The sequence below is a fragment of the Nyctereutes procyonoides genome, unplaced genomic scaffold (assembly GCF_905146905.1).
Source record: "Nyctereutes procyonoides isolate TBG_1078 unplaced genomic scaffold, NYPRO_anot_genome, whole genome shotgun sequence".
Classification (NCBI taxonomy): Eukaryota; Metazoa; Chordata; class Mammalia; order Carnivora; family Canidae; genus Nyctereutes; species Nyctereutes procyonoides.
In genome coordinates, this window is record NW_026575052.1 from 62,177,409 (window position 1) to 62,321,587 (window position 144,179).

Genomic DNA, 144,179 nt, shown 5'->3' on the forward strand with positions numbered 1-144,179 from the left:
CAAGAAGGGCATTCACATTCAACCACACTGTGGAGGCCTAAGGAACTACCCCCACACTAGTTGTGGCTCTGTGGCTTCTGTAGTTGAAGGCTTCTAGATGCTGTCTGCTTCTCTTTTGTGATTTGGTGTCTGATGAGGCCAAATGACTTTTCCAAAGTAGAACTCTTGGTCTGCATCTCAGAGATAATGCTACAACAGGTTGGTTAAGCATATCAATTTTGCTGTACTTCTTGGGTTCTTTTCACATAAATTCCTACTAGTAAAATAAACAAGTTGCAAGGGCTACAGTGAGATGACAGTGCAGCAGACAACAGGGACCTGGGGACTTCTCTTTGGCAATAGATTCAAATGTATTTTTGTAGACATTGATAAATGAAGCTTCTTGTCCCCTGTGAGGAACAGGCCTGGATACCATTGCTTTTCTGCAGGTGTGTGGAGAGGTGGGAACCCTGGGAAAGAGAGGGTCAAACCATATCCTCAGGGTAACATCAAAGGAGCTCTGATCTCAGTCTCCTATAGGCCTCAGGTGTGACTCACAGATGCTTCCCCAAACGATTTTTAAAGTGCTTTTCCAGGCCAAAGCTGGAATCTCCCTGACCCAAAAGAAATACACATGCCTTACCATTGTGGCTGAAATACTGCTCGTATTTATTAAAAAGGTAGAACATAATGCATCTGTAGGGATCCAGGTTCCACAGTTCTCAAAGCACTAGCTGTAAATCACCTTTAGGTTTGTCATTCCCTTGGGTGGAAGCAAAAGTGCTTTAATGAAATGGCCCCAGAAAGAATAAACTATTGTACCATACTATGAAGGATGCTGCTAATAAAGGAGCAGGAGAATGTTGGAAAATGAAGCAAAAGCTGCCATTCTATCTAGTTCAGAGTGCAGACATCTCCCCTTATATCTCCCCTTAGCGGCAGCCCCAAGTAACACAGATCCACCCTCCCAACCAGCTGCCAGAGCAAGAATGTGGTTTTCCTAAAGGCAGTGGAAGGGAAATCTGACAGTATGATAGCCATTTCCAATGGAGAGGACAACACTGTCAGGTGCTGCAGTGCCTGGGGTGGTCTAGGGGGAGACTTCCCGATGAAGAACCTGCAGGTTCCATCTGGAACAGCACAGAAGAGAGACTTGTAGATTTCGAGGTCCATCAGAAGACAATTGTGGGAGGATCACCTGCCTTCTTAATGACAACTGGGACTGGATCAAATGTACCTAAATTAAGGGCTCAGATGTTCTATATAGTGGATACTCTTTGTACTTGTAGTACCGTCTTTAAAGGTTTCTTTCCAAACAGGGTGAAGTGCTCTGAGGTCATGTACAAAATCTGACACACTGACAAGTGGACTCATGTGCAAACATTATTCCCAGGATTGGAAAGTGTTTGCATTCAGAAGCAAGAGTTTGGAATGCCTGGAACCGTGTCTGGCATTTCCACCATAGGCATCTTTGCCACAAGTATTTTCACTGCATAACTCATTGGCCAGAAGGCAATTTGGCCATTGAGGGGCCAAATAAAATAACAAAATATAAAAGAGGGACCTTAATATTATTTCTTCATTTTGTCCTTTTTAAGAGAAGTATCAATTTTCCAAATACTGGGATGCATATTTTAACTGGGTTTTGTATTTCATTATGAAAGCCTTCTACATTGTTATTCCATCTTTAGCATAATGAGCATGTCTGTCCATAGACATTCAAAAGTTCTATGGGACATGCAAAAGAAAAACTATAATGCATTTCTGAGTTATTACAATTGATAAACTACTACTCTGTATTACAGTATGGTATGCAATCTGGCCTTTATACTCTTATTTCACACTTCTAGTTAGTTACTGTATTTTCTATCAAGTTGATATATGGAGTTGTTATCCACTATTTTAAGACCACCCTGTATACTGGTCATAAACTTTTAAGAGGCCTAAGATTCATGTAATTGTAAAAATGGGAACTTAGTTTGGTTTCATTTCTCTGTTGACAGTTATTTTATCTCTGACAACAACATTGCCTTTCACCCAATTAAGTGGTGAAAAATGTTTGCATCAAGACTCTGTAGAACTGTGTGAAACAAGATCTTTGGATGCCTGGATGGGAATGAGGCAACATCACTTGATTCCAATAGGTAAGAAGGTGTCTTTGCGGAACAGAAGTTAATAGTGTACTGGGTCAACTCACCTCAAATTCAGAGCAGTTGAGTTAATGAGCAAACCGTAAATTTGCATTTAGCAATGGCAGAGATATTGCACAGGCTCCTTCCAGCTCAGGAACATGGTTTGATAAACCACGACCAGTCCCCAATGGCAGTTCCCCTTTATATTAAAGTGGCCCACAGATATCCACTTTAACTCTGGGTAACTGGTGCTGGAAATCAGGAATAATTCATCTTATTCAATTGTCTGCTGCTACTCCCTACCCCCAACTCAAAGCACTACGTGTTATGAGCTATGCTTCAGCTGTGAAGAAATGCTGGTTAGAGTAGGGACACCATGCATGTGTTTATTTACAGACATCCTTGGGTGCTTTGCAAGGCCTCCATCCTCCTTCTGAAAAATGTGACGAGGCACCAGAAGGTTCCAGGACTTGCTGCTCAGAACTAATGGTAGTCCTGGAGCTCAGAGCTGGAGATCACACTGCCTCTCTTCTGAAATAAGGCTCAACCCCTTGATTCTTATACATCTAGAGATTCTAAAATATTCTTTCCACAGTAAGTACACTTTCCTGTGTGCTCCTGAAAGCTGAGGACAGGCCCTCAGCAAGCACATGATATTCCAGGATCCTGCCTCTGGATTTACAAGCAGGGAAGGGTAGGAGCCGAGCAACTAAGAAAATAGCAAGACGTGCCCCTTAAAGTAGCTAGACACTACCAAATGCATATTAAAAATATCATCCACAATATTTTTTTACCTAAGTGCACATTAAAACCTATCATCACTTTACATTCCCTGGCAAGAGGCAACATGTTTCAGCAGAGCCAGGCAAGGCCACTACTCAGTCTCTGCTACCCCCGCAGGTAGGTGGCACCCGGTGGCTCCTGCCCCAGGGCATTAATGTGTGGGATGGCACCTGCTGCAGCTGCTAACTTCTCGCTGAGCTTCTGGTTCACCAGCTCCAGGTGGCGACCATTCTTCCGTGCCTGCCTCAAGGACCTCTTGACTTTCTTCACCCGATCCCGAAGCTGCTTGTTACGCTTCTCCAGGGTGGCTACCTTCTGCTGCAGTTTCTTGACATGGTCCTCCTCCTCAAACAGAGCCTTCTGTACTGATGAACACATGAGCTGGGGAAAGAAATGCCATGGGAGAGGCAGGTGAGTTGCTCTAGGGCGGTTTTGTGAAATTTCCCTGGGTGCTGCCAAGCACCCAACACCACAGACTCTGACTTAGCCAATGGCTCCAACCCCAGGATGAGGACAACCCTCAAGGCCTTTTCTTGGTTTCACCCTGTGAACCCTGCCCTAATAGCAAATATAAAGTACCCTCTTTGGGGTACCTTTGATAATTTAATTTTTCAAAGCTGTTGCATGGTTTGTCTTTTTACATGCTTACCAACTTGTATACTATTAATTCCCTGAAGGGGTTGGTGACTTTCCACTTTTTGATTCAGCAATTTTTTGCCTGTTAAATTCTAATCTGGGTTTAAAACATTTTCCAGAAAAGCCAAAATTTGAGGATCAGCCACAAAGGGCCTTCAGGGTATTTCTACTTAACAGGCTTTACCTGCATTATGCATCAAATACATAATGGAAATTATTCTGGTCATGGCAGGATGGACTTCAAGTACAGGGCATTTTTTAAAACAATTTTTCTTTCTTACCTAAGCCACCTGGTTCTACTTGTGGCTTCAAAAGCCACCAGGCTTATGTCTACCACCCCCTCAGGACCCAGTGCAGAGGCAGCAGCCTCAAAAGCACCCAATCCTTCTGTGAAAGAAGCCTGTTTATCTTAGAGTTTTGGCCTGAGAAACAGACTTCTAATTTAACACACAACTGAAGACCCACTGATAAGACTCTCCAAAGACTGTGGAGGCCAATGGGAGTCAACTTCATACTCCCCCTATGTCCCAAGTTGCCAGTGTCTCCAAGAAAGGAGCTTGTATACACATCTGGCACCCTGGCTTTTGTGTCTGATGCTCAAAGAACACATCCCTTGAGACTATGGCATGTGCGTGAGTTCATCAGGACAGTAGCAACCAGAGAAACACTTCTTAACTGTATCACCAAAGAGCTCGGCACAGAGGGAGCAGACAGAAATGCCCATCTCCCCATCTTCTCCTGGAAGAGATAAATCTGCCAACTTTAATAGTTGCTACCTGAAGTTCTGGTTTCCAACCAGCATGAATCTAAGTGCTGAGATCCTCCCCCTTGAGACACTGAAAGGTCTTGGCACACCCTCCACTACTGGGAGCTGCAAGAATGAAGTAGGCTGCTCAGTCACAGAAATTGAGAGACAACCAAGAGTTCATAAGCCAGAGGAGAATGAAAGATGTGGCTTTTTTATCTAAGGCTTAGAAACCAATACAGAGAATAGATCAAAATGAAGAAACAGGAATATGCTCCAAGGAAAAAAAAGAAGATAAAATCCCAGAAAAAGACCTTAATGAAATAGTGAGAAGTGATTTACCTGACAGATCAAAACAACACGGATAAAGCTGTCCACTGAATTTAAGAGAGTGACACATAAACCAAATGAAAATCTCAACAAAAAGAAAATAAAAGTACCTAATAAAAGTGACAAAGTTGGAGAATACAATAACTGAATAGAAAAATACTACAGAGGAGTTGAACAGTGCACTTGAAGACACAGAAAGAAAGGATTCATGAACTCAATGACAGGTCAGTGTAACTTATCCAATCATAACAGCAAAAAGAAAAAAGATTGAAAAATAGTGAAGATAACTTAAGGGACTTGGGGACCCCATAATGTGAATATTGGTCTGCTTGATGTTGTCCAGGAAGAGGAAGAGAGTAACAGGTAGAAAATGTATTTAAAGAATAATGGCTGAAAACTTCCCTAACCTGGAGAAGGAAACAGGCATGTAGATCTAGGGTGCCCAGAATAATAAGAGGAACCCAAAGAGATTAATCACAATATATCTCAGTGCTAAAGTGTCAAAAAAAGGGAGAGAAGCTTAAAAACGGGGGGGGGAGCTTTTTATGTACAAGGGGACCCCCCCACCATGAAACGGTCAACAGATTTTTCAGCAGAAATTTTCCACACCCATAGAGACCTGCATGATAAACATGGGCATATCTCATTTTGTTGTGCTTCACAAATACTGCATTTTCTAACAATTGAAGATTAATGGTGATTTGCTAAACAAGTCTATTGGTGCCATTTTTCCAACATTTGTTCACTTTGTGTCACATTTAGGTAACTCCTGAAATATTTCAAACTTATTCATTATTAAGTGTCATGGTGACCTAGGATCTCTGATGTTATTCATACTTGTTCTAGGGTGTCACTAACCACACCCACATAGGAAGGTGAACTTAAATGTTTGTATTCTGACTGCCCCACCAACTGGCCATTCCCCCATCTCTTTCCCTCACCCTGTTCCCTGAGACACAGCAATAGTGAAATTAGGCCAGTTTATAAGCCTACAATGGCTTCTAAGTGTTCAGTGATAATTCAGCTTAGTGAGGATGGCATGGCAAAATCTGAAACAGGATGAAAGCTAGACACTTTACACAAAATAGTTAGCCAAGCAGTGAATGCAAAGGAAAAATTCTTGAAGGAAATTAAAGGTACTACTCCCATGAACACACAAATGATATGAAAGCAAAACAGCCTTATGGCTGATGTGGAAAAAGTTTTAGTGGTCTGGAGAGAAGATCAAACCATCCAAAGGATTAAGCCAAAGCCTCATCCACAACAAGGTTCTAGAGCTCTCCTTCAATTCCATGAAGTCTTAGCGAGGTGAGGAAGCTACAGAAGACAAGTGTGAAGCTAGCAGAGGTTTAAGGAAGACACCATCTCTATAACATCAAAGTGCAAGATGTAGCAGAAGTGAGGATGTAGAAGCTGTAGCAAGTTATTCACAAAATCTACCTGAGATAATGAAGTTAGCTACCCTAAAGAGATTTTCAATGTAGATGAAATAGCTTTCTATTGGAAAAAAGGATGCCATATAGGGCTTTCATAGCTAGAGAGGAGAAGTTAATGGCTGACTTCAAAACTTCAAAGGACTGACTGACTCTTTTGTTAAAGGCTAATGCACCTGGGGACCATAAAGTTGAAACCAATGCTCATTTACCATTATGAAAATCTTAGAACCCTTAGGTATCATGCTCAGTCTACTCTGTGGTCTATAAATGGAACAAAAGCAGGCTGAACACACATCTGTTTACAACATGGTTTACTGAATATCTTAGGTCCACTGTTGAGACTTGCTCAGAAAATAAGATCTCTTTCAAAATATTACTACTCATTGACAATACAGCTTGTCACCCAAGAGCTCTGATGGAGATGTACAAGGAGATCAATGTTTTCATGCCTGCTAACACAATAACCATCTGCAGCCCATGGATCAGGGAGTCATCTTATACTTCAAGTATAATTATCTAAAAAATACACTTTATAAGGCTATAGCTGCCAAAGATAGTAAGTCCTCTGATGATCTGGACAAAATAAACTGAAAACTATTCTAGATGCCAATAAGAACATTCATGATTCATGGGGAAATGCCAGAACATCAACATTAACAGGAGTTTGGAAAAAGTTGGTTCCAACCCTCATGGATTACTTTGAGGGGTTCAAAACTTCAGTGGAGGAAGTCATTGCAGAGAAGATGGAAGTAGAAGAACTAGAATTAGAAGTGGAGTCTGGAGATGGGACTGAATTGTTGCAATCTCATGATAAAACTTGAACAGATGAGGAGTTGCTTCTTATGGATGAACAAAGAGAGTGGTTTCTTGAGATGGTATCTACTCCTGATGAAGACACTGTCAAGATTGTTGAAGTGAAAACAAAGGATTTAGAATATTACATAAATTTAGTTGATAAAACAGCAGAGCAGGGTTTGAGAGGAATGGTTCCAATTTTGAAATTGGAAGGTCTACTCTGGGTAAAATACTATCAAACAGCATCACATGCTACAGAGAAATCCTTCATGAGAGGAAGAGTCAATCACTCTAGCAAACTTCACTGTAGTCTTAAGAAATTTCCCCAGTTACCTCAACCTTTTGCAATCACCACCCTGATCAGTCAGCAGCCATCAATGATTACTACTCCCTGAAAGTTCAGATAATGATTAGCAATTTTTAGCAAAGTATTTTTAAATTAAACAATTTTTACATACACTAGGAAACAAAAAAACTCATTTTACTTGTATTGTGATATTCAATTTATTGGGGTCATCTGGAACTGAACCCATAATATCTCTGGAAATTAAAAAAAAACTGCCAACCAAGATATCTTGCCCTGCAAAAGTGTCCTTCAGAACACTCAAGGACACTGGAAGTTTTCCAGACAAGCAAAAGCAAAAGAAGTTATCACCTCCAGACCCACCTTTCAAGAAACAAAGTTGTTCTTTAAGCCGAAAAGAAAGGGTGACAATATATGAAAGTATAAATCTCATGGGTAAAGATAAATATATACTAAAATTCAAAATAATGTATGTTATAAAGGCAGTGGATTAATTGCTTATAAAGCCAATATGAATGTCAAAAAACAAAAACAAAATAACCATACACATATATGTTAATGGATCAAAAGATTGTGACATCAAAAACAAAATGGAAGGAAAGAGTTAAAGTGTAGAGCTTTAGAATGCTATCGAAAATAAGTTCTTATGATCTTTAAAACAGACAGCTGTACATGGCTTTATATAAACTTCATGGTAATTACAAAGCAAAAACCTATAGTAGATACACGAGATAAAGGTCTCTAAGCATACCACTATAGAAAATTATCAAATAACAAAGAGAGCAAGAAAAGAAAAAGGAATAGAAGAATTACAAAATAACTGGACAATTAACAAAATGACAATAAGTACATGTCAATTATTAAAGGTTAGTGGTCTAAAAGTTTCAATCAAAAGACAAAGAATGGTTTTAATGGATCAAATGCATGACCCATCTATATGCCTACCTATTAAGAACTCACTTCAGCTTCAAGAACACACCACAGACTGAGGGTGAAAGGATGAGAAATTATATCCATGCAAATGGAAACTAAAGGAAAGCTGAGGTAACTATGTTGTCAACAGAAAAATAGACTTTAAGAGACAGGCTAGTAAACACAGATCATGATATAGTGATATAGTGATCAATTCATCAAAGGGATAACATCTGCAAGTATTTATGTACCCTTCAGAGGAACACTGAAATATACAAAGGAAATATTTACAGACCTAAAGAGAGAAATAGCACTATAGTAATAGGGGACTTTACTATCACCTCCATCAAAAATGAATAGATTATGTGGACAGAAAAATAAGGAAACATTGTACTTAAACTACATGTTAAACCAGATGGACCAAAAAATAAAAAATAAAAAAGTAAAAAAAAATAAAAAATAAAATAAAATAAAATAAAATAAACCAGATGAACCTAACAGATATATACAGACCATTTCAGAAACAGACGAATACACATTATTCTGAAATGCATGAAACCATGGAACATTCTCTATGACCAATCCTATATTGAGCACCACGTCACACATCTTAATAAATTAGAAGACTGAAATCCATATATCAAGCTGCTTTTCTAACCAAAATACTATTAATTACAAGAAAATTGGAAAATTCACAAATGTGTGGAGTTTACTTGTTTGATCCATTGGTTGAGAGCATGTTTAATCAAAACCAGAAAAAAAATACAGAATGCAGTAAAATCTAAGAAGAAATTTCAAACAACCTAACTTTATACCTCAAGGAACTCAGAAAGGAAGAAAATACAAAGTTAATGAAAGGAAGGAAATAATAAAGATCAGACCAGAAATAAATAAGAGAGAGAACAAAAAGACAACAAAAAAAGATTAGCAAAACAAACAGAATAGACCAGGAATCAAAGAGCTGTTACAACTTTTACCACAGAAATTGGGCAATGAGAAGAAATGGATAAATTCCTAGAAACATACAACCTAGCAAGAGTGAATCACGAAGAAATAGAAAATCTAAACAGATTACTAGTAAAGATATTGAATGAGCCATCTCTAATCAAAAACTTGCCAAAAAAAAGTCCAGAACCAGATGGCTTCAGTGATGAATTCTACCAAACATTTAAAGAAATATTAATACCATTCCTTGTGCAAAACTTCCAAATTGATTTTATAAGGCCAGCAATTACCTTGATACTAAGATCTAACATCTAAGATCTAAGATGACACTACAGAAAATAAATTATAGGTCAATAATCCAATGAACATATGTGAAAAAATACTCAAATTATTAGCAAATGAATTTAAATATTAATAAGATCATACACCACAATCAAATAGACTTGCTCCAAGGATGCAAGGGTGGTTTAACATCTGTAAATCCATCAATGTGATATATCATGTTAATAAAATGAAGGATAAAATAAAATGATGGATAAAAACCATATGATCATCTCAATAAATGTAGAACAAGAAACTGACAAAATTTAACATCCCTTCCTGATAAAAATAGGGAGGGAATATACCTCAACATAATAAAGGCCATATATGAGAAGCTCACAGCTAACATACTCAGTAGTGAAATGCTAAAAGATTTCCCCAAGATCAATACCAAGACAAGGCTGCTCACTCTCACTACTTTTAAGTGCTAATATAGCAATTAGACAAGAAAAAGAAAAGGCATTCAAATTGCAGTACAAAAAGTAAAACTGTCTCTTTACAGACATGATATTATATAGAGAGAGAACCCTAAAACTCCACAGAAAGCTGTTAGAATAAAAAAGTTCTATAAAATTGCTGGAGAAACTGTGGAAGGAGCCTCGGTGCCCATCGAAAGATGAATGGATAAAGAAGATGTGGTTTATGTATACAATGGAATATTACTCAGCCATTAGAAACAACAAATACCCACCATTTGCTTCAACGTGGATGGAACTGGAGGGTATTATGCTGAGTGAAGTAAGTCAATCGGAGAAGGACAAACAGTGTATGTTCTCACTTATTTGGGGAATATGAATAATAGTGAAGGGGAATATAAGGGAAGGGAGAATAAATGTGTGGGAGATATCAGAAAGGGACACAGAACATAAAGACTTCTAACTCTGGGAAATGAACTAGGGGTGGTGGAAGGGGAGGAGGGCGGGGGGTGGGGGTGAATGGGTGACGGGCACGGAGGGGGACACTTGACGGGATGAGCACTGGGTGTTATTCTGTATGTTGGTAAATTGAACACCAATAAAAATTAATTTATAAAAAAAATAAAATAAAATAAAATTGCTGGAGATATTAATATATTAAAATCAGCTGTGTCTCCATTCTCTAATAACAAACTATCAGAAATAGAAATTAAGAAAACCCATTTACAACTGCACTAGAGTGTATATAAAATCTAGGAATAAATTTAACCAAGAAGGTAAAAGATCTGTACAGTGAAAAACTATAAAATTCAATTCAATCCCTATCTAAATGCCAATGAAATTTTTCACAGAAATGGAATAATCATAAAGTTTTTGTGTGACTACAAAAGTCCCTGAATAACCAAAGCAATTTTGAGCCACAAAGAGGAGACAACACACTTGCTAATTTCCAACTATGTCACAAAACTATGGTAATCAAATAATATGATACGGGCATAAAAACAGACATAAAGATCAATAGAACAGAATCCAGAAACAAACCCATGCATATACAATCAATTAATTTACAATAGGGAGGGAAGAATATGCACCGGGGAGAAGACAGTTTCTTCAATAAAGGGTGCTGGGAAAACTGGACCCCAATCTTAATGCCATACACAAAAATTAACTCCAAAGGAATTAAATACTTTAATGTAAGATCTGAAAATAGAAAATTCTTAAAAGGACAAATATAGAGTAAGCTCCTAGACACAGGTGTTGGCAATGATTTTTTTGGATTTAACAACCAAAACAAAAAAGAAAAAAAAACAAAAGTAAACAGGTAAGACTCCAACAAACTAAGAAGCTCTTCTGCACAGCAAAGGAACTATGAATGAAAAAAAAAGAAAAAAAACTACCTAGGGTAGACTGGGAAGATGGTATGAGGTTACTAAACTCAACTTGTCCCACAGACACACAGAGACAACCACATGTATTGTAACTCTCCCAGAAAACAACTTGAAGACTGGTAGAACAGATCCTCCACAGCTAGCTGTAGAGAGAAGGCCACACTGAGAAGTGTAGGAAAGGATAGAAATGCAGTCAGGAACCAAACCTCTGATACAACCAACCACAAAAGTGAGAGTCATCACAAGTATGGAAAAAAGAGGACATCAGACTCCACATAGGGCACAACCACCTGCCTCCTAGGGACCCACACAGAGAAAACAAGTCCCTATAATGTCTGGCTTTGAAAGTAGTGGTTCTTAACAACACCAGGAGAGCCTAAGGGTGATAAGAAACTGAGTTCCCACCCTTTAACAGCCCGCATTTCAACTAACTCTGCCCAAACACAGTTTGAAAAGCACCTATGATAGATGTGAAAGAGAATTGTTGACTAATTTTAGGATGAGTGCCAGAAGTGCAGCCATCTGCAGATTTCTCCAGGAACAAAAGTGCTGACAGGTACCATTTTTCCTACCTTCCCCCATCCTAGACAGCCTAATACTTGGAGAGTATTAACACTTGCTGTCACATCTACCATGATAGCTGCAAACCCCACCCCAGCAGGCAGTCCTCCAATGTGGCTTCTGCCCCACCACACCCAGCAGGCAGCCCAGGATGGGAGTGGTACCTCTCCAAAGTGACTCCTGCCCTGGGGTGGGGGTGGCTAACCCTGTACACACTCTTATACCCACAGCTCCCACAGCCAAGCCTCTTACTGGCTGTGCAGGGAGCAAACCCTACTCATCAGTACACTCACAGCTGTCCTAGTATTAAGTGTAGACACCCAGGTTAAGTGCCAATCCCACCCACCAGCCAGCCTAGCCTCTAAATTGCACAAAAGAGCAAGAATTGTACACAAGTGTGCCCATGGCATTTACAGTGGGTCATTCATTTCAGCCAGCTGAGCTGAAGGCCAGCTCCACCATCAAGCATGCTCACATCAATTATGGTTCAGCCACATACAGGGGACATCCCTAGAGCACTCATGACCAGAGGAAACTGAACCACAGGGCACTAGAGGATCCTATATACAAAAAGCTATCCTTTCAAAACTCAGTCGGCCTACCTAATTCATAGAAACAAGCACAGAGATTTGATGAAATGAAGAAAGGTATAGATCTCAAATGAAAAAAAAAAAAGACAAAAGTCCCAGTAAAAGAGCTCAATGAAACAGATAAGCAGTATGGTTGATAAAGAGTTCAAAGTGATGGTCATAAAGATATTCCCTGGACTTGAGGAAAGAGTAGATGAACTCAATGAGAACTTCAATAGAGGCGAAAAGTATAAAACAAAGAATACACTAAATGAAAAGTATACTAGGGGGAAATCAACAGAACAGAGGATGCACAGAAAGGATGAATACTTAACCATTTGCTTCAATGTGAATGGAACTGGAAGATATTATGCTGACTGAAGTAAGTCAATCAGAGAAAGACAATCGTATGGTTTCACTCATGTGGAATATAAGAAATAGTGAAAGGGACTCTAAGGGAGAGGAGGGAAACTGAGTGGGAAAAATTAGGAAGATAAACCATGAGGGATTCCTAACTCTGGGAAACAAAGGGTTACAGAAGGGGAGGCAGGTGGGGGAATGTGGTAACTGGCTGACGGGCACTAAGGAGGGCACGTGATGAGATGAGCACTGGGTGTTTTATGTTGCCAAATTGAATTTAAATAAAATATAGTTTTAAAAAAGAGGATGCAGAAGAATGAATCAACTTTCTGGAAGGCACAGTAATTGAAAGTAACAAAGTTGAGCAGACAAAAGACAAAAGTATGTTAAATGAGAAGGGAAGTGGAAGCAGGGTGAGGACCTAAGCTCACCTCATCCCAAGAATACATCTAAAAAACTATCAAATCATCCTAAACACCCCAGAAATCAACCTGGAGACTAGCAGAACAAACTTCACAGCTAAAGGTAGAGAAGACGCCATGCCAAAAAAGGTAGAAAGTATAGAGACATAGTTTGGGAGAGAAACAGATCATTGTCACTATAGTCATGGAGAAGGATGAAAGACAAGAGTGCATAGAGGAAAATTAATCCCTATAACAGGTGGCTTAGAAAGTGAGAGATACCAAATTTCATGACTTCTAGCAACGAGTGGGGCTTAAAGTCTGAAGTTTTAAAGGTCAGTGGGCTTCAACTGGACAGAGCCCAGAGTGCATTGAGGCTGCTCTTAGAGAGAAGGCAGGGCAAAGGGCCTGCAACTTACAGCATGGAAACAGTGATCTTTAAAACACATGGGGAATACAGTAGGGAGGTTATTTGGTTATCTCAGAGTACATCCCCAAAAGGCAGTGTTCATGGAGAGACCCCTTCAGGAACAAGGTGCCATTTCTCTCCCTCACCACTCAGCATAATCAAATGAGCACCTACAAGAATTAGTGCAGAGCAAAAACACTGGCTACCTAATTTGCTTACATCAAGCCCCCCCCAACACACACACACAAACACAGACACACACATACACACAGACTCCAATGGAAGTGCTCTTCCCAGTCATGATTGCTTTAGTCCAGCATAGCAGGCCCTATCCCATAGAAGATCATCCCAAACCCTTACTGACACCATGTATCCCTACCCAGGAACCAAACACTGCCCATAATTAGCAAAGCCTTACCTCTGCAGATGACTGGCCTGAAAAATAAACAGGCAAGGACTAAACAGCAGAGTGCATGCAGCACACACTGGAGACATTCTGTGAAGTGCCAGGCCTGCTACACAACAGGGTACTACAGGATTTCCTCTTCATAAAGCCATTACTCTCAAGAACAGGAAATGTAGCTGACTTTCCTAACAAAGAAGCAGGCAGAGAGACTTAGACAAAATGAGAAGACAGAGGAATTTGTCCCAAATTAAAGAACAGGAAAAGACCACAGCAAGAGACCTACATGAAAGAGATAGAATAATATACCTGATAGAGAATTTAAAGCCCAAAGATACTCAATGGGCTTGAGAAAAGAATGGAAGGCATCACTGAGACCCTCAACAGAGAGATAAGGAATAATGTAGCAGAAATAAAGGTTAATAAACAAAATGAAAAACACACTTGATGGAATGAACAGCTGGCTGGAAGAAACAGGAATAAATTAATGACCTAGAAAACAGAGTAATGGAAAGAAAACCAAGCTGAACAAATGAGTGAAAAAAGAATTATACAAAATGAAAATACTCAGAACTCAGTGACTGACTCCATCAAATGTATTAACATTGACGTTACAGGAGTCCCCAAAGAATAAGAGAGAGAAAAGGAGTCAGAGGATTTATTTGAAGCAATAATAGCTGAAAACTTCCCTTATCTGGAGAAGGAAGCAGATATCCATATCTAGGAGGCACAGACAACCGCCAACAAAAGCAGATCTACACCAAAATATATTGTAATTAGTATGACAAAATATAGTGATAAAAAATAGTAAAAGCAGCAAAAGAAAAACAGTAACATACATGGGAAACCCCATAAGGCTAGCAGGGGATTTTGCAGCAGAAACTTTCAAAGCAGAAGAGAGTGGCATGGTATATTTAAAGTGCTGAATGTGAAAAAGCTGCTGTCAAGAAAACCCCACCCAGCAAGGATATTACACAGAATAGAAGGAGAGATAACATCCTTCCCAGACAAAAACTAAAGGAATTTATGACCACTAAGCCAGTCCTGCAAGAAATATTAAAGGGTACTCTTTAGTGAAAACAAATATCAAAAGTGAGAGTATGAAGGTAAGAAACACAAAAGCAGGAAAAAATAAATATTTCTGCAAAAAAAATCAAGGAACTCACAAAATAAAAGGATATAAAATATGAGGATGGGTTCAAACTTAAACAATCATCACCTTAATATAAACTGCTCTATACTGAAGATGTTATATAAAAGCCTAATAGCAACCACAAACCAAAAACCACTAATAAAGGGTGCCTAGGTGGCTCAGTCAGTTGAGCATCCAACTCTTAGTTTTAGCTCAGGTCAAGATCTCAGGGCTGTGAGATCAAGTCCCACAACAGGCTCTATGCTCAGCAGGCAGTCTGCTTGAGATTCTCTCTCTCCTCCTGCCCCAACCCCTGCTTGCCCTCTCTCTCTAAAATAAATAAATAAATCTTTTTAAAAACACTAATAAATATGCAAAGAATAAAGAAAAAATCCAACTACATCACTAATGAAAACAAGGATGAGAGAAAATCTTCAGAAACAACCACAAAAAAAATAAGGTGGCCATAAATACATATCAATAATTACTTTGAATGTAAAATGACCAAATACTTCAATCAAAATACATAGGGTGAAAGAATAAATAAAAAATAAAAGACCCATAGAGATGACTACAAGGGACTCATTTGAGATCTAAAGCCACCCACAGATTAAAAGGGAAGGGATGGAGAAATATTTATCATGCAAATAGATGTCAAAAGAAAGCATGACTAGCAATACTTTTATCAGACAAAATAGACTTTAAAACAAAGACCGTGACAAGAAATAAAGAAGGACATTATATAATAATAAAGAGGACCATCCAACAAGAAGAAATAATAATTGTAAATATTTGTGTACCCAAGACACCTGGGTGGCTCAGCAGTTAAGAGCCTGCCTTCGGCTCAGGGCATGACCCTGGGATCAGGAATTGAGTCCTGCATCAGGCTCCTTGCAGGGAGCATACTTCTCGCTCTACCTGTGTCTCTGCCTCTTGTTCTCTCTCTTTCTCTCTGTGTCTCTCATGAATAAATAAATAAAATCTTTAAAAATTTTTGTATACCCAATGTAAGAGCACTTACATACATAAAAACAGTTAATAACAAACAAAAGAACTGATAAAACAATAAGCAGGGGACTTTTAACACCACACTTAAATCAACAGACAAATAATCTAAACAGTAAATCAACAAGAAAACAATGGCTTTGAATGACACACTGGGCCAAATGCACTTAACAGAATATTCCATCTTAAAACAGAATACACATTCTTTTGAAGTGCACATGGAACATTATCCAGAATAGATCATATACTGACCCACAAAAGAACCCTCAACAAATTCTAGAAGACTGAAGTCATACCATGCATCTCTTCTGACCACAATACTATGAAACTAGAAGTCATTAACATGAAAAAATCTGGAAAGAACACAAATACATGCCACTAACAATGAATGGGTACCAGGAAATAATGGAAGAAATGAAAACAAAATTGTTTTAAAACCTTTGGGATGCAGCAAAAGTGGTGCAAAGAGGGAAGTTTATAGCAATACAGGCCTACCTCAAGAAGCAAAAATCTCAAACAACCTAATCTTACACCTAAAATACCTAGGAAAAGAACAAACCCAAACCTAAAATGAACAGAAGAGAGGAAATAATAAAGATTAGAGCAGAGATAAATGATACAGAGACTATGAAAATAATTGAACAGATCAATGAAACCACGAGCTAATTCTTTGAAGAAAAATAAATCAATTAAATTGATAAATTCCTAGCCAGACTTATCATGAAAAAAAGAGAAAGGAAGGACTCAATAAATCACAAATTATAGAATAAAAACACCATAGAAATACAATTATAAGAGGACATTATTTCAAAAATGCCAACAAATTGGACAACCTAGAATAGATAAATTCGTAGAAACCTAAACTACCAAAACTGCAACAGGAAGAAATAGACTGAGAAACTCAATCGGTAATCAAAAAATTCCCAAACAAAAGTCTAGGACCAGATGGCTTTATAGGCGAATTCCACCAAACTTTAAAGAAGAGTTAATACTTATTCTTCTCAAATTATTCCAAAAAAAAAAAAAGATAAGGAAGGAAAACTTCATTCTATGAGGATAGCATTACTCTAATACAAAAACCAGATAATAACTCCACTAAAAAAAGAGAACTACAAGGTAGTATCTCTGATGAACATAGATGCAAAAATCCTCAATAAGGAGGGCCTGGTTGGCCCAGTTGGTTAAGCACCCAACTCTTAATTTCAACTCAGGTCATCCTCTCAGGGTTATGATATCAAGCCCTGCATCAGACTCCTTGAGATTCTGTCTCCCTCACCCATTGCCCTCCCCAAATAAATAAATCTTTTTTTAAAAACCCTCAACAAAATACTACCAAACCAAACACAATACATTAAAAAAAAATCAAGTGGGATTCATTCCTGGGTTGCAAGCATGGCTCCATATTTGCAAATCAATCAACATGATACATAACATCAGTAAGAGAAATCACATTACTTCAACAGATACAGAAAAGCATTTGACAAAGTACAACATCCATTCATGATAAAAACCCTCAACCAAGAAGACTTAGAGGGAACATACCTCAAGACCATAAAGGCCATATATGAAAACCCACAACTAACACCATCCTCAATAGGGAAAAAGAGCTTTTCCCCTAACGTCAGGAACAAGAAAGGGATGTCCACACTCACCACTTTTATTCAACATAGTGCTGGAAGTCCTAGCCACAGCAATCAGACAACAAAAAGGAATAAAAGACATCCAAATCACCAAAGAAGGAGTAAAACTTTCACTCTTTGCAGAAGAAAAGATGCTATATATGGAAAACCCAAAAGACTCCACCAAAAAACTGCTAGAACTGATACACGAAATTCAGGGAAGTCACAGTATACAAAATCAATGTACAGAAATCTGTTGCATTTCTAAACACCAGTAATGAAGCAGCAGAAAGAGAAGTCAAGGAATCAATGCCATTTTCAAAAGTACCAAAGACAATAAGATGCCTAGGAATAAAACCTAACCAAAGAGGTAAAAGACCTGTACTCTGACAATTGTAAAACATTCATGAAAGAAATTGAAGATAACACAAAGAAATGGAAAGACATCCCATGCTCATGTGTTAGAAGAACAAATATTGTTACAATGGCTTTACCCAAAGCAATCTACACATTTAATGCAATCCCTATGGAAATGCCAACAGTATTTTTTCACAGACTAAAACAATCTTAACATGTATATGGAACCACCTAAGACACCCGAAATAGCCAAAGCAATCTTGAAAAAGAAAAGCAAAGCTCGGGTCATCATAATTCCAGACTTCTAGTTCTATTACAAAGCTACAGTAATCAAAACAGTATGTTATAGGTACAAAAACAGACACATAGATCAATGGAACAGAAAACCCAGAAATAAACCCACAATTACACGGTCAATTAATTTTTGACAAAGCAGGAAAGAATATCCAGTGGGAAAAATACCGTCTTTTCAACAAATGGTGTTCGGAAAACTAGACAACAACATGCAAAACAATGAACTGGACCGGTTTCTTACACCATACTCAAAAATAAATTAAAAATGAATTAAAGATCTAAATATGAGACCTGAAACCATAAAAAGCCTAGGAGAGAACATGGGCAGTTAACTCCTCTGGTATTGGCCATAGCAACTTTTTTCTAGATAGGTCTCCTGAGACAAGGAAAGCAAAAGCAAAAAAAAAAAAAAAAAAAACTAGGGTGACTATATCAAAACAAGAAGCTTCTGGGGCACCTGGGTGGCTCAGTGGTTGAGCATCTGCCCTTGGCCCAGGTTGTAATCCCTGGGTCCTGGGATCGAGTCCCACATCAGGCTCCCTACAGGGAGCCTGCTTTTCCCTCTGCCTATGTCTCTGCCTCTCACTCTGTCTCATGAATAAATAAAATCTTTTTTAAAAAAGAAGTTTCTGCACAGCAAAGGAAACAAAACTAAAAAGCTGTGGAATGGAAGAAGATATTTGCAAATGACATATCCAATAAAGAGTTAATATCCAAAATAGATATAGAACCGCTACAACTCAACACCTCAAAAACAAATAATCCAGTTAAAAAATGGCCAGGGGACTTGAACAGACATTTCTCCAAAGACGACATCCAGATGGCCAACAGACACATGAAAACATGCTCAACATTACTCAACACCTGGGAAATACAAATCAAAAGTACAATGAGATATCACCTCACAGTTGTCAGAATGGTTCAAATCAACACAAGAAACAACAGGTGTTGGCAAGGATGTGGAGATAAAGGAACCTTCTTGCACTTTGGTAGGAATGCAAACTGGTGTTGCCACTGTGGAAAACAGTCAGAGGTTCCTCAAAATGTTAAAAATAGAACTACCTTATGATCCAGCAATCACACTACTTGTACCCAAAGAATACAAGAACACTAATTCGAGCAAATATATGCACCCCTATGTTTATAGCAGTATTTATAATATCCAAGATACAGAAGCAGCCCAAGTGTCCACTGATTGGTGAATGGACAAAGAAGATGTCGTATATATATGAATATTCATATATAGGAATATATATTTTTATATATAGGAATATAAATGGATAAATATGTCATGTATATATGAATATTCATATATGTTAATATAGGTGTGGATATATATGAATATTCATATATGAATATTAGAATTGAATATTATTCAGCCATAAAAAGGAATGAACTCTTGCCATTTGCAGCAACATAGAAGGAACTAGAGAGTATTTTGCTAAGCAAAATAACTGGAGAAGGACAAATTTCATATTACTTCACTTGTGGAATTTAATAAAAAGACTCCTAACTATAGAGAACAAGCTGATGGTTACCAGAAGGGAGGTAGGGGAGTGTTAAACACATAAAGTGAATTAAAGAGTATACTTGTGAGAAGAACGTGGTGATATACACAATTGTTGAAGCACTCTCTGTATACCTGAAACTAATATAACATTGTTAAATGGAATTAAAAGCTTAAGAGAATATTAAAAATGAGAATAAAGAGATCCCCATGATATCATCAAGCATAATAACATTCTCATTCTAGGGGTCCCAGGAAGAGAAAAATAAGACAAAGGAACAGAAAACCTACTTGAAGAAATAGTAACTACAAACTTCTATAATCTGGGGAAGGAAACAGAAGTTTAAGTCCAGGAAACACAGACCACCCCTAACAAGATGAATTCAGTGAGGTCCACAGCAAGACACATAATTCCAATGACAAAGATTACATATAAAGAGAGAAACTTAAAAGTGATAGGAGGCTATCATGTGACTTACCGGCAGTCATTTTGCAGGCCAGGCGTATGTGGCACAACATATTCAAAGTGGTGAAAGCAAAATAGCTACAGCAAAGAATACTCTGACTGATAAGTTTATTTAATTGAGGGGAGGGGGAAAACTAAAAGAAAATTATGAAAGGAAAAAGTTTCACAAGTAAAAACAAACATATAGTAAAAATAATAAATTACTTAAAAAGGCAGTATGGAGGTGAACACACAGAACTAGTGAAATTATATCTAAAATAGTTAGTCAAGGGATACACAAAGTAAAAACATATAAAGCGTGACATAAAATGTGGAGATGGTAGTAAAATTTGAAAGCTTTTGGAATGGGTTCAAAATTAAGTGACCAGCAACTTAATATAGACTGCTAAACACATAGGATGTTATATATGAACTGCATGGTAACCACAAACCAAAAACCTGTAATAGACACAAAAATATATATAGAAAAAGGAATCTAACCATAACTCTAAAGAAAACTATCCACCCACAAGTCAGGAAAGCAAAAGAGAAAGAAAAAGAATTATAAAATCAGAAAACAGTAACAAAATGGCAACAAGTGTATGCTTATCAATAATTACTTTAAATATAAACAGACTAAATGTTCCAATCAAGACATATGTGACCAAATGGTTAAAAGAAAAACAAGACCCATCTATATGCTACACCCATCTATGTGAAACTCACTCCCCACCTAAAGACACATACAGACTTAAAGTGAAGGGATGAAAAAAAAGTATTTCATATAAATGGAAGCAATGAAAAAAAAAAACAGGTACCAATATTTATATCAGAAAAAATAGACTTTAAGACAAAAATGGAAAAAAAGACAGAAAAGGTCATTACAGAATGATAAAGGGATCAGTCCAACAAGAAAATATAACTATTGCAAATATCTAAGGACCCAACATAGGAGCACCTACATATATGTAAATATTAACACACATGAAGGGAGAAATTGACAGTAACGCAATAATAAGACACTTCATCAGTAAGTAATTGGGCTTTGAATGACACTTTAGACCAGATGGACTTACAGATGTATACAGAATGTTCCACCCCCATACAGCAAAAACACACTCTTTCAAGTGCATATGGAAGATTCTCCAGGATAGATGATACGTTAGGCCACAAAACAAATCTCATAAAAATTTAAGAGGATTGAAATCATATCAAACATCTTTTCTGACCACAATGGTATAAAACTAGAAATTATATAAGAAAAAAAAACTGGAAGAAGCATGAACACATGGAGGCTAAAACAACATTACTAAATGATTGGGTCAATAAAAGAATTCAAGATTAAATCAAGAAATTCCTGGAGACAAAATGAAAACCAATGGCCCAAAACCTTTGAGATGCAGCAAAAGCAGTTTTAAGGAATATTATAATGATACAGGTCTACCTCAAGAAACAAGAGAAATCTATAAAAATCTAACATTACACCTAAAGGAACTAGGGGAAAAAAGAACAGAGCCAAAGTTAGAAGGCAGAAAATAACAAAGATTAGAGTAGAAATAAATGGAGGAGACTTTAAAAAGCCCAATAGAAAAGACCAGTGAGACTAAGATCTGGTTCTGTGCAGAGATAAACTTGATAAGCCTTTAGACAGAATAATTAAGAAAAAAAAAGAATGGACTCAAAATCATCTTTTAGATGAAAGAGGAATTAAAATTGATATCATAGAAATACAAAGGTTCTAAGAGATTAGAATAAAAATTATATGCCAACCAACTGGACAACCTAGAATAAATGGATAAATTCATAGAAACAAAAATCTTCCAAGGCTGAATCAGGAAAAAAAATAGAAAATCTGAACAGACTAATTACTAGTAACAAAATTCAGTAAGTTGTCAAAAAACTCCCATCAAATTCCAGGCCAGATGGTTTCACATGTCAATTCTACCAACATTTATTTGTCTTTTTTTTTAAGATTTATTTATTTATTTTTATTTATGATAGACAGAGAGAGAGAGAGAGAGAGAGAGAGAGAGAGGCAGAGACACAGGAAGAGGGAGAAGCAGGCTCCATGCCGGGAGCCCGACGTGGGACTCGATCCCGGGACTCCAGGATCGCGCCCCGGGCCAAAGGCAGGAGCCAAACCACTGAGCCACCCAGAGATCCCCCTCTACCAACATTTAAAGGGTAGTTAATACCTCTCCTTCTCAAACTGTTTCAAATAGAAAAAACAGAAAACCTTCCAAATACATTCCACGAGGCCGGCATTATCCTGATATCAAAACATGACAAAGACACTCCAAAAATAATAATAATTAGACCAATATCCCTGATGAATGTAGATGCAAAAATCCTCAACAAGATAATAACAAACCACATTCAACAATATTTTTAAAAGATCATTCAAGATCATCAGGTGAGATTTATGTGCAGGCATGTAAGAATGGTTCAATAAATCCAAATCAACCAATTTGATAGATCACATTAGCAAAGTGTAGGATAAAAACCATATGATCATTTCGATACATGCAGAAAAAGCATTTGACAAAATTCAGTATCTCCTCATCACCAAAACTCTCAAGAAAATAGGTATAGAAGAAACATACCTCAACACAATAAAGGCTATATGTGACAAACACACAGTTAACATCAAACTGAATGCTGAAAGCTTTTCCTTTTTTTTTCATGGATTATTTATTATTTTATTTATTTATTTATTTTTTAAATAAATTCATTTTTTATTGGTGTTCAATTTACCAACATACAGAATAACACCCAGTGCTCATCCTGTCAAGTGTCCCCCTCAGTGCCCATCACCCATTCACCCCCACCCCCCGTCCTCCTCCCCTTCCACCACCCCTAGTTCGTTTCCCAGAGTTAAGAGTCTTTATGTTCTGTCTCCCTTTCTGACATTTCCCACACATTTCTTCTCCCTTCCCTTATATTCCCTTTCACTATTATTTATATTCCCCAAATGAATGAGAACATATAATGTTTGTCCTTCTCCGATTGACTTACTTCACTCAGCATAATACCCTCCAGTTCCATCCACATCGAAGCAAATGGTGGGTATTTGTCATTTCTAATGGCTGAGTAATATTCCATTGTATACATAGACCACATCTTCTTTAACCATTCATCTTTCGATGGACACCGAGGCTCCTTCCACAGTTTGGCTATTGTGGCCATTGCTGCTATAAACATCGGGGTGCAGGTGTCCTGCTGTTTCATTGCATCTGTATCTTTGGGGTAAATCCCCAACAGTGCAATTGCTGGGTTGTAGTTACCCAGGGCAATTTACACGTTTAATGCAATCCCTATCAAAATACCATGGACTTTCTTCAGAGAGTTAGAACAAATTATTTTAAGATTTGTGTGGAATCAGAAAAGACCCCGAATAGCCAGGGGAATTTTAAAAAAGAAAACCATAGCTGGGGGCATCACAATGCCAGATTTCAGGTTGTACTACAAAGCTGTGGTCATCAAGACAGTGTGGTACTGGCACAAAAAACAGACACATAGATCAATGGAACAGAATAGAGAACCCAGAAGTGGACCCTGAACTTTATGGTCAACTAATATTCGATAAAGGAGGAAAGACTATCCATTGGAAGAAAGACAGTCTCTTCAATAAATGGTGCAGGGAAAATTGGACATCCACATGCAGAAGAATGAAACTAGACCACTCTCTTGCACCATATACAAAGATAAACTCAAAATGGATGAAAGATCTAAATGTGAAACAAGATTCCATTAAAATCCTAGAGGAGAACACAGGCAACACCCTTTTTGAACTCAGCCACAGTAACTTCTTGCAAGATACATCCACGAAGGCAAAAGAAACAAAAGCAAAAATGAACTATTGGGACTTCATTAAGATAAGAAGCTTTTGCACAGCAAAGGATACAGTCCACAAAACTAAAAGACAACCTACAGAATGAGAGAAGATATTTGCAAATAACATATCAGATAAAGGGCTAGTTTCCAAGATCTATAAAGAGCTTATTTAACTCAACACCAAAGAAACAAACAATCCAATCATGAAATGGGCAAAAGACATGAAGAGAAATCTCACAGAGGAAGACATAGACATGGCCAACATGCACATGAGAAAATGCTCTGCATCACTTGCCATCAGGAAAATACAAATCAAAACCACAATGAGATACCACCTCACACCAGTGAGAATGGGGAAAATTAACAAGCCAGGAAACCACAAATGTTGGAGAGGATGTGGAGAAAAGGGAACACTCTTACACTGTTGGTGGGAATGTGAACCGGTGCAGCCACTCTGGAAAACTGTGTGGAGGTTCCTCAAAGACTTGAAAGCTTTTCCTTAAGATCATGAACAAGACCAGGATATCCACTCTGAACATAGTACGGAACTTTGATTCAACATAGTACTGGAAATCCTAACCATAGAAGTCAGACAAGAAAAACGAAAAGTATCCAAATTGGTAAGGAAGAAGTGTTTACCCCTATTTTCAGATGATATGATACTATACATAGAAAACCTTAAAATTCCACCAAAAATGATTAGATCTTATAAAAATCTATAAAGTTGCAGAATACAAAATCAATACACAAAATTTGCTGTTTCTGGTACAGTAATAATGAAATAGAAAGGGAAATAAAACAATCTCATTTACAACTGCACCAAAGAAAATAAAATACCTAGAAATAAATTTAGACAATTACATGAAGGGCCCTTTATTCTGAAAACTAGGACACTGATAAAAGAAATAAAAAGTGACACAAATAAATAGAGACACCATACTCATGGATTGGAAGATTATTATTAAAATGCCCATACTACCCGAAGCAATCTACAGGTTCAATGCAATCCCTATCAAAATACAAATAGTGTCAGGGCAATTATGTGGCTCAGTCAGTTGGGCATCTGACTGTTGATTTCTGCTCAGGTCATGATTTCAGGGCTGATCTCAGCAGAGTTTACTTGAGACTCTCTTCCTCTCCCTCCCTCTCAAATAAACCTTTAAAAAGTTACAAATAGTGTTTTTCACAAAAGTAGAACAAAAAAATCCTAAAATTTGTAGGGAACTCCAGAGAAGACCCCCAACTAGGCAAAGGAATCTTAGGAACAAACCTGGAGGTTTCACAATACCAGATTTTCAGATATACTACAAAGCCATAGTAATCAAAACAGTATGGTACTGGCACAAAAAATAGACAAGCAGATCAATAGAACAGAATTGAGAGCCCAGAAATAAACCCACACATATAATGGTCAATTAATTTATGACAAAAGAAACAAGAATATACAATTGGGTAAAAAGCAGTCTGTTTATTAAATAGTGCTAGAAAAACTGGATAGTTCTGTGCATAAGAAAAACTCTAAATGAATTAAAGACCTAAATGTGAGACCTGAAACCTTAAAACTTTTTTTTTAAATGCATAGGCAGTAATCTCTTGGACCTTGGCAATATTTTCCTGGACCTGTCTCCTCAGGCAAGAGAAATAAAAGCAGAAAAACAATTGTGATCACAACAGACTAAAAAGCTTTTACACAGTGAAGGAAAGCATGAACAAGATAAAAAGGTGATCTACCAAATAGATGAAAATATTTGCAAATGATATTATCTGGTAAGGGATTAATATCCAAAATATATAAAGAACTTATTACAACTCAATACCAAAAAAAATAAGTCCAACTTAAAAATGGGCAGAGGATTTGAATAAATATAGAGAACTGGTGGTTGCCAAAGGGGAGGTGGTGGGGGTATGGGCAAAATTAAGAGTTACAAACTTCCAGGGAACCTGGTTTGCTCAGAGGTTGTGTGTCTGCCTTCAGGTCAGGTTGTCTGCCTCTGGTCCTGGGATTGAGTCCCACATCAGGCTCCCCAAAGAGAGCCTGCTTCTACCTCTGCCTATGTCTCTGGCTCTCCGTGTGTCTTTCATGAATAAATAAATAAAATCTTTAGGAAAAAAAAGAAAAATATTATATGTAAACCATACTTCAATTAAAACTTTTACAAATTAAAAAAAGCAAATCCAAACCTATGAAATAGGAAGAAATATTTGCAATTTATCCAATAAGGGGTTAATAACCAAAATATATAAAGAACTCCTACAACTCAATAGCAAAAAGATAAACAATTTGAGTTAAAAATGGACAGAGGACCTGAACATTTTTCCAAAGAAGATACGTAATGTCCAACAGGTACATGAAAAGGTGCTCATCATCACTATTCATCAGGGAAATGCAGATCAAAACCACAATGAGATATCCCCTCACACCTGTTAGAATAGTTATCAAAAAGACAAGAGATAACAAATGTTGAGGAGGATGTGGAGAGAGGATGTGGGTTAACCCTAACCCTTGTGCACTTATAGTGGGAATATAAATCAGTACAACCACCATGGAAAACAGTATAGAGATTACTCAAAAAATTAAAAATAGAACCACCATATGACCCAGCAATTCCCCTTCTGTGTATAGATAGAAAAGAAATAAAAAAAAGAATCTTGAAGAGGTATCTTCACTCACATGTTTACTGCACCATTAGTCAAAATAGTCAAGATATGAAAACTACCTAAGTGTCCTTACAAGGATGAATAAAGAAGATGTGACATATATACAATGGATTATTATTCCTGCTGTGAGAAAGTAAATCCAGAAATTTATGACAATATGGATTGACTTTGAAAACATTATTCTGAGTGAAATAAGTCAAAGAAAGACATGTACTGTATGATTTAACTTATATGTAGAATATTAAAAAGCTAAACTGAGAAACAGAATAGAATAGTGGTTACCAGGGGCTGGGAGGTTGGGGGAAATGGGGAGGTGTTGTCAAAAGTTATAAGCTTCCAGTTTTAGATAACAAGTTATAGAAATCTAATGTAAAGACGGTAATTTTAGTTAATGATACTGTGTTAGATACTTGAAAGTTGCTAAGAGGGTAGATCTTAAACGACCTCACCACAAAAGAGAAGGGGTAGTTAGGTGACAGGATGGAAGGGTTATCTAACGCTCAGGTGGTAATCGCTTTGCAACATATAAAGAAAGGTGTCAAATCAACACACTGCACACCTTAAACTTACATAATGTCAGATGCCAATTATAGCTCAGTAAAACTGGGGGGCGGGGAGAGAAAATTGAAAGCAATCTAAAAATGCCAATCAAAAGAGGTTGGTTCAATAAATTATAGTAATCCACACAATGGAAACCTCTGCCATCTAAAAGAAAAAGGCAGCAGCATATGATTGGAACTACAGTGATATCAAAGTTATGTTCTTAATATAAAACTAAAGCACAGAACAGTGTGCATGATGTAATACAAGAGTATAAAAATATGGTATCCATCTCTATCTATACCGAAGTATGCATACGCTGTGTCTGGAAGAAGACGTAAGAAACTGGTAAGGATGGCTGTGGCCAGGGAGCAAGAGGACAGGGGTGAGGAGGAGATTTTCACTGTGTACTCCTTCATACTTTCAGAATTTTGCACTTTATGTTAGTATTCCTTTTATCGTGGAAAAAAAAATCTCACCTCCAAATTGCTCTATCTACTCCACATGTCACCATTAAGACTTCCACTGCCAAAGTAAGGCTTGAGCTGCAATGTACCTCTGCTTAGAAATCTCCATCAAGCCCCACTGTATACACTGCAGTATAGTGCAATGGTGAAATGGCCAGCCTCTGAGGCCAGGCTGCTTTGGTTTCAAGTCCTGCTTCTTCCACTGATGAGTGGGGTGACCTTGAGCAAGCTTAACTCAAGATGGTAGGATCTGTGCTACACTGGCCAGACTCTGCTGGCCTACAGTCCCCCCAAACAATCTCTCCAGAAACTGCCCCTGCCTTAAGAGAGCCACCACACCTGAGGTCACACCTCCTTCCTGGGCACTCACATCAATGACTGGTTGACACAAGGGAATCAAAGCCAGGACCCTCATTCCAACTTGGAATATGTCTGAAGGGAACTCCACCTCAGAGCACTCCACGGGGTAGGACAGGAACCTTTGCTGAGACTACATTGCAGTCCAGCTTCTGTGGCCAAATTCTGCTCTTCCCTCTCCTTCCCATCCCTTCCCCAGAAGCAATCTAAAAAAATCTTCTCTAAAAAAACCCAAAAACCCAAAACAGAACAAAACAAAACCTTCCTATATACTACTCTCAGCTCAGAGTCTGCTTGCCGGGGAACCTGACCTGCCATACTTACGTACTTTCCCCACGTGTACAGTGTGATAGTCGTGGTACCCGGCTCATAGGGTTGTTTCAAGGATTTAATGAGTTCACCTGTAAGGTGCTTAGACCCCATACCGCATGCTATGGTTTGAAGGTTTTGTATCCCCTCCAAAATTCCTATATTGAAAATCTAGTATCCAATGTGACACTACTGCAAGGTGGGGCCTTGGGGGCTGGTTAGGTCTTGGCAGTAGAACACTCATGAACGGGAATGATGTCCTTATAAAAAGTGGCCTGAAAGCTCCCTTGACCCCTCTGCCATGTGAGCATATGACTAGAAATCTGTGACCTGGAAGAGGCTCTTCACCTGACCGCACTGGCACCTTGACCACAGACTTCCAGCCTCCAGAACAGAGAGACAAAGATTTCTGTTATTTATAAGGCACCCAGTCTATGGAGTTTTATTATGGCATTACCAATAAACTAAGACCCCCTGGTATGGAGGAAATGTTCACTAGATGTTAGCCATTAATTTGAGATAAGGTTCAGTCTCTTAAAACCTTTAACCTCTGTGATTGGGCTCAGCCAACATCTCCTGTCTTACTTCTCATTCTTCTATTCACGTTCTTTGTGCCCAAAACAACCTAGCTCCTGGTTGTCTTTTGGTTTGGTTTGGTTTTTGTTTTTTTCCCCTCATCTCCGGGCCACTGCAATGTTTTCCCATCCTCCTGGAGAGTTGGTCTCACCCAGCTGCATCTGGCAATCCTATAACCGTTCCATAGTCCATCTCCTTACTACTTTCCACAGGTCCTCTGAGTGTATATAACGTCTGCATAGCACTCTCTGGGTATTCACACAGCACTGGCAATAATGTCACCACCCTGGTCACATGACAAACTCAAGGCTACCTTCACCTTTGCCTTTGTAGCCTCGTTTCACTGGCCTTTTTAGGCATATCCCAAAATATCTGAATCTAGTTAAGCGTTCCAAAAGTACCTGTCATTTAATAAAAGGCTTTGGTCCCCTGGAGCTGCCATTGTTAGTGAAGGGGAGACCAACCCATTCAATGGTGCCCTCTTCTGGCCAAAATGAGCCCCCTAAAGAGAAAAGAAGTTGGGCACAGGTGACATCAGAGAACTCCTTATTTATGTTGTATAGGACCAGACATTACCACACTTACTGAGGGCTTCCTATGGCCACATACTAGGCTAAGCACTTTATATTCACTCTCTCATTAAATCATGCCCTTTCTAGAAGGTACAGCAGATTCTTCAAGAACAGGATCAAGGAGTCCAAGCAAATTCTATTAAAACAGGAGTACTGGGTTTTAACATGTTTGTTCAAATTTTAGAAGGACAGAATCCAATATTGTGTTGGAACATAACAAACAGAAGGTTAAGTTCTATTTTATGACATTCTTCAAAAGCCGCATTATTAAAACAATAAATAAGTCGAACACAACAAGATCCATCCTCTTGGCGGAACTTTAGTGATCACTGCTAAGACATCAACATTCTCCAAGGCCAAGTGTTCTCTACTCTAGGGAATTAGAGCAAGAGGAAGACCACTTGGAAAATGGGCTGAAGAAACCAGATGGAACAAAGGGGTCACCTGGAAGTGTGTGACAGGGGGAGCTAAGATGGGATGGACAGGATGACTGGATTTCCTTAGTGAATAGGTCATTCTTGATCCCTGTAGCCTCTCCTTGATCTGGATAGGGTTTGAGTTCATGCAGAAAGACACAGAAGGGCTCTTGGTAATTTGTCCAATGTCACCAATCCAGGCTGTGACCCAGGATCTCTTCCCAGGCAGAAGGTCTCTCTCTCTCTCTGTATATGTGTGTGTGTGTGTGTTTGTGTGTGTGTGTATGTGTGTGGAAAGTGAGCTAATGCCTCCAAGTAGAGAGACCCTCCACCCTAACAATAGAGGCTAACCCTATAAAACAAGGAAGCCGCCTGAATCTTGCCCATAGCCTCTTGAAGAAGCAACAATTTCTACACAAGAGCTATGCTTTCAAATACATGTGTTTAAGAAATTGTCCTTTCTCTGGGATGCCTTCCAAATGAAATTAATTTCTTTATAAATCTGCTTTTAAAAAATATATAAAAATATGTCATTTGCCCACTTTGCATTGTAGTAGTTTTTGGTACATTGAGGAGGGGAAGAACAAGTCAAGCTGAATTGGGTACATTTCCTTTGAAGAAGAACCAAAGAGAAACAAATGATCCTATTAGGTGACCCCAAAACAATAGATTCCTAATCACTAGTGCTGATTGAGGAGGAGAAAGCTCTTGCCCAGCAGATGTCTGAGCACCCCCAGCATTAGCCTATGGCAAGGAAGTCTTTCTCTGGAAAACTTTACGTGACCATTCAAGTGCCTGCTTCAGGGTCGATGAGCAGATCATCATAAGGGAGCCTATGCTCTCATTCTCAGCAAGACCAAAGGTAGACTAAGACACCTCTTCTTCATCTTTTCAAAATAACATCTTTTGAATTATAAAAGTAAACAGTTGTTTATTCTAGAGAAACTTTTTTAAGCTATGTGACCGAAAAAAAAAAAAAGGCAAAATCATCTGTCATTCTACTATACAAAGATAGCCACTGTTGACATTTCAGTGTATTTCTTCCTAGGATTGTTTCTGTGGGTGTAGACAAATATTTAAACATAGTGGGGATCATGCCACCTTAAACTTAGATCAAGCCACTGGAATCATGCCGTCAGTTCTAATTATTTCCCTTTGGCATTTTGTCATAACTAGTTTCTGGGACATTCATTTTTGTGCACTCCCATTGAGCATTTCAGTGGGAGCTGGGGAAGGGTGAGTCAGGTGGTTGTGCCTAGCTACCATGAACTGCAAGACTGCTCACTAGTTGCTAACCCTCCTCTATCCTTAGGACCCGAGGCTGACAGGGAAGGTTGCCAAAATGGGCCTTCCGGCATCTGTGAGGCTGAGTGATCTTAGCGCGGTCTTTTGGGTTGTCACCTGTCTCCAATGACAGGAAAAACCCGGAGAGTTTCTCACTGGTAGAGTGCCTCTACCTAAAACCTTTCTAGGTATTCTCTGCTTTCCCTCTGCTATGGGAAAGTTTCACAAAAACATGAAAGATTAAGGAACTGTATCCATGTTACCATCCAGACTAACCACAGAGAATCACCATAGAGAATCCATAAACCATCAGATCACTTCTAAATGATTTCTAAATTTATTTCTAAACAGTTTCAGCTTCTGTATATGCACTCATTCCAGCAAGAAGCATTTATTATTCATGCTTGGCACCATACGGTGTAAACTTGTACTGAATTATTCTGTAATATACCAATAAACTCCGTATCTAGCTAAACAAAAAGACAGTGCCCTAAAAATTACTATTTCATGGCAAGCAGACATACCAAATACTCAGAGAAGATTGTTGCCTTCCACAGCTGCTTTCAATTTAAATAACCACCTATAAAGACAAGACAAAGTGTACTTTCTGAAATGTTAAAAATGAGGAAAGTCAAGTCCAAAAGAAACAACACAAACCGACAGCTTGCTTTTTTAACACTTTGTTCCTCTTCTTGGGATTCAAAAAAGAATGAAAAAAAAAAGAGAGAGAGAGAGAAAAAAAAGAAAATCTCGACCAGGGATCAGCCAACTACAGCCGGTGGACCAAATCAGGCCCCCTGCCTACTTTTGCAAATAAAGTTTTATTGGAACACAGCCATGCTCGTTTGTTTACATATTGTCTGCGGCTACTTCTGGGCCACAGCAGCAGGGCTGAGTAGTTGTGACACAGACTGTATGGTCCAAAAGGCCTAAAATATTTATTATTTTCCTTTGCAGGAAAAATTCCCAAGCCTTAACCTCCAGAGAGGCCCCAGGCAAATGGAGATGCAAAGACAACAGCTGACAACTGCATGGGTTTGGAGGGGAAACTGGGCAACCGAAGAATGAAGAGCAAAGGGACAGGAAAAACACCAGGTATCCAAGTTCCCCAAGGTCCTCACTGCTCACACCTCACCCTTCTCACACTACTTTCCCAACACTGATTTGCGATGACTACCCCGGGCTCGCAACCATCCCTTTTCACTCCATCTACTGGACTGCTGCCAATCTCAAACCTCCAGACGGAAATTAACAAAACAGCTCTTGGCAAAACGAGGAGCCAACTGTTCCCAAAATGCTTCCCCAGCGACCCTGGAAAGATACGCTCTCTAGAACCCACAAATGTGCACTGCTCAGGAACATTAATGATCGGTATGGAGATTAGGGGATCAGATGGTCATGCCATTTGTCTCTCAGTTCTAGAAGTTTCCATTTGCTGTGTTTTCTGACCCAGTCAAGGGCAGGGGATTCCTTCATTCTCTGGATGATTCAGGAACCCTCGGGGGGTTTTGGTAAGCCTCAGTGGATTCTCCAAGGTCTCTCTGCTCTGATCTTTGTTCCATTATTGCTTTAAACCCCTGAGATGTGTGAGGAAGTGGGCAGCAGTGGCAAATCCATGTAGAATGGTTTCCTGAATGATTCAGCACCAACAGGCTGGATGATGCCCAGAGCTACTGAAAAATACTCCCAAGCCACGGAAACGACAACAAGGCAGTTCTTCTGAGGACTCTCTGGAGAAACAACCTGAGATTCCTATGACTGTATTTGACTTGGCGTCCGGTTCTTTGCTCCACCCAGAGTCCAAAGAGGAGCCTCCCTGTGCCAGGAGCCCAACAGATGGGAAAGCAAATGCCCCAGACAGGCTGCAGTTGGAAGGTGAGGGAATGAGGACAGGCAAGTGGGGTCTGGGGAGGGAGCTGGAGGAGGACTGCTCTGCCACTGGGCAGCCAGGCTGAGGGTCCCTCTCCACCTACCTCTCTTCTCCTCTCCCCTCCTTCCCACCACTCTGCCCAGGCAAGTGGGCGGTGGCTAGTATTTTTGAGTAGGAACATGGGATATGAGTGCCTCCACCACTGACTTACTACAAGGGTAAAATCAGGTAATATGTGTTACACATTTGACATAGTATAAAGTGAACAATAAATGGAGTTCTTCTATTATTATTATTCACCTACACATGAGCTTTCCTAACCAAAGTACTTGCTTCCTAGCCACCCCGGGCTCTCTCCCATAGCTATGTCTTTGCGCATGTAGTTTCCCCTGCATGGAAAGATCTCCACCAACCCACTCCTCACACTTTTATCCTACCGATAGAATTCTGCTTCTCCAAGTCTCAGTTTAAAAGTCATCTCCTCCGTGAAGCCTTCCCTGATTCCTCCAGGCAGAGCGCTGTCACCATTTCCTGATTCCATGGTCAATTGTATCACATTGTGCCCCCTCGGAAAGTCCAGTTTCCTCCTAATTCCATGAACCCCTCAATGACAGTGGTTCTAAGCTTTTCGTCTTTGTAGCCAGCACCCTTGTACACAGCAAGCACTTCATAAAAGAAGGGATGCAGATTGAAATAGAAACAAATTCAATGACTTATAAATGAGTAACAGAAGCAAAAACTAGCTTTTGAAAGTGGGTGCTGAGTTCACCATGATCTCTCTGAAGTCCTGAGTGAAGAATAAAGTTGGTTTTGACTATCAATTCTGGGACAACCAGGAACTGGCTTTCAGGACTGCTGAAATTAATGCATTTCCCTTTTCTGATATTCTCCATATACACCAGCTGGCCAGGTTGTTTCCTATATCCCCATACCAAATCCCACAAAAGTTGCAGAACCAGAAGGAGGAAAGGCAGTGACTTTTAAGGAGGGATGTTGAGCTAGAGGACACCCAGGTTAACGCAGGAGATGGGATCCTATTTCAGACGCTGGCTCCAGGGAGCAGCAATGGCTGGGTGGGGAGAGGAGGGGCAGAGGGTCTTAGAGAGCCAAGGCTTTAATCCTCAACTGACCACAATTAAAACCAGGAACATCCATGCTGTCTTGGGTCACTGGCTGCCATCATGAAGGGGTAAGGTCATTTGTTAAGTTCAGTTACAGAGAAGTAGTTCTATCCTGAGATAAATTCACTATGAAGTGTTACCTTCATAGTGAGGCTTACAAAGAGCTTCTCATCTCAGGATATGCTTGCATGGGGACAAAAAAGGATTTTTTTTTTCTAAATAAAGTTCAAAAATGCTGCATATGAGATCTCTCTCTTTGATGTAATACTCATTAACATATCAGCCTTGCACACTGGTCCTACATTAAATAAACCTCTTATAACTCTGTTTTACCCCAAATCTCAGCTGACGATGGCATAGCCCACCAACAGGCAGCAAGAACAGACCACAAGGGTGTGGATACTTTGATCCTCTTGGCCAGGGAGGTGCCCAGAGCCGCCAGCCGGTCCACTGCAGCTCACAGCATTTTCTCCAGAGAACTTTTGTTCAATGTCAACTACAAAAATCCTTTCATATGGTTGAAAATGGCCTGAGCTAAGGAGTTCAGTAACTTCTAAAGTTTAATTTTGAAGACATTTTTATTACCACTCATACATAAAATGAATAGATTTCCTCATTAAATCCCCACTGTTCTTTCTCAATAAATATTACTCAATTGTATCCAAGTGGACCTCAACGATGGAAAAACTGAACGTGTCCCGTTATGTGACATTTCAATCTAGGTTCTAAGCTTCTCAGGGGTGAATCTGCATCCCTCCAGAGAGTTTTGCAAATATCATTTTCCATTGTCTAGGATATAAAGAAGAATGCCAGACCACAGAATACTGATTCTAACTGCCAATGCTTTTTGAGAACTACCAAGGGGAAAAAAAGAAAAAAGGGAAATCACAGATCCCCAGGTAAGGGAGCTGCTAAGCAGTTCTCAGCAAATGCTACGCACTTTCCAAGGTGCAGTGGAGAAAAAACTCCCAGGCAAAATAGGCCCACTACGGACTCGCTGATGCCGGAGTTCCCTTGGGAGAGACAGGGTGCTGTTTGTGGTCACTAGAATCTCAGGTTTTTGCAAATATCTGGCCACCCGCCTTCTGATGTGTATGCACTCAGCCTCTGTGGCACCTGCAGACTCATGGAGAGGAAAGGAAAGGGCCTGATAATGCAACCTCTCCCCCAAACCCAGCAGATGACAGATGTGCTGCCACTGGGGGGTAGGGGGCCAAGTTCACTTCTGGTATGCACTGGGTATGCTGACCCTCACTGAGTAAGTTACATTGGCCCACTTAATCTCCATGCCTCTGGTCCCTGCTGTTGCCCAAGGGAACAGTAGGTCATTAACCAAGTCAAAGCTTCCACCTTACCCTGTGGGCCTCCGAACTTGATCCAGGGTGATCTAAAGACAGCCCCCCTCTGATCTCAGTACATGCTTTGGAGGATCTGGAGAGTAAGAGGGCTGGGCCATGGCCCCAGCAGTCTATTGAGGAGGGGAACCCGGAGCCAGCCTGCTAGCAGCACCAATGGCCTGACTCCCCTCTGATCTGATGCTCGTTTCACTGAGGTCTTTCAAGGTCTTGAGTTCTGAGTACTTGGGGTCCAGTCTCTAAGCTCTTTCCCTGACAAGGGCAGCTAAGGACCAGACTCTACTTTTCCTCCCAATGGCTAGTATGTTTTCCTGGCATCCTCACTGGCTGAAAACCCCAAAGAGTTCCTGCCACCAGCCCTTCTGGGGAATAGGATGGAGATTTACGAGCTGTGAGTGTGCTCCTGTTTACTTCTCAGCGACCGATGACTTGTCCACGTGGCCACATCCAGGGCCTGACTCAGCATAAAGTCTGTTTATCAAAGCCAGAAACAGGTTTTTCTGCTACTGAATCAAGACAGGTGGCCCTTGGAGCTGTCTCTTCTTTGAGTAGAAAGAGCTGGGGGTGGGATTTGGTGGGATCTTGCTTCAAATCTGGCTTTGCCATGCTGCCTATGTAGATGGTTTCCTTCTTTTTTTATATATATAAATTTATTTTTTATTGGTGTTCAATTTGCCAACATATAGAATAACACACAGAGCTCATCCCGTCAAGTGCCCCCCTCAGTGCCCATCACCCAGTCACCCCCACCCCCCACCCACCTCCCCTCCCACCACCCCTAGTTCATTTCCCAGAGTTAGGAGTCTTTCATGTTCTGTCTCCCTTTCTGATATTTCCCACTCATTTTTTCTCCTTTCCCCTTTATTCCCTTTCACTATTTTTTATATTGTCAAGTAGAGACACTGATAATCTTGGTGAGAATATACATAAAGGTAGTTAGTAAGCCTTAAAGCCACTAACTGTCAACTATCATCCCTACATATTGCCAGGCTCAATCAGCTCATGTCCCAGAATCAATTCACAGTTAATATTAGGTAAAAATATTGGAAAACCTTTAAAGAATAGATGCCAAATGGATACTGAAGCACAGCAATGGGTTTCTGCCAACTTCCAAGGGCTGTCCTTTCTGGTGTGATATCTGGCACAAGCCCTTGTGAGCTTGAAAGTTTCAATAACATGGTCCAGGCTAAATTTACATATGAAAGGCATGACATTACAAAATTCTATCCAGTGCGTGGTTACAGCCAGACTCTGTGACAAATGAAAACTGGATATTAGCTACGAGGAGAATTTTAAATATGCCTGCATTATGATTCCATTATATAAACAATGCAAGCTATTCGTGGCCACCTTTTCAACCATTTGCTGTTCCATGTTTCTGGAATGCTGTTCCATGACCCTGCACGATGAGCTCCTGTGCAGCATTCTGGTTCCTGTGTCACCTCCTCAGATGTCTATCCTTACCACCCCGTGTGTGTGTGGCCTCCCCAAACGCTTACCTCAGCACCCTGCCCGGGCCCCAAGCAGCACTAACAAGTCTGTGGTTAATTGTGTCTTTCTTACAAGACACTAAAAAAAAAAAAAAAAAAAAAGGACCTGGTCTCTCATTTTTACTACTATAGCACTAGTGCCTAATACAATGCCTGGCACACAGTAAGTGTCCAAAAGAGTAACTGTTGACTCAAATAATGAGATCTAAAACTATTATATGCTAATTTGCTTAAAAATTGGAAACTACTGGAAAACAGAAAAAAATAAAAGTCATCCTCAAAGACAATTTTCTTTTACATTGGTATGATTTTTTAGACATAGTTATAAACTTGATATATTTTAAATGTTGAGTTTTGTTTTGTAAATTTATATTTCATTAAAAAATACAATCTAAGAAGATCATTATTCCACTAACCTTTATCACTTGTTATAAGTTTTTATCTGAGAGACAGAGTGCAAGTACCCTCGTGTGCAAGCCAGGGGAGGGGCAGAGGGAGAGAGAGAGAATCTTAGCTGGTTCCACACCCAGTGTGGAGCCCAATGCGGAGCTGATCTCATGACCCTGAGATCATGACCTGAGCCAAAATCGAGAGTCAGATGCTTAACCAACTGAGCCACTCAGGCACCTCTCCATTAACTTTTTAAATAAAGTTATTCTTTAACTTACTCATCCATACTCCTTTTCTTGGGCATACGCATTGCCTAATGCTGTACTATTTTAAATAAGGTTAAAGAGAATAACACCACATTTTTCTTTATCCGGATTATTTCTTCTAGGTTGATGTTTGGAAATGAAATTATTAGATTATTAGACTCAAAGTCAATAAACATTTCTAAGAATTTTGCTTTATATTGCCAAATTGTTTTCTAAAAGCACTGTGCTCCAAAGATAAAATCAAAATGGATGAAAGATCTAAATGTGAGACAAGATTCCATCAAAATCCTAGAGGAGAACACAGGCAACACCCTTTTTGAACTCAGCCACAGTAACTTCTTGCAAGATACATCCATGAAGGCAAGAGAAACAAAAGCAAAAATGAACTACTGGGACTTCATCAAGGTAAGAAGCTTTTGCACAGCAAAAGAAACAGTCAGCAAAACTCAAAGACAACCTACAGAATGGGAGAAGATATTTGCAAATGACGTATCAGATAAAGGGCTAGTTTCCAAGATCTATAAAGAACTTATTAAACTCAACACCAAAGAAACAATCCAATCCTGAAATGGGCAAAAGACATGAAGAGAAATCTCACAGAGGAAGACACAGACATGGCCAACAAGCTCATGAGAAAATGCTCCGCATCACTTGCCATCAGGGAAATACAAATCAAAACCACAATGAGATACCACCTCCCACCAGTGAGAATGGGGAAAATTAACAAGGCAGGAAACAACAGATGTTGGAGAGGATGCAGAGAAAAGGGAACCCTCTTGCACTGTTGATGGGAATGTGAACTGGTGCAGTCACCTGGGAAAATTGTGTGGAGGTTCCTCAAAGAGTTAAAAATAGACCTGCCCTACGACCCAGCAATTGCACTGTTGGGGATTTACCCCAAAGATACAGATGCAATGAAATGCCGGGACACCTGCACCCCGATGTTTATAGCAGCAATGTCCACAATAGCCAAACTGTGGAAGGAGCCTCGGTGCCCATCGAAGGATGAATGGATAAAGAAGCTGTGGTCTATGTATGCAATGGAATATTCCTCAGCCATTAGAAATGACAAATACCCACCATTTGCTTCAACGTGGATGGAACTGGAGGGTATGATGCTGAGTGAAATAAGTCAATCGGAGAAGGACAAACATTATATGTTCTCATTCATTTGGGGAATATAAAAAATAGTGAAAGGGAATAAAGGGGAAAGGAGAAAAAATGAGTGGGAAATATCAGAAAGGAAGACAGAACATGAGAGACTCCTAACTCTGGGAGATGAACAAGGGGTAGTGGCAAGGGAGGTGGGCGGGGGGGTGGGGGTGACTGGGTGACGGGCACCGAGGGGGGCACTTGACGGGATGAGCACTGGGTGTTATTCTATATGTTGGCAAATTGAACACCAATAAAAATTTATAAAAAAATAAAAAATAAATAAAAGCACTGTGCTCGTTTAAGTTTTAATTTTTATATGTATTTCCTGAAATTACTTAGAACTTATGTGGGTATATGTGATGTGACTATATAAATTTAGGAGCCAAATTTTTTAAATCCAGAAGGATGCTAGAATAACTTTAAAATGTCTGTGCAGCTCTATACATATTTTGAATAGATCAAACACTGGACTAATATTTAATTATCACATAACTTCAAAAATCAGTTCCAAGTTTAGCCATTCTGATTGGTATGAGGTGGTATGTTGCTGGAGGGGAGGTGGGTGAGGGATGGGGTAACTGGGTGATGGGCATTAGGAAGGTACTTGATGTAATGACACTGGGTGTTTTAATGCAATGGATGAATCACTAAACTCTACCTCTGAAACTAATAATACATGTTGATTAAATAAATTTAAATTTAAAAAAATTTAAATAATAAAAATTAGTTTCAGGCATATTCTTTTCCTGATCAATCTCCCTATTTTTCTTTAAATACACTCTTGATTCTATATCCTGTTCCTGTTGAGGGAATAAAGCAGGAAATTTTATGTTACATACTGGATTTAACCTATAAAAGTTGCATTATCCCCTCTTCTCATTCCCTAGTTAGAAAAATATGCACAGATGTTCCTAATGACACAAACAAGGATGGTTATGCAGAACTCTTTATAAGATTGGAAAATTGGGAACAACTTTCATGCTCATCAATTTATAAAGGAACAGCTAAATAAACTATAACTCATCCACCCTATGAAATACTACGGGATACGAAAATACGAATGGGGACAGAGCTCCAACATATATTACCAGGTTATCAAAAAACCATCAGGTTTTAGAATCATTCATGTTGTAGGATACCATTTATGGGAGGGGAGAGCCCACAAAATTATTTCTAAGGTCCAAATATCTGTATATAAAGCCCTGTTCAGAAATCTAGAAGGATCTTTACCATTAGCATGGTTGCTTTTGTGAGAAGCTTGGGTCTGAGTGTGTAAAGGAATCTGTGCTTTTATTTGTAACACATCTTTTATACAGATAATGTATTCAAACTGTTTCACATGGGCAATTAGAAATTATTAATGAGGGGCACCTGGGTGGCTTGGTCAGTTAAGCATCTGCCTTCGGCTCAGGTCATGACCCTGGGATCCAGGGATTGAGCCCTGTAGCAGGCTCCCTGCCCAGTGGAGAGCCTGCTTCTCCCTCTCCTCCCTGCTCATGTTCTCTCTCTCTCTCTCTCAAATAAATAAAATATTTTTTAAAGTATTAAATATTTACAGGTCATATTCTTTGAAGGGATTATCAGCACTTAGGTTGCATTTCTCTCATATATTCCCTGGTGCCATAGCACCACATAGTTCCTTCTGTGGGTGCCCAGCACAGCCCCAGCAGGCACCCAGGGCATTAACACTCCACAGTAGAGGTGGACCCTCAGCTATGAAGAAGTCCTCACCCTGCAGGAGTCACAAAGACTCTACCATTTGAGGTAAGAAAACCATGCTCAGCAAAGAGGAGGGCTTGCCCAGGGACTGGCAGTGACTCAGAGCATTGCACAAGTGCAGTCTAGGCTTTCCAACTGTCATGAGGGTGCTAACTGTCCCTGTCCATCAATGACTGATCAGATAAAGAAGATGTGGTTTATGTATACAATGGAATATTCCTCAGCCATTAGAAATGACAAATACCCACCATTTGCTTCAACGTGGATGGAACTGGAGGGTATTATGCTGAGTGAAGTAAGTCAATCGGAGAAGGACAAACATTGTATGTTCTCGTTCATTTGGGGAATATAAATAATAGTGAAAGGGAATATAAGGGAAGGGAGAAGAAATGTGTGGGAAATATCAGAAAGGGAGACAGAACATAAAGACTCCTAACTCTGGGAAATGAACTAGGGGTGGTGGAGGGGGAGGAGGGCGGGGTGTGGGGGTGAATGGGTGACGGGCACTGAGGGGGACACTTGACGGGATGAGCACTGGGTGTTATTCTGTATGTTGGTAAATTGATCACCAATAAAAAATAATTTTATTATAAAAAAATGATCAGAGCTGGTTAATGGCTCTTGGAGGGGGTTCCTGGGGAGGAGATAGTTACTTACCCAAGGCACTAAGATCCCAGACTTGGGACTTCATCTTCACTATATTCTGGTATTAGAGAATAACAATAACTGCCACTTACTGAGCATTTACTATGTGCTAGGCACTGTACTGGGTGTCTTGGATACATTCTCTTACTAAATTCTGACATTCAGCTCATATAGTAGGTTGCACTATTTCCCCCATTTTAGAGATTACAAAAATACTCAGCTGAAGAAACCTGCATAGGGCCCCACGGTATGTGATGGAGCTTGAACTTGAAATCAGACCATCTGTCTTAAAAGGCATGCTCTGGAGCTCTCTGATAAACTACTAAGGCTTTCAAAAAAGATGATTTATTTGCAAGCCTGGAAGCTCAAGTGGAGTTTCTAGGGAGCTTAGCTTTCCAGTCTCGGCTTTCCCTGACCCTCAACAGCACGCCCAAAAGGGCACACTCTTCTTGCACAACCACCACCTCCCAGCTGCTCCCATGAAGACAAACTCCATATGATACTTGCCTGGGATACGGTGGTTCTAATTGCCAAAAAATAAAACTTGAAACCACCCTTCCAGAGAGCTGCCTTCCCCTCCATGTCCATAATCCTGCTTGTGAACAGTCTGGATATTCAATTTAAAATGAATTAGGATGGCAGCTTGATTGAGGAAGGAGGTCAGCCCAAGATTTCAAGAACTCAGTTATGAACGTGGAATTCCACTCTGGCCCCTGAGAAAGGTGACCTTCTGACTCATGAACCTTGTACATCCTCTGTGGCCAGAGCCACTGCTGCACCGCGACACCATCCCTAGGCCATGGGAGGGCAGCCCAGTGTAGGCAGGGCCCCCCATTCACCCCAACACGGCCACTCACTGGACTGGAAGCCCCGAAGCCCCACCTGCTGACAGACTTCACTGTCCAGCAGAAAAGTCAGGCTTTATAATTTTTTTTAATGATTGTTTTACCACAATAGAAAAAAAGAGAACGTAAAATGCACCATTTTCACCCTTTTTAACATAGGCGGGTTAGTGGCATCCAGAACATTCATGTGGTTGTGCAGCCACCACCACCGTCCACTCCCAGGTCTTACCTTTGGACTCCCAAAGTATCTCCACCCTGCCCTAACTTCTCTCATTGGGTCCACTTCTCCAGATGGTCCTTGGATTTTCACAGAGGCGCCGTGTTTGTGACCAGTCCACGCTGCTCAGGCTCCTGCATGGCCTCCACTCTGCTGACTTCCTGGGCCTCTTTGCAGGCCTGGGGAGACCTCCCTGCCGAGGGGGCTCAGGCCAGGAGGAGGCCCGGCCCTGCACCCATCCTCCCTCCCTCTTCCTCCTGGCTTTCCTACAGCAGGAGCCCCAGTTACCATCTGGTACCTGCTCAAGCAGCTATGTGGCCCTGGGCAGTTGACCAAACCTTGTGGAGTCTCTTGACTTCTCCATAAAAGGAGACCACCACCTATCTAGCCTGTGGGGGGGTTGTCAAGGTCAGGCACCTGGGCAGCCGTGTCCCACACTGATGTCCTGCCCCATCTGTCTGATACTTGCTGATACCTGCTACTCCCATTCCAGTCCATCACCTTCCTCCCCATTCTCATCTTCCCTCAATCGACCTCCTCACTCGTCCTATAGTGGGAGGCAACTAGTCAACCGAGTTCAAGTTGTCCCAGGAGGTGCAGAAAGTTAAGAGTCTCTCAGTTATTTGAACCCTAATGACCTTGCTTTACCAAACTCTTCCCTTTGGAGGAACCTGGTTGAAGATGCCCACCTTAGATGTCCCATCTCACAGTGCAGATTGTGCAAAAAGAGACAACTACCCAAAAGCCAACTTACAGCCAAGCAAGGGAGCCTTTGAGGCTCTGGAAAATACACTCATGTTCTGATGCTTGCCAAATCACTGATATTCAGACTTAGGACATCCTTTCTGTGCCTCCTCTCTTTGAGAGACAAGAGAGGCAAATCCCTTGACAGGTTTGAAGGATGAGTCATTTATTTTTAAAAGTCAGTCGGGGGAAGGAGACGATCTGGAGTCTTTGAAAGCCTCAGAACACAGGAAAGAAAATGAGTAGACAAAACCAGATTGGAAAGGCCTTCTATTAGACGTCCCATGGGCCCACTGTCTGTAACTTTAATCTTCTGGAAGGGAAAGTCATCTCTGGGTGATGTTCCCCTGCTTGGGGAACACATGCTGGTCACTGGCATTATGTCATTTCTCTGCTCAGAAACCTTCAAAGGCAAGGAGAGCTGCCAGGAGATGATCCTCACTTAGCTTCCTGATTTAAAATTCCTCTTTCACAAGCCCTAAGTTACAGCCACACTGAACTGTTCTCACTGTTCCCTAAACATGCCCCAAAGATGGCTTCTGAATCTATTCTCGATGATTCCTCTACCCAGCAAGTCTCTCCACCACCATTATCTTAGACAGAACCTTCCCCTTGGCCTGTCTCTGATGCCACCTCCACAGTCTTTCCTGGATCCCTCCACTGCATGTAATCTACCCACTTGGAAGTCCATGGCACTTGGAGCCTCTCTGTTTGCATCTATCTTGCAGAGGCAACAATTAAGACTAATTATGTTATATTTTGTTATCAAATAGATAGGTCTACCTTTGAGATACACATCATAGTCACGTACACCTCATCCTCCCCTCTACACTCAATGATCAGCTCTTTAAAAACAACATATGGGTCTGTTCCGGTCTCCATCACTCACCACCTCACTCCATGCTTGGAATTTGTTGGGTGCTCAATAAATATTAGTCTGTTAAGCTTTGCAAGCCATAATCCTACTCTAAGCATACAGCCTGTGGACACAACCTCCCCTGCCATGCGTATCTTTGCCAACGTTGATAAGAACGCCTGACCTCAGCAATGCACGCGTCCCTGTGGAATGGCTGCACTTTGCAGAGAAACCAAGAGGGATTAGAATCTCCTTCCTTTGGTGAACTGATGAAACACTAGTTCTGATGTGAGATTGATTTGTGAGCTCAATTTTGTGCCTTGGAAGAGATTGGTTTCAGACGGTTAGAATTGTCGTGGCCTCAATTTCTGCTGTAAGTATCTGGCATCATTAATGTAGGCTATACAACCTCCTTGATGAAGCTCAGAGTTTTTAGATCCCTTCTCAATCTCCCAGGAAGCTGCAAAGAAGTCAAAGAGCTGGACATTCCCTATTTCCAATTTATCTTTAAATCACTTTGCCCTACAGTGTGGATTAAGACACAAAATGTGTTACACCAGGAGCCTGCAAAGACTTTTAAGCAGAAACAAGCTTGTTATATTCTTCTGTTAGGTCTTAGGAAAGCCTATGCCTGTGGGTCGAAGTAGAAATCCTAGAATGCCTCCCGAAGTAGAAATTCATTGCCAAACCAGAATTTATAACTCAGTTGCCATGGCAGCCAATCTGTCACGTTTCACTCAGCCTAAGAATATCTAAAACCTGATAATTCTGAGAACGGGCTAAGTGGAAGAGCCAGGTGTGATCACTGTAAGGGCCCCAGGTTAACATTCATTTCTCTGCTCCTCATCCACTGCTTTTCTATGGATCTCAAAAAAAATCTCTGGCTTCTTCCTCAGAATGTCATCGTTGGGACACAGGCTTTCAATCTGGAGTATCCAGGCTTTAACTCCTACTCTTCCGCCACATTCTCTGTGTATGCATATGTGTGAGACTCTCCAAAATACGTGGGAAGCATGGGTCTCAAGAGCATGGGGGACCATGGATAATAATGGAAGAAGATAAAGTGAGAATGCCTATGGATTTTCAAGGAAGACTTGCAGTTCTAGAAAGTGAGAACTACATATGACAGTGGTAACACTGTTACATGTGTATAGGATGGGGTCAGCCTGAAGTTCTAGAAGCTTCTGTGAACAACCCAGTAGGTCTCCATCAGGAAGCAGGTTGGTATGGAAGGGGATCCCAGAAAGGGCACAGAAGCAAAGCAGAGATGCTCAAGGTGCCAGGAAATACAACCAGTGGGAGGGCTGTTCATGTCCCCAAACTGGCATGCACTCTGATTCCCTGGGTTATATTCAACAGGTAATTGATCCTAGACAAAAAGAACAAGATTTCCTTTCCCCCCTTCAAAATCCTTTGTGGCCTACATTTAATCAACAATACTTTCAACATCCAGACCCACTAAATCACATGTTTCAAGGTCCCATAGGCAACCTCTTATCCATTGGTGGCATATACTGAGCATCTCCTCCCACAAGTGGTCAGCCCCCTGTGGCAAGACAATCCAGCCATAGCTGGTATCCAACCCACTATTTGTGTCTAGCTCAACAACCTAACCCAAAGGTAGATATACCCATATGCCTTATAACAAAATGTAACAGACCCTGTTTTACCTCTTGCTTCTGGAGTCACACAGAATAAAGCCATTTCCTTTTTACAACGTAGCAGGCCAAAGGTTTGAATACACATTCTACCTTCCCCTCCATCCTCTCTATCCTACGGTAAACATCCCTGGGCACCTGGACCATTTCTCACAGTACAGTTTTCCAGGCCCATCACGGTCTGACTCTGCATCTCAAGAAATTCTCCAAACCATCCTGATATGGTGCCCATAGCTGAACACTGACTGTGCTGAAGGGTAGTCTGACCCAGGCTGTCAAAGCTCAAACCTTATGTATGAAGCAATAAGGAGCAGAAGGGAAAAGCTGGGAACACCCAGAAGGCCCAAGACTAAATATGCTACTTAAAAGGGCAGAGACGGGGATCCCTGGGTGGTGCAGCGGTTTGGCGCCTGCCTTTGGCCCAGGGCGCGATCCTGGAGACCCGGGATCGAATCCCACTTCGGGCTCCCGGTGCATGGAGCCTGCTTCTCCCTCTGCCTGTGTCTCTGCCTCTCTCTCTCTCTCTCTCTCTCTCTCTCTCTCTGTGTGTGTGTGACTATCATAAATAAAAAATAAATAAATAAATAAAAGGGCAGAGACGATCAAATTGGACACAAAAGTAAAACCCAACAATATATGCTGTTTACAAGAAATGAGCTGTAAATTCAGAGACACAACTAGGTTCAAAGTAAAACAATGGAAAATGTATACATGCATATCATGGAAATACTCTGGATAAGAAAGCTGGTGTGGGGCACCTGGGTGGCTCAGTCAGTTAGGCTTCTGACACTTGATGTCAGCTCAGGTCACCATCACATGGGTTGTGAATCAAGCCCGGAGTCGGGCTCCACACTGGGCATGGAGCCTACTTCAGATTCTCCCTCCCTCTCCCCCTCCCCCTGCTCACAGGCTCTCTCGAAAGAAAGAAAGAAAGAAAAAGAAAGAAAGAGAAAGAAAGAAAGAAAGAAAGAAAGAAAGAAAGAAAGAAAGAAAGAAAGAAAGAAAGAAAGAGAAATCGAAGAAAGCAAGCATGCTAGCTAGCATCACCTTTGACGTGGCTAGCTAGTGTGGCTACACTGTTATCAGGAAAGCAGACTCCAGCACAAGGAATTATTACTTAAGATAATAGGGAGTATTTTATCAAGGGTCAACTCAATGTGAAGACCCTACAATCATAGATGTTTATACTCCTAAACACAAAAAAAAAAGTACAAGTCAAGAAACACTGATTTAGTACTGAGAGCATTAGAAAGATTAATAAAACATAGTCACTTCCCCAGAGGAACTTCCACTTGCTAAAAAACAAACCAAAACGAGTATTTAAAGATTTTCAGAATAGATATTAGGAGAAAAAAAAAAAGACACCCTAATAGCCCAGTCTTTTTCCTATCAGCTGATGTGCTATTTGCCAGCTCCTGTTTTCCATCTCCACCCAGAAAAAGAATCTTTTTTAGAAAATCTTTCTATTATGGAAATTTCCAGAAACACATAAAAGTAGAGAGGTTGTACTGGTATAGTGAACCTCCATGTACCTATCACCATCCATATTCAACACTTCCCAGAATTTACTTCTGTTTCATCTGCTCAATGGTCCTTTCCTATTTTTTGAAAAAGTATTTTAAAGGAAATCCCAGATATCACATTATATAACCTGCAGATACTTTTGTAGGCTTCTCTAGCTGATGATAAAGGCATATTAAAAAAAAAGCATAACCTCTAGGGTGCCTGGGTAGCTCAATCAGTTGAGCCTCCTACTCTTGGTCTCAGCTCATGTCTTAATCTCAGGATTGTGAGTCTGGGGCCCTGTGTTGGGCTCTATGCTGGGCGTGGAGCCTATTAAAAAAAATACAAAAAAACCATCCCTCATAATTTATCAGAATTAATAATAATTCCTTACTATTAGCTAATACCCAGTACAAATGCCTCACAGATGTTTTTTTCCTTTTCATTTATTCAAATGTGATCCAAGTAAAGCCACTATATTTCATTTAGTTGTTAGAGTTCCTGAGTCTTTTTATGCTGTAATAATCCTTTTTCCTTTCTTTTTAATGCCATTGATTTAAGAGAAACTGGGTCATTTATGCCAAAAAGTAGCAAAAAGAGCTCTTTGATTTAAAGATCTCATCTAGAGATGATTACTACCACCACCTAAATAAAGAGCAATAATATGAAAGCTTAAGAGTGAATTCTTTAATATATGCTCTTTGTTTTGAAACACTATAGAAATTGCTTCTTCTTGCCCAAGGAATTCACTGAAACTATTTAACTCAATTTGAACCACATTAGAATCCCGTAGACCCCACTAGAATCACCAGGGGCAGAGACATTTTTTTCAATTCAATTTCAGGTGAAATTCCATCTGCATTTCCAAAGCACGAATGAGATGTGTTAGGTTCTATCCATCTCAGACTACAAGCAAATCCCAGAAAATTAACTAAAATGGAGAAAGGTCTTCAGAGAGCCCCGTAAATCTGAAGGAGGTGAACAATGCCAAGTCGTAACTAAGTTTCTTCTAACCTCAAGGCCTACTGGGGCATATGGGAGCCATCAAGGAATGCAGGTGTGTACACCCAGGGCTTCAGCGTGTTCAAACACAGCCAAGTAAATGGCATTCTCAATGCTTTTCAAATACAGCTTTTAATATAGATGTACTCAGAGCTTGGAAGAGGTGCCTATGAAAACCACGGCCCAAGGCATACGTGGTGTTAGCCAGCCAGGACCACAGGAACTATTTCTGACACTTGCCCACAACAAACCCAAAATCTTGGGAAGAAAGTTCAAAAGGCTCAAAAGAGAAAATACAGGAGAGAAAACAACAAAAGGAAAGAAAGACAAAGCATGAAATGACTGGCTTTTCTTAGCTGTTTCCTGCAAAGGCTCTGCTTTTTTCAGGAATTGTAATCTTGATATGCTCAGTCAGTTGCATCAGTGAACCGAAGGGAAGAAATAGCAGGGTATCATACATCCTCCTGCCCCTTGGCAGGGCTGCATACTGCCATCAAAACGGTCCCTTAAATAAGGGAGGTTGTATAACTTCAGTCAACTCCTCCTGGAACTCCCTTTAGGGGAGTATAATTTATATCAATAGTCAAGTCTTAATTTTGATCCATATCACCTGATCAGCCAGTCTGTCCACACTGCCTCCCTGCAGGAGGAGATTCTGCACACGGGTATCTGGGTAATCTGTTCTCTGACTCCCATTCCATTCCCAGAGCAACTGTGAGGGTCGGCACTCCCCAGAGAGCTGGTTTTGATGTGGCAAGGAGCTCTTGTTCCACTGAGGACATGCCTGGTCCCCCAACATCCAAGAGAGAGGACAGGAAGGGCTCTATCACTGGAGCACCAGTGCTAAAGGAGCCTCTCTGGCACATGCCCAGAGGGAGCAACAACCTGGTGCTTGATGGGCACCAGGTTGACCTCACCTGGAGGGGAGTATGATGGGTAATTTTATGAGTCAACTTGGCTGGGCTGAAGGGCGCCCAGAGAGTTGGTAAAACATTTGCGGGTGTGACCTTCAGGGAGTTTCTGGAAAAGATTAGCATTTGAATTGGTAGACTGAGTAAAGATCACCCTCCTCAATGTGGGTGGGCATCATCCAATCCTTTGAGGACTGGATTAGAACAAAAGGGCAGAGGAAGGGCAAATTCTTGCTTTCTGCTTGAGCAGAGATGTCCATCTTCTCCTGCCCCCCTGACACCAGCACTCCCAGCCCCCGGGCCTTCAGGCTCAAACTGGGGCTAACTCCACTGGCCCCCTGGTTCTTAAGTCTTTGGATTTGGACTAGAACTACACCACTAGCTATCCTGGGCCCTCAGCTTCCAGAAAGCAGATCATATGAGCCAACCTCTTCTAAGAAATCTTTCCATCTTCCTCTTGGTTCAGTTTCTCTGGAGAACCCTAATTACCGCATTGAAGATCCAGCCAATTGGGACCATCAAGCTAAAAGTGTTCTACAGGGGAAGTGCTGTGTAAACAGGACCCCTGCCCAACTCTGAGTTTTATTTTTGCACCATGGCATTTTTTTTTAATTTTTTTTTTTATTTATTTATGATAGTCAGAGAGAGAGAGAGAGGCAGAGACACAGGCAGAGGGAGAAGCAGGCTCCATGCACCGGGAGCCCGATGTGGGATTCGATCCCGGGTCTCCAGGATCGCGCCCTGGGCCAAAGGCAGGCGCCAAACCGCTGCGCCACCCAGGGATCCCACCATGGCATTTTAGACAAACTATTCAACCTGCCTCTGCCTTTTCTTAAGGTCACAAACTTTGATGTGCCAGGGCCATGAGGGACTCTGATGAGGCCCCTTCACAAAAGCAGAGCTTGGGAGCACTGCGTGAGACAGCTGCTCTGCTTCAGTGGCTCTACAGTTTCCCTGTGATGACAACCACATATACAGATGTTGATTATGGAGCCCCCTCTGTCCTTTTTTGCCAAAGATGCTCTCTACCACTATCAGCCACATGCCACTGACCCCCACAATGATGTCCTCATCCTTCATGGCACCCCAGTACTGGTTCAGCCCTTCTCCACTGGTGTGTAAGACCAATATGCCTTCTAATAATGATCCCATATAGACAATCCAACACCATGATCTTGAGTTTGAAGTTTGTTTGTTTGTTTGTTTGAAAAATTTTATTTGAGAGAGGGGAGAGCAAGCAAGCATGCAAGTAGGGGAGAGGGACAAGCAGACTCTCCCCTGAGTGGGGAGCCCAACAGGAGCTCCCAGGACCCTGAGGTCATGACCTGAGCTGAAGGTAGACGCTTAACTGACTGAGCCATGCAGGCACCCCTAAGCACTTTAAGGCTGTTTATTTATATTTAAAATGGGAGTAATGATGCCAGTCTTACCATTTGGGGGAGAATCCAACATAGAAATGTATATGTGAGGTCTCTGAAAACTATAGAATGCTATACAAAAGCAGGCTAAGAAATCAAAGTGGAAGAGGTAAGGTTATCACCTGCAGGGCACAATAGGAGAAAAGCTATAATGGGAAAGAATGGTTTGTTTTTTACCTGGCCCCTGAAACGTCTTTTTGCAATGAGTACACGGGAAGGTAAAGAGTGGTAGAAAGTGGTTTCCAAACATAAAATGAGGAACGATTAACAGTTACATTTTCAAATAAAAATCACTGTTTGCACACGTATACGTAACCATGAGAGATGCTAACTTGGGGGCAAGTTACAATGATGATTTCCTTAGTGTTCCATAACTGAATAGTTAGAACAGAATTCCAGATATCCTCAAGCTCCTTCCTGCTCTAGGCAGAACCTCAGCCAAATCATTCTCATCAAATAGGTCTCTAAACCTTTTTTAAAAGCTGTCCAGGAAAGGAGACTGTAAAGTTGGTCTCCAAAATGGTTCAACATTTCTCAGTTTCTCTTCTATTCAGTGACAATAGGTCACCTACTTGCAACATTCCCTCAGAAAACATGTCACAAAAGCAATTTGCAAACATTTGACAGAGTGAAAAGTATAATCATCTATTATTTGGAGGGAAAAGTGTTACTTAATTTCTGGTGGCAAACACTGGAAACAGTGGAAAATGTTCTCTCCTCATGATCGAAATGACAGTTGCCCTTGATTTGTGAATGTTCCCCTGTGTTATTAGTAAGAGGGTAACATGACGTAAAGGGGATGGGATGTCATTCTGACATGTGCAGAACTGTCCTCTTGTGCAAACGACAACTGCCACAGCAGATACAGGCTGCAACCATTTGGTTAACAGCTGAAATCCTGTCCTAGAGCAAAGGTTCTCTATCAGGGATGATTTTAGCCCCTAAGAGACTTTTGGCAGCATTTGGAGACAGTTTTATTTGTCATGACTTGGGGAATAATGCTACTGCCAGTAGTATCAGGGATACTGCCAAATATCCCCAATACACAGGACATCCCTACCGTAAAGAATTGTCTATCCCCAGATGTCACTAGTGCCAAGGTTGAGAACCCTCATCCTAGGAGGAGATTTGGAGCCTATATAGAGCAAAGGAGGTGCTTGTAAGGATGGGGCTTTGGTGAGAACTCCAAAGACCTGTGTTTGTCCCAGGCTCTGGTCCCACTCTGACTCTACACAGTGAGGAGCACAAATCACTCTAAAGCTCTCATAATTATACTGCATTCACAAAACTTTATAAGGACAATTATAAATGTCACAATTACCAACTGTATTCATTTCTAATTAGTTATTTACAATGTATGGCAGCTATAGTGGAGTGAGAAAAGCCAGAAATCCTCACATGTCTGCATTTCAGGAATATGGTCCTACTTGTGTGCTTCCCCTATGCCAGGTTCTTAATCTGGGGTCCCACCACCCAAAGGGCCTGTGAGTAGAATTCAGAGGCTATGGGGATTTCAGTGGTAAAATATTACCTATTTTTTTCACTAATCTCTAACTGAAATAAAGCATTTTGCTCTATTACGCATGTGGTCAATATAGGCCACAGCAGTATTAGCAGTACCTGATATTTTATGACCAATAAAAATCATAAGAATCTTGAGGTGCCCTGTGGCTCAGTGTGTTAAGCTTCTGACTCATGATTTTAGCTCAGGTTACGATCTCAGGGTCATGAGATTGAGCTCCACATCGAGCTCCATGCCTGCTTAAGATTTTCTCTCTTCTTCTTCCCCATCCCCTCTCCCTGCTCACACTCATGCACTCTATCAACAACAACAGCAACACAGGAATCTTTACCTTAATTTTTTGTTCAATTGGAGTTCAATGTGCCAACATACAGCATATCACCCAGTGCTCATCCTGTCAAGTGACCCCTTCAATGTCTGACACCCAGTCACCCCAAACCCCCGGCCACCTTCCTTTCCACTACCCCTTGTTTGTTTCCCAGAATTAGGAGGCTCTCATGTTCTAAGGTTATATATTATTTATGTCTATCATCATTACTTGGAATTTATAATTGTTATTAGACCTGCTGCTAGTTCTGGTCTTCTAATGTATTAATAAGAGAGCATGAGCATTTCTACATTGCAAGTTTGTTTCTCACAATCTGATAACCTATGTACATTGAATTGGTTGCCTTCGTACTCCTGGGCACCTTCTTTGATGCATTTAAAGCAGTCTGAAAAAGGGTCCATTAGCTGACTGTCAAGAGCTAGATTGTTGAAGAGCTCAATGGCAAAGGAAAGTTTAAAAACCCTGTTGGCTAGGGATATAGTATGACTCAGAATAAGCCCATTCACAGCTTATTGCTGAGGCTAAGGGAGAGCTGATGGTCTCGTGCAAAGTGTGTCCAAGACATTTCACCAAAGAAGACATACACATGGCCAAAAAGCACATGAAAAAAATATTCCACCTCACTTGGCATCAGAGAACTACAAATGAAAACTGCAATGAGATACACTTTACACCAATGAGAATGACTAAAATTAGCAAGACAGGAAACAACAAATGCTGGCTAGGATGTGGAGAAAGGGGAACCCTCTTGCACTATTGGTGGGAACACAAGCTGGTGTAGCCACTCTGGAAAACAGTGTGGAGGGTAGTTAAAAATAGAGCTACCCTATGACCCAGCAATAGCATTACTGGGTATTTACCCCAAAGATAAAGATGTAGTGAAATACCGGGACACCCACATCCCAGTGTTCACAGCAGCAATGTCCACAACAGCCAAACTGCGAAAGGGGCCTCGATGTCCTTCAACAGATGAATGGATAAAGAAGAGGTGGTCTACATTCACCATGGAATATTACTCAGCCATCAGAAAGGACGAATACCCATCATTTACATCAACATAGATGAAATTGGAGGGTATTATGCTGAGTGAAATAAGTCAATTGGAGAAAGACAGTCATACGGTTTCACTCACATGTGGAATATAAGAAAGAGTGAAAGGGATCGTTAGGGAAAGGAGAGAATTTTTCCCTGAGTGGGGAAAAATTAGAGAGGAAGACAAACCGTGAGACTCCTGACTCTGGGGAAACAAAAGGTTGCAGAAGGGGAGGTGGGTGGGGGGACGGGGTAACTGGGTGACAGGCATTAGGGAGGTCACAGGATGAGATGGACACTGGGTGTTATATGTTGGCAAATGGAATTTAAATTAAAAAATAATAATTTTTTAAAAAGGAGTGTGTTCATTGTTCTGGCTCAGATGGGAGGCCTTCCTGGTCCCCCTGGATGAAAGCTGGAATGGGGGTCTCGGTCTGCATGGAGGCCCAGGCAACCTTATACACACCCGGATATGGAACCTCAAAGGCAAAACAGTCCACCATGTCTCAGTCATTACCCAGAAGGTGAGCCCCTTCAATATGTCACCCTTTGCACTACTTCCATTCCAAATTTCTATGTTCTTATGCCCTTGACCCAGGCTCCCCAAACTCTCTTCCCTCCCCCATCCCTGGAATCTAGTAGTATAGAAAATAAATTCCCAAACATCTTCAACTCATGCAGAGTACACTCCTTCCATCTGGCTGCTTAGCTGAAGCTTGGCTCCTTCCCAAGAACACAGCTTCCCAATCCCTCAGACTCAGGGTTGGGAGGAGGCTTAGCTCCTTCCTCCCCCAACAATGGTATTTCCAAACTGTCCCTCCTCCATTCACATGTAACAACCCTTGAGCTTTTGGACTCAGTCCATCTGATTTTATCATCATCTCCACCTCTTCATTTTGTCATCTACTGGCCTTCTAATCACCAGCTACATTTGTGAGTGCTTTTAGTCTCGAGCCCCTAACTCTGTCAGTATTCTAGGAGACATTAGTAATCCCATGAAGAAGACACCCAGCCATCTTGCCTCCAATGACCTTCGCCCACACTCGTCTTTAGCCACTTTCTCCTACTGCACGATCAATCACCTGGAACCTTCCACCTGTAACATTCTGCATCCCATTCTGACCACAGGCTCTTAGAGGTAGTATAGCGCAGTGTAGAAAGATTGAAAATTGATGCCAAACTCCTTGGGTTCAAATCCCAGCTCTACTGCATGCACTAACTGGGAGACACTGGACGAATTATTATATCTTCCTACACTTATAAAATGTAAATAATAATAGTTCTACCTCATAGGGTTACTGAGAGATTCAAATGAGTTAATGTGTACAAAGCATCCATAGTAGTTCCTGGCACAAAAACAGAACTACTGAAACACTGGCTTGTTTTCATACTTCCAGATTTCTCATGCCCTCACTTCCTTGGTTATTCTTCAAACCTCCTGAGGCTTTTCATCTCCCAACCCTCCATTTCTTCAATACTATCCTTTTGGGGCAGCTCAGGGGTTGAGAATCTGCCTTTGGCTCAGGGTGTGATCCTGGTGTCCTGGGATCGAGTCCCACATCAGGCTCCCTATAGGGAGCCTGCTTCTCCCTCTGCCTATGCCTCTGCTTCTGTGTCCCCCATGAAAAAATAAAATCTTTGTTTAAAAAAAATACTATCCTTTTACTCCCATCTTTACCTCCTTCCCTAGCTAGTCACAGTCTCCCATGGTTGCTTAAGAAATTTGTTTAATGTATGAATGAATCAATGATCCATAACTTCAACTACACTCTTATCCATACCTTCAGCTCTCTCTTTGTCCTTTCTACTAAACACCCTTGACAATACACCTGCCTTAGATCTAACAAAAAAAATCTTTTTTCTTCCTACCCTTGTTTACTGCACCCACCACAACCTTAGCTCTGCCTTTGTGTGTATCTAGCCAATTCTCTTTCCAGTCCTCATAATGATGATTTCTAACCTTTAACACACTTCTCAAACCCCTCTTCACCATTGCCTCTTTCTTCATTCTTGGCAGATAACTTTGCTTATCTGTATCTGTATGTGTAAGGCTTACACATATACAAATACATAGAGAAATAAACACCCCTCAGCTTTCTTCCCCATTCTTCAAATGTATCTGCACCCTCTAATCTTCCTGATTCTAGTAGAAAAGATGTCCCCTCTTTGAGGTAGGTCAGTTTCTACTGCAGTCCTCAACCTCTGTCCAACCCACTGGACCTGTAGGGGTTTTTTTTTTATGGTTTTTTACTTTAATTCCAGTATAGTTAACCTGGAGTGTTACAGTGGTTTCATATGTACAATATAGTGATTTAACAGTTCTATTCAGTACTCAGTGCTCATCATGGTAAGTGTAAATTTAATCCCCTTCACCTATTTCAAGCATCTCTCCTCTGGTAACCATCAATTTGTACTCTATAGTTAAGAGTCTATTTCTTGGTCTCTTTTTCCTGTTTGTTCTTTTGTTTAAGTTCCACATATGAGTGAAATCCTGTGGTTTCTGTCTTTCTCTGACTCATTTATTTCACTTAGCATTATACTCTAGTTCCATTCATGTCATTGTAAACAGCAAGATTTCATTCTTTAAGGTTGAGTAATATTCCATTATATTTATATACCATCTCTTCTTTATCCATTCGTCTATCAATGAACATGGGCTACTTCCATAATTTGGTTATTATAAATAATGATGCAATAAATGTAGAGGTACATGTATGCCTTTGGATTAGCATTTTTGTATTTTGGGAGGTAAATATTCAGTAGTAAAATTACCAAGTCATTGGGTAATTTCATTTTTAACTTTTTCAGGAACCTCCATACAATTTTCCAGAGGGGATGTGCCAGTTTGCATTCCCACCAACAGTGCAAGAGGGTTCCCCTTTCTCCACATCCTTGCCAATACCCGTTCCTTGTGTAGTTGATTTTAGCCATTCTGACAGGTGTGAGGTGACATCTCGTAGTTTTGGTTTGCATTTCCCTGATGCTGAGGGATGTTGAGCATCTTTTCATTTGTCTCTTGGTCATTTATGTCTTCTTTGGAGAAATAGCTGTTCATGTCTTCTGCCCAGTTTTAATAGAATTATTTGTTTTTGAGGTGTGGAGTTTTATAAGTACTTTCTCTATGTTCTATACTAGCCTTTATTGGATAGGTTATTTGTAAATACCTTCCATTCAGTGGGTTGTCTTTTAGTTTTGTCAATTGTTCCCTTTGCTGTGCAGAAGCTTTTTATTTTGATGTAGTCCCAATAGTTTTGTTTTGTTGGTTTTTTTTTCTTTTCTTTCCCTTGAGACATATAGTTTTTAAGCTGCATGAGAAGGAAGCTTTCTATTTCATAATGAAGATTACTAGTAGGTAATAAATAGCAAGAGTGGATCAATTCTGTCCAGATATCAGCTGGCTTCAAAGAATAAATGAGACACTCTGTGAAAGTCCATCTCTCATATAGGACTATCCAAAAAAGTACTGCATGACTTAACAGATTCTGACCAAATCATGACAATTAAAAGAGTGACAAAATCAAGCCTGGTCAATCACATTACCACTGACCAAAAATTAACCTTTCTTACAGAGAATGATTTAATATAAATATTAACTAATTGGCTAATCCTAAGAATTTCCAGAACATTAAAATTGTTCAGTACCAGCACAGTTCACCAAAGGAGGTTGGAGGCCTTTAAAAGTAGGATAGACCTGGCCAGGGTGGATTAAACGCCCATCCTAGGACCCTCACCATTTCTACTTTTTCTTTTGCATGAATAGACCAGACCTAAATGTCTGAAAACATGCAGATTTTTCTGAAAAGCACAGGACCCTGCTGGCAGATGTTTTACACAGAAAAGAAAACAGCTGAAAATACACCAGACTATTTCAGTTACAGAAGCAACAACGCAAAAAGAAAACGAAGGCATCTGGAAAAAGAGTCATTGAAATCATTTTTTCCCTAAGCCACAGCCCTGTTCAGTGTTTCTCCTGGGAGTGAGACTGTACCACTGGGACATGTGACGGGGGAAGAGTTATGGCCTTTCAGGTATATGGCTGCCACATAGGAGACTGCAATGACAGGGTCTGGAGGGCCTTCTTACCACATGACCCTTGAAGGGCTTCAAGTCTGCAGAATTCATCTGAGGGTCATTCCATAGCCCAAGGTGGGAAAGCAGAGCAAAAAGAGCCTAGGGTCTGCAGTCAAGCACATCCAAGTCTGAATCCTACCCACCACTAACTAGTTGCCTAACTACCACTCAACCTCTCAGATCCTTATCTGAACATATAAGCACATTTCCTTCCTAACATTGGTGGTAAGGATTAAGCTAATAATGTAAATCAAGTGTACACAGAAGGTAGAAAATGAACATTTCTCCTCTGTCTCCTGCCCCTAAACCTAGACAATGCAGAGCAGAGCAAGGAAGCCTCTAGCCAGACCCCTGATGTTACTAGTTCTGCAGAAAGAATTGATCAACAATAGGGAGTGGCCTGTGGAAAGTCTGGAAGTCACTGCAGCCTCTCCTCATGAATAAGGGAAGATAGAAGCCAAAAGAAGGAATCAAATCACAGAAAACCAAACAAAAAAGCAACTAGGGGCCAGCCCTTTTATTATGGTGTTCTCTCCTGTTTCTAGACCCAGATAGAAAACATATAAATAGAAATATCTTCTATTTCCATCAAAAAATGCCCCTTCCCCCAACTGTGAGTTTCCAGGGGAAATCACAGCTCTGACTCCTGCCCGGATTGTGGTGTGTCTGATATAGGCTTGGAGCAACTGCCGCCTTCCTGCTCTGACACTACTTCAGAAAGAGGCATCAGATGGCAAAGGGGCTCATGACTAGGGGTTTAGCTTGTCAAGGGCCTTGCATATCAAACATCTGCTACGTAGGGATTAGATTTGAGATTCTAGTAAGCCGAAGGACAGGACTGAGGGATGCTTCCTCCAGTTTATGCCAGAAATGGCCAAAGATTCCACATTGGAGCAGTTATATTCTACTTAGTTCTCTACAACAAACATTTCTTGAGCACCTACCCTATACCTGGGAGCTAGGTGCCCAAAATACATTAAGGAATCACAGTTGAGTTTACTTTCCTCCTCCATGGTGGGCACACCATCACCTCAGGTACGAGCTACCGTATCACCTACAGTGTCCACATTCTCAAATAGATTACAATTTCCCTGTGGCAAGAACCTGGCTCTTCTAATTATTCTATTAATAATTCTTATTCTAATTATTCTGTGTGTGTATGTGTGTGTGTACAACAGAAGGAGGCAAATGGAAGGTGTTCAGTACTTGACAGAATAGAATATGTTACAACGAATGAATGAAAGTGCCTCTTGCATGAAGACATGAGTGGCTTATAGATTTCCTTTAGGATGATAACTAATAACAGTGGAGATCTGTGGAGACCCTACCAAGGGCCAGGTGCCATGCTAAGCTCAGCTTCCTGACAATCCCGGGGGATGCTTTCTATGATTAGCATCATCCCTAGTTTACAGATGAGGAAGCTGGGTCTACAGGACAGGCCCGAGATGTCCCAGCCAGTCAGCAGCAGAGCCAGGCTTTCAACCCCTTTAGTCTGACTCCAGAGTCTATCTCTTAGCCACATTCTCTCAGTCAACAGGGAGACCATGGCCTCACAAGCATGGATGTCAGGGCTAAGAATCTGATGTGGCTGAAGGAAGGCAGGCAGTGCACATGCATCACACAAGAAGACATCTCCCCTCGCCTTGGGCCCCTCTTCTTTTGTCCTCTTGCTCTCTACTTGCAGGGCTTTTCCTATGGTAGCAGAAAGGTCTCTTCAACTTTAATGTGAAGGCCACTGTCAGACAGGATTGGCCCTTCTTAGATCCAGGGTCTTATGCCTTTAGTCACTAAAAGCACTAGAAAAAGATCTGAATCAAATGAAGACCAACCGGTCTGGTCACAATTCAAGTCTGCTCATAAGCCAGTTCACTTTATCTTGTGACATTATGAGGATCCTGGGGCAGCAGCCGGGCTGTATGTGGATTGCATCATCACAGAAAATTTTAGGGTTCCTGGGAGGGAAGACTCCTGGCTAGCTAAATGGCAAAAGAGCCAGAAACCACTGCCAGTGGCTCCTCAATACTGGTTCTTCCTTTTCCTCAGTATCAGAGAGCTCCTAAAGGCACTATATAATTGGGCACTCAGCTGCCCAGTATAAAGACCACATATCTTGACTTGCCTTGAGCCAAATGTGCTCACGTAAGTTCTGGCGTGAGAGGTCAGTAGGAGGAGTATGTGCAGCTTCTGTGATGTGCTTCATTTAAAGGGAAAAAGCATGTCTATACCCTTTTCTCCTTCCCTCTGGCTGGAATGCAGACATGATGGCTGGAGCTGGAGTGAACCTTGGACTGTGAGGTGAACTTCATCATGGAGAGACTACGCACGGTGCAGCAACTAGATGGAAGGCCTTGACCCCACGGAGTTCCATTCCAGCACGGATTCCCTAATGACTGTCACATGAGACAGGAACAAATTTCTACTTCAGCCTCCTGGGTTTTCTGGTCCTTGACCTGAGCCTACTCCTGCAGAACACAGGCCAATTAACCCAACATAACATGACTGGCTTGCTCACTGGAGAAGTTATAGCAGGCTCTCACTCTAAATCAATAGAAGTAATAGCCTGGCCTGTCTCTTTGAGGTCATAGTAGATTCTTGGACAAAAGATTCTTCCCTTAATACCAAAGTGTCTGGATTTTCTGACCAGATAAGAGTCACCACGGACTGCTCAGAAAACAGATCACAATGGGTGCAGACTGTCGAGAAAGGAGATGCTCATATCAGGTTGAGGTTATGTACGTTTGGTGATTGTGTAGACCCCAGAGACCTATGCATCAAAATGGTGGCAAGAATGGACTGCGGAAGTGCACTGCACCTGAGTATGCTTCAGGTGCACACACCTGACTTCCTTCCTAGCACACCAATGCTTCTGTGTCCCCCGGCTGTCCCCTCCCCAGGGCCTGCACCCTTTGACTTCTCCTTCCTGCTCTGCTATTTTCTTTACAACACAGATCCAGCCCCGTCACTTCCTGGAAACAGGTCCTTTTCTCATTCATCCTTCCAGAAACTCTCATCTACGCACTGACTAACCCAAGGGCTCTCGCTTATAAGCTCAATAAATACTTAGCAAAATAAACTAAACATGATCAATAGGGCTTGAAAGTGTGTATTTGTGCAAGAGAGAATCAACCCAAGGAGTTACCAGGATGGTCTGCCTGGTGATTGGTCTGCCCAAGGGATTTTTTCAACTAAACATAAAGGACATTGCAGAAATGCTAAGCAAGAACCCAAGGAAAGGAATTCATCCATCAACTATTTAGTTTCTAGCAACTGCCACTGAGATTAGTTCAGAAGGAAACAGCAGAATGTGGTGAAGCATTCTCTATTAAAACAACATGAAATGCTTTGACAGGTCAGGGTTGGTGAACCCCAGAAAAAAAAATGTGTATTTGTCATCCCCCCCCCATCCTGGATTTTCTGGCTAAATGTCCTGCACACCATTGGAACAGAGAAGACAAACATTTCTAAATTTCCTACCTCCTCGCCCATATCAGAAACCCTTAAAAGAGCCCATGTGCTCCAACCAGAGCCGAGTACACAAGCTCAGACCTGCAGTCTTCTCAGGGGAAAGGTGAACTGTCAGGATCATTTATTCAGCACTAACAGTGGGGGCCTCTGTAAGGAAGGGAGTGTGGAGAGGCCACTACGCTCCCACATCTGACTCTGTTTAATGCCCAAAGTAATTACCACAGGGCAGCCTGAATTACCCCCTCCAGGGGCAGAGCATGCAAGGGGCATGGAGGACCGAGTTTCTCTGGTAACACAAAGACTAAATGATCTATAGCTCAGTTTGTATATAGCTGCTTGGGTTATAAAAGGCCAAGTAGAAGCTGAAACAATTCATCAACAACTACTTCGTGAGAACTGAGAGAAATAAAGTTTAAAACCCCATGTCAGCCAGCAAGGAATGTTCAACTTCATGCAGGGTTTCTTAGCTTGGAGGCAGTGACCCAGTCGCGGTGGGTTGTGAAATCAATTTAGCAAGTCCCTGCCAGCATTTTTAAATAAAGCAGGATAACAGGAAGTATCAGGGCATCACTTTCATGATTTTGTGAAACTTCTTTTTTGGTTCTAAAATGTTGTTCTTTGGGCCACAGCCAAAAATGTTGGGAAGCCACTGACAGAACAAATGATGGATAAATACACATTTTCCTGGGAACTCCTCTTTTTATGTCTCATGTGCATTCACCTTCCCTGGCATTCAGCCCCCACCTGCAGAGCGACAGATATTGTTCTTCCGGTGTTTGCACCAAAACAGCCATGATAACACCCTTTTGACCAAAATGTGCAAAACAGAAAAGGACTCCTTGTGGCCACACAGAAAAGAGGCTGTTTTGGCTGGGCCAAAACAGATAAAACCAAACAACAGGTTTCTGTGGTTCTCCCCAAACCTTCTATGTAACCAAACATAGGGCCGCAAAAAGCTAGTGGGCACCAGTTAGAACATAAGCTCCACAAGGGAAAAGTTTGTTTGGCTCACTGCTCTATCCTCGGTTCCTGCAACACTTCCTGGCACAAAGTAGTCCTTACTTGAATGAATAATTTAACAAAGATATTAGGACAATCCCCAAACCCCAAAAACACTTACTGATGTAAACATTTACCTAAACCTACAAAGACATGTTTCACTGAGGTGTAACAAATATGCTTAGCTGGATTTAAGAAAACTAGTTTGAAACAGAATGAGGATTAGGTCTCCAGTTTGAAATGTTTGGTTGGCATCCTCCAGACTCAACTCTAAACTGACTCATGACACCTCTTCCTACCTCCCAAGTTCCCTCCTACCTTTCTAGCAATACCTTCTTCCCTCCTGCTCCATCTTAAAACTTATTAACAAAAATGAACGAATTTGAATTCTCCAAACACATGGGGTTGTTTTAGGATTTGGTGCCATTGCACATTCGGTGTCCTTTGCCTGAAATACTGGCTTCCTTTGAGAGTCCAGACAAGTAGAACCACCCTCCCTGAAGTCCCAGGCCAGGTATGACCTCTTCAAAGCCTTACCTGACCAGTACCCTTAACTGGAGTGCTACCTCTGCACTGTGTGCATGTCTGTTATGTTTCAAATATCCTGTTGCACTTTATGTGGTATGGCTTTATTCCCTCATGGGATTTTGAGCTCCCTGCAGGTTACAGTGGAGTTTATTCAGCAAGCATTTACAAGAGGTATGAATGAACGATGATCCAGTCTGTCCTCTTGGACTCCTTACTGCCCAGTCTTACTTAGCCTGCCTCAGCATATCCCCAGAAGTTATAGATATGGGGAAGAGCTGAGGAAATTAATAAAACGATTCAAATATACACATGGAAATAAAATACTGATATGCCCTGAAGCAAAAGGAAAATAGGAAGTAAATGATTAATCATGTTTTCATAAGACTACCATGGAGATGTTATTCATCTGCTACTCAGGCACTAACTATTTATATGTAGGCAGGGAAAATTCTCCCCTGAGTCTCCCTCTTCATTTGCTGAGGGACAATGAGCCAAGTGGAAGGCTCACTTGGGTTTTAACCCTCTGTAATTGTAATTTAAGAGGAGCCCCTGGGAGCTCATGGGCGCTCAGCCCAAGGGAATGCTCAGACAGCTTGACCCCAAGTTTGTAGGAAGAATAACAGAAGTCACTGAAAGGCCCTAGTGCAGGGATAGCCAAACTTTTTGGTAAAAGGCCAGTTAATATTTTCAGCTTTTTAGGGCCTCCTGGCCTGTGACAATTACTTATCTAGGCCACTGTAACATAGACACAGCCATATTACAATATGTAAACAGTCAACCAAAGCTGGGAGCCAATAAAATTTGATTTAAACACATTGAATTTGGGGCCCCTGGGTGGCTTAGTGGTTGAGTGTTTGCCTTTGGCTCAAGTCATGATCCCAGGGTCTTGGGATCAAGTCCCATATCAGGTTCCCCACAGGGAATCTGCTTCTCCCTCTGCCTATGTCTGTGCCTCTCTGTGTGTCTCTCATGAATAAATAAAATCTTTAAAAATAAAAATAAACACACTGAATTTTGAATTTCATGCAATTCTGTGTTACAAAATTTTTTTTACATTAAAAATTGTCAAAACCATACCTAGCTACATCCTGGCAGTGGGCTGGATGTAACCCGCTGACCAGGTATGGCCTGTGGACTAAAGTTTGCCAACCTCTGGTCTAGTATGGAAAAGTCATGCTATATAATAATATCTAAAAATCCTCAGTCAGAAAACAAATACTAATTTACCCAGAATGCCCATTCTATTCTAATTCTGACCTGTTCTAAATTATTACTTCCAGAACTTGGATATTTTAAATCCAAACATGATGTTCATGAAAGACATCATGCAACTCAAGTGTTTTTTTTTTACTTTGAATGGTATTGTGTTTCTTTCAATGATACAGATTCTTGAATAGGATATATAATATATATTTGCTCAATTATAATCTAACACTCCAAAATGACTGTTATCCATGAAAACTTAAGAGACCTATACAGTCACGATGCGTTTGTCACCTGTGAGACTGCCAATGATAGCCCTGCCAACATCCATTACCATCTGCCTCTCCATTTTTAGCCTATGGACTAGCCCACCTAGACATCACCAGTTGTCACTCACAGCCCAGTACTTCACGCGATCACCACACACCACCCACAACAGCAGACTGTTTTTCCATTTTTTGAGATGAATTATCACTTATTTTTAAAATGTTTAGAATCATTCTATTATTGTTCAGATGTGTCTGGCCTTTAGACTTTTTGATATACCAAACAGAACTATGAGTCACCAAAATTGTTTACTTCCATTTCTATAAAAAGTCACTATAAGATCCTTTTACATACTAAGTTCTTCTAATTCAAAACCTAATTAACTTTTCAAGGACATATTTTGTTAGGCAACCTATAGTCTTTTGCTGAAGAGAATTCCTACTACCTGTTCTCCAATGAGGATTCCACTTTTCATGCCTTGTTACTACAAGTCAGGGTGCTGGGAGCGAAGAGGGGGAGGTAAGTTCAAAGTGAGGCCTGTGGATCATTTGGTTTGTAACCAAGTCCCAGATTCAGTAACTTCATCCTTGTCTTAGTGACTTGTGGCCACTATGTAGCTGTTCTTTCAAACCACCATCCCCGTGGTCGAAAAGAGGAAACCATTCTTACCCCATCATTCTATCCCTTTCAAGATATATTGGGCTGTCCCTGAGGGAGCAAAACAAATTAGGCCCTTCAGACCAATTTTCATCCCTCTAGAATTTCTGTGGAGCAGGAATATGGTTAAGATGAACAACAACAGGCCCTCTGCCCATCACAGGGGGGGTCGGCATAGAAATCCACAGGGATACCATCACTCATCCTCTTCTTCCTGCCAATGGAACCTTGATTTTGTCCACCAGCTCAGAGAAAAGGCCCTTCCCAGCTCTAGGAGAGGAATCCTGAGGAGTCTGTTAGACTCTACACTAATAACAGAAATCACCTTTCTTTTGCCACAATATAAGCCTAGAGCTTCTTATGGCTTGGTCTATCATATGCTGATAATTTAATTCTGTCCAAGGAAATGACAAAAACCTCTCCTTGACCAAGGTTTTGGCCTTGAAGCCCCCCCCACCCCAAAACCAGGCCTCCACCTTGTGGTGAAAGAACAGTGACTTTGGGCATGAAGGACTCTCTCCACTCTACCACACTAGGAAACTCAAGCAAATTCTAACATGGCTTCTAGCTACCTACGGTCATGTCTCTGGCTTGGCCTGGTCCCCCCTTGAGTTCATGTCTAAAAAATCTCAAGGCTGTCAGAAGAATTTACCATTTGTTCCAGCCAACAACCCTCAAAGGCCTCTGACCTTACTTTTCATAATATATTTAAAAACTTACAGTTATGAATCCTTCTCCTATTCCTTTGAGATATCGATGTATCTCCTACAAGCCTAGAGTAGCTTTCTCAAGAACCTGTAAGCCACTCCTTTGAAATGCTATCATTAGAAAGGATAGGACCCCTGTCCCCCAGTCTCTGTGGGAAGGTAGGAGCCTAACTTCGATAGGCCACCTGGATTTGCTAATGGGTGCTTATCACACTGACCAACCTACCTGCTTTTTGTGATTTTCTACTTGCCTGTCTCCACTCAAGCCCCCTCATTTTCCCTTTAAAGCACCCAGGCACCTCTACACAGATCAGACACGCACTTGCATCTCTTTCCCCTATCATTGCAAAGGTAGTGAATGAAATCTGCCTTTACCACTTTTAACTAATGTTGAGGTCTGCTTTTCTTTAACAGAAATATAAAGGTAAGTCTGCTAAAGGACTGCTAGAATTTTTCCCCTCTGATCTAAACAGAAATGAGACCCAAAAAAGCAAACAAACCAAATAAATCAACAACCCAAGACTATGAAGGAGTTTGGGGAGAAACTTCCATTTAAAATAAAGCAGCTATGCAAGGAGGCAATTTCTAGAGCTGCCACCTTGCACCACAAGGGTGACAGCCTTAAGGGCTAAGCCAGAGCTGCAGATGACAACCTAAGGATGGATGACCCTAACTGCCAACACTGGACCTATGTTGCCTGGGGCTTCTTGTTATAGTAGACTGATAAATACTCCACTCATTTAAGCTGCTGTGGGTACAGTCTTGAAGTCAAAAGCATCCTGATTCAACCCGTAAGGTAAAAAGCTGCCCAGAGGACATGACAGAAAGGCAGTAGTGCCTGAAGAGTAGTACTGAATGAGACTCAATTATAGGTGACAGACACTCAATCCAAAACTTGAGCAGGGAAAAAGGAATATATGGCCAATATCACTGACAAGTCCAGTCCTCGCTTTAAGTTCTGGTAGAGCTGGACTCAAGGGAGCTGGATTCAAGATATGATGATGCCTTCAGAAGTCCCCTCTTCTCTGCTCTGCTTCCCCCCAGCATCAACCTCACCCTCAGTGGGTTCAGCCCATATCTCGATGAAGATGGCCACCAGCAGTATCCGGCGTGCCTGCCTCCCGCCTGGCAACTGCAGAGGGAACAGAGACCCTCTGTCCCTATAGTTCCAGCAAATCTTATTGACATGGCTTAAATATCTGCTTATTCCTTCACCACTGGCCATGGCCAGGGAATATGGGTTCTACATGGCCAGACCTAGATTGGAGAGGTGGTCAACCCAGTGGAAAGGACAGTCAAGGAAAGTCAGGGTGCCATTACCCAAAACAAGCAGGCAGATGCAGCAGCTGTGCACAAGTAGGCAATGAAAAATTCAATCTTAGAGTCTAACTGATGGACTACAACTGCCCTAATTCACCATCAACTGGAGTAGGCCGCCACTCCCATCTTGTCCACCCTCATTATTTGACAAGCTACAAAAAATAGGAGTATGCTTTATTATTCCTCAGCAAATACTAATTACCCAAGTCTTCTATATATACACATAGGGGTGAGGGTCCAAGGATCAGCCCATGGGAAATCATCTTTATGGAGGTATCGCTTCCACCCAAATAATAGAATGTTGGAGCTGAAAGACACCTCAAAAAAAAAAAAAAACGCTTGGTTTACAATAAATAAGCAAACATACAAACACCAGAGGCCCAGAGAAACTAAGTGCTGTGGCCTGAATCTCAAAGCCAGTCAGGGCAAAAGCCAGGGCTGGGGCCACTTCCAGTCCAGTACTTACCACTGTGTCACATGGCACCCAGAACATGTACATGTGACACAGTACATGGAAAATTAGAATTTTCTTTGCTTTCTTTAAAGTTTTCTCAGCGTAACTGTACTGTCCTTGGGGGATGGGGGGAGAAGAAATAATAAAAAGAACAGATATAAGACTTCTGAATAACTGTGGTGTTTTTATCCTTTAGCACTAAAGACCTTTGGCATTGTTGTATTGTTTCTTCATGTTTCTGTTGTGTTTGGGAAGAGATGGGGAGAAAAGCCAGGATGGAGGAAGGCTGGGCAAGATAGACATGTGGTTTGGCTCCTCGTGATCTGAGTCCTGGTGCCTCAGAGGGTGGAAATTCCCCATTGCTTGCTTCAAGGCTTATCTGTTTATTGACTCAGGGAAGGCAGCTGCCAGGCACGGGAGATTTATAATACGTCATTCCAACCCTGACCTATATGGAACAAATGGAAGCCCACAATACTCAATGTGTGTCCAATGCTTCCGAATGAGGCTTAAGAGCTTTCCCACCACAACGACAAGCTATAAAGAATCAAAATAGAAGATGGGGAAATGGAACACAATAGTAGTGGGGAGTGGGGAGCAAAAAATGTGAGAAATAGCTAGGAGACCCCCAGAAGGGATCAAGACTACACAACCCTCTCCTAGAAGACAAGGGTCTAGAAAAGTTCACACTGATCCCAAGTAACTCTGCTGGCCAAACTCAAACTGCCATATCATAAACTTAGGATTTCTGCTCTGACCCCCAAAATGAGCCCTACCAACCAAACCACGCAGGGTAGTAAATGGAAAAGCACTCTATAGGATCAAAAGTGCTCTGTACAAACACAAGGGAGTTTTTGCTGACAATTAGACTTTCTCACCCTTTACAGTTTGAGTTGGTATTCTTAGAATATGGTATCTCAGTGGAGAAAAGTAGATAGGGGGAACAGAAGAGCAGAAGCGGGGAGCCTAGAAATACACTGTCCACTTAGCAATATGGGTGTCCTTTAAGGTGCTGGCAGAGCACACCACCATCCAGAAATAGCTCTATGTGCTACTGTGAATGAGCATGGGCTTGGAATCCCACAGACCCAAGCCTCAGACAAGATTCTGTCCTCACTAGCTCAGTGGCTTCAGCAAATGGCTTAACCATACCACGCCTCCATTTCTACATCTATGACATAAGAGTAATAACAGTCTACACACCTCAGGACTGTTGTAAAACTCTAGCATCACCAGAGCCCTACAAGTAACTGCTACCCACAAAACGTGCTCTTCCCAACATGTCAGGAAAGAATAGAGCAGGTGGGTCAACTCTTTTTAAGACCAGTATTTCCTCTAAAGCCAAATAGTAGGAATAAAGCCAAATAGCATGTAAAGCAGAGAAAGGGGGAAAGCTTCCATTGGTCTTAAATTGTCCTAACTACAGGATATGTAGCAAAACTATTAATAGAAATGGTCACTGTAAGCTTTCATAAAGATGTTGGCACACATAACTTCAAGTGTTTTTCCTGTTGCTTCTTCCCAAAGGCTCTGGGATTGTGGTATACATGTATCTCAGCTCTCCAACCATATCTGCTCTTAAGCCTACAGTAACTCAGTACAGCTGGTGAAGTCCATTAGCTTGATTTCCAACAGAGGGTTTGCTTTGCATCAGGAAGTTAATGGAATTTACGTCCACAGCACAGTAGATGCACAAAGGCTCTCCCACCCCTAAGTACTCAGCCGAAGTCAGCACAGTTCCCTTCCCCTTTCCCGGGGAGGTTTGCTCTAACTACCCTCTCTTACAAAGCTTCCAAGTAGCTAGCTGCAGTCTCAACTTCAAAGAGAATATTCCAGAAATGTAGAGAAACATCCCTGATCCCTTTTTGAGGAGTATAAATGGAAGGAAATGTAAGCCTCTGATAAAGGATGATTATTTGGACTCGTAGATGCTAAGTGCCAAACCAGATAGACTGGCAAACATCAGATTTCCTGCCGTTGATTATAAATAATGGGACATGACTTTCTTTGACAAGATTCAAAGTAAAATTTGATAAAAGCCCAAAAAGCATGAAAACAGAAACTGCCATTTTCACACCAGAGTAAGAGCTCCAAAATTTCTCCCTGCCTTCTTTGGCTTCCCTGAAGTTGAAGGATCTGATATGACAAGTTCCACTGTCAGACAGACACCTTTCCTTTAAAGTCACTTGCTTTAAGAAAAAAACACATAACAAGCAGGAAACACCCAAAATCTCTTCAAGACTATGAGAATAAAATTCAATGCATTAGTGTGAAATGGGTTTTTACATTTAGAACTGCTGCTTCCTGTCTTCTAAAGAAATGAAGAGTCGTTTTACAGTTGTCACCTGTCACATTTAAGATGCCATATCAAGTAGCCAGAACAAAACCCTAAGTCCCAAACGGCATCAAATGCCATCAGATAGAACAGGGACCCTCTTTAAGTCACACAGCATGAAAATGAACTCTAAAATTCAAGATACAGAGGAGATTTCTCAAGTAATGTATCAAGTACGGACCAAGAAGATTATTTTTAGTTATAGCTAAAAAGCTTCAAGAGCCAGCTTTTATCTTCTCCTTTTTCTTGGCTAGGACAGTTATAATTTTTACATGGTTTCTTACAAGTGTGTGTATGTCTCATAAAAAGGCATTTAAATTTACATTCATAGACACACAACACACAATTTTCTACCTCCATTCATCCCCCCATGACAAGCAATACAGTCTAAAGTTTTTGTTTTGTTAAGAAACCTCTGGCTGTTTTAAAAGACTTCTGTTAAATACCACTTTTAACCAGTGAAAGAAAATAGCTGTGGGAAAGAGACTAGTAGGACTGGAACTCATTAACACTTTGGGCAATAGCATTTTTCCTTTATTTAGAAGGCAGGGCTAGCTCCTCCCAATGGAAAGAGGATGACCAAATATGGGCCAGCTGCTCACTTAGTCTCTCTCCTCTTTGCCTCTAAGTATCAATGAGATTTCCTCCCCCGTTTACCTTTACCATCCACCTCTTTGGTTTCTAATAAACCACCACCACTCATAATGTTATTTCTATGGCTGAGGCACTCAGAGTTATCCGACACATAAATTCATTACAACAAACAGATATATGGCACTTCCCATGCCCCAGGCAGTGTTTGAGGAGTTTTTACATGTTCACTCATTAAGCCATAGGTTACACCACATATTCTTCATAATAATCCTATGGTTTTATTATGTTGGTTGTTTCAATCCTTTCCCCCAACCTAACTAGCGCTAATTTTGTTACAGTTCCACCCTTTTTCTCATGGCCATTACTTTTGGAGAGGCTGTCCCAGGAGGTGGGTCTTTGATGTTCTAAGCTAATTAAGGAGACCACCACCACCCCCAGGTACAGGTATGTGACACACTTATTTCTGGCCAATGACCCGAGAGAAAGCCTGCTGGTTGAGGGGAAGGGGGATTGATCATGAGAATAATTTGTTTTTAGTAAAAGCCACATGGAATGAGAGAAGGTCTCCCTCTTTTGGATCTTGTCAGGCCTGGAGCTGATGCTTAGAACTGCTGCAGCCTTCTTGCAATGATGAGGAACGCTAACCTGAGGACAAAGGCACCAGAGACAGAAGACCAAGCCAGGAGAGTCACCCAGGGGGACCCAGAGCCCAATTATGTTCTGTCTGGAGCTGCCATAGCTTTTGTTCTTGCCTCATGTGATAATACATTTGCTCATTGTTTTACATTAGTTGAGTCCAGATTTCTTCTACCTGCAGCCAAAGGCAAACTTAATGATGTAGTTAACTCTACAGATGAAGAAAGACAAGCTAAGAGCGCAAGAGACTTACAGAAAATTACACTGCTAGTAAATGTGCTAAGAACACATGGACTAAAGGGTATATATAAAATTATTCTGGAGGGTAAAAAAGGACTTTCAAATACTAACATTTTACAAATTGGATGTAGGCATGTATGCATATTTTCACAATCACACACTCACATACACACTAATCTTAAAATTATGGTTAGCAAGTTCACCACCTAGGGCTCCATATATATTTTATTCCTACTCCTAAAGATTGTTAGATTTTGATTGTGTGTGTGTGTGTGTGTGTGTGTGTGTGTGTGTATGACAGAGAGAGGGGAGAAAGGGAGAGAGAGAATAGATATGAGTCACTAAAGGTCTCATAAGGCACATGGAAAGGCAAAAACATTGTTATTAGTTATTAAACCCTAATGCTTTTGACTAACAGTTCATCTTAACAAGTAATTAGCCATGACAGGCAAAGTATATACACAGGCAGTAATCTTCAGTTAATTGTTAATGCTGCTTTTCTCCTACAATCATGAGTCATTAACTTCTGGATGCTTATCTTTAAAGAAAAGACTTCATTACTATATACAAACTATAAAATAACATGTAGAAAATGGAGATCCCACTCAAGCAGCAAATGGAATTCAGAATACTACTCACTTCGGATCACCAATCACCGAGTTCTAGGAAAATGAATAACAAGGTCATTTTCACAACTACACATCATTAAGAGTCTCCAGCATTTAAAAAAAGTGAATCTGTCATCTGAGCATCTTACTTATATGTCCTCTTTACAAGCCTTTGCCCAGATATTCCTGAAGTCATGTCTCAATATACTTGTCATGGTCTGTAGACAAGAAGCATCTGGAAGTGATATATAAATAGGCTGTATTGAATTCAGAGCCCATAGCACCTATTCTTGGGCAAGGAGTTCCTTCTAAATGGTACTATTTATGGGAGGACACTCCTCTCCACTGATGTCTAGTTTCTCTGTAGAGGGTCCTTCATTAAAAGTAGTTCCTGGTCTCCATTGGGACCCTCACTCTGCCCTAGGCAGAGTGAATTCTCACTGGTGTATTCAGGAACAGGAGGTGAGCATGTGTCACTCCATCCTATCCTCACCCCTTATCCTCTTTAGATCTAGCTGACTGCAGGAAGCTGCCAGTCCAGCCTTCTCATCAAAGCTGAAACTGTTAGATCATCAGGGCCCACAGACATGGTCTATGGTTTTCCATGGCTGCCTGAGCCCCCACCTGGGAGGGCCAGTCCATAGAATCCTGAGTTTGGGCATCAGCCTACTCACCTACAGATAGGAACCACATTTTCCAATGGCATCTTAATCATTTTTTATAAAATTAAAAAAGTTTAAAAATCTCCCACACATTTAAGTCAGAACACGGCTAAGGAAGCCAAGGATGACTAATTGAGCTCACTCAAACCCCATTTTCCAAAAATGGAGAGGCTTCCCTACACCATACTTTGTGTAGTACTTGATGGCAGTCAAAGCAATCTCTGGTATTTTATCTCTTTGGGTCATCTCAACAAACCTGGCAAGAAGGCAAGTTTTATTATCCCAGTTGGTCTCCAGTGTGGAAACAGATCCAGAAATTCTAAGGGACCTGTCCAGGGTACACAGTTCTACACAACATGTAGATCAACCTCCCGGCTTCTGTTTTTTTCTGGAATATCTTCCCCCCTAGCTTCCTCTAGCACCGTTAGAGTCTAATGAGCTGAGTGACTTACCCAAGATGGGGCAGGATGTAGTAGACACAGGTCTCTTTTCACATCTCCCCTCAAGACAACAGTTCTGCTTTTTTGAAGGCTACTTTAATACATAACACAATGCATTGACTTTGGTGTCATTTAATAAATAGCCTAATTTACCAGAAGCCCCAAGTTTTGTAAGCTTTGGAGGCTTCTACCAGGCACAGAAAATAATTAAATTAATTCTTCTGTCATTGTAAGTGACCTATTTTTCATTCTTAATCAGTATGTCTCTACACAAATTAGAGACTCTTACAAAGTTCTTTAAAAGTCACTCCACAAATGGACTACTAAACTAAGTAATTATAAAGCACTTTGCAAGGCCAGGCACATCATTAAATCCTGAGTTCTCAACTTCTCAGTGTACATAATTTAAATTGGAAATCTATCTACTTCCAGGTATAGATAGTGTCAAGACTAATCTAATACAGAAATTGACCAAGTTGGCATATCTTGAGGGGAAGGAAAGTCCTTGACGGCCATTACATGGGATCAGGCCCTAAGTTATCTATTGCCTCCTTCCCCATCATCCCTGGGTGAGGCCTCATAGGTTCTATTTACACCATGGAGTAAAACTACCTTGCTAAAGTTAAGTGGGAAAGGGGTCGTTGTGATCAACTGCACCAATGCTGGGGCAGAAAACACAGTGGCTAGTATCCTTTCTAAAATGAATTTTTCTTGTCATAATAGATCCTATACATTGAACACATCTTAATCTTTGAGGACCCTCAGAGCACTCCCTCAGAGCACAACTTCGTATCGTAGACACCTGTAGACAAAGCTTTGGAAAAGTGGGAAATTGCTCCCTGGGGTCCTAAATGGCTTCCTTCTTGCCAAATCCAGTGTCCTTTCTGGGCCTTGAATTTCAGTTCATGGCACTACTGCCCTTTTCCTCCTGACTGTCTCCTTGTGTCCATCCCACCACACACACTGTGGTCTTCCGTTCTTCCACTCATGGTTCTCAGGGCTTACCGTCTGTCTGCTGGGCTGAGTCTTATCCCTATTTCCAGCCCCAACTGCAACCAAGCCCCATGGCTACACTCTTCTATCTCCTCTGAGATGTCTCCTCTTCCTCATGGCTCCAACCAACCCACTCCCAGGCTAGGAACATATTTTGTCCTCACCCCTCATCCCCGCTGCCTGTAGGACAGGACCCTCAATGTCAAACCATCATCTCAAACCATCCACAACCCAGACCAAGCTCATATTTCTATACCAAGGCCTCCAAGGCAGCCCCTCTCCCCAACTTTACTTGTGATATTTTGTTTTTGTCGTTCTATTCACAGCCACACAGGCTTAAACTCCAAGAAAGCACAGCTTACTCAGGATTCATTCGCACCTTGCCCCCAATTTCCAACACGATCACTTTGATGCTCCCAAGTCTCTGCCATAGGTCCAGGCCACTTATTTGAGCTTCTGCCTTGTTCTCTAGCCTGGCATTCTGGATGCCCTGCTGGACTTCACTCCCTACCCTGAGCCACACCCCATGCTGGAGACCCGTCTTAGTTCTTGCCAAGTCCCCTCCCACCAGGATGGTAGAGAAACCCCTCCTATAGTCACTTAGAGACCCCAAGTTCCTTTAAAATGAGGAATCCCAGAAACTGACTCAGTCTGGGGTGAACAGCACAGCAGGAGGAAGTAGGGTGGTACAGAAGAACCCCAACTTGGGGTCTGGACTGACCTGGGTTTGAATCCTACTGCTCCAAATCACTTACAAATGTGATTGGGCAGACTGCTCCTCCAAGTCTGGTTCTTCATCTGTGAAATAGGGACATCAAAAACCTTGTTTTCAGAATTGTGAGGAATAAAGCAAAATCATAACACTGGTACCAACTACTATTATGGAGCCCTTACTATATGCTCTGCTAGAGACCCACAGAAGACAAAGCAAAGCCCACAGCTTGTTTTATTTTTTAAAGACCCGAGGTCTTTTGTGCTGATCAAATCTTCGGGGCACAGTGGGGGTAGGAGATTAGCTGAGACTTGCCCGTAGGGGTGTAAGAAGCAGGGTACCACAGCATAGCACAAGCCCCTAACCCAGCATGGGTCCTAATACGGGGCCCACTGCAGCAGCCTAACCCACAGGGTGAATTACAAGGCTGAACAGAGGCGGCTCAACAGAGTCCAACAACGGTAGGAGGCCTAAGCAATGGGAAAGGGCAGGACAGCAAGCAACACAACTCAGCCTCATCCTTAAGTCCTGAAGGGGATCTTCTGGGAAAGGCCACTGGTCCTTGCCTGTCTGGACTGGCACTATCAGTTCAGGGAAAGGAAGGGGGAGCCAACCATACTCTTCCAATATGGAAGTCTCCTCCAAAAGGTCAGAGACTATGATTATCTAGTGGGCTCCCAGCGCCACCTGAAGGCTGTTGCTGTCTCCATGTCAATGAGGAGGCATCCTCTCACTCGTGGCACATGCTTCCCAACTTGTACTAGACTTTGTTCTCCCAAATTAACCTGACCCAGGTCTCCTATGCCCAAGGCCTCTTGTAAATGACACCCTAGCTCTTCTCCAAGCAGGATGATGTAGAAAAAAGAAGAAAAAAACACCAAGCAAAACATTAGAGAACCTGGATTCTTTTTCCTACCTATTACCAACCTCTATGACCTTGAGTAGGTCACTTACCTCCAGGTTCTCACCTATAAAGTCATCTGTGGTTGTGAAGGCCAAAAGAGACGTGAAAACATCAAGCACTAGGCAGACACCCAGAAAAGTCCAAGATTGTCAAAGGACACAGCCAATAACCCTTCTAATGGTAGAGGAGAAGGAGCAATGGCCAGAGCATCCCAAATCTGAAATAACCTCAATCACTACAATGAATTTTTTTGGACAGGAAAGGCCTATTGGGTACAGTGAAAAAAGTAATAATCGCATCCATGCAGAAATCAGGGCCAGGTTCTCAAACTTCCTGTCTGGAGTTTCCATTTGTTAAACAGGCTGTTTTCTGAACCTGGCCAAGCCAGTCTGTGTGTTCCATGAAAAGCGTCATCGACAGAACACAAGAACAGGACAGTTCAGTGCAGGCCAGAGGTTTCCACTGCCACTGAAATGACTGTCCTGCTGGCAGGGACTGGCCACATTCCTTTCCTCCTGTTTTCCTGTGAAATTGTTTTTACAGCTATCTCTACCAGCAGAGAGGATAGAGTAGACGGATAGTAAATGGACAGATTTAAATGATAGATCATATGGAATATGGAAAAGATACATGTGGCCATTGTATCCACTGAAACTTGGCCTTGTAATATCCTTGAAAAGACAGAGGGGTGTGAAGGGCAGGGAAGGAGGAAAGGAATGGTGACACAGCCAGAACAGGAGACGCTGGCAAGTAGAGGGCATGGTGCAAAGACTGAGTGAGCTCTGGGGCTGAGACCTGAACTATAGTTAGGAAGCTCCAAGTGGAGCTGCACCCCCAAGCCAACAGGATACCCCTAGCTTTTGAGGAGAAAGGAAGAAAGGCCAGAGGGTCAATAAGAAGACTAGTTTTCAACAGTAATAGGATCTCCCCCTAAAATCCCCCCCAAAAAAGAAACTGGCACATTGTGTTCTTCCCACAGCCCAGAGAAGCCCCATGTGTACCCAAACCAATGGTCTGCTCGTTTCCCCTTTGCCCTTCAAGGTCCGCTAATGATACACTCTTGCCAGCTCCTGCGATGGTAGCAACCAACCCCATGGAGAACAAGATATGATTTCTTCCAGGCACAAAGGAAGAAAACTGGGCTACCTCAATGCATCAAAACAGGATGGATGGGAAATGGGGGCGGGGAGGATAAATACAGCTTCCACAAGACAGCTGGTCCCAACAATCCATACCCTTTCTTGGAAACTTCTTGAAACCCAAACTGAAAGTAGAGTACAGAAGATGGAGGTATGGGGGAGAATACAGAAGATAATCACAGTAATAAAAATAGAACCATTATTTACTGAGCCTTTACTATAAGCACATTAAGTATGTAACCATGAGTTAATATATTTAACCCTGCTAACAACCGCTTACGAAGTAGGGTATGTGATCCCATCTTTTACATGAGTGGACTGATCCCAGAGTTCGTACTGTCATTCATATTCATGGTTCACATTCACAGGTCTTTTAAAAATGCCTCTGAGACCTCCAAGACATGATTTAACTGTTATTTTGAGTAACCAAATGGAAAAGGGCAGCATGTCTAGGAAATGCCATTCTGTGTAGCAAAAGAGGAGCATGGCATGCTATTGTTGAAAGCTTCTCTAAGACTGTAGGAGAGAGAAGTAGATGCAGATCTGAGTGGCCCTGGGGCACCCTCTGGTACTGACGCTCTAGAAGAGTCACCTACCCTTCTGAGCAGCTGGGCCCTTGCTGCCCACTACATGGATAGGTTCCCATCATCTTAGATCACTGCCCAGCTGTGGGGCTTTCTGTGGGCTTTTGGGGTCTCAGAGATCTTGGATTCTTCAATGTATCTTAGATTTCATTAGATTTACAGCATAGTCTCCTCAGTAACAGACTAACAGTCCTCCCCTAGTTAATAGTTGATAGAAGGTGTTTGAAAAATGGTAATTGTATCAGAGACTTGTAGTTCTTAGTGTTCTATATACACTCTCTCATGAAATCATTACCCAGTCAAGGTAGGTATTGTTATGCCTACCTTGTATGTTTGTGACAGATGAAGAATCTGAGGTTCCCATGGTTAGGAGATTTTTCAAATTTCAAGAAGCTAGCAAAGCCAGGAATCAAGGGCAGCCAGGGTGGCTCAATGGTTTAGCACCACCTTCGGCCCAGGGCCTGATCCTGGAGACCCAGAATCAAGTCCCATGTCGGGCTCCCTGCATGAAGCCTGTTTCTCGCTCTTCCTGTGTCTCTGCCCACCCCTCCCCCCCACACACAAATAAATGAATAAAATTTTTTTTAAAAAAAGCCAGGAATCAAGTCCATGCTACATGATTATCATTAAGTGGGCTTCTGGTCAGTCCCACCGTTAGGTTTAAATTATCTGGTGCTAACTGTGGAAGGAGCCACAATGTCCTTCGACAGATGAATGGATAAAGATGTGGTGTGTGTGTGTGTGTGTGTGTGTGTGTGTGTACACACACAAAATGGAATATTACTCAACCATCAGAAAGGATGAATACCTACTATTTATATTGACATGGGTTGAACTGGAGGGTATTATGCTAAGTGAAATAAGTCAATCAGAGAAAGGCAATTATCACATAGTTTCACTCATATGTGGAATATAAGAAATAGTGAGAGGGACTATAAGGGAAAGGAGGGAAACTGAGTGGGGAAAAATTAGAGAGGAAGACAAACCATGAGTGACTCATAACTCTGAGAAACAAAGGGCTGCAGAGGGCAAGGAGGGTTAGGGGATGGGGTGACTGGGTGCTGGGCACTAAGGAGGGCACTTGATGGGATGATCCCTGGGTGTTATACTATATGTTGGCAAAATTAATTTTAAAAATAAAATAAGATAGTAAATTATCTGGTGTTGGGACACCTGGATGGTGCAGTCAGCTAAGTGTCAATTTTTGATTTCACCTCAGGTCAAGATCTCAGGATTGTGAGATCGAGTCCACTTTGGGCTCTATCCTCAGCAGAGAATCTGCTTGAGATTCTCTCGCTCCCTCTCCTCCTACCCCTCACTCCCATGTTCTCTCTCTAAAACAAATTTTAAATTTTTAAATTGTCTAGCACTGTGGGCTTTAACCCCCTGTTCACACCTTCTTCCCAAGCCTCTGACTCAGTAGACAGAAGGGGCCACCCATCACCCCACATAAATGTCCTCCACCCAGGGTCTTTTTGTCATTGGCCCATCTTAGAGGGCTTAGTAAAGAAGGCCTCACTGACCCCACTCACCCACCCACCCCTTACACACACGTGCAATCCCAGCCCTCTGAAAGTCCTTCAATAGAAACAAACCAAGGTTTGTTTTGGGCCTCGTCACCAGCTCAAGACCTGAACAGACAAGAACCTTCTGATGTGCTGTTCAGCTCCCACTCTCTCTGCTGGGTGGGCATTAGTTCAGTCTTATAAAGGAACAGGAACATGATGAGGTTCCAGAAGCCTTTGAAGAAAAAGGCTTAAAGAAAAAGCAGATCCATCAAGCCAATCCACCCCTGGTTTTCAATTAGAGGAGGGATGGGTATATCAATACTGAACTATCCCACTTGTGGTCTGAGGACTCAGAAGTCTTCCTTTGTGTAGATGGCCATACTTGCAGCAGGAAGCTCTGAAGGCAGGTGCCCACTGCCAGGCCTCAGGTGAGTAAGTCCTGCTAATAGTAGTTCTGTTGCCAGCACCCTCTGCCATTCAAAGGGGGTGAGCCTAGCAGTTAACATTAAAAAATTGACACATGGTACATTTAACCAGCAACTTTTTACAGAACTACCTCAAGGCATTTCACTCTTATCACCCTTTAACCATGTTACTGAGGGTGACGGAGTTAACCCAGTCCCAAGTGGCATGTGCAAAATTTAACTTCCTCAGGTTTCAATGAGGTGGGATAAAAATTCAGGACAGGTGCAGTCATGGCACCTTGGTCCCTAAGACATACCCTTCCATAATGTCTCCTACTGCCTTAAAGACAAATGAGAATCCCTGCAGGGTTAAGTTGCTATTATCTGCATCTAAGCCCCCATGTTTCCCCATATGGGGTCCAGGCAGTGGAGCAATCCCATCCCAACCAACTCACAGCTCTCTCTACTCAAAGCCATGTGCCTTGGCTTGGTGAGAAGAAACCTGCTCCTGTCTCTGAAACCCAGGCCTCTGCCCTAATTCCCTCAGATAGAATGGTAGAAAGATGGACAAGAGCAGCAGCATAAGTGAAGGAAGGGAGGCCTGTGGTCAGCAGAAGATTATGGAAAAGCTTGAATGAAAGCAAGTGACAATTTAGGAGCTGGTAGGCAAGCATCTACTCATTCACTCACTGAGCATTTGCTAAGCAACTGATGTGTGTTAAGCTCTAGGAGACAAAAAGACATGGTCCCCACCCCTCGACTATCTAGCATAATGGAGAAGTGAAAGATGAGGAGTGGCAGAGATGGGGAGCAGAAGTGACTACGAATTCTAAGACAGAATTGTACCACATGAAGTTGAATTATCAAGGCAAGAATCCACAGCCACAAAGAAACAGGTTATGGAAGTTTTCTTCTTCATCTGATCCATGAACCTACTATTATTCATAATCTTATGATACATACATAATCTTATGTAAAAAGACACATAGATCTTGAAATATGCCCTGATAAGCAAAATAATTTCTTGTTAAAAATCCAGTAAGACTAAAGAGGAGAGATGAATGAATTGACAGAGCATAGGAGAATCTTAGGACAATGAAACTACTCCATTTGATACTAAAATGGTAGCTACAGGTCATCATACATTTGTCCAAATGCATGGAATGTACAACCCCAAAACTGAACCCTAATGTAAACTATGGACTTCAGGTCTGATGATGAGTCAATATAGGTTCATCTGCAATATATATGCAATTCTGAGAGGGATTTGATAATGGAGGAGACTATGCATATTTGGGGGCAAAAGTTATATGGAAAATATCTGTGCCTTCTATTTGATTCTGCAGTGAATCTGAAATTCTCTAAAAAAAACCTTTTTTAAAAATCCAGTTAAGACCACTGGATCATAATATTGACAGGTACCTTAGTCTATTCAGCCTACTTTTAAAGTTACTAAACAGAATAGATCTATCAAATAGCTCTGAATGTAAACGGACTAAACACTCCAATCAAAAGACATAGGGCAATAGAATGGATAAACAAAACAAGACCTATTCATATGCTGCCTAGAGTAGATTCATTTTATACCTAAAGACACCCACAGATTGAAAATGAGGGGCTAGAGAAACATCATGCAAATGGATGTCAAAAGTTGGAATAGCAACTTAGACAAAATAGTCATGAAAACAATGACTGTAACAAGAGACAAAGAAGGAGACTATACAATAAAGGAGACAATCCAAAAAGAAGATATAACAACTGTAAATATTTATGCACCCAACAGAAGAGTATCCAAAAACATACAAAAGTTAAGAACAAAAAGAACTAATAAAAACAATACAATAATTGTAGGGGACTTTAACACCCCACTTACATCAGTGGGCAGATCATCTAAACAGAAAGTCAACAAGGCAACAATGACACACTGGAACAGATGGATTTAACAGATATATTCAGAACATTCCATTCTAAAACAGAATACACATTCCTTTCAAGTGCACAGAATATTCTCCATACTAGATCACATATTAGCCCACAAAACCAGCCTGAACAAATTCAAGAAGATCGAAGTCATGCCATGCATCTTTTCTGACCACAATGCTATGAAACTACAAGCCAACCACAAGAAACCATCTGGAAAGACCACAAATAACATGGAGGTTAAATAACATGCTACTAAACAATGGAAATGAAATTAATAAACAAAATGGTACCTGGAAACAAATGAAAATGAAAACACAAGTCCAAAACCTTTGGGATGCAGCAAAAGCAGTGCAAAGAGGGAAGTTTATAGCCACCTCAACAAGCAAGAACAATCACAAATAAACAATCTAACCTTATGCCTAAAGGATCTAGAAAAAGAATAAAACAAAACCTAAAACCAGCAAAGGAAGAAAATAATAAAGATTAGAGCAGAAACAAATGATATAGAAACTTAATAGAAGAAATCAATGAAACCAAGAACTGGTTCTTCAAAAAAAATAAAACTGATAAAACCTCTAGTTAAACTTACCAAGAAAATAAAGATAAAGGACTCAAAGTCCCAGATCAGAGGAAAACACCAAAGAAACATAGTTATAAGAGAGAATATTATGAAAAACAATATGCCATCAAATTGAATGACCTAAAGGAAATGGGTAAATTCCTAGAAACAAACTAACAAAACTGAAACAGGAATAGAAAATTTAAACAGGCTGATAACTAGTAAAGAAATCAAATCAGTAATCAAACTTCTAACAAATAGACGTCCAGAACCACATGACTTCACAGGAAAATTCTAGAAAACATTTAAAGAAGAGTTAACACCTATTCTTCTCAATATGTTCCTCCCCTGACCCCCCAGGAAAAAAAAAAGAAAAGGAAGGCAAACTTCCAGATTTCTTCTGAAGCCAGTATCATCCTGATACCGATACCAGATAAAGACATTACTCAAAAAAAGAGAACTACAGGCCAATATCCCTGATGAACCTAGATGTAAAAATTCTCAACATAATATTGACAAACTGAATTTAATAATACATTAAAAAAATCATTCACCACAATCAAGTGGGATTTATTCCTGAGTTGCAAGTATCCTTCAATATTCACAAATTGGGGCCGCCTGGATGGCTTGGTAGGGTAAGTGTTTGCCGTCAGTTCAGGTCGTGATCCCAGGATCCTGGAATAGAGTCCCACATCAGGCTCCCTCTCCTTCTGCCTGCCACTCTCCCTGCTTGTGCTCTCTGTCAACTAAACAAATTCTTTAAAAATTTTTCACAAATCAATGTGATGGATCACAATAAAGGATCAGAATCATATAATCATTTTAACAGATGCAGAAAAACATTTTACAAAGTATGAGATACATTCATGATAAAAACCCTCAACAAAGTAGGTTTATTTTTAAAATATTTTATTTGAGAGAGAGAGAGAATGAGCAAGAGAGAAAGAGAAGGAGCACAAGCAGGGGCAGAGGGAGAAGCAGACTCTCCACTGAGCAGGGCCCCAAAGTGGGGCTCAATCCCAAGACCTGACTGAGGTCATGATCTGAGCCAAAAGCAGGTGCTTAACCAATTGAGCCATCCAGGCATCCCAATAAAGTAGGTTTACAGGGTACATACCTCAATATAATAAAGGCCGTATATGAAAAAACAGCTAACACCATCCCTAATGAGGAAAAACAGAGCTTTCTCCTTGACATCAGGACCAAGACAGGGATGTCCACTCTCCCCACTTTTTTTTTAAAGATTTTATTTACTTATTAGACACACACACACACACACACACACACACACACACAAAGGCAGAGACACAGGCAGAGGGAGAAGCAGGCTCCATGCAGGGAGCCCGATGTGGGACTCCATCCTGGGTCTCCAGGATCACGCCCTGGACGGAAGGCGGTGCTAAACCGCTGAGCCACCCGGGCTGCCCACCCCACTTTTTTTCCCAACATAAGTACTGGAAGTCCTAGCCACAGCAATTAGACCACAAAAAGAAATTAAAAAGTCATCCAAATCAATAGGGAAGAAATAAAACTTTCACTATTTGTAAATGAAATGATACTATATATAGAAAACTGCTAGAACTGAAACAAATTTAGTAAAGTCATAGGATACAAAATCAGTATACATAAATCTGTTATACTTTTAAACAATATAGCAGCAGAAAATTAAGAAAACCATCCCATTTACAACTGCACCAAAAATAAGATGCCTAGAAATAAATCTAACCAAAAAAGTGAAAGACATATACTCTAAAAACTACAAAACACTGATGGAAGAAATTGAGGATGACACAAAGAAATGGAAAGACATTCCATGCTCATGGATCGTTAAGACTAATGTTAAAATGTCTGTACTACTCAAAGTAATCTACACATTTACTGCAATTGCTATCAAAATACCAATTGCATTTTCCACAGAAACTAAAACAATCCTCAAATATGTATGGAAGCACAAAAGATACCAAATAGCCAAAGAGTCTTGAAAAAAGAAAAGGCAAAGCTGAAGATGTCACAATTCCACTCTTCAAGGTGTATTACAAAGCTGTAGTAATCAAAACAGTATAGTACTGGCACAAAAACAGACACATAGATTCATGGAATAGAACCTTCAACTATATAGTCAATCTTTTAAAAAGAAGGAAAAGATATCCAATGGGAAAAAGTCTTCAACAAATGGTGCCAGGAAAACTGGACAGCAACATGCAGAAGAATGGAACTGACCACTATATTTTACCATACTCAAAAATAAATTCAAAATGGATGAAAGATCTAAATGGCAGACCTGAAACCATAAAAATCCCAGAAGAAAACATTGGCAGTAACCTCCTTTACATCAGTGATACCAACTTCTTTCTTATCTGGTCTCCTGAGACAAGGGAAACAAAAGCAGGAATAAACTATCTGGACATCAAAATAAAAAGCTTCTGTACAGCAAAGGAAACAGTCCACAAAACTTAAAGACAACTTATGGAATGGGAGAAGATATTTGCAAATGATACATCTGATAAAGGATTACTATCCAAAATAGAGAGAAAAACTTTAAAAACTCAGCACTCAAAAAAAAAAACTAAATTAAAAATGGGAAGAAGAACAGACATTTTTCCAAAGAAGACATACAGATGGCCAACAGATACATGAAAAGCTGTTCATCATCACTAATCACCAGGGAATGCAAATAAAAACCGCAATGAGATATCACCTCACACTTGTCAGAGTAGCTAAAATCAACACAAGGAACAACAAACACTGGCGATGATGTGGAGAAGGGAATCCTCTCTCACTGTTGGTGGGAATACAAATTGGAGCAGCCACTCTAGAAAATACTACAGAGGTTCCTCAAAAAGTTAAAAATAGAACTATCCATGGCCCCACAATTGCATTACTGGTTATTTACACCAAAGAACACAGAAACACTAATTCAAAGGGATACATGCACCCCCATGTTTATAGCAACAGTATTTGCAATAGCCCAGATAGGGAAGCAGCCCCAGAGTCCATAGATTGATGAATTGATAAAGAAGAGGCGGTATATACCTACAATAGAGTATTAGTCATAAAAAAGAATGAAGTCTTGCCATTTCCGACATGGAAGGACCTAGAGTATAATGCTAAGGGAAGTAATCCAGAAAAAAAAAAACAAATACCATATGATTTCACTCATACATGGAATTTAACAAACAAAATGAATGAGCAAATAATAATAATAATAAAAAGAGACCAACCAAGAAACAGTCTTAATTATAGAGAACTAATGGTCACCAGAGGGAAGGGGAGTGAGGGTTGGGTTAAATAGGTGATAGGGATTAAGGAGTGCACTTGCAATGTGCTCCAGGTGATGTATGGAATTATTCAATCACTATATTGTACACCTGCAACAAACATAACACGATGTCAACTAACAGGAATTAAAATAAAAAGTTTAAAAAATTACTCAACAGGGTGGCTATTATAAACATTAAAAATTTACTTCTCACAGTTGTAGAGATTAAGAATTCCAAGTTAAAGATACCAGCAGACCTGCTCTCTACCTAGGACCACTGACTGGTTCAGAGATGGACCTCTTCTCAGGGCAGAAGGGACAAGGGAATTGTTGAGGACTCTCTTAAAAGGGCACTAATTCCACCACATAGGTTCCACCACTGCAATTAAATCATCTCCCAGTCATCACACTGGGGATGAGAATTTCCCCATATGCATTTAAGGAAACACATTCAGTCTATGACAACAGGAATTCTAGGCATCCAGCCAGCCTACTCACCTCAAGTACTCTCTTTGCAAAGAACCCTTTCCATGGCAGGCATCAAATACACGCTGTCGGGATCCCTGGGTGGCGCAGCGGTTTAGCGCCTGCCTTTGGCCCAGGGCGCGATCCTGGAGACCCAGGATCGAATCCCACGTCGGGCTCCCGGTGCATGGAGCCTGCTTCTCCCTCTGCCTGTGTCTCTGCCTCTCTCCCTCTCACTGTGTGCCTATCATAAATAAATAAAAATTTAAAAAAAAAAAAAACAAATACACGCTGTCCTGGGAGAATCCTACATACCAAAACAGGAGACATTTCATAGCATGCCAGGTTTGGGAGTCTCCTTGCCCACCCTCTGGGATCTAAGATTTAAAGAAAAGAAATGTCCCCTTGGAAGCCTCAAATCTCTTGATCTACAAGCTCTACACATCCTAAGATGGCGATTAAATGGGCCAAAATGCAAGCCATTTGGGGATTTACCAAATTATAGAGCTCCCATCCACCAGCTAGACACTTCTACTCTGTGTCAAGCATGTTGCATAAATACCTCATTTAAATCTCAAAATAATCCTGTGAAAAGAAGTCATGATCCCAGTTTTGCAGATAAAGCAGCTGAGACTCAGAAGCTGAATGACCTGTCCAGAGATGAAGAATTAGTGTAGAGCAATACTAGGATTCAACCACTGGGTCTACCCTAGTCCCATACTCAAGATAGTATCCATCACTTTAGTGTGTACAAAAAAGCCTATGAAGCACCTTCTGCATTATTGCTTGGCATCTCAACGTGCCTGGTAATATTAATACTGATAAGGAGAGCAAACCCTCTCCCCATATAGTAGCAGATTACAATGCTGACAAAAGCATCTAAAGCTAATTTCCTCAGATCCCTCCAGAAAGCTTATAACTCTAGCTGCAAAAGAACCCTATTTGCAATATGAATTGGCTAGAGGGGAAAGAAAGGACCTTCACTAGATTTCAACTAATCAGTGTTTCTTAGAATACAAAATCCAAGCCCTCACAGGGCCTTTCCAACAAGGCTTTATAAGCACTCTGCAAACACTAGGAAACTCCTAGTGACTCCTTCAATCATATTAATACTTCATTAGTAGATCCATATTAAATTCCTACTATCCACAAAAAAGAATCAGATTAAAAAGACAGGATTCCTGTTCATTAGTAGCTTATAATCTAATTATACACAGATACTTAGAAAAGACGTACCTAGCATAAATGTGACTTAATCTTCCTTAGTAACAACGGGACAGAAGAACAGAGTCAGGCCTGATGTAGCATTAATAAAAGCGACCTTCGCCCTCTTGCGACCTTCCCCCTCTTGCTTGAAAGGCCTGCTCCACTTACCTTAATCCAAAAAAAAAAAAAAAAGCATCAAAAGCTTTTAAATGTACAAGTTTAGAGAAAGCAAATAAATAAATGTCACGCTTACCATTTATCACTTTAACTTGACTTACTCTAGGCGATCAGCTTCAACTGTCTAGCGAAGCCTTGGGGTTACAGGACATGGACCTGCCAAGTATCAGTAGGGTCTAGACGATGAATGGTACACAAAGAACGAAACCAAGCAGGAAGCCGTGGGCATCGGGCCGGCAGCCAACCTGGGTCTGCAGGGAGAACCCAGGGAGGAAAACCAGACAGAGACAGCACAGAGAGACCAGCCTTGTCTCCATGCACAACTACAACCATCGCCCAGAAAACTGAGAAGTTGATCCTGCTCTCCAGGCAGAGAGCAAGCACATGGAAAAGGCTCCTCCTCTCAGAGAAAATAAACCACATAAATCAGAAGGCACCTATAGAGTCACCATCTGATACTGTGCAAAAGTGTCCTTCCTTTACTTTTTGTGTGCACGTGTGTGGCTGTGTGCGTGTGCACCGGTTCACCTCCTCCTTTGCTATGACCGGTTTGCTTCACTACAAAAGCTGTGACAAACGCTTGCATGCTTTTGGAGCCCTATGCTAGTTTCTAGTTTGTTAACAGATCATTCAAATTACAATTATTGGATTTAAAGCTAAAACTGCATCACTAGGCTGCATGCTAAGAGTTGTAGCTGTGGGTGGGTCTTTGTTTTCCTAGGAAATTCTTTGGTGATGCTGCATTAAGAGATTAGATTAGGTGGCTTCTCAGCTCCTTCTAGCTGCGGATATTCTTCATCCTGTATCTGCACAGGAAAAAAAAATGGAATGACCCTGAGTGTATTCCAGGGACACTGACCCTCAGAACATGCTGGCAGCATCCGGGTTTGCTTAAGTCCTGGAGTGGGGGCAGGCAGCGAGGGGTTGGGGGGATGGGGAGGGGAGAAAGCATAGCTCTGCCAGGTGTCGCAGCTGATTGAACTAAAAGAAGAGAACCAGCCACAGGAACTGAAGCTTGACAGTGTCCCAGAGGGTCTGTCCAGTGACAGCCGGAGCAGTATGGGGGAGACAGGAGAGACCTCCTATGGCCCAACATTCGCAGGCGGTGTTTGTTCTAATGCTGAGATCAACTCCCAGAAAAGTCCCCTCCTGTCTGTAAAACCACAGGGTGTGCTAAGAAAGGAGAGATCTGAAGCTGCTGATGGATTGCTAGGCAGGATAATGCGGAAGCAAAGGGCCTTCAGGGAGGAGGGGGTGTGGGGATTAAGGCAAAGAGATCTTCCACTTTTGCAAGAAAAGCTTCCATGAGCTAAGATGTCCACAGGGAACGCTCAGATGGTGGCAGATTTTCTGCTTCCAAGACAGAAGAGGGGAAAAATGATCACCATTTCTTACTGAAAACCACATCCCGATGGCCAGAGATCTTACAAAACTCTTGTGCCTCTGTAGAGCCCCTGCACAGACGGTCAGCACATTCAGCCTCCTTGTCCACATGGGGGACAAGGAAACATTAAGAAAAAAAATTAATGAACAGGAGGATACTTTGGGAACAGAAGTCAGAACTTTGGGAACAGAAGTCAGAACTTCTATTTTCCGGGCTGCAAGACTAGGAATGCTTTATTGCCTTCACTTCCTGTCCTGGAGCACGTTTCCATAAAAACTCTCCAGGATGAGGTTGCCTCCCTTGGCCAGGTGGAGGCTGGCTAGGGGAGTCTCCTCTTAAAGAGCCCAGCAGAGCCTCCATGAAGAACCAGACTCCCACATAATTCCCTCTCTTTCCATCTCAGTATACAGAGACTGAGTACTCTGCAAAGGCTTTGGGATTAAAGTGTGAACTTCATTATGCAAGAAATTAAAAATTAAGGAAGAAAGGAAGCCACTCAGTGAAGCTTAACAAACCAGGATGAGAACTTTGTCCTGCTGACTTCTGACTTTCTGGAATAGATGCTGTAAGTGACAGCATCTGTGAGGTAATCCATAGGACTAGAGTACTAAATATTTACAAAGCTCTGAGTTTAATTACTCCTCCGTTCCCATGCCATGATGACCCACTGTTACCCATTTGCTGACAGAGAAACAGAGTCCTGTTGAGATCCTGTGCCTATCAAGGAGTTAAACATGAGAACTGACCTAGCATGGATCGAAATCCACAGCTATAGTTACATGCTACACATGGATAAGGCTTGAGGACATCATACTAAGTAAAATAAGCCAACTACGAAGGAAAAATATGGAATGACTCCACTCGTATGAGGTATCTAAAGTAGTCAAACTCCTAGAAGCAAAAAGTAGAACAGCAGTTGCCAAGGGCTGGGAGGTGGGGGGAATGGGAAGCTGCTATTCAAGGAATCTAGAGTTTCAGTCATGCAAAACGAAAAAGTTTCAGAGATCTGCTAGAAAGCAATGTGCATATAGTTAACACCGTCCTGTACACAAAAATTTATTAACAGGGTAGATTTCAGGTTCTATATTTTGTACTACTATAAAAAATCTATAGTTATGGGTGGCTTAGCAGGTGTCTCTGATCCACTTTAAGTGTTACTGCAAGAAGTTTGAGGATGTTTAATTTATAAAGGGAAAGGTCTACAGCCATTGGTCCAGTAGGAAGAAATGACAAACACTGACAAAGACTGAAATAGACATTTTACTCAAGAGGCCATACAGATGGTAAACATGCGGACATAAAGATGCTCAACTCATTAGTCATTAGGGAAATACAAGCTAAGACCACAGTGAAAAGACAGCCCACAGAGAGAGAAAATGTTTGCAAATCCTATGTCTGGTAAGGGGCTACATAGTGGAAGTGGCTTGATATTAATTTTTTATAATTATCATGTAGGAATCTGACCTTAAACTTTTAATTGCCAAGGCATCCATTTCAAAGACCTCTGTCTTGAATAAATCCATTGCCAGATGGAGGACACAGCTAGTAGCTGAACAACTAGATAAAAACCCAGGCTGTCCACCCACCGTGAAGTTCCCCTCTTATGAAACCCTGGGTAACCTAAATAAATGACCACATGAGTGACTCCACTTTCCCCTTCCTGTGCCCCAGTTCCTGCTCTTATGTTTTCAATTCCCCAATGAAGCACAAACCTTTTAATACCCTAGCCACTTTGCGCTTGGACCCTACTAAAGGGAGAGCCCCAGGTCTGTGTTCCCCTTGCTCTCCCTCAATCTCTGTGACCTTGCTGTGTAGCCCTCAGAGTGTTTGGGTCCTCAAGAACCTGTAATAAGTCCTGGGGCTCCCTCCTTCTCCATGAAGTTGCCTATGGCTGCTGCTGATGTGCATCTTGCAATCAATAAGAGCCATGGGGTACACAACATGGCCTCCAATAGGTAACATGTCTATGGTGGCTTCACCACAAGGAGTATAGGCCTGGGCAAGCACCTCAGACATTCCTAGCTAACAGCATTGTTATCAATAGGCTGCAATCTGATGCAATAGTCTAGTATATGGAACATATAAGGTTGTAACTATTACAACCTGATGACAAAAAGACAACCCAATTAAAAACCTAGCAAAAGACTTGAATAGACATTTCTCTAAAGATGTGACAAATGGCAAGTAAGCATACGAGAAGATGCACAACATTAGTTACTAGGGAAACACAAATCAAAACCATGAGATACCACTTCATTCCCAATAGCACGGCTAGCATCAGTAAGATAAATACTAATAAGTGTCGGTGAAGATGGAAAGAAATTAGATCTTTCCACTGGTTTTGCAGATGCTTTGGGCAAGTTTAGTGGTTCCTCAAAAGGCTAACCACAGAGCTACCACAGAACCCAGGAACCCAGTCCTAGGTATGAACCCAAGAGAAGTGAAAACATACATCCCCACGAAAACTTGTACATGGATGTTCACAGTAGCATCATTCATAACAGGCAAAAATAGAAACAATTCAAATGTCCATCCACTGATGAATGAACAAAATGTGGTATAGCCACACAGTGAAATATTATTCAGTCTTATAAAAGAATGAAGTACTGATTCATATTTCAGCTTGGATTGATGCTGAAAACATTACTCCAAGTTAAAGTAACAAGACACAAAAGGTCATGTACCATAAGACTCCATTTCTATGATGTGTTGAAAATAGAACCATAGACACTGCAGATTAGTGGTTACCAGAGTCTAGGAAGAGGGTAGAATTAGGGTGACTGGTAGTGGGTACGGGTTTCTTTTTGGAGGATTGAAAAGGTTTTAGAAATGAAGGATGGAGGTGGTCATATACTTGTGTGAATATACTAAAAAAAAAAATACTGAGTTGTACTCTTGAAAAGGTAAAAAAGTTTTATGGCCTGTGAATTCTAGATCGATAAAGTTGAAACCACAGTAAAATAGGTGTGTAGTACTATCAAAAGGCTGAAACCAAAAACAGTAGCTGAAATCAAAAACAGTGAGAATACCAGCAAAAATGCTGGCAACAATGCAAAAAAGGAGATCATTCACCCATTGTTGGTGGGAGTATAAATGATTCAGCCACTTTGGAAAATAGTACGCATGTTTCTTTTAAAATGACAAATGGACTTCCCATATATGATCCAGCAATGATCCTGGGTATTTATCGCAGAAAAATGAAAACATAGGTCCACATCAAAGCCTTGCCTGAACGTTTGGAATAGCTTTATCTATTATAGCTGATAACCAGAAACTACCTAAATGTCCTTTAGTGAGCCAATGGTTTAACAATGATGGTACGTCCATAACATAGAATATTACTCAGCAATAAAAAGAAATAAAACTTGGATTAAGCTCAGAGAAAGGATGCCGAGTCAAGAAAATCTCAAAAAGTTACATACTGTGTGGCCTCTAGAACACCTGAAACCACAGAATTCTCGATGGGAGAGAACAGATTAGTAGCTGCCAATGTTCAGGAATGGTCAAGAGAGAAGGTAGAGCTACAAAGGGGTAGCACAAGGGAGCCTTGGGGTGATGGGACAGTCCTGTACCTTAATTGTGGTGGTAAGGACAGAAAGCTATGCATGTGACAAAACTTCATAGATTTTGTGTGTGCACATGCATAACTGAATCAGCTCTGTGGACTTTACCAGTCAATATCTGGTTTTGCTACCACATTATAGTTATCCCAGATGTTTACACTGGAGAAGAATGGGTGAGGGGTACTGATCCCCCTCTCCCTTTCTCGGCAACTGCCTGTAAAACTATTCTAAAATAAGTTTTTTTTTGGGGGGGGCACCTGGATAGCTCAGTTGGTTAAGCATCTACCTTCAATTCAAGTCATGACTTCAGGATCGTGAGATCAAGCCCTGTGTCAGGCTCCCTGCTCAATGTGGAGTCTGCTTGAGGTTCTCTCTCCCTCTGCCCCTCCCCCTGCTTGTGTTCATTTTCTCTCTCTCTCTAAAATAAATAAGTCTTTAAAAAATAAGTTTTGTTTTTTTTAAAGTAACTATACAGTGATGGCCTTAGTCAATGTTTAAGAGTAATGGCTGTTTCAGTAACTCATTTGATGGCAAAAGAAATGATCACCTGCATGGTACAGCCACAAGCCATCACCTCTATATCACCTCTCTAAAGTGAATTCCTCTCTAGAGGCATCCTCCTCTTAGTGTCAGCTGCCCATACTCAAAAACAAGTGAAAAACTTCCAGTGGGGACACATTCATTTCTGTATCCTCATTTGTCCTCTTTTGCCCATTATGCAGCTCTACTGGGCTCTATCTAACATGCGCTCGGTCAGAACCCGAGGCTTTCATTCACACTTTTCTTCCCCACCTATCCAAACCTTTCCCATCACATAAGGCCCAGCAGCAGCAGCAGTATCCAGCCTTCCACATGGGTTAAGGTCTCTAACTGGATACTGGAGTTTGGACTCCAAGTTTTCTTCTATATTCTCCATAATACACAACACAGTGCAAAGAATGCAGGAGGTACTCAAAAATGATCACTGATGGAATAAAGGCCTGTCAGCCTCAAGATCTTTTATTCTTCTCTTGTGCTCTAGGTGATGAAGGAAAGTGGGCATGTATATAAGGGCATGAGAGCCATGATGGAACATTTTGCACATACCCGGTACTCTGTATGTTTCAATAGGACCTTTCATTTATTACAGCGCTATGAATGAAGCATAGTAGGTAGAATCAGACCTATTTTGTAGATAAGGGAATGGAGTTCAGAGTGGTTAAGTGATATTGAAAGTCAAAGTTGGTATGGAGTTGGGTTAGAACCCAAGAGTAGGGACACATGGTTGAGCTCAATGGTTGAGCATCTACCTTTGGCTCAGGTAGTGATCCCGGGATCCTGGGATCCAGTCCCACATCAGAGTCCCCACAGGGAGCCTGCTTCTCCCTCTGCTTAGGTCTCTGCCTCTCTGTGTCTCTCATGAATAAATAAAAGTCTTAAAAAAAAAAAAGAACCCAAGACTTATTCTAAAGCCCTATCAAGAGGCAAACTGCCACCTTAAGAGATTAATTTACAGTGTTCTATTAGTCAAGTGTACAATACAATGATTCAATAATTCTATATATTTCTCAGGGCTCATCATATTAAGTATACTTTTAATCCTCCATTTCCCCCATCTCCCTGCACCCACCTCCCTTCTGGCAACCACCAGCTTGTTCTTTGTATTTCAGAGTCTGGGGGTTTTTTTGGTCTTGTTTCTTTATTTTGTTCATTAAATTCCCACCTATAAGTGAAGTCACATGGTATTGGTCTTAAAGCTTTATTTTTAAGGAGGCAAATTACAGGTTAATAGATGCAAATCTTAAAGCAAGTGTAACATTTTGCTGCACAAAATAGGATATTTAGCCAACAGCTTGGGGCTGGCCAAGGCCCTGTAGGAACAGGACGTAGAGTAAAGGCCTTAAAAAGTAGGGACATAGGAGTGGATTGATCAAGGACGGATTGGAAGAACACAGGAAAAGCTCCACTTCCAAAGTATATCCTGGATCCAGTCATTTCTCTCTAGTGCCACTGCTGTCTCCCTCATCAAGCTTTTATCACTCAGATTAGACTGCCCCAACCAATGGCTCCCCAGAGCATCAAGGGCTAAACTTCTTACCTTTGCTTAGACAAGTCTGAGTAGTCTGGTTTCTGCTCACCTCTCCAAATTCACCTTGTTCCACTCTTCCCCGACCAACAATGCTCCCTTCACATTTTCTCATCCTCACACATGCCAGGCAGGTTCAGCCATCACTAACGGCATTGGCTTTTTCTTCTACCTGAAATGCTTTAATGCCTCATCTTTGCATGGCTGGCCCTGTGGGATTCAGATGTCAGTCTGATCTCCTAAACCTAAAGAACCTACCTATTCCCCTCTATTATACCATCCTTTTAATTCTTTGCCAAACACCTATGGTTATCGGATATTTTTCTTATTGACCCAAGGATCTATGGATTTATTGACTGTCCCTCCCTCACTACACTGCGGTGTAAGCCTCAAAAGGCAGGGGGCAGGATCCCTGGGTGGCGCAGCGGTTTGGCGCCTGCCTTTGGCCCAAGGCGCGATCCTGGAGACCCGGGATCGAATCCCACATCGGGCTTCCGGTGCATGGAGCCTGCTTCTCCCTCTGCCTGTGTCTCTGCCTCTCTCTCTCTCTGTGACTAACATAATAAAAAAAATAAAAAAAATACTGTATGTTAATTATACTGGAATTAAAATTTAATGGATCCTGGGTGGCGCAGCGGTTTGGCGCCTGCCTTTGGCCCAGGGCGTGATCCTGGAGACCCCGGATCGAATCCCATGTCGGGCTCCCGGTGCATGGAGCCTGCTTCTCCCTCTGCCTGTGTCTCTGCCTCTCTCTCTCTCTCTCTGTGACTATCATAAATAAATAAAAAATTTTTTAAAAAAAGGCAGGGGGCTTATTTTCTCTTGTTCTCTTTCGAATTCTCAGTATCTCACACATAGTATGTGTTTAATAAATATGCATCAAATAAAAGGTATGGATGAAGAGAAAAAGACCGTTACCCTATGTACTTCAGTTTTGGCTCTTTCTGGCCAAAGGAATGGTCTAGTAATGACAATCTGAGAGTAAGTTAATAGTTTTCACCTAAAAGGTAAGTAAGTGAATAGTATGAGGAGGCTACATACCTTAAAATACTTCAAAAACCATCTAGGACAAGTCATCTTACTACACCCAGATCAAGTCCCCTCTCTTCCCTGAGCTCTTCCTAGACCAAGACCTTACTAATCCCTTCTTTCTCTGACTTTCTATAGTTTTTATTGTCTTGATCAATCATGTAAATTAGGAGATTATTAAATATCACAGCAGTAAGAGGGCCTACCGTGTGAGGAAACCATGCTGGATCCTGGAAATACAGTAAGTAGCTTACACGGAATTTATACTCTAGATGGGGGACATAGATATTAAACCAATATTTGCACTAATGATTAATTATATTTGCGATAAGTGCCACAAAGAAAATTAAGTTTGTTCTAATAGCATAATTGGAGGACAAAAGCAGACCAGCTGGATAGAGGAAGGAAAGCAGGTATAGAGTCAGAGAAGTAACAGTTACTCTATAAGCAGATATGGGAGGCAAGAGACCACTGGGCAGGAAGAAGGATGAAGATCATAAATAGCATGGATCTGAAATCAGGAGATCACGATCTCACTTCTAGCTCTGTCACCATCTCCCTACATTCCATTTGACTGGTCCAGGCTCATCTGATTCAGTGCTGTTATTAAGAACAGAAATAGGGATCCCTGGGTGGCGCAGCGGTTTGGCGCCTGCCTTTGGCCCAGGGCACGATCCTGGAGACCCGGGATCGAATCCCACGTCGGGCTCCCGGTGCATGGAGCCTGCTTCTCCCTCTGCCTGTGTCTCTGCCTCTCTCTCTCTCTCTGTGACTATCGTAAATAAATAAATAAAAAACCTTTAAAAAAAAAAAAAAGAACAGAAATAATGCTTTGTGTTTATAGAACCCTCTGAAGAGTAAAATCCTTTCATTTTCTACAGATGAAACAATTCCAAAGAACAAAATATTAAGCATGTATTTATTATGTGCTAGGCACAAAGATCCATAAAGGTGAATGGATTTGCCTAAGATTCACATTAGTTAGTGGGTAGTGTCTCAATTAGAATCCTTCTCTCCTGAATCCCAGCTCTGGATTCTTTCCAAAGGCATCCATGGCCTTCCACATTGTGGCCTAACCCTAACTATGCATTTTTCCACTATTCTCAGTGCTATGTGCCCAACTGCTGAAATCATCCCCAGATCAATGCTTACTCCACGCCATCTAAAATTCTGGTCCCTAATGTGAGGTCACACAGTTTCACAGTTCAGATTGTGAAATGTTCCCTACCCTTGAGTGCTCAAGTACCACTTCCTCTTCTACTATTCTCCCATCACCAAGTTGCTCTACAGCAGTGGTTCTCAAAGTGTGAGGATTCTTGAGGGATCCCAAGAGCCTTTCAGGCCATCCAAGAGATCAAACCACTTTCAGAATAATACTTAGAGGTCTTTGTCACTGTACTGACCTTTGCACTGCTGGCATAGAAGGAAAAGCAAAACTACTGGCCCCTGGTGCAAATCAAGGCACTAGCATAGAATTATACTACTAGTTACTATATTCTTCAGTGCTCTGTGTTGGCAGAAAAAAAAGGCATGCTTAACTTCCTATTTTTGATAAAGCAGTAAAAAAAAATCATTAAAAGTTGACCCTTGGATACACATTTTAAATACTGTAAAGAAATCAGAAGTACACATAAAGCACTACTGCAGTTTATCAAAGTACAGCAGTGATCTCAAGGAAAAGGACTCAGGTGATTGAGTTGTGGGCTGATCTAGTGGCTTTCTTCCTGAAACACTATTTTTGCTTAAAAAATTACAACTGTACTTATAAGATTTGAGCATTTAATAGACATTTCCTTCAAAAGAGATAAAGTAAGGCTGTAACTTCAAAGAAAAACACAGTATTTGTTGCCAGTGATAAAGTTCAAGATTTCAAGCAAAAATTGGAATTCTAAGAAACTTACCTCAGCGTGCTTAACATTTTCCCAATGCTAAAAGACTTTCTTGATGAGATGGATGATTATATTTATAGATTTTTTTTAATACTGTATAACTAAAAGTCTCAACATTTATAAGATCTGTGCAATTCTGTGAACTAATTTTCCATATTGTCAATTCATCATGTTACAAAATCATGCATGGGTTAAAAAAAATTCCTTTATTTTTTTATTTATTATTTTTTTATTTTTATTTACTTATGATAGTCACAGAGAGAGAGAGAGAGAGAGAGAGAGGCGCAGAGACACAGGCAGAGGGAGAAGCAGGCTCCATGCACCGGGAGCCCAATGTGGGATTCGATCCCTGGTCTCCAGGATCGCGCCCTGTGCCAAAGGCAGGCGCCAAACCACTGCGCCACCCAGGGATCCCAAAAAATTCCTTTAAAGTACAAGACAGACTAAAGATGGATTTTCCTGTAGGAATACAATAAGTTCATTGATAAGGTTTCAGGTCCTGCACTGTAACTTTTTTTTAATAATAAATTTATTTTTTATTGGTGTTCAATTTACCAACGTACAGAATAGCACCCAGTGCTCATCCCGTCAAGTGCCCCCCTCAGTGCCCGTCACCCATTCACCCCCATCCCCCGCCCTCCTCCCCTTCCACCACCCCTAGTTCGTTTCCCAGAGTTAGGAGTCTTTATGTTCTGTCTCCCTTTCTGATATTTCCCACACATTTCTTCTCCCTTCCCTTATATTCCCTTTCACTATTATTTATATTCCCCAAATTAATGAGAACATACACTGTTTGTCCTTCTCCGATTGACTTACTTCACTCAGCATAATACCCTCCAGTTCCATCCTAATTGAAGCAAATGGTGGGTATTTGTCGTTTCTAATGGCTGAGGAATATTCCATTGTATACATACACCACATCTTTATCCATTCATCTTTCAATGGACACCAAGGCTCCTTCCACAGTTTGGCTATTGTGGACATGGCTGCTAGAAACATCGGGGTGCAGGTGTCCTGGCATTTCATTGCATCTGTATCTTTGGGGTAAATCCCCAACAGTGCAATTGCTGGGTCGTAGGGCAGGTCTATTTTTAACTCTTTGAGGAACCTCCACACAGTTTTCCAGAGTGGCTGCACCAGTTCACATTCCCACCAACAGTGTAAGAGGGTTCCCTTTTCTCTGCATTCTCTCCAACATTTGTAGTTTCCTGCCTTGTTAATTTTCCTCATTCTCACTGGTGTGAGGTGGGATCTCATTGTGGTTTTGATTTGTATTTCCCTGATGACAAGTGATGCAGAGCATTTTCTCACGTGCATGTTGGCCATGTCTATGTCTTCGTCTGTGAGATTTCTGTTCATGTCTTTTGCCCATTTCATGATTGGATTGTTTGTTTCTTTGGTGTTGAGTTTAATAAGCTCTTTATAGATCTTGGAAACTAGCCCTTTATCTGATACGTCGTTTGCAAATATCTTCTCCCATTCTGTAGGTTGTCTTTTAAGAGACTCACTTTTTAAGTTCTGATGTGGTATTTTCTTGATTTTAGGATTTTCCTGATTAACTGCAGACTCAAACCTCACTTTAAGAACTACAGATCCTCTTTCCCATTTCTATTTGCTTTTGATCATGATCAATGCTTTTGATCTCATTTTTTGAGATAAAAATCAATTAAATGCTATTCTTTCCCTCCCTGCAATATGTTCTACTCAAGCTTGACTAGATGTTCTTAATGGACCAAATCAAATAAAGATCAACTTCCAGTGCTATTCAAGATAAAACAAGCTGAATACACCTACAGCTTTTATTGGTACAATTAAAATCTCTTCACAGAATACAAAAGGCAACCACCTTAGGACTCTGAAAACTAAGAAATTAGAGACAATAGAACCTGAACCAACAGAAGCTGAATCATTATATTATATAGCACCAACTCTAGGACAAATCCCTCTTACCCAGAACATCCAGGAAACAGGTCCCAGTGTATTAGAGAGTATAGAGTAATTCTCTGGACCTTTTTCCTTCCTCTTTTTCACCACCGTGTCCTAAGGCTAACCTAGCCTCAGGTCTGCACAGTCATCATGATATAGGAAGGTAGAAATAGGTAACCTGAGTAGACTCCCCTATTAAAGAAATTTAATGAGTTTGAAACCTTCCAATAAAAGAAAACTCCAGGACCAGATTCACTTAAAAAGTCTACCAAACTAAAAAAAAAAAAAAAAAAAAGTCTACCAAACTGTTATGGACCTGTGTCCCTCCAAAATTCATAATTAGAAGCACTGACCCCTACTACCTCAGAATGTGACTGTATTTGGAGACAAAGCCTTTAAAGGAGTCATTAAATTAAAACAAGGCCATGAGGGTGTGCCCCAACCCCACTTGACTAGTATCTTTATAAGTAGAGATCAAGATGCCTAAAGAGACACTAGCGATGCTCACACACAAAGGGATATCATGCCCCTTGCAGAGGGCAGTCATCTGCAAGTCAAGAAGGGAGCCCTCAGAGAACCCCATCCCTGTTGGCACCTTGATCTTGACTTCTTGCCTCCAGAACTATGAGGGAAAAAAAATTCATGTTTAAACCACCAACCACAACTGTATAGTATTTTGTTATGGTATCCCTAGTAAATTAATGCACAAATATTTAACAACAACAAACACCAATGCTATACAATCTCATCCAAAAAAATCTTATCTAATATCTTATTCAAGAAGAGGGAACAAAACTCATCTTGTGAAGTTAATACTACCCTGGTATCCTTTTTTATTATAACTACAAATATTCCTCAGAAATATATTTTAAAATCCTCAACAAATTATTAACAAAATTCGTCCATCATTATATAAATAGTAGGGCTTATCCTGAGACTATAAGTATGGTTCAGCATTTGACTCTCAATGTAGTTCACTTTATTAACAAACTAGAGAAAAATCTCATGATCATCTCAAATGCAGAAAGAGCAGGAAACAAAATTCAACTTCAACTCACAGTTAAAATTCTTAGCTAACTAGAAATAGAAGTGAACATCCTTAGCCTGATAAAAGTTATCTACAAAAAAAAACTATAGCTAATGTACTTAAAGTAGGCAGTCCACTCCCACCACTATTATGCAGCTTATATGGTAAGTCCTAGCCAAATGCAGTAATAACAAAAGGTACATAGACCTGAAAAGAAGTAAAACATTCTTCATTGACAAAATGATCATTTACATAGAAAATGCAATCTACAAAAAGCTTTTAGAATAAGTGAGGTTACCAAAACTGTGGGTTACAAGGTTAATATGAAAAATGTATCAATCGTATTTGCATATAGCAAGAGACTATTAAAAATAAAAACATTAAGAAGAGTACCATTGATCATAACACTAAAAAAATGAGGTATAAATCAAACAAAATAGGTATAGGATCTGAATGCTACAATCTTAAATATGAAAAGTACAAAACAGGAATCCTAGAGCTAGAGAATACAATAAATGAACTTAAAATTTCAATAAAACAGCTCAATAGCATAACACAAGTGTCAGAAAGGATTGGTAAACCTGAATGCAGGCAATGGAAATCATCCAGTCAAAGAAACGAAAAGAAAAATATGAAAAAGAGCAAAGATAACTTAAGAGACCATCAAGAAAACCAATCGATATGTATTATGGGAGCCTCAAAATGATGAGAGAGAGAGAGAGAGAGAGAGAGAGAGAGAGAGAGAGAAAGGGGCAGAAAGCCCCTCAAAGCTTACTCAAAAGAAATAATGGCTGAGAGTTTCCCAAACTTGGAGAAAGAAATACACACCCAGATCCAGGACACCCAAAAATTATCAAGAAGATAAACCTCAAGAGACCCATACCAGGACACATTATTATCATACTATCAGAAGTTAAAAGTAGAATTTTGAAAGCAGCAAAAGAAAGGTGACTAGTTACACCCCTCCCCAGAAAGACTGTCAGAGGATTTTTCAGCAGATAACTTGCAGGCCAGAAAAAAGTGGGACGATATATCCAAAGCACTGGGGGAAAAAATACCAGCTAAGAATAATAACCTTCAAAAATGAGATGGAGATAAAGATTTCTTGAGACAAACAAAAGATTAGAGAGTTTACCATATGCCTCACACAAAAAGCTAAGGAGAATTCTTCAAGTTGAAATAAAAGACACTTAACAAACCTAAGAGAATAAGAAAGTATGAAACTCATTAGTTATGGTAAATATATAGACAAAAATAGAATTCTGCAGTAATATGGAACTCCTACTTCTATAAAAGCTAAAAAAACAGATTAGAAACACCTAAATTATGTTAATGAATATACTTATCAAAGGTAACTGTGACATTAAGAACACAGAATGTGGGGGATCCCTGGGTGGCTCAGCAGTTTAGAACCTGCCTTCAGCCCAGGGTGTGATCCTGGGGTCCCAGGATTGAGTCCCACATCGGGCTCCCTGCATGGAGCCTGCTTCTTCCTCTGCCTGTGTCTCTGCCTCTCTCTCTCTTTCTCTCTCTGTATCTATTTCTCTGTATTTCTCTCTGTTTCTCATGAATAAATAAAATCTTAAAAAAAAGAACACAGATTGTGGGATTAGGATCAAGATGATAGAATAGGAGGGTTCTGAGCTCATCTCATTCGACAACACACCAAATCTGCAATTACATATAGACAAGTCTGAGAATAACCTAAAGCCTAGCAGAACAGGTCCTCCACAGCCAAAGATATAAAGGCCATATCCATCATTTGCTTCAACGTTGATGGAACTGGAGGGTATAATGCTGAGTGAAGTAAGTCAATCAGAGAAGGACAAACATATTGTCTCATTCATTCGGGGAATATAAAACATAGTGAAAGGGATTATAGGAGAAAGGAGGGGAAATGAGTGGGAAAAATTAGAGAGGGTGACAAAACATGAGAGACTCCTAACTCTGGGAAATGAACAAGGGGCAGTAGAAGGGAAGTGGGTGGGGGGATGGGGTGACTGGGTGACAGGCACTGAGGGGGGCACTTGATGGGATGAGCACTGGGTGTTAGGCTGTATGTTGTTGGCAAATCGATCTCCGATAAAAAAAATAAAAAATAAAAAAGACAATAGAGGCCATACTGAAAAGGATGGGAAGTGGGGAGACACAGTCTAGTTAGGATCCATACCCCTAGCTGGGCAACCCATAAGCAGAAGGGACATCATAGGGATTGAAGTCCTCCATGAGAAGTGAGGGGTTCAAACCCCACATAGGGCACTCTGAGACTTGCACCAAGATGAGCCACCATAATGTTTGGCTTTAAACACACACACACACACACACACACACACACACACACAACAGTGGAGTTTAACTCCAAGAGAGAAGGGCTATAGAAAACAAAAACTCTGGGACGCCTGGGTGGCTCAGCGGTTGAGCATCTGCCTTCAGCCCAGGGCGTGATCCTGGAGTCCCGGGATCGAGTCCCACATCAGGGTCTCTGTGTGGAGCCTGCTTCTCCCTCTGCCTGTGTCTCTGCCTCTCTCTCTTTCTCTGTGTCATAAATAAATAAATAAATAAATAAATAAATAAATAAATAAATAAATAAATAACAAAAACTCCACTCTTAAAGGGCCCACATACAAACTCACTTGCTCTGAGACCCAGCACAGAGTAAACAGTTTGAAAAGCACCTGGACCATACATGAAGGACATTTGTTGAATTTTAGGGCATGTGTCAGAGGGACAGAGATCTGTAGAAAATTTTACCCAGGAATTTAGGTGCTGGCAGGTACCATTTTTCTTGCCCTCCTCCTGTCTAGCTAGCCTGACATGGATGGGAACCAGTTCTGACACTGCCCGCTCATCTTGCTAACACGGTTTACCATACGCCCGCATTTGCACTGCAGATGTGCCTTGCCCAATCGACCCACCCCGGCAGGGACCCATCCAGTGTGGTTCCGGCCACACCACATCTGGCAGGTGGCCTTGGCAGAATGACCCACCCCACTGAAAGCAGCTCCTACTCAGCACACATCCTCAGGCAAAACTAGTACCCCCCAACAGCTCCTGCTATGCCAGGCGTGCCCCCCTAACCAGTTCATACCCGGTCACACCCAGCAGGTGGCCTCATCTGGGACTAGCACCCTTACAAAGTGGCTCCTGTACCCCCCCACACCTGGCTAATGGCCTTGGAAACCATGCTCCACCAAAGCAGCTCCTGCCCAGGGGTAGGGAATGAAGCCCTGTGCAATAGTACACACAGCAACTGCAGGCAGGACGCTCAGCCAGCTGCCACTCACCAAGGGGTATATCAAGTCCACCCACCAGTGTGCCCACCTGTCTCAACCCAGCTATGAGAGGAGGGTGCATGTACCCACTCAGGGGACACCTCTGGAACACCTGGTTCTGGTGAGCAGTAGGACTGCACTTCTGGGCTCCAAGGGACTTCAAGATCAGGAAAGATCTACCTAATCTGCCTGGTACACAAGAACAAAGACAGAGAGCCAGTTAAAATGAGGAGAGGGGACAACATTCCAAATGAAAGAACAAGACAAAAATCTCAGAAAAAGGACTAAATGAAATGGAGATAAACAATGCCCCCGGATAGGGAATTCAAAGTAAAATTGTCATAAAGATGCTCAGCAAACTTGGAAGAAGAACTGAAAGAACTGAACACAGTGAGAACTTCAACAAAGAGAAAATATTTTAAAACAACTGGGGCACCTGGGTGGCACAGTCAGTTAAGCATCTTCCTTCAGCTCAGGTCATGATCCCAGGGCCCTGGAATCAAGCCCTGCATCGGGTTCCCTGCTCCATAGGGAGTCTGCTTCTCCTTCTGCCTGTCGCTCTCCCTGCTTGTTCTTATGTTCGTGTTCTCTCTCGCACGCGCGTGCTCTCTCTCTCTCTTCCTTCTTCCCTCAAATAATATATACATACGTACATACAAATCAGCTGAAGAATAAATGAAATGAAAAATCCACTAGAAGGATTAAACAGCATATTCAAGGACACAGAAGAACCAAGAGGTAATCTGGAAGATAGGGTAGTGGAAACCCTCCAAGACGAACAGCAAAAAGAAAAAAAAAATTTAAATATGAGGATACTTTAAGGGACCTCTGGGACAACAACAAGCAGATTAACATTCCCATTATATGGTTCCCAGAAAGAAAAGAGAAAGGGGCAGAAAACTTATTTGAAGGAATAATATCTGAAAGCTTCCCAGGTCCAAGAATTAGAGAGTCCCAAACAAGAGGAACCTGAAGATGTTCACGCTAAGACACATAATAATTATAATGTCAAGAGTGAAAGATAAAAAGAGAACCTTAAAGGCAGCAACTAGTTATGTACAAGAGAACACTCTTAACACCAAGAATAGATTTTTTTTTCAGCAGAAACTTTATAGGCCAGAAAGGAGTACAGCAAAGTATAATCTACATAATAAAATGGAAAAAAAAAAACCTATAGCCAAGAATACTCTACCTGGCAAGGTATATCATTCAGAATTGAAGGAGACAAAGAGTTTCCCAGACAGGCTGAAGTTAAAGGAGTTCATCACCACTAAAGTGGCAAAATGGCCTTACAAGAAATGTTAAGGTACTTCATGAAGCAGAAAAGAAAAGGCCATAAATAAGCTTAAGAAAACTGTGAAAGGAAAAATCGCATTGATAAAAGTCAAGAGTATATTGACTATAAAGCTATTATGAAGGTTAAAAGACAAATAGCAAAATCAAGTAGGTCTACAATAATTGTTTAAGGGATAGACAAAATAAAAACATGTAATATATGGCATAAATTACACAAAATGTTGGAGGGATGTTAATGTAGGCTCTTAGAATATGTTAGACCTTAAGCAACCAACAATTTAAAATAGACTGTTATGCATTGGATGTTATATATAAACCTCATGGTGATCATAACCAAAAAACCTTTAATAGATACACAAACAATGAAGAGAAAGAAATCCAAGCATAACAGTAAAGTCAAAGTACAAGGGAAGAAAGCAACAGAAGAGCTACAAAAACACTATATACAAAAATAAACTCAAAATGAGTTACAGACCTAAATGTGAAACCTGAAACCATAAAATTCCTAGAAGAAAATATAGGCAATAATTTCTCTGACACTGGCCACAGAAACATTTTTCTAGATACATCTCCTCTGGCAAGGGGAACAAAAGCAACATTAAACCACTGGGACAATATCAACATAAAAACCTCTTGCACAGCAAAGGAAACAACAAAACAAAATGGCAACCTACTGAGTGAAAGTAGATATTTGTAAATGATACATCGGATAAGTGGTGAGTATCCAAAATATATAAAAGAACTTATACAATACCAAACAAAATCCAATTTTAAAATGGGCAAAGGATCTGAATAGACTTTTTTCCAAAGAAGACATCCAAATGGCCAATAGACACATGAAAAGATGTTCAACATCACTCACCATCAGCATAATGCAAATTAAAACCACAATGAGCTATCACTTTACACCTGTCAGAATGGCTAAAGTAAAAATGACAAGAAATGACAAGTACTGGCAAGGTTATGGAGAGAAAGGAACCCTGGTGCACTGTTAGCAGCTCTGCAAATTGATGCAGCCACTGTGAAAAACAGTATGAAGGGTTCTCCAAAAATTTAAAATAGAATTACCATAGAATCCAGTAATTCTACTACCCAGAAAACACAAAAACACTAATTCAAAAAGACATATGTGCTTCTACGTTGACTACAGTATTTATAATAGTCAAGATATGGAAGCGACCCAAGGGTCCATCTACAGATGAATGGGTAAAGATGATGTGGGTAAAGATGATGTCCATCTACAGATGAATGGGTAAAGATGATTCCATGTACACAATGGAATATTACTCAACCATAAAAAGGAGATCTTGCCATTTACAACAACATGATTTAGAGGGTATAATGCTAAGTGAAATAAATCAGAGAAAAACAAATACCATACAATTTTACTTATATGTGGAATTTAAGAAACAAAAACAAAAGTCTGCTTTTTAAAGATCTCAGAGAGAAATGCAAGAAAGAGAGCAAGAGCAGGGAGAGGGGCAGATGGAACAAGAGACCCAGACCCCTCCCCACTCTGCAGAGCAGATAGCCTGATGTGAGGCTTGATCCCAGGACCACGGCCAGAGCCGAAGGCAGATGCTTAACCGACCGAGCCACCCAGGCACTCCAAAACAGAATCTTAAATACATAGAACAAATCGGTTGTTGCCAAAGAAGAGGAGAGTGAGGGGCTAGGTGAGATAGATCACGAGAACTTATGGTACACATATCCTGATGAGCACGGAGAAGTGTACTGTTACTGAACAAATGTAAAATGGTAAGTTAGTTATACTTCAATAAAATTTTGCCAGAAAAATATAATAAATTAACAAAATAGTAGGAAGTGCATAGCTACTAAGGATTCCTTTAAATGTAAATGGTCTAGGGATCCCTGGGTGGCGCAGCGGTTTGGCGCCTGCCTTTGGCCCAGGGCGCGATCCTGGAGACCCGGGATCGAATCCCACGTCAGGCTCCCGGTGCATGGAGCCTGCTTCTCCCTCTGCCTGTGTCTCTGCCTCTCTCTCTCTCTGTATGACTATCGTAAATAAATTAAAAAAATAAATAAATAAATAAATGTAAATGGTCTAAATGCTCCAATCAAAAGACATTGGGTGAGAGAATGAATAAAAAAAAAATGAGACCCGCTATATGCTGCCTATAAGAGGCTCACTTCAGACCTAAAGACACATACATACTGCAAGTGAAGGGATGGAAAAAGTTTTTAAGATTATTTATTTATACATGAGAGACAGAGAGAGAAGCAGAGACACAGGCGAAGGGAGTAGCAGGCTCCCAGCAGTGAGCTCGATGGGCAACTCGGTCTCAGGACCCCAGGATCACAACCTGAGCCAAAGGCAGATGCTCAACCACTGAGCCACCTAGGTGCCCCGGAAAAAGATATTCTATCCAAATGGAAATTATAAAAAAAAAAAGGCTAGGGTAGCAACACTTACTAGACAAAACAGACTTGAAACAAAGACCATCACAAGGGACAAAGAAGGGCATTGTATAATGATAAATCAATCCAACGAAAGGACATAATTATACATACCTATCTACCTAACATAGGAACATACGAATAGATCAAGCAAATATTAACAGACATAAAAGAAATTGACAGTAATATACTGAGACCTTAACACCCCACTTATAGCATTGATACATCATCCAGACAGAAAAATCAATAAAGAAAAAGTAGCTTTAAATGACATGTTAGACCAGATGGACTCAACAGACACATATGCAACATTTCATCCAACAGCAGAATACACATTCTCTTCAAATTCACATGGAACATGCCCCAAGATAGATCACAAGTTAGGCTATGAAAGATGTCTCAATTAGGGGCATCTGGGGGGCTCAGTGACTGAGCATCTGCCTTTGGCTCAGGTCATGATCCCGGGATCCTGGGATCGAGTCCTACATCAGGCTCCCCAGAGGGAGCCTGCTTCTTCCTCTGCCTGTGTGTGTCTCTGCCTCTCTGTCTCGAATGAATGAATGAATGAATGAATGAAATAAATAAAAATCTTTAAAAGGAAAAAAAGTCTCAATAAATTTAAGAGAACTAAATTCCTATCAAGCACCTTTTCTGACCACAAAGGTATGAAACTAGAAATTACAAGAAAAAAACTGGAAAAACACAAACATAAAAAGGCTAAACAATATGCTACTTACCCAGGGAAGAAATAAAAAAAAGAAATCAAAACGCATCTGGAGATGAATGAAAATGGAAAATTGTTCAAAAATCTCTGAGACACCGTAAAGGTAGTTTTAAGAGGGAGTTTTATAGTTATACAGGCCTTTGTCAAAAGAAAACAAAACAAAATAAAAACCTCAAAACAATCTAAACTTACACCTAAAGCAACTAGAAAAAGAAAAACAAAGCCCAACGTTAGTAGATGGAAGGAAATAAAGATCAGAGAGGCAATGAATGATATACAGATTAAAATTACAATAGAAAAGATCAATCTAGGAACTGGCTTTTTGAAGATTAAAAAAAATAAGATCAGGTTTTTTGAAACTGATAAATCTTTAAACAAATCATCAAGAAAAAAAAAAGAGCAGATTCACACTCAAAAGAGAAGTTACAACTAACACTTCAGAAATACAAGTGATAAAAGACTACCAACAATTGCATACCAACCAATTGGAAAACCTAAGAGAAACAGGTAAATCCCTAAAAACATAGTAACATAATACTGAGTCAGGAAGAAATGTAAAATCTGAACAGACTATTAGTAAAGAAATTGAATTAGTAATCAAAAGTTCCCAAAACTCCAGAACTAGACACTTAACACCAGTGAATTTTACCAGACTTTTATTTTTTATTTTTATTTTTTTAAAGATTTTTTTAATTTTTATTTATTTATGATAGTCACACACACACAGAGAGAGAGAGAGAGAGGCAGAGACACAGGCAGAGGGAGAAGCAGGCTCCATGCACCGGGAGCCCAACGTGGGATTCGATCCCGGGTCTCCAGGATCACGCCCTGGGCCAAAGGCAGGTGCCAAACCGCTGCACCACCCAGGGATCCCTTATTTATTTTTTAAAGACTATCCATTCATTCATGAGAGACAGAGAGAGAGAGAGAGAGAGAGAGAGAGAGAGAGAGAGGCAGAGACACAGGCAGAGGGAGAAGCAGGCTCCATGCAGGGAGCCCGATGCCCAACTCGATCCTGGGACTCCAGGACCACGCCCCGGGCCGAAGGCAGGCGCTAAACCACTGAGCCCCCCAGAGATCTCCTTTACTACACATTTAAAGTGGAATTAATAGCTATCCTTCTCACACTATTCAAACAACTTAATGTTCCCAAATACATTCTACAAGGCCAGGATTGCTGTTATCAAAACCAAAAATACTACGAAAAATTATAGGCCAATATTCCTGATGAACATAGATGCAAAAATCCTCAACAAAATAAATTCAAAGATTTATTAGAAGGATCATTCAATACAATCAAGTGGGAATTATTCCAGGGATGACCCAACAACCACAAAAATCAACATGATAATGCACCTCAACAAAATGAAGGATAAAAACCAGATTATTGCCATAGATGCAGAAAAAGCATTTAAGAAAATTTCAACATCCATTTTCGATAAAGAAACTCAACAAAGTGAGTTCCGAAGGAACATACCTCAACATAATAAAGACCATGTATGAAAAACCACAGGTAACATCACACCCAACAATGTAAAGCTGAAAACTTATCCTCTATAATAATCAGGAACAAGACAAGGTTATAGTCACTGCCATCACTTTTATTCAACATAGTACTGGAAGTCCTAGCCAGAGAAATTAGACATGAAGAAAAGGCATCCAAATTGGAATGGAAGAAAAACAATGGTTTCTATGTGCAAATGATAGGACATTAAATATAGGAAACCCTAATATATAAAATCAATATACAGACATCTGTTGGATTTCTATACACTAATAATGAATTATTAGAAATAGAAATTAACAATCCCATTTACAATTGCACAAAAATAATAAAATGCCTAAGAATAAACTTAACCAAAAACGTGAAACATATATACCATGAAAATTATAAGGCACTGATGAAATAAGTTGAAGACCCAAATGGAAAGACATACCATGCTCATGGTTTGGAAGAATTAGTATTGTTAAAATGTCCATACTACTCAAAACAATTTATATATTCAATGTAATCCCTATCAAAATACCAAGCATTTTTTCACAGAAATAGAACAATCCTAAAGTTTATATGGAACCACAAAATACCATGAATAGCCAAAGCCATCTTGATAAAGAACAACAAAGCTAAAGGTATCATCCTCCCACATCACAAGCTACACTACAAATCTACAGTAATCAACACATTATGGTACAGGCACAAGGACACAGAGATCAAAGGAACAGAATAGAAAGCCCAGAAATAAACCACATACATAGGGTTAATTAATCTACAAAGGAGGAGACAAGAATATACCATAGGGAAAAGACAGTCTCTTCAATAAATAATGTTGGAAAAAGTGAACAGCTGCAAGAAAAGAATAAAATTGGACCACTTTCTTACATACAAAAACTCTAAATGTATTAAAAACTGTAAACGTAAGACCTGAAAGTATAAAACTCCTAACAGAAAACATAAGCAGTAAACTTGTGGACATTAGTCTGAGTAGATTTTTGCATAAGTCTCCTCAGGCAAAAGCAACAAAAGCAGAAATTAAAATGAAACAACAAAAGCAGAAATTAAAACCGCTTCAAACTAAAGCCTTTTGCACAGTGAAGGAAACCATCAACAAACTGAAGAGGCAACCTACTGAATGACAGAAGATATTTGCAAAGGATATATCCAATAAGGGGTTAATATCCGAAACATATGAAGAACCCCCATAACACCGAAAAAAAAAATAATCTGATTTAAAAATAGAGGATGGCAAAGGAAACGATCAACAAAACTAAAAGGCACCTTTGGAATGGGAGAAGATATTCACAAAGGACATATTAGATAAGGAGCTAGTATCCAAAATCTATAAAGAACTTACCAAACTTAACACCTCCAAAAAAACAAACAATTCAGTCAACAAATGGGCAGAAGACATGAACAGACATTTCTCCAAGTAAGACAAACATCCAACAGACATATGAAAAAATGTTCAACATCACTCAGCATCAGGGAAATCCAAATCATAACTACAAGGAGATACCACCTCACACCAGTCAGAATGGCTAAAATTAACCACTCAGGAAACAACATGTTGGCGAGGATGCGGAGGAAAGGGAACCCGCCCTACACTGTTGGTGGGAATGCAAACTGGTGAAGCCACTCTGGAAAACAGTACAGAGGTTCCTCAAAAAGTTAAAAATAGAACTACCCTACAACCCAGCAACTTGCATTCTTAGGTATTTATCCAAAGGAGATAAAATTAGGGATTTGAAGGGGCACATGCACCCCAATGTTTATAGCAGCATTATCAACAATAGCCAAAATATGAACCCAGATGTCCATTGACAGACAAATGGAAAAAGGTGTAGGTTCTGTGTGTGTGTGGAATTGAATAGAATTTTATTTAGATAAGAATGAAATAATGCTATTTTGCAATGACGTGGATGGAACTAGAAGGTATTATGCTAAGCAAAATGGTCAGAGAAACACAAATACCATATGATTTCGCTCATATGTGGAATTTAAGAAACAAAACAGATGAACATAGAGGAAGAGCAGGAAAATTAAAATAAGACAAATTATAAGAGACTTTTAACCATAGACAACAAACTGAGGGCTGCTAGAAGGGATGTGGGGGAGGGGATGGGGTAACTGGGTGATGGACATGAAGAAGGGCACTTGATGTAATGAGCTCTGGGTGTTCTATGCAACTTATAAATCATTAAATTCTACCCCTGAAGCTGGTAATATATGTTAACCCAATTGAAATTTAATTTTTTAAAAAATGGGCACGGCAGCCCGGGTGGCTCAGCGGTTTAGTGCAGCCTTCGGCCCAGTGCCTGAGATTCTGGAGACCCAGGATCGAGTCCCTACATCGGGCTCCCTGCATGGAGCCTGCTTCTCCCTCTGCCTGTGTCTCTGCCTCTGTGTGTGTGTGTGTGTGTGTGTGTGTGTGTCTCATGAATAAATAAATAAAAATCTTTTTAAAAAAATAAAAATAAAAAATAAATTTTAAAAAATGGGCAGAGGACCTGACTAGCCACTTTTCCAGGGACATACTGAGGGCCAACACACATGAAAAGATGCTCAACATCACTAATCATCAGGGAAATGCAAACCAAAAGCACCATGAGGTATTTATTACCTTGCACCTGTTAGGACAGCTATTACCCAAAAACTAGAAGATACCACGTGTTGCAAGGATGTGGAGAAGAGGTAGGTCCCTCATATACTGCTGATGGGAATGTAAATGGATACAGCCACTATGGGAAACAGTATGGGGGTTCCTTAAAAAATTGAAAACAGAACTGCCAGATGATCCAGCAATCCCACTTCTGGGTATAAACCCAAATTGGATAAAATCAGTACCTTGAAGACTTATCTACACTCCCCTGTTCAGTGCAGCATTTTTCACAATAGCCAAGACAGGAAACAACCTCCATGCCCAATGGCAGATGAAAGGATAAAGAAGATGACTGGATAAAGAAGATGTGGTCTATGTATACAATGGAATATTAGCCATTAGAAATGACAAATACCCACCATTTGCTTCCACGTGGATGGAACTGGTGGGTATTATGCTGAGTGAAGTAAGTCAATCGGAGAAGAACAAACATTATATGTTCTCATTCATTTGGGGAATATAAAAAATAGTGAAAGGGAATAAAGAGGAAAGGAGAAAAAATGAATGGGAAATATCAGAAAGGGAGACAGAACGTGAAAGACTCCTAAATCTGGGAAACGAACTAGGGGTGGTGGAAGGGGAGGCGGGCAGGGGGGTGGGGGTGACTGGGTGATGGGCACTGAGGTGGGCACTTGACAGGATGAGCACTGGGTGTTATTCTGTATGTTGGCAAATTGAACACCAATAAAAAATAAATTTATAAAAAAAAAGAATCTGGGGAGAAAAAGAAACTGTGGTATGTATACACACAAAGATTATTTGGCCTTTAAAAAGGAGACCCCGTCATTTTCAACAATGGACGAAGGATGGACCTTGAGAGCATTATGCTAAATCAGACAGAGTAAGACAATTGCTGTCTGATTTCATTTACATGTGGAATCTAAGAACAAACCAAACACACACATATACAATGAGTTACCACCGCACACCTATCAGCATGTCTGTTTTTTCTGACCATACCAAGTACTGACGATGATGCAGAACTGGAGCTTTCATTCATTACTAATACAAATCCAAAACATTACTGCTGCTCTCAAAAAGAATTTTGCAGTTTCTTACAAAATTAGACATACACTTACCTTATGACCCAGCAAACCCATCCCAGGTATTTACCCAAGACACACTGAAATTTATGTGCACACCAAAACCTGTACGTGGGTCTTTTAGGTCTAGTAGCCTAAGATTGTGAACAACTTAAATCTCTCTCAACTGACAACTGGATAAATAAAACTGTGGTACATCCCTACAGTGGAATACTCAGCAACTAAAAATAAAGTGAACTACGAATGAACACAAAACAATTATCAAATGTATCATGCTAAGTAAAAGCAGCCAATCGAAAGGAAAAAAAAAAGCAACATACTGTATGAGTCCATTCATAAGGCACTCTGGCAAATGCACAACCAGTGTTGGAGATCATATCAGTAGACCCCATGAGTTCAGGTTAGGAAAGGGTCTGACCAAAAAAGGGAAGAAGGGAGGTTCTTTGCAGTGATGGTACTTTTCAGGCACTGGGTTATAGTTTTGATAAATACGCATGGTTGTATGATCACAACTCTTAACAGCATATGCAAGAGAGTCAATTTTACTGCATATGGATTTTTGATATTAATGTAGAAAATGAGACAGAAGGCTTCTGCTTACTTAGGCATCCTGTCTTTCTGGATGAGAGACAGGATGTCTAAGTAACAAATGTGTAAAACCCATAAAGGGGTGCACCAAACCTACAACAGTAAATAAAATAGTTATCCCTGCCCTTGGGTAGTTTGGACAACCTGAGTAGGCAGGGTCTGAATAGCAGGAAAACAGAGACCAAGTGGTGTGAACAGGATGGCTGCCATCTTTAAATACAACAAAACCCCTTCCCTCAACTATTCTACCCCCTTCACCTGCAGCCTTAGATGTATGAAACCATCCACAGGCAAACTTCAACTCCTTGATGAGTTGTCTACCCTCACTCATGCCCCACCACCTTACTCCCTCATGTTATGGAAAATGTGTTCATTTAGGTCACCTAAGAGAGCTTACTCCTCCGTCATCATTTTACTTGACTTCGCAACAGTTTTTGGCTCTGAAGATCACGCGTCCTTCTAGAAACACTCTGTATCCTTGACCCTCTGGGCTTTCCCTCTACATCTCTGAATGCTCCTTCTCAACCATTGTTAGCATTCCACAAGGCTCAGTCCTACTCTAGGGCCTATATTCTGCTCTCCCTATGTGCAGAAAATCCCTGAAAATCTCATTCACATCCAGTCTCACGACACTGAATTATTGTTAAGTCCCAAAGGTCGATTTTCCACTTAGAGCTCTTCTAAAAAGCTCCAAACTTACGGATTCAACCCCTATTCAAGAGCTCACTTGGCTCAAAATGACTCAGATGGCTCAAGAACCCCTCAACTCTGTACGTTCAGCATCCAACACCTGAATTCCCCTACCAAACCTTTCCTATTCACATCTCTCAGCGTCTGTCCTGGCATGCAGCTCACGCACCAGAAACACAGAAGTTAGCTTTGACCCTCCTCTACCTCTTTGTGACCAAACCATCAGGAACACCTAATCTTATTCCCTAAATCTCTCTCAAATTTGTCCACTTTATTCCATCCCTACTGCCTCTACATAGTCCAGCAACTACCTGGGAGCTTTATAACCACTTCCTGTTCTCACCACATCACTTGAATTCCCTCCAACCCAGTAGGTTTTTCAAAATGTAAACTTGATCCTGTTCCCCTTCCTTTCACAACATAAAAGGTTTCCCATCACAGTTAGGACAAAGCCCAAATCCTCACTAGGTCTGGCCCCAACTCAAGCTCTTGTCCCATCCTCCTCAGTCACTCCCTTTGCTCCAGCCAAGGAGCTTTCTTTCATTCCCTCAAAGGCATCATGCATTGTGCTGCCACAGGAACTTTCCAGATTCTTTGGACTGCTCTCATATCTCCCTGATCCCAGCATTAACTAGGATGCCTCTTCATCCATCAAATCTTAGCTTCAGTATCAATTCAACAGAGAAGGCTTTCTTTACCCTTAAGTCTAGGTCAGAATCCCTGATTTTTTTTTGGGGGGGGGAAGCATATGTTTTCATTTAAAATTATGAGATCATTAATGGGGTCTTTTGATTCTGTCAATCACCAACACTAGGACTATGAGCTTCAGGAGAACAGGGGCTTTGTATTTTGCTCAATATTGAAAAACTAACATCTAAAACAGTAGCTGCTTTATAGTAGGTATACAGTATTTGCTAAAGATTGGACTCTGCAGTCCCACAAACTGATGTCGAATGTCATATATGTCCACACACTTTGTAACAGCAACATACTGGAAACAAAGCTAACCACCTATTAACAGAGGACTTGATTAAATATATTGTGATACATGCACTCAATGGAATGTTATGCAGCCATTTAAGGCAACTTCATCTACACTGATATAGAAAGATCTTCAAGATCTACTTGTGAATAAAGGCAACTTATAGCCAAGTATGCGTAGTGGGCTGCCACTTGGGTCAAAGGAGACCATAAATAACACAAGTTTGAATTATTTGTTGGATGAAAATACTCATTGAACAGTAACTCTTTGTTTAAAGGGTAGGTGGGAACCAGGTGGGTAGGCATCAGACGTGGAAGAGAAACTCTATTGACTACCATTCTACACTTCTAGATGTGGGACCCACGTGAGCCACTTACCATGTGCAAATCAGTTCATCAACCCATAAAAATAGTCCTTGTCCCATGAGATACCTACACCCTCCCCCCATCAGAACACTCCTAGCAGTCTGTCACACTGCCCTAAAAACATGGGAGACATGGCCTGGGCCACCTCCTCTACTGATCTGGTCCTTCAGTCATCCCAGCTTGAGTAAGGCAGTGCCATCTGGGAGAGCGACAGTCTTCAAAATCTCCCCACAACTCTGACATCTGTCCCATATGGGCAGATCTCTTTTACATTTTCATACCCCAAATTATCTTAACCCTTACATTCCACACTACTTTGGCCACCCTGTGCCTCCAGGTCTTCACAACTAGAGTTAACAATCGTGGAAGGGTTAGCTAGGACAACCATTTCCTGGAGGACTTTCTCTTCTCCCTTAGAAGATTCCCTAGAGCCTTATGCTATCAATAACAGAAATGATATAATAATCATAACAGCTCTCATGTACTGAGTACTTACTCTGTCACGCACTATGTTATAGGCTTTACATATTTTTTTACCTTTTTTTCTTACATAGGTAAATCATACTGCATCAACCTTATGATGTACTTTGTTCCCATTTTACAGGAGGAGAAACTGAGGATAGGTGCCCACCTTCATTCAATCTGTTCTCTCACTTTTGAGGAACCCCATACCAGCTAGTAAAGTCTCAGGAATTTAATTAGTTTATGAGAAGTTTGTTTGTTTAAATGCCAGGGGAATGGGAATGGTCTGGGCTTCTGGAAGAGTACTCTTGACTCCTTTAGTCACAAAATTCAGACAAGACGTAGTTATTCAATTATTTCGCTGTGACAAGGGAACAGTCAATTCTTACCCTATTGTCTTCCTGGATCTCCCAGTCACTGGAAAAAGTTGCCAGTTGCTGCCCTTGAGAACAGTTCGAAAACTGGAAAAGGCTGGAAAACATCCTTCTGTTCTCTTGAGTGTCTGGAAAGATGGCATCTTGGAAATTGACTCCGTGAGGCAAGAGATTATAGTTTTCATCCATCCTAATGGGAACAAAGAGGGAAAAAAGCAGAACTGTAGGCTGTACAGCCATAGGGTATACCAGCTTTAATCAAGAGTTGTAAAGACGGACCATCTTGCCATTACACAACTAGGTCTCACAGGACTCTCGTTAGAGAGTTTCTAAGTGTTTCTCTGCCTCACCCTACAGGAGTCTATCCTTAAGGTTTTCCAAAAGGGGAGTTTGGGTGAAGGGTTGCGGGGGAGGGACGTTGTGCAGATGTGTTTGTCTACTTGTATATCTCCCAAGTGGCCTACTTTTTCACAGTGTTCCTTGTTTCTCAATCAAAGGAAATGAAAGCCAGTTATAATGACCGAGGTTCGAATCCTGCCATTGCTACTTGTCACGTATCTGATTGGAGAGGAGTTTCCTGGATTATCTAAGCTTCACTATTCCAGTCGCTACTCCACCACCATGATGGTGGTGCAAGGACCGCATTAGATAAAGTATCTGGCATAGAGCAAGTGCAGTATAGACATCAACATTTTCATAGAGCTAAGAATAAATAGCCTGTTGGAAAGATAAAGAAATCACGTACAAAGAAGAGAGGGAGAAGTTATCCTCCAGCACAAATAGGGACTCACCAGTGAGCCTCCACTGCCACTTTTCCCTGTGACACTGCCCAGAATCTGTCCTGATCTCACCAGGTCCCAGAATAACAGGGGAGGAATGATTTGTATGCCGTTGTTAACACACTTCAGGGCAACACAGCCCTGTGAAATGCAAATCTGTCAGACTACCAGTGGACTCTGTATTTCTGCCCTAAACTTTCTGTAAATATGTCAGAGGGAAAGATGAAAGGGCTGGCTGACCACCACAGAGCCACTGGACAAAGCTCTTTCATGATAAAAATCAGGAAAATATAATGTCTGCTCAAGTTCTCCAGCTTTTTTCTTCGGAAAATAAAGTTTCAGCGACTAGTAGCTTTATAGCTGGGTTCTCAGTATCCTTCCTCAAGAAAAACAGGAGAAATCTGAGTTTCTTTGTATCACCTCACTCCTTGCTGACTTTATTTAGAAACTATACTTCCCCAGCAATTTAAAAAAAAAAGGAGGGGGGGGGGGAACCACAACATAATCTCAGCAAACTGCCCAAGCCAACACAAAGCACGCCATGTATTCTAAACTTAGAGGTTCTGGCTCCAATATGGAAAACATGTGTTGCCATGAGCTTACGAACGTCCCCGGGTGGATCTTATGGTTTTCTTGTTCAGGCTCGTGTGAAATCTCAAGAGCTAAAAGTGAATCTGCAGACTGAGGGCATGGTCATTCCAAAGGTCCTCGTCGCTGCTTCCCGGACTGGGGAGACTAGAGCCACTGCCAGTCTGGACTGTGGGTTCACTCACTCACTAGCTAGATATGTAGGTAACATTCCAGGTCAACGTTTCTCGCAGCTGCTCTAGGGCACTCTAATTCAACCGGCGGCAGCCAATGCATTTAGGGTTCCACCTGCTGTTCTCTATCTCAAACTTCAAACCCATTGACTGAACTCACACGCGTGAATTCCATCTTGACTGCAGGCCAACTTTCATGGAACTTGACAAGATTCCAGGGGTCTCCAGTCGGAGGGGGCCTCCTGCCTGCTTCACCTAGACTCTTCAAAGCACTGGGAGCCAGGTCCTCCTCCCCAGCAGGCCCCCCACCTAAATCTCTGCTATTTTGAAAAGCCAGGCACTGAGATCTGCTGGTGGTGGACAAGGGGTGAAACAAAGGGACAGCTGGGCCGCACGCCTCACCATCCCTAACTTGGCATTCAAGCAGGTGCGGCAAAGAGGAACTGGGCCTTCCTTAGCTCACCTGCACAGGTGTGCTGCGGCTTCACTGTGTTTTCATCTCAACCAACCTGGTTTCCCGCGTGGCGAGAGAGGGAGGCAACTGAGGTTCTTCCCAACACAATTTGTTCAAAAATTCACAGGGAGGGCAGAGCTGGAATTCCAACAACAGTCTGACTTGAAAGTTGGTGCCCCTGCCCTCACCATCCCAAGCTACTCCCAGTGAATCCGATTATTTTTATTTTTTTATTGGAGTTCAATTTGCCAACGTATAGCATAACACCCAGTGCTCATCCCGCCAAGTGCCCCCTTCATTGCCCATCACCAGTCACCCCAGCACCCCCGCCCACTTCCCCTTCCACTACCCCTTGCTTATTTCCCAGAGTTAGGGGTCTCTCTAAAAGAATAAAAAGAGGAGCCAAGTGGATCGCTGGAAACCACCTTGGGCTTTTGCCTGCAACACTCTTTGATGCATTCGGCCCAGAAATCCTCCCTGGTTTCTGTTTTTTCAGGGGCCTTAGCCGAATACACCCAGGACCTTTGTCCAGACGTCGCACGGAGCAGGAGAGAATAGAGAGTTAAAAGGAAAGTTGCCCAAGGCGTATTCCAGGATTCCTTGGAGTTCCCGGGCTGGCTCCAGGTGCCCCTGGGGGGGGGGGGAGGGGGGCGGGGGACGCGAAGAGGCGCGGGAGGAGGCGCGGGCCGAGGTGAGGTGCGGCGCTCACCTGAGGAAGAAGAAGTAGGCGTAGTCCTGGACCACGGTGTGGGAGTGACACGAGAAGTAGCCCAGGCCCGTGAGGTTGAGCCTGGAGCCGGCGGGCACCTCGAGCATGCTGCCCCACGCCTGGTCGCACAGCATCTCGATCTCGGCCGAGTAGAAGAGCCCCGCGTCGCCGGCCTCGTACTGCCACGGCAGGTAGTTGTACGGGCCGTGCACCTCGTGGTGCAGCGCCAGCACCCGGGCGTACACGATGATCTCGGCCAGCTCGGCGCGGCAGCCCTCGCTCAGGGGCCTCCACTCGGACGGCAGCTGGCAGCCGCGGGCGGCGTCCGGCCGGCCGGCCAGGCAGAGCGCGGCGAGCAGCAGCGGGCGCAGCATGCCGGCGGGCGCGGGGCGGGCGCGGGAGCGGGCGCGGGAGCTGGACCGGCCTGGGGGGGGGGGCGCGCTAGCCCGGGCGCATGGCGGGGACCCCGGGGCCGCGGCGCGGGGCGGGGCGCGGGGAGAGCGGCGGCCGCCGGGAGCCGCCGGGAGCCGCCGGCGTCGGGGAGCCCGCGGAGCCCACAGCGCCGCCCCGCCGGCCGGCCCAGGGCAGCCCGCAGCGCAGGGCTCGGGCGCCGCTCTCCCAGCCGCGGGGCCCGCCGCGCCCGGCCCTGCGCGCCGCCTTAAGTAGGGGTCTCGGGGCGGGCCGCCGCCTCCTGCCCTGCCCCCCGCGACGGGGCGTGGGCGGCGGAGGGCGGGGGTGCGGGGGCCGCGGCGCGCGGCGTCGGTGCTCCCAGGCCCCGCGCGGTGCAGGGGGAGCGGGGGCTGCGCGACCCGGTCACCGGCTGCCGCGGTGCGCTGGGCCCGCTCCGGACGCGAGGCCCCCTTGCAGTCCTCGCTGCTTGGCCGCAGGACCCTGTAGGCGCGTTTGCGTGGTCCCGGGAGTAGTTGTTGTTAGTTGTTGTTGTTAGTTAGTTAGTTAGTTGTTAGTTAGTTAGTTAGTTATTAAGATTTTACTTATTCATAAGAGACACAGAGAGAAAGGCAGAGGGAGAAGCAGGCTCCATGCAGGGAGCCCGACGTGGGACTCGATCCCGGGTCTCCAGGATCACGTCCCGGGCTGCAGGCGGCGCTAAGCCGCCCAGCCTCCCGGGCTGCCCTCGGTAGTGCTTTTACAGTCGAGAGATCCGCGGAAATCAAATCTGCCTTTTGCTTTGCAAAAGTTAATTTGGAAATGCAGCGTGCGCTAATCAACTTTTTTAGATTCCCCCCCCCCTTGCTCTCTTTCATGTTGCTTATTATCTCATGATAATCTTCGGAAAGCCTTAATGAGAGATTTGAAAAGCCATTCTTGTCCCGATTTCCCTAAAGCTGAGTGATTTATAGAATCCCTGCTTCCAGATTCTGAACCTCCGACACCTGAGGAATAAATTAAGAAGTGAATTCCAACCAGCTTTTCACAAGTCAGTGCGTGAGTCTGAGGAGACCCAGGCTCAACCAACAGTCTCTTTCTCTCTACACTCAGCAGCAGCTCCTTTGATCTCCTAATTGCCCTAAGTGTTCCTAATGTAGTAAGAAGAAAAAAAGGAGGATGTTTATTTGTAAACATGTTTATAGTATTTTTCTATATGGATTACATCGTGCATATATAATCGTGCGTGTAATATGCGCTTCATGGTACATGTCATCCATATTGTATGTAATATATATTTATAATAAATGTACGAGCAGAACTGCCTTAAAAATGGAAGACTCTTTGTTCCACAAGCATCTCGTTTACCAAGGTTTCTGCAAGTCTGAGTCTTGGAACCAGCTAACTTCTTCCATTCACTGAAGAGAAAGTTCTTAGGGAATTCTGGAAGGAAAGGTAAAGAAAAAAGAGGATAAAGAAGTGGGAGAGGAAGTTTTGAGGCTGGGCCTCACCTCTCTATGGTCCCCAAATCTTCTTCCTGTGATCCCTAAATCTTCAATTCGGGCGATTTAATTCACCAATGCTTGTTGTGACTGCAGTCTTTGAAAGGTAACTCTGTGGTCCAGACCTGGCCCTGGCAGGCCAGTGACTCTGGAGAAAGAGACCATGAGGAAGCATAGCTTCAGGCAACAGGCGGACATCCATGGGAGGACGTTGGGCATCCCCAGAAGCGGGATGATCAGGACTCCAGCCAGCCCTGCCCAGCTGGTGAGGGAATGGCGAGCTGCCGCTGACATGCAATCACGTTAGCCCAGAATCTGATCAGTGACTCAATCGACCAAGTTCTTGTTCCTACAAAGTCATCTGTGATGAGCCTATAAGCAGACAGAAATAAGAATGAGGGGGGCACCTGGGTGGCTTAGTGGTTGGGTATCTTCCTTTGGCTCAGGTCATGATCCCAGGATCCTGGGATCGAGTCTCACATCAGGCTCCCTCAGGGAGCTTGCTTCTCCCTCTGCCTATGTTTCTGCCTCTCTCTCCGTGTCTCTCATGAATAAATAAAAAAAAATTTAAAAAAAATAAGAGTGAGAGCTTCTCACAGATAAGAACTAATCCCTCCATAGCTAGTAGTCAGCCTAGACCTTCGATGAATTTTCCAGAAAAACCAGTTATCATTAGAGGGAATCAAGTCAACAGTTGTCCTGATGATATGACCCCTCCCCCATACACACACCCTGTGGTAGATACCAGACTTTCACAATGGGTAAATGGTGTTCAAGGATGACTTCCAACACCATATGTCAGCACTGTTCACTTGTCTCTCACTGAATATGTAAATTAGGAAACCTTGTAATGTCATGGTCATAGTCTACTAGGGCTGCCGTAACAAAATACACAGATGATGTGGCTGAAACAACAGGCATTTCTTTTGTTACAGTTCTAGAGGCCAGAAGACCAAAATCCAGACGTCATGAGGGTTGGTTTCTGGGGAGGGCTCTCTTCAGGCTTGTAGACAGCTGCTTCACCCCGTGTCTTCACATAGCCTTTCCTTTCCTGCATGGAGAGAGAGAGAGATCTCTGATGTCTCTTCCTACTCGTATAAGGACACCAATCCTATCAGATTAAGGGCCCAGCCATGTGACCTAAGGATGTAATTACTTCCCTAAAGTCTTCATCTCCAAATACAGTCTCATTGGAGGTTAGGGTTTCAGCATGTGAATTTAGAGGGAAAGGGAAGGAAACACAACTTGGTCCATAACAGATATTTAGCAGGTATTCTGTAGGTTTGCTAGAGAAGGAAAGAGAGAGGATATAAAATGCTTGATATTCCCAGCAAGCAGACTTCAAGCAACCATGGACAAATTATAATATTAACAACTGCTAACATGTATTCATTGCTTACTGTGGGCCAAGCACTATTGTAAGGGCTTTGAATGTGTTACCTTAATTCTCCAAACAACACTCTGGAAGTACAAACTACTCTCATCCTCCTTTTGTAGATAAGGAAACTTAGGCCTAACTAGGTGAGTTTAATTGACGTACCCAAGATTACAGAGCTGGAAAGTGACTGAGCCAGGATTCAAACAAACCCCAGCATCAGACTCCAGAATATATACGTTTAACTACAACATGAGAATGTGGACAAAATAGGCAATGTTTTCAAGATGCAAGTAAACCATTCATCTAGAAGCGAATATATGCATAGTAATAACCTTAGCGTACTCATCAGTGATGGCTAGAGCAGTATGTAATTGGACAAACATTCATTTTGTATTAACCAGCAGCCCGGCTCTGTGTTAGTCTCATGCTGTAACTTAAACAGATGAGATGGTAAGAAAGCTTTTCCGTTGCATCTTCGAGCATCTCAGAAGCCTGGGAAAGATTTGTTCACTTCAACAGATCTTAAAATCCTGAGTTTTCTTTCCATTTAGACAAGCAAATAAAAAATCAGTATGCATAGCTGATTTCTCCTTGCATAAACTTGACAAAATCCAAACTCTTCCAACACCATGCAGAATGTATTTTCCAGAAATGAGCATCATTGAGAGATTGTCTTTCTCCTAGACTTTTCACAGAAACATCAGTCATGCTTCTCTTCTCTGTCAGGTCTGGCTGAGTGTCACACTGCCTGGGGTTCTTTACCTGGGGTCATAGGGGGTGTCCTCTGGTGAGCAGCTTCTCTTTGGAGACTAAGAACTCCATATAAACCAAGCTCAAGGTGGCCAGGGTGGGAAGTAAAACTTCTATCAATAAATGTTTGGGCTTAAAAGTGAATGAGCCACTTCTACTCCTTGATTCCAAGACCCATATGTTCTGACTATGGGGAAACAGCACCCTGGATTGTTCTCTGTTTCAAAGCACATCTGGAATTCTTTAATATAGCACCTGTTCCTTTCAGGGTGGGACTCTCAACGGACATAAATGAGTCTTCAGTAAGCCATTAGTGAGCTTTCAAAACTTGTCCAGTTGCTTCTAGTTGATGGAGCAAAGGATAAGACCAGTTGATTCCATGGCCAAGAGCCCATTGCTATTCCCTTTGCAGTAGAAGAAGCAATGCTATGGAAATCACTGATCAGAAACAGTGCTATGGGAGATACCATGATGGGGGGTAAGGTAGTGCTACTGACAGAAGCACTGTGTGGCAGGGAAGGTGTATCCATCCATGTCCAGAACATGCCTGTCCCAGTGAGGACAAATCTCTGCCCCCTCCAGGATGGAAGAGGTTCAATGTAATCAGCCTGCCACCAGCTGGCTGGTTGGTTCCCCTGGTGAATGGGACTATATCGGGGGATTAGTACTGGTCTCTGTTGTTCACACAGTAGGCTCTCCGCAGTGGTGTTTGCCAGATCAGCCTTGGTAAGAGTAAATCTATGCTGTCAAACCAATGCATAGCCTCTATCCCTACCACCATGGCCGCCTTTTCATGGGCCCGCTGAGCAAGCACTGGAGTGGCTAGGAAGAGACAATGATATCCTTAGAGTACATGATTTGTCTGCCTAGTTACTGAGAGCTTCTCTTCAGTGAATGCCTTTGGTCATCATTTATGTGGGACACAAACATCTTATAATCTGACCATTCCAAGAAGTCTATCCACATACCTCTTCCCCAGACATCCTTGTCACGCATTTTCCAAACCTATTTCTTTCAAGTCCCTGGTAATCTATGATGGTTAATTTTATGTGTCAGCTTAAATGAGCCACAGGGCATCCAGATTAAACATTATTTCTGAGTGCCTGTGAGGATGTTTCCAGATGAGATTAGCACTTGAATCAGTAGACTCAGCAAAAAAGGCTGGTCCTCAACAATATGGGAGGGCATCGTCCAATCCACTGAGGGCCTGAATAGAACAAAAAGTGGAGGAAGGAGGAATTTGCACCCCATCTTTTTTTCTTCCTGCATCACTCCTTTAGCTGGGACATCTCATCTCACCTTCAGAATCTACACCATTAAGTCCCCTGGCCCTTAGACTCAGACTGAATCATACCACTGGTTTTTGAAAGGAGAATAGTCAGATCCTGAACAAGGCATAGATTTGATCCAAACTTCTAGAGCTTGGTGCTGGGACTATCCTGTTGGTGCTTGCCCAGAGTCTCCTTACAGCATTCCCATTTCCCATAGACACGTTAGATATCACCGGACCTAATGGGTAAACAAAGACCCAAGTGATACAGCAGCTTAAACCACAGCGTGAACTTGCAGTGGGGCATTCTTTTGCTTGTCTCAACTTAAAACTGGTAGCCTTATAGTTGACTCTGTAGACAATCCAAGTAGCACATTCAAGTGCTGTATATACTGTATATATTGCTGCCCAAGTACAAAAAGGCTCACCAAGCATTTTTCCTCTTTTTTCATTGCAGGTGGTCCAAAGAACAGCAGCATTACTTTCACTTCAGAAAAGTGACATTTTTAAACCTCCAGAAACTTCACTGAGTTCATGGGCCCCTGAGTTTTTGTAGTATCTCTTTCCTACCTTCTAGTTCACATTAAGAAGGCCTCTAAAGTATCTACTATTTTATGAACATCAGAGCCAATCATCATAATGCCATCAACAATGTAGAGAATGATCTTTTGTGGAATGTCAAGACAATCAAGATCTCTATAGAATAAAATGTACCAAAGAGTAGTATTGGCCTAGCCTGAGGCAAGACCGTGAAAGTGTACTGCTAGCCCTGACAAGTAAAGGCAAACTATATCTGGTGGTCTTTACAAACTGGCATAGAGAAAAAGACATATACCAGGTCAGCATCTCCAGAGCAAATGCCAAGGAACATGGCAATTTGCTCTAGGAAAGATGCCACACTGGGGGCAGCATTTGAAATTTTAGTTACTACCTCATTAGTTTACGGTAGACTGCTCATTCTTCAAGATCTGTGCGACTTTTGCCCAGGCCAAACTGATGAGTTCAATGAGATGTGATAAGTATTGTGTTTTGTGTCAGTCTCAGCTGGAGACCAAAGTCTGGACCAGCAGCCCTTGTGGTTCTTATTATGAATCCTCAGCAATAACTATCAGGAAAATTTGAAAAACATGTTTATTACTTACAAGTCCTGGAAATTACACAACACATCTGAGGCCACAGAGTAATCTCACAAGGTAGAAAAACAGAGCAGGGGCCGCGAGTTCTCCTTTTTTTAAAAAATTTTTTTTAATTATTTATTTATGATAGTCACACACAGAGAGAGAGAGAGAGGCAGAGACATAGGCAGAGGGAGAAGCAGGCTCCATGCACCGGGAGCCCGATGTGGGATTCGATCCCGGGTCTCCAGGATCGCGCCCCGGGCCAAAGGCAGGGGCTAAGCCGCTGCGCCACCCAGGGATCCCACGAGTTCTCCTTTTATTGGAGTTGAGGGTGGGATGCCTAGGCTTTAATAGACTCACTCTTCATTGGTGAATTTAAACTGTAAGAGCAGAAATTTAAAGCATGGGAATAGAAAAACCAGCTGCTCAGATGTTCGTTATCAAAATCAACTAAAATCTCTAAAAGAAAGGAGCCTGAGGGCAGCTTGACTCTTCTTGAGTCCTGTGGCTGGCACTGTGTTTATTCAAGATAGCTGTCTTTGAAGTGCATGCTTCTTTGAAGTGCATGCCTCAGCAATCAAAGCTTAAATCAGGTATTTGCATCACAAAAAAGAGAAAAAAACAACTGTCAGGGCTTACACTACAGTGCACTACCTGCACTTCTTTCAGGGCTTCAGTGGCAGCATTAGTTTGTGCAATCCCCCCAAGGATTGCAGTATTACTTCTGACTTACTTTCTTGGTGTGAATGGAAGTCCTAGGGGCTTCCACTTAGCCCTTCCTACCATAGCAGCCATCACCCAGGGGTCAAAGAGCAAATATGGAGATTCTGCTAGTTGTCAACCATGTCTATTCCACGTATACCTTCAGAAACTGGGAAAACAACCAATAGCTGAGTCTGAACCAAACTGGCCTGATACAGATCTGATTTGAACTAAACTTCATCTATAATCTGAACATTATAAAATTTCACTTTGGTCTTGAGGCCCTCTGGGATTAATATCATTTCAGAGCCAGTGTCTAAAAATCCCCAAAAGGTCTTGGTACTTCCTTTTCCCAATGTAGTCATTCTGGTCAATTGCCTCTGGTCCTCTTAAAAAATCTTAGAAGAAAAATTGCAATGTATACTTGTGGCAATGGTTTGGAGTCCTTCCTCAAGGGTACCTGGCCTACCCTTCAATCAGAGGGCTCTGTCTCTGTGAATTTACCTATGTCTGGAAACTCGGTAAGAGGGCTCTCCTCTGCGGCAACTTAAGTCGGTTTCTTCTATGAGGCTTACAGTTTTTCCTGTTATATAGATCAAGCAATATTCTAGTAGACTCCGTATATTTACTTCTGAGGGACATCATGATCAACTAGCCACTGCCAAAGAGCTCCAACATTCAAAATATTCTGATTACTAGTATGTCCCTCCTGTCCTTTACGGTAAATGTATTCACCTGCCTTAGGCAGTTGAATGTGACTGCTTATCCCCTGCTATTTCAAAATCCCATCATCCCCTTTGAAATCAGGAACCCAACTAAACAGTGGCATTCTCTACAGTCATACTTTGCCTAGGAAGAAGAGCAACCACAGAGATTTTTAAGGATGTGGGTGTTCCCCTCACTAATATATATCTCATTGCTTTTGTGAAGGGAGTACCTTTGGGCCATCTTGTGGAATGTAGTTGGGAGTTGGCCAAGCAGGTCACACATAAAACATTCAGTTCAATATTCCTAACTTCATAAGCCTTTGGATTCCCTCCTCCACATTATGCCATGGAAGCTCTGACATATCAGCCTCATTGAATAGATGCTATCATGGACTCTAAATTTTATTCAACCAATCAAGGAAACTATTAGAGCCACTCTAGAAGTACATTGAATTTACAATCTCTAGTAAATGTGTCAGTATCAACAAATTTGGCCAGAACTGGTGTTATACTCAGCCCACTTTAGTTCCACCCAGATTCTTTTGATATATATTGGCAAAGTCTTGCAATACCTTTAGTGTGTAGGCTATTTCCCCCTGGGTAATAGTTGTACCTGCCCCCTGAAGCATACTGAGCTTTGTCCTTAAACACAGCTCTAGCTGACCTTAATTGTGGCTTCAGTTGCCTTGTGGGAGATTCTCCTGCAGTGACAGAGCTGGACCATCCAAAGATGGAGAGACCCAGTACTGCCAATATGTCATTTCCTTCTAAAATAAGTTTGAAAAAATCCCAAAAACATGATGCAAGTTTTTTGAGTTTGATTTTAAGAAAATTATTCTAAGTTAATCACAAAATGTAGATGAGGGGCAGCCCAGGTGGCTCAGCGGTTTAGCGCCGCCTTCAGTCCAGGGCATGGTCCCTGGAACCCAGGGTCGGGCTCCCTAGATGGAGCCTGCTTCTCCCTCAGCCTGTGCCTCTACCTCTCTCTCTCTCTCTCTCTCTGTGTCTCTATGAGTAAATAAATAAATCTTTTTTAAAAATGTAAATGAGCAAGTTCTTCCTCTTCTTCTTCCCCTTCATATCATTTCCTGAAAAATTCAGCCCTAAACCCTTTGTTTGGGACCAAGCATGTTACATGTCCAACCTGGGGTAGAAACAGATATATAGGAGACCAAACAAAAATAAGTAGTTTTCCAAACACAACTGCCCATTGCAGGCATGAGCCACAAAGGGTAAGGACAGCTCCATGCAAAGGAGTGGCCCAGCACAGGATGTCAGAGCTCCAGCAGGGTTGGGAGGGAGTCTCTGCATATGAACTGTATGTCATGGGGTTTTGGAACCCAAGAAGGTGAGGAACGTAACCGTGGGAGAGAGCAGCCTTTGCAGAGATGCATGTCTAAGTAGGCCAAAAGGAGGCCTTGTAGGGGTAACAGCCCAACATGGGTTTCACAAGCCAAAAGGGGTGAGGACACTCACAAGTGTCTAGTACAGGATGTCAGTGCATAAGCCAGTGGGAAGGGCTTCCACGTGGAAGGTGATAACAAGTGCAGAGCGTCAGAGCATGGTCAGAATAAGGTGGTGTCCATGCAGAAGAGCAGCTCAAGGCATGGAGTCGGAGGCTTAGCAGAGTAAAGGGGGTATCCATACTGGGGCAGGCATCAGCAGTCCAGTGAGCGTCAGAACCCAGGTGCATCTGCAGGAGGTATGAGATTGTGGCAATGATAGGCTGAATACACACAGGAAGTTAACCAATTATGCAAATACATTAAGGATAATGGAATCCAGGTTTCAACTGTCAGAGAAAGGAGTTTACAAATATGAAAAGGGAGAGAAACAGAATAAATCATGTGGCTCATGATTATAACAATTGAAAACAATTATAAATCGTTTTTAAGTAATGTACAAATATAAAGGTGTGTGACTATGCATGTATGGATATACATCTTTGTCTCAAAGTCTTAGTGCAACTTCAAGCTTTAATAAACTCAGAAATATACGTGTTACATGCTTATAAGAAAGAGAGAGAGAATTCTTGATTAAAAGCTCTCAGCAAACTAGCAATAGAAGAGAATTTCTTCAACCCAATACAGAGCATCTGTGAAAAATCTCTTGCTAACATTAATGTGAGACACTGAATATTTCCACTTAAGACCACTCTTACCACTTCTATTCAACACATTATTGGAGGTGGTAGCCAGCATTAGGCAATGAAAAGAAAAAAAAAGGCATTGTGAAAAGGAATAGGTAAAATTCCATTTATTTACACTTGACATAATCATGTATCTAGAAAATACAAGTGAATCTAGAGAAAAACTACTAGGACTAATAAGCAAGCTTAACAAGGTGCAGAATGCATGATCAATAGACAAATATCGGTTGTATTCTATACACTAACAATGAAAATTGGAAATTGAAATTTTAAAAATACCGATTTGGCACACCTGGTGGCTCTGTGGTTGAATGTCTGCTTTTGGCTCAGGTCATGATGCTGGGGTCCTGGGATCAAGTTCTGCGTCAAGCTACCACAGGGAGTCTGCTTCTCCTTCTGCCTATGTCCCTGCCTCTCCCTGTGTGTATCTCATGAATAAATAAATAAAATCTTTATAAATAAATAAATAAATAACCCATTTACAGTAGCATCAAATACATGAAATAACTAGAAATAAATCTGAAAAAATACGTGGAAGATCGTACACTGAAAACTAAAAAACATTTACTGAGAAAAATTGAGGATTTTGAGAAATGAGGATATATCCTTTGCTAATCGTTGGAAACTCAATATTGTTCATGTGTAGATTTTAATCAAACTGATCTGCAAATTCAATGCAATACCAATCAAAATCCCAGCAGAACATTCAGTAGACATTAGCAAGCAGATTTTAAAGTTCATGGGGAATGCGAACATCTCAGAATAGCCAAAATGACTTAAAAAATGAAGGGCAAAGTTAGAAAGCTAATATTACCTGGTTTAAAGACATAAAGTTAGAGAAATCAATAAAGTGTGCTTTGCTGTTAGTCTCATAGACACATAGGTCAATGGAACAAAATAAAGAGCGAAGAAATTAACTCATATATGATTTTCTACAGCTGATTTTCTGCAAAGATACAGAGGCAATCATTGAAGAAAGGGAGATGTTTTGAACAAATAGTGCTAGAACAATTGGATATCTATATGTCAAAAAACAAATCAAAACAAACAAAAAAGCCTTGAATCCATACCTTGCATCATGTGCAAAAATTACCTCTAAAGCTTTTAAGAGAAAGCCTCTGATAACTTGGGGTAGACAAAAATTGAGCTTTATCTAAATTTAAAACTTCTGCTTGAGCAGCCCGGGTAGCTCAGCGGTTTAGCGCCGCCTTCAGCCCAGGGCGTGATCCTGGAGACTCGGGATCGAGTCCCACGTCAGGCTCCCTGCATGGAGCCTGCTTCTCCCTCTGCCTGTATCTCTGCCTCTCTCTCTCTCTCTCTCTCTCTCTCTCTCTCTCTTTCTGTGTCTCTCATGAATAAATAAATAAAATCTTTAAAAAATAAATAAAATAAAACTTCTGCTTTTCAAAAGACATGGTTAAGAGAATGAAACATCAAGCTACAGGCTGAAAGAAAATATTTGCAAAGTCTTTATCTTATAAAGGATGCATAACCAGATGCAAAAAGAACTCTCAAACCCAATTTAAAAAAAAAGGCAAACGATCCAATATAAAAATGGGCAATAATAATAATAATAATATAAATGGGCAAAATACTTGAACAGACACTTCCCCAAAGAAGATATCAGGTTGGCAACTAACTGCATGGAAAAATACTTAATATTGTTAGTCACTACAGAAATGCAAATTAAAACCACTGCAAGATATCCTACAAACTTGTTGGTATGGCAAAAATTAAAGAGACTGACCATACCAAGTATTGCTGAGAATGTGAAGCAATTGGAACTCTCATGCTGGTAGGAATGTAAACAATACAACCGCTTTGGAAAACAATTTCTTTAAAAGCTAAATATATGATCAAGCCATTCCACTCCTGGGTATTTACCCAAAGGAATTAAAGTATATTCAATACAAGAATTTGTATATCAATGCACATAGCAGCTTTGTTTGAAATAGTCAAAAACTGGAAACAACCCAAATGTCTACCCACAGGTAAATGGGTAAATTAACTGATATTTAATGAAATATTACTCATCAGTGAAAAGGAATGAACTATTAATACACAAAAAACATTAAAGAATCTCAAAATAATTATGCTAGGTGAAAAACACCAGATGCTTCAAAAAGTAATATATCATACGGTTTCTTTTATACAAAATTCTAAGAAATGCAAATTACTATGTAGTATCAGAAATAAGATTAGGGGTTGCCTAGAGCCAAGGGAGATGTGAGAATTATAAAGAGATGTAGTGAAACCTTTGGAGATGATGATGAATATCCTAGTTATTTTTATTGTGATTATGTTCTCAGGAGTATATTCATATGTCAAAACTTACCAAATTGTACATTTTAACATGTGCAGTTTAGTGTATGTCAATGGTAGTAAAGAACACTATGTTCTAAATTTACATAATTACTATATTGCACTACATACAATTTTAGTCCATTTTCAAATTTTATAACATTAAAGATTTCCTTTATAATTCTAGCTTTCAGATGCTACAAAAAATTAGGGTTTTAGAGTCTCATTGGTTTTGCTTTTCTTACTGAGACATAATTGGCATTACATAAAATTCACTCTTTTAAAGTATACAATTCAGTGGTTTTTAGTATATTCACAAGGTTGCATAACCATTGCTGCTATGTAACTCCAGAACATTTTCATTACCCCAACTTCAGACCCCAGACCCATTACCAGTCACTGCCAATTTCCTCTCTAATTTTTGGTAACTGCTAATCTACATTCTATATCTATAAATTATCTCATTCTGGACACCGCTTATAAGTGGACTAAAACAGTATGTGAACTTTTGTATTAGGCTATTTTGACTTTGCATAATACTTTCAAGGTTTTTGCATGTTAAATATTATTTGGTGCTTCATTCCTTTTTAGGGCTGAATAATATTCTATTGTATGGAAATATCATATTTTGTTTATTTATTAATTACTGAACATTTAGGTTGTTTCTACTTTTTGTCTATTATCAACAATGCTCCTGTGAACATTCATTTAGAAGTTTTTATATGAATTAATGTTTTCAATTCTCCCAGGTAAATACGTAAGAGTGGAATTGCTGGGTCATAAAATAAATATATGTTAACATTTGAGGAATTGCCAAACTGTTTTCCCAAGCAATGACACCATTTTACAATTTCATCATCAATCTATGAGGGCTCATATTTCTCTACATCCTCACCATCATTTGTATGTGCTTTTGATTCTAGCAATTGTGTGTTAAACCAATCTTGCATTCCTGGGATGAATCTGTAGATCACTTTGGGGAGTATTACCATATTAATTCTTTCTTCAGTGAATGTGAGATGTGCTTCCATTTATTTAGGCCTTCTTTAATTTCTTTCAATGGTGTTTTGTAGTTTTCAGTATATGTCATGCACTTGTTTGATCCAATTTATTCCTATGTATTTTATTCTTTTTGATATTATTTGTAAATGGAATTGTTTTTCCAATTTCATGTTTGTCTTGTTCATTGCTAGTGTGTAAAAGTACAACTGTTTTTGTATATTGATTTTGCATCTTGTAACTTTGATGATCTCATATATCTGACAATATTTTTTGTCAATTTCTTAGGATTTGTCTATAAAATATCATGTCACTAGCATATAGAGGTAGTTTCACTTCTTTACCAATCTTAATGCCTTTTTATTTCTTTGTCTTGCCTAATTAGCCTAGCTAGAACTTCCAATACAATGTTGAATAGAAGTGGCAAGAACAAAATCCTTGTCTGTTTCCTGATTAAAGACAGAAGCTCTTAGTCTTTTATCATTAAACATGATGTTAGCTGTGAGCTTTTCACAGATGCCCTTTATCACATTAAGGGTGTTACCTCCTATTTCTAACTTCCAATTTGTTGAATGTTTTTTCTTTAAGGATGCTGGGTTTTGCCTAATATTTTTTCTTTGTCTATTGATTTGATTATGTGTTGTGTTTTACTTCTATTAATACTGTGTATGATTTTCATGTGTTGAGCCAATCTTTCATTCCTGGGACAAATCCTAGTTGATCATGGTGTACAATCCTTCTTATATGTTGCTAGATTCAGTTTGCTAGTATTTTTTTGAGGATTTTTACATCTATATTCATGAGATATTGGTCTGTATTTTTCATTTCTTGTGGTGATGAAGGGGTTTTTTTCTTTTGTTTTGGTATCAAGGTAAGACTGGTCTTATAGGATGAATGAGAGAATGGCCTCTTATCTTTTTTTTTTTTTTGGAAGATTTTGTGACTTGGTATTAGTTCTTCTTTAAATGTTTGGTAGACTACACCAGGGAAATCATGTGTTCCTGAGCTTCTCTTTGTAGAAAGAGTTTTGATTACTAACTCAATCTCTTTATCTGATATAAACCCATTCAGATTTTCTAATTCTTTTTTAATCAGTTTTGGCAATTTGTGCCTTTCTAGGAATTTTTCCATTTTACCTAGGTTCTCCAGTTTGTTAGAAGAATGTTGTTTTGATGCATAAATAACAGTTTTGACAAGAAAAACCTAATGGAGATACATCAGGTAACAAATGTGGCCAAGCAAGGGAACCTCCTCTACTGGGAACCAATCCACTGGTCTTAGAAATTCTCATCCATAAAACTATCACAAATAAAACCTTAAAATAAAAATTTATTCAAAATTCAAAACACGAAGTGTAAAGAAGTATAAAACTAACCTTCCCAATGATTTTTATTTATAGCATATGTACTTCTGAAGTTATCATAACCTAAGACTGCACTAAGACTTAGGGACACCCTGATATGCACGCTGTGCGCGCGCGCACACACACACACACACACACACACACTCCCCAGCTCTGTCCACTGAGAGAACCTAGGAGCCATAACACACAGAAGAAATAAGAGCACTTAGTGCCAGATCTAGGTTTCTAAATATAATTCTCCAATAAAGGAAACAGGGCTCTTTGGAGAAATGGCTGATTCTATAGAGTAGTTATGGAATGAGTTAGGAATATTGCTGTGCCAAAAGTCAAAAAGTAAGGGAGTACTCAGCAAACAATAGGGACATGTCAACACACACACACACACACACACTATCTAGCCTGAAGGAGCTCCCAGTGATCAATTAAAATTAATAATGATAGCAATGGATTATACCCTATAGTTTATTATTTATGACAATTATAGTTGTAAATAGCTATACTATTTAAAATCGTAAATGCATACATGAATGGATAAATAGAACATTTTAAGGATATGTTTACCTGGTTATATATAGCTCCAACAACATATTTGTTCATTACAAAGGAAAAGAAGAATAATCTATGGTTTAAAAAGCCTGGCAAATATCACCTTCCTCACAATAAACATCCTGAGTAATGGGACACATGGAAATCACATGATACTTGATAAAATGCAATGAGAACATCACTTCTATGATGTTCCTGCTGAAGGTAACACAAACAGTGAAGAAACATCAGACAAACAAAACTGAGGAATATTCTACCGAATAACTAGCCTATAGTCTTTGAAAGTGTTAAGTCCACAAAAATCAATAAAAGACCCAGTAGCTGTTCCAGGTTGAAGGAGATAGAAAAGACATGCAAAAGTGTAAATGCAAAGCATGATTCTGAACTGGGTCCTTTGATATAAAGGACATTATTGGGACAAGTTGCAAAACTTGAGTAGAACCTGACATTTCAATGATGACAATATATCAGTGCTAATTTTTTATTTCTACGGCCTTGAGTGTAGGAAATGCACACTAACATATTTGCAGGTAATGGGGCATCATGAACCAATTTATTTTCAAATGGTTCCAGAAAAATTTGTTGGTACTAAACCTGCAACTTTTCTGTTAGTTTGAGGAAGTTTCAAATTTAAAAAGGAAGGAAAATTAATAAGTGGAATAATGTTTAAAAAGGACTGGCAGGAAAAATTTGCCCTTCCAGATATTAAGGTATACTGTGTAGCTACAATGCTTGAAATGGAAGTAACTATGCAAGAAGCAACTGGCATATCAGGAGAACAAAAGAGATCTTGTTCATAAGAACTTAATGTAGTATGTGGAAATGACCCAAATTGCCAAAAATGAGGGACTGCTTTATAAACTGTCACACATTTATAGATTAAATATTTATCACCATTGAACATATTTTAATAAATTCCAAATGACACGCACATGATGTAATGCTAAGTGAGAGAAGAGTAGAAATGACCTGTGTTCATATGATGAATTCTTAAGGTTGTCTTGACTGTGGTGGTAGCCATACGGTCATTAATTTTGTTTCATAAATCTGTTCTACATATTTTCCTGACATTTGTTACAACAAAATATCTTTAAAGGACATCAAGACCCTTTATCATATGGACTATATTTCAAATATTGAGCTGCTAAATAGATCAAATTTTAGCAGTCTCCCATGCACATGAGGAACCATGTTCCAAAAAAGTTAAACCATTGCTGTCTGGGAGTGGATAGATACCAAGGCCAGGATGTGGACTCCTCTGTGCTTTGGCCACAGCACTACCCTGTGTCCTCAGCATTAGTAGTGAGAGGGACAACAGCTACTGTGATTACATGCCCCAAAAGTATGTCAGACAGTGAGCTGAGCACTTTACACATATCACTCATCTAACCCTCACGGTAGCCTGCAAAGAGGATATATTACTCTCAGTTTTCAACTAAGGAAAAGCACACAATATTGGTGAATGAAATAGCAGTTCAGACCCTAGTGCACTCATTAGATGAACACTAATTTGCAGCTCTATGTCAGGCTCTGGAAAGATATTGGAGACATAAAGATGTTAAGACACAATTCCTACCCTCCAGGTGCTTACTATCTTAACGGACTCCAAATTTAGGCCATTCCATCTATGCCTACAGCTGTTCTTCAACAGGAGTTCCTATCTGTTTTGCCTAAATACAGCCCAGTATCAAATACTTCTCCCAATAGCAATCAAGTTACCTCACCCCAAAGTTAGCAAATGAACAAAAAACCCCAGTAGCTATGATTTAGAGTTATCCTATCTGAATTAGATTCAGAACTTTCTTTGTACGTTTGCCTATTCTTTTACTACTGTACATAGAGAATAGACCCAGAAAGATTGACCAGAGACCAACTTAAAGATAAAAGATGTTCTTCCTATTATATCATATTTCCTACTCATGCAGTGCCTTTCTTGGAGGCTCCCAATGCAGCTATGTAAATGTTAACTCGTTCTTCCTTCTGGTATCCTTGGGAGGCAGGAAGCCAATGTTATTTCATAGATAAAGAAGCTGGAATCCCAAGTGGTGAAATGCCTTACCCGGGGTCACATAACTATAGGCAGTTAGGGGTGCTGGGAATGGGGCATGGGGTTAGGAGTCCCTGCCTGTGGCCCCTGGCTCCCAAATGGGACCTCCTTCTTATGAAATAACTTTGTATGTTAAAACTCTGTTGGAATCTTGCCCCATCATAGGAATGTTACAGGACTGCTGAGAAAAAACTTTAATGCATGGTACGTGTTTTCAGGAGGTGGATTTATAACATGTAGCCACTGTCTATAATAGTTGAAAATACATCCAATTTGGAGACTAATATTTAGCCAAAATGACCCTTCCAGTGACCATGAGTCTATGACAGTCCTATCGAGAAAGGACAGAAACAGGAGCCTAAAACTCATGGAAGACATCTCAATCTACGCCATTTTGGTGTCTGCATTTCGGGGGGGGGGGGGAGATGAGCTAAGTTTGGAGTTGACACGTACCCCATAACAATGCAGTATGCTTCCTTCCTTACTCTACTGCCTTGGTGAAGACACTACCAAGAGCCCCTTCACAGCTGGAAAAATAGAAACAGGGAGACCAGTTGATTTTTCAAGTAATCAAGATGAGGCTTTTAGATTCTTGTTATAATTCTAAGTCCATCAAATCAAGTTCTCAACATCCTCTGTGTAAATTTTCAAATATGAAATGGAAATACAAGGCATGGGTTGAGCATTTTATACTCTACTCTGTAATCATCACTCTGTATTTGTTTCAACATCTATGTTTCAACTACTATGGGCCAGGCACTATTCAGGTCCCTGAAGAAATAGAAATGAATAAAATAGAGATCACATGCCCATATGGGGTACACACATCCACCAAAAGTCAAATTGATACTATCAATAAATTGGGGAGAGGAAAAATGGCCTTTGAAGGCATAACCCTTATCTTAGAAAGAACAGCTTGAAAATCTAGTTCAACATCCTCTTTAAACACCTTCATTTAAATGTATGTGTAACTGACAAGGTTAAAGTAAAGCATGCCAGGTGTCAGGTGAGTCCCTAAGAAGATACGCCCCCTTTATTTATGTTATAAATAACAACAAATCCTTGGAAGGACAGCAAAGTGGTTTTCACTGACCATCCTTTCACATCAATATCCTTGGAATGAAATGGTAAAAAAAAAAAAAAGTCAAAGTTAAGGAGGGGTGGAAAGAGGGTATATATGTGATTATCATAAAGCTGCCCTGAGTTTCCCTGAGATACTGTCAACAAGTGGCTCTTTCCCATAGGAAGTGAAGTCTCCTGGGGAGATAGTAGAAGCCATGGAGGCTGGAGTGGAACAAAGTTCTTAAAAGGGAAGAGCCCTCCTGCTGACGGGAAGGCCCACAGCTGGGCCCACTCAATAGACTGTAAATTCACAAACTGTGCATCCTAGACCAATTTTCACCTCTGCGCACTTGCATGATATCTCAGCTCATCAGTATCTGCTCAGGGAATGTGCACAGCCGATGGAATAGCATGCATGGGAAAGTTTACAAAGACTCCAAACATACATACCACTATGTGTTTTCAATCTGCTGGTTCAATGCTTTTGCCAGCTGACGGAAGAGTTAAAATCCTGTTGAAAAGCTTGCGGGAGAAATGTCTTCTTATTCTAGAGGAAGGATCTCACAGGATTTTTGGCTTGGTAGGACATTGTGATGACCATTAAGAAATGAATAGAAAGTGTGGAAGAAGTTTAGGTATTCTCGTGTTTACTACAAAAGCACTGTATTAAAGGGCTTAACAAATATTGCTCTGAAACATAAATGAAAGTAGATAGTGCTGATTACAGCCCTTTTTGGGCACCTAACTGATTCGTTTATAACAAACCCCAAAGGCATCACAATTAATGTTTTTTCCCTAAGTGATTTTTCACTTGCACTCTGCATTTACTAACATTTCTATCTGTGCTCTCATTGCAAAGACGTAGTTGTGGTACTTCAGCAACTTCTATGCCTAAGGTAAAGTACTTTGTAGAATATCTGCTTTTTCCAAATTTTCCATTACTGACTTTATTCCACTTAAAAATATTATGACTTAGCGCCAGTGACCCCACTTTTATATGTTACAGCTTTTAAAAATAAGCTTTCCAGATCTACTTTAATAATATGAACACTAGATATAGTGACTGGCACTCATCAGGCGCTCAATGTTGGTTGAATGAATTAACGGATATGTATGTTCCATAGCTATAAATGTACAACTTCAGCTTTTTGAAAGTTTGTTCCACACTAAAACTATTTATTCAGTTTACGTGTTCTCTTGTGTATTGAATTTGTATGTTTAAACTCAAAAGGGTAAAAAAGAAATAAACTCCAAAGGGTGGGCTTTGAGGGGTAGTTATAGCTATGCTATAAAAGAACTATAAATGTTCTGCTAATTATTTACAAAAATGAATTTTGTGGAAATAACTAAGTTTAACATTTACCAATACAAAGTACATCTAACTCTTCTGGAACAACCTTTTATTTTTGTTTGTTTGTTTGCTTTTCCTTTATTTTTTTATATAAATTTATTTTTTATTGGTGTTCAATTTGCCAACATATAGAATAACACCCAGTGTTCATCCCATCAAGTGCTCCCCTCAGTGCCTGTCACCCAGTCACCCCCACCCCCCACCCACCTCCCCTTTCACCCCTCCTAGTTCGTTTCCCAGAGTCTCTCATGTTCTGTCTCTGGAACCTTTTAAAGTAAACCCATTCAAAGTACACCTGTTCCTTCCCATCTTCGTACTCTTCTCAATCACAGCTTGATCTTGCCCCCATTTCTAGATCTTCCCTAAAGAACAGTTCCCTCCATTTCAAGCATCTTTGGAGGTAGTGCCCTCCTAGTTGTAGTGTAAACTTTAGGAAAACTTGTCTTTAAAAACTCTTGCAGCTTTTTTCAAGAATAAGTTATGAGAATTTCAACTCAGACAAGCTCATGTCCTATGACCACCTTCTCTTAGTCTTTTGCTAAGGTGGTTCTGCCCAGAGGAGCAATTCCTTTGCTTAGTTCTCTCTCCTCCTTTCCATGGGGAGAGAATGAAGAGAGAAATACAGAGTGATCTGCCCTGAGAGTGTAAGACTTGTCTTGTTCCTCAACTGGTGACTTCCCCACATCTCATCACCCAATGGGTAGATTCTCCTCCAGGAAGATGGTTATTGCCGAGGGATAAGATTCTTCAGTCCTCTCTTTCTACTCTTCTATTTCTCTATCCCCTCCTACCTCCATCCTCCCACAAAGGATGAAGATTAATTATTTTATTGATGAGAGCCCAGGGCATTCACTAGGTCCCACCTACCAGTGGGCAGGTTCTTGGTACCTTTAGGGGTGCCAAGGGTAACAGGTTAGCAGACCCCTTTCTCTTCAGCCTCCTCCTGTGTAGACTGTGAAAAAGCTGAATTCTCAGAGCATTCATCCATCCTTTTCCCCACCTCTTCCACACCTGTAACAGCATGCTAGAACAGGCTTGGGGATCCACACTTCTCTCTACTTCTCTTCCTTCCTGAAGTTTAACCTGAGTGGGTTGTGCCAAGATTTAGATTCATGGTGGAAAGTAGGAAACTCCTCTTAGAACATGAACCTAACACGCATGCTTCAACTCAGTTTTTACCAAAAAACCCAGCATTGAAATGAACTAGGGGTGGTGGAAGGGGAGGAGGCTGGGGGGTGGGGGTGAATGGGTGACGGGCACTGTGGGGGACACTTGACGGGATGAGCACTGGGTGTTATTCTGTATGTTGGTAAATTGAACACCAATAAAAATTAATTTATTAAAAAAAAACTAGCATTGTCTGGTACCAGGGCCTGCTCAGCTATAAATATAGCAGCACAGGGCATCTCTCATTATATGAACATACGTTATCTGATCTGTTGAAGAGAAGCAAAGTCATCATAAAGCAAAACTATGTATTGACAAACTGACTTCTTATAAAATTAATCTCCAACCAAAGCCCTTTTCATTCAAGACATCAATATCTACCTCACCATTATAGCAGATAATAAATTCAAATACAGTAGAGGTGTACTGTGGAAAGGAATGGTAAATACTGCAAAAGATGCAGAATTTCATGAAATTAATGAAAGAAATGTTGCAAAACTATTTGAAATATATGATGACATAGCACAATTTTCCAGGTAACAAAGAGAAAATAAACAAGAACAATAACATAAAAGATACTTTAAAAATAAAGATATTCAGGTCACCTGGGTGGCTCAGGGGTTGAGCATCCGCCTTTGGCTCAGGGCATGATCCCAGAATCCGGGATTGGGTCCCACATCAGGCTCCCTGCATGGAACCTGCTTCTCCCTCTGCCTGTGTCTCTGCCTCTGTGTGTGTGTGTGTGTGTGTGTGTGTGTGTGTGTGTCTCATGAGTGAATAAATAAAATCTTTTTTTAAAAAATATATTCAACTATCAAAAGATTAACAAGCACTTGGGAAAAACTAAATATAACTTTTGAATACTTTTACAAAGAATAGCCCTTTGATTATACGGCAAAAGTCAAATGTGAAGTGAAAGATATTTTATCCTGTTGTTACACAATTTTATCTAAAAAGTATTAGCTTTCTGTTTGGCTTATCCATTGCTGTGAAACAAACCAACCATACATTTAATAATTTAAAAGAATGACAGTGTAATATTTCTCACAGTTCTATTAGTTCATCTGATAGTTCTTCCACATCACATGTTATTGACTGGGATGCTGGATTGACAAGGAACTCCAACATGACATCATTCGCATGGCTGGAAGTTGGTGCTAGCCATTAGCTGGGTGTCTAACTTCAAGTGTTTTCTGAGGTCTCAGTTTTCCTCTGCATGGTTGCTTGGGTTTTTCATAACTTAGTGTCTACATTTCAAGAAGTACTGCCCCCCCAAGAGAGCAACACCCAATGTACAAGTGCTTACCAAGTCTCCTATTGCATCAAACTTGCCAAATTCCCATTTTCCAAAACTAATCACAGAGCCAAGCCCAGAGTCAATGTGGGAGGGAATACCAGGAGATAAAGTTCACTGAGGGCCACCAAAGTACAGTCTACCCCAAAGAACCCTCTGGCTTCTAATGGGTCATGTCTATTCAACATTCAAGATACACATACCTTCTTCAAAGATCCCAAAGCCTCATCCCATTATGCCATCAAGTACAGACTTTCATCATCCAAGTCAGGTCTAGAAGCAACCAAATTCTCTTGAATGGAGCTCTTTTTTTTTTTTAAACAGTTTTGTAGTATTAACTATTTATTTTATTTTTTAAAAGATTTTATTTATTTATTAATGAGCGAGAGAGAGTGAGATAGAGAGAGAGGCAGAGACACAGGCAGAGGGAGAAGCAGGCTCCATGCAGGGAGCCTGATGTGGGACTTGATCCCAGGACTCCAGGATCAGGCCCCGGGCTGAAGATGGCGCTAAACCGCTGAGCCACCCGGGCTGCCTAGTGGAGCTCTTTTTGATCTGAAGAAGTGTGAACTAAAGAGACAAGTTTTCTGGTCCTCACACAGCCAACATGCAATGAAGAATCAAGACAAAGAAAGCTACAGTAGATACTTCTACTCAAAAAGGTTGAAAATGGGAGGCACACAGCAGTTACTGGTCCATGGCAATCTTGAGGTCCAGCCAGGCACATGTAGCCAGTTTCTTGATAATGATTCAGTTCTATTCCCTGAGAATGATTTTCTGTGGCTCTAACCTCCACCCTCTGTGCTCTAGACTCTGTTATGAGCTATTATTTTCCAAAGAGAAATGACCCAGGGGTACATTTTTTTTTCTCAGCTTGCTTTCTCCTCCCCATAGGAGTTTGAGGATCTTGAGGCATCTTCTTATTTTGAATTATCTCTGTCCTTTTAATTGTGTAATTTCATCACATACTTTGTATTTTTTTGAGAGAGAGAGAGAGCATAGAAGGAGAGGGAAATGGAGAAGCAGATTCTCCACTGAGCAGAGAGCCGAACATGGGGCTCAATCCCAGGACCCTGGGATCATGATCCAAGCTGAAGGCAGATGCTTAACCAACAAAGCCACACAGGTGTACCACATACTTTGGTTTTTTTAGATATCAAATTATAATTCACCTTATTAAATAAAACCACACTCACAAATCTCTTTAATAAAATCCTCTCTGTTTGGGACTCCAAATCAGAATCATATGGGAAAATATCCCTTAGATTCTTAGAAGTCTTCTTGTCTAGGATCTTTGAGATACTCCTCATATCTTTCAGAGGCCTTACTACAGACCTCGACCCTGAGGGTATATTTCACTACCAGCACCTTGGGTTTCATCTTCAAACCAGGCCATTTCTTATTTGAGAAAATTGTTTTTTATAGAGACTGGGGATGAAAAATAGCTTTATTATCAAACCCTCACATTCTAGCCCCTCTTTAGCTCAAATTCCGCTGGAAATTTGTACAGTTCCTTCTTTGGCAGAGCTTGTTCCCCCTGTGCTTTAGTATAGGCAGCTAAAAGAAGCCAGATGGTACTTTCCACATCCTCCCAGAAATCTCCTTAGCCACATCCACAAGTTCACCAGGTACCCTCTCTATTTCCCATAATACCACAAGCAGTTTTGATCATTGTTCTGCCAACACATAACTCAGGTTCCCTGTTCTTCAGCTTCTGAAGGGAATTTCCTCACTAACTTCCAGCCTCCACTAACAATCTCCTTGTGATTCCTCCAAATTTCTCCCTTCCTTCTACAAGACTCAAAGTCAATGCCACATGTCATGGCAAGACCCCACTTTCAGGTAATAGTTTCTGTTCTAGTTATTTGTTCCTGTATGACAACCCACCCCAAAATTTAGCCACTTATCACAATTTGTTACTTCTTAGAACTCTGTGGGTTGACCTAGAGATTATTATGCTTCACATATTATTGCCTTGAGATGTCTAAATGGACTCTAAGTGGAGTCTGTCTAAATGGACTCACGTATGTGGCTGGAAATGGTACTAGCTACTGGCTGGGAACTCAATTAGAGTTGGCTAGAGGGCCTCAGTTCTCCACCATGTGGGCCTCTTCTCATGGTTGCTTATGCTTTCTCATAGCATGGTGGATGGGTTCCTAGAAACATCCCAAGATAATAAGGCCCAATGTGCAAGGATTTACCAGTCCTTCACTTGCATCACTCTTGCTAATGTTCCATTGGCCAAAGCCAGTAACATGGTCAAGCCCAAAATCAACATGTAAGAGGACTCATACAAAGAAACATGGTTCATTGAGGGCCACCAAAGTGTACCACACCCCTCAAACCAACACTTGATTTATTCAGCAAATGATTAATGCATAATTATCATTATAAAATTATTTTATTAATTATGAGCTGAAATAAACTTTTATAAGTTTTTGTTTTATTTTTCAAAAATCCTGTTTTACATTGTCTACTATGACATTTTGGTTCCTACTTTAAGTGGATTCCATTTGAATGGACTTTTTCTGGTTATTCTATTTCCCATTTGGATTTTGGGCCTTAGTTTCACTGTCAGGTCAAGATCCCTTTGCAGAAGAAGAGTCACAAAACAGAATCTGGGCATCACTAGTCCTTGGAAATAATACCATCATAATAGCATCCACATATTAGCCCTCATCCTGACATAGTTTCTTAACTTCACTCATAGGGAATTAAATGGTCACTCTCTCAGCAGCCAACTAGGCACTGGTAGGCAGATGTGGCTTGAAATTATATACAGTAATACCTTCCTCATCAAGCCTAATAACCTACAGCTTTAATAAACTGCTTCTGTCTGAGAATTCTACACAAATTAGTTCTGAAAGGCCTAGAGTCTATACAAAGAACATTTAAACAGACATACTTTTTAAATAGAGGTTTAATTTTGTTCTCTGCTACATGTGTAAGTTTTAAATGAAACTTTAAAGAATAAAAGCACTTCATGTTTTATAAGACTATGCAGTCTACATTTGACATTGGATAGCTGGGCTATGTCTTCTTTACATAACGATAGAAAAAATCTGGAGGGTCTGAAATCACTGAGATTTAGGATGCACTCTCCATTTTTATTTAATCCTTGATGAAATTACAGGTGATTTGTAAAGGACAAAAAACAGATTTAAAGTCCAACTAAAAGGTATATATGTTGACCATTTTGTTTTTCTCCCATGAGATTCTCAGCTTAATCTATACTAGTCTACGTAACATAAGCTTTTTTTTTTTAACCCCAGCATAAATCTGACAGGTAGTGTAACTGAAACTAATCAAAACGCTTCAACAGAGCCAATGATTTCAACAGTGCTGTTTTGAGCCTCCCCAAGGGTGTTGTTAACTATTTTTTCATTTCCTTTTCTTAAACAGATCTATCATCTTACCAGGCATAAACTTTCTATTCCTTTCACGTAACTTCATAAGCAATTAACAAAGAATGCCCCCGCCTTGGAGTTTTGTCATTTTAACTTCAGTTTCCATGGTAATCTCAGTCATTTTTAAAGGACCTATAAATGCTGCTTCAGTATGAGCTCTGTTTTTGTCACATTTGAAAACAAAACTTCCAAAGGCAAACAAGCTAGTCTGTCACCAAGCGAGAAGGTAGGACCTTTATTAGTGATGAGTTTGTGAGAAGCATCAATGTCTAGGGTTCATACGTGAATTTCAGTAGCAATTCCTCTGCTAACAGCATTTCCCAGAACCCAAAGTATACCTCAGGAGGTGGTCCACTGTACAGCAAACTCTTTCAACAAATGAATACTGTCTTATATTAAAGAATATAATGAGAAAGAGATTCAATAGCTTACTTCAGAAGTACTTTCTGTTAGTTACGA

The 144,179-nt window shown here is 41.0% G+C and overlaps 1 protein-coding gene across 1 annotated transcript; it reads right to left on the bottom strand.

The window, feature by feature from the left end:
• Window positions 1-624: 624 nt before the first annotated feature.
• On the bottom strand, window positions 625-118,655 carry CCDC3 (coiled-coil domain containing 3). Its single transcript, XM_055330976.1, has 3 exons — window positions 118,221-118,655; window positions 115,533-115,707; window positions 625-3,275 (listed from the first exon to the last, which is right to left on the bottom strand). The coding sequence occupies exons 1-3, from the start codon at window positions 118,592-118,594 to the stop codon at window positions 3,000-3,002; spliced, it is 825 nt and encodes a 274-aa protein (XP_055186951.1). The 5' UTR covers window positions 118,595-118,655; the 3' UTR covers window positions 625-2,999.
• Between the last annotated feature and the right edge of the window lie 25,524 nt (window positions 118,656-144,179).

Coding starts and splice junctions, on each gene's coding strand:
- CCDC3 (XM_055330976.1), bottom strand. CDS start 118,594: ATGCTGCGCCCGCTGCTGCTCGCCGCGCTCTGCCTGGCCGGCCGGCCG. Junction 115,708..118,220: donor GCCTACTTCTTCTTCCTCAG/GTGAGCGCCGCA, acceptor TGTTCCCATTAG/GATGGATGAAAACTATAATC. Junction 3,276..115,532: donor AGATCCAGGAAGACAATAGG/GTAAGAATTGAC, acceptor TTCTTTCCCCAG/CTCATGTGTTCATCAGTACA.